The sequence below is a fragment of the Camelus bactrianus genome, chromosome 2 (assembly GCF_048773025.1).
Source record: "Camelus bactrianus isolate YW-2024 breed Bactrian camel chromosome 2, ASM4877302v1, whole genome shotgun sequence".
Lineage (NCBI taxonomy): Eukaryota > Metazoa > Chordata > Mammalia > Artiodactyla > Camelidae > Camelus > Camelus bactrianus.
In genome coordinates, this window is record NC_133540.1 from 29716955 (window position 1) to 29851377 (window position 134423).

At 34.9% G+C, this 134423-nt stretch overlaps 1 protein-coding gene across 1 annotated transcript; it reads left to right on the top strand.

Annotated features, from left to right (window-relative positions):
• Positions 1–44450: 44450 nt before the first annotated feature.
• LOC123612338 (IQ domain-containing protein M) lies at positions 44451–119585 on the top strand. Its single transcript, XM_074375433.1, has 7 exons — positions 44451–44648; positions 52569–52651; positions 54439–54706; positions 92904–92994; positions 100484–100575; positions 114572–114805; positions 119425–119585. Exons 1-7 carry the CDS (start codon positions 44615–44617, stop codon positions 119583–119585), a joined length of 963 nt encoding a protein of 320 aa, XP_074231534.1. The 5' UTR covers positions 44451–44614.
• Positions 119586–134423: the final 14838 nt, after the last annotated feature.

Genomic DNA, 134423 nt, shown 5'->3' on the forward strand with positions numbered 1-134423 from the left:
CAGGGAACAAAGTCAGTACAGGGCCAACAGCAAGTCTGAATCAGACAGAATTACTGATTTGGGGTGCTTAAGTTCTTCAGGTGCAGAACTGAGCTTGTAGTTGAGGGGAAAAGAGGTCTCAGATGTAAGAATTAGAAGAATGAAGGAGTGAGTCATCATAGTAGCAGACCTCTTCCTCAACTCAATTTTTTAGTTGAATTACAAAAAGTAATATTTGTTTTTGTTTACTCATTTTATTTCAGTTCTTGCTTGTATTAGATACTGTTTATATCTGCCACAAATTCGACTCATTTGGCTGGTGCAGCAAATAGGTGTGAATATGAACATGTTTTTTTCTTTTTGCTTTTACCTCCTTCAGGTTAACGATGTTGAACACAGAATGTTTTAGTAAGGAACCTGGTTTCTTCTGACAAATTTTATCACATAGGAACATAGTAGTCTCTGATGGGTATTTTAGCACATGAATTCCAGACAGCCCCAAATCAAAAGATATAAATATCACAATGTTTGTGTAGAGGCCTCAGTTTAATCTGTATATGAAGTAGCTATTAGTCTTGGTTAGTGAAAATCAAAGTTTCTGGTACCAAATATTTAAAAAAATTGTTTTCTTAGTAAGGTTTCTCTGATGTTTCTTAGAGAACTACATGTCATCTGTTTTCAGTCCATGTGATTTGGGTATATCTCCAAGGGAGGTCCTAACCCACTCCTGACCAATGAGAATATTGTGATTTGTTCCCAGATAGACATGTGGCATAGCCAGGGCCTTCAGAGCCAATGTTGATTTATCCATAGACCTTTGCTAGAACTAAAGCAATCAGAGTACACTGAGCTCTGACAATGTAAGCCTAGAACTGTTGGAAGCCATCTTTTCATTGTATATTGGGAGCTTGCCAACATCAATAAGGGCTGAGAGGTGAAAAGAGAGAAAAATGAGTCCTGATGATGATGTGTCCTGAAATGTTTTATTTTGGAGTTTTTATTTTTATTTTTTTTAATTGAAGTACTTAGGACTTTTTAATTGCATAAGCCTATATACATTCTCCTTTGGTTGAGCTCAAGTTTTACTTTACTCTCTGCAACTTGCTACAGAAAGAGATTCAATTTTCTTTGTTTATGGAAGGCAGCAATACAAAATTAGTAAATGATGAATATTTAAACAGTGATAGAGGGTGAAATAAAAATTAAATTTCAATATCAAATAATATATTTTCTAAATGATTAAAATGACACTCTGTAAGTATAGTTAATTTGAGGTAACATAGTGACATAGGGATAATTGGTACAAAGCGCCTTATTGTTTTGATGAGGGTTTTTTTTTTTAATCCATGGGTTTTTACAGTAGCATAATTTGCTTTTTAGTGAAAAAGGACTTTTCAATATTTATATGTAATTAATATGTTTATCTCTTGATCTGAATTCTTGTCCTTTTCTGTGACACAGGATTGGGAAATTTGAGCAGATACTTGCCTGAGAAGAATCAGTTACCAAAAAACCATGTATTATGATCTACTGACTAAAATGCTAATCACTATAGCCAGCTTTTTAATGAAGAAATGTAGATACTGATACTTGTGTTATCTTTTATTTTAAAACTGGCTGTACCAAGGGCATGAACCCAGATAAATATGCTGAGGACATATGTCAGTTTAGAGCTAAGCACCCAAGGACTACATGCAAGGTTTGTCAGTGAAAAATATGAAATATAATAAGAAAACTCAAAGGATTCATTTGTTTCTCTTTATTCAGTTTCCAGCAGAAAAACTAAGTAGACAGAAAACATGGAACCATTGGAATCATCTGCCTTTTTTCAATTCAGCTCCAACTTTTGGTTACATTGAAAAGTTTCCTTAGGGAAAATGCAGTTGGTAAATTCTGATTTAGTCAAGTAGATAAATGATAAGATGACAGTGGATATTTTATTGATAAATAATATAAAATTATCATTCAGGAGCTTTTTTTTTTTTTTAAAGGAATCTAAATATAGCTTGGCAATTTAAAAGTCATCTTAAAAATGTCTATAGGACATGAATTTTAATATGATACACCTGAGAATTTTTTATATTTGCTGAAATCAGCTTACTGATTTCCTGGTTTAAAAGTGAACCTCCCTGCTCCAAAAGAAGTGAAACCAGAGGATAATCACGCTTAACGATGTGGTGGGTTATGTGATTTCCATTGCATCGACAGTAACATATTTAAAGGACTATTTGAAATTCTATAAATAGATTTTGAAAGGCATATTTTAGTTATTTGGGTAATGTACGTAAAGCACTCTTGTAAAGAATATACAATCTTAATGATATAGTAAAGCTAATTTGATCATGTTGTTCTCTACATTTAATTGACTGCTTTTAAGATGTCTTTTTTCTTGTCCTTTGTAGCAGTTTTACTTTGTATGGGAAAAAAAGAAAAAAAACTACTTACTTTCAGGACAAGTGTAATCCTACTTGAAGCTAAAATTGTCTTCTGTCTGATATTGTCTCCAGCCCCCTACATAGGGGCAGAAATTCATTCTATCCTTTGGTGGATGTTGTCTGATATTACTCTTTCCATTGATATTTTCTGACACTTACATGAACTGATTAGATGACTTTCCATAGGGGTCCCAGTTATTTTTTTGTTTAAGAGTAGGATTGTAGCAATTTTCCAATTCCTCCCACAGCTACACTGTGGTATAGATACCATCCTTTCAGAGCCTAATTTCTCAAAAAAATGGTTTTAAACCACTTTTTCCACTGCCTCACCACTCACTGCTTAACACCCTGTAATCTTGCTTCTTTATCTCCAATTTGTAAAAGCTGCACCGAATTACTAAACCAAATGACCTGTTCTCAGCTTTCTTGCTTTTTAAACTTTCTGTTGAATCTATCACTGTTGATCGCATATTCTTTCTTGAAATACTTTTGTTCATTGACTCCATGACATTATACTGACTTGGGTCTTCAGTATTATTTTGTAAAAGATTAGTGATATGATTATTCTAACAGGATGTTTTACAAAAAAATGATACAGACCCATTGTATCTAAAGTTACAAAGAAGAAAGCTGAAAACTGCTCCAAATTTCCACTCAGAAATAGCCTCAATTATTAAATGAACATTCTCTACATTACAGATGGATGGATAGCCAGATCAAGTGAGTGGCAGATTCTCAGATGAAAATAATTTTATTAAAATGGGATCATATATATATGCCATTTCTGACAGACAGCCTCTAGGATGGTCCCCATTTATCCTGGCCCTCTGGTATTCACACACCCTACCAGTGAAGCCATTTGGACCAGGAGTTTTGTTTTGGGGAGATTTTAAACTACAAATCTGACTTATTTAATAGACTTCTTTGCCATTCATTTACTATTTTTTTCTTGAATGAGCTTTAGTAGTTTGTGTCTTTCAAGGAATTTATCCATTTCAACTAAATTGCCTTATTTATTGACAAAGTTTTATTAATATTATCTTATTATTCTTTAAATTTCTGTAGAAACTTTACTGATATCACCTCCTTCAATCCTGATAATGATCAGTTGTATCTTCTCTCTTTTTTTTGCTTACAAGTAATTTCATTATTTGAGCATTATTAAATATTAAGTTTTTGTTGTTTCTGTTTGGCTGCTATCATTTATCTTACTGTTCTTAATACTAAAAAAATTAAAATGCTGGCCTTATATAAGAGGCCAGGCTGCAAATGCAAATGCTTTATTTAAAAAAATTCATTATATAAATTTCAGGTGTATGGCATTATAGTTTGACATCTATATACATCACAAAGTGATAACCACAAGTCTAGTTACCATCCGTCACCATAGTTGAACTCCTTGATGCATTTCATCCAGCCCCAACCCCTTGCTTCTCTGGTAACCACTAATCTGATCTCTGTATTGATGAGTTTGTTTTCTATTTTATTTTTTTTGTTGTCTATTTTGCTTCTTTAGATTATACATTCAAAGGAAACATACAGTATTTGTTTTTCTCTGTTTGACTTATTTTACTTAGCACAATACTTTCAGAGTCCATCTATGTTGTCACAAATGATAGGATTTCACTCCTTTCTATGGCTGAGTAATATTCCATTGTGTATATATAACACACATTCTTTATATATTTATTCATTGATGGACACTTAGGTTGTTTCCATATCTTAGCTATTGTAAATAGTGGTGCAATAAACATAAAGGTGCATTTTTTTTTTCAAATTAGTGTTTTTGTGGTTTTTGAATAAATACCTAAAGTGGAATAGCTGGGTCATATGGTGGTTCTAGTATTAATTTTTTAAGGCTCCTCCATACTGTTTTCCATAGTGGCTGTACCAATTTACAATCTCACCAACAGTGTATGAGGGTTTTTTCCCTCCACATTGTCACCAACATTTTTTTGTCTTTTCAAAGATAGTCATTCTAAAGGTATGAAGTGATACCACATTGTGGTTTTGAATTGCATTTCCTTAATAATTAGTGATGTTGAACATCTTTTCATGTTCCTTTTGGCTATCTGTATGTCTTCTTTGGAAAAATGTTCAGATCCTCTGCTCATTTTTAGTTGGGTTGTTTGTTTTATTGTTGTTGAGTTGTATGAGTTTTTATATATTTTGGATATTAACCCCTTATTGGATATATGATTTGCAAACATCTTCTCCCATTCAGCTGGTTGTCTTTTCTTTTTTATGATGGTTTCCTTTGCTGTGCTGAAGCTGTTTAGTTTGATATAGTCCCATTTGTTTATTTTTGCTTTTGTTTCCCTTGTATTTGGAGTCAGATCTACAAAGACATCACTAAGACCAATGTCAATGAGGTTACCACCTGTTTTCTTCTAGGAATTTTATGGTTTTAGGTCTTACATTCCAGTCTGACTTGAGTTAATTTTGTGTATGGTATAAGATAAAGGTCTAGTTTCATTCTTTTGCATGTGGCTATCCAGTTTTCCCAACACCATTTATTGAAAAGACTATTCTTCTTCATGTATGTTCTTTGCTCTTTTGTCATAAACTGATTATCCATATATCTGTGAGTTTATTTCTGGGCTGTCAGTTCTGTTCCATTGATCTGTGTGTCTTTTTTTGGTGCCAGTACCATACTGTTTGGATTACTGTAGCTTTGTAGTATAGTTTGAAATCAGGGCACATGATATACCCAGCTTTTTTGTTCTTTCTCAAGATTGTTTTGGCTGTTCGGGATTTTTTATATTTCCATATAAGTTTTAGAATTATTTGTTCTAGGTCTGTGAAATATGCCACTGGAAATTTGTTAGAAATTACATTGAATCTTAGATTGCTTTGGGTATTATGGTCATTTTAACAATGTTAATGCTTCCAGTCTATGAACATGGAATATCTTTCCATTTATCTGTGTCTTCTTCAATTCCTTTCATTAGTTTCTTATAGTTATTAATGTACAGGTCTTTTATCTACTTGGTTAACTTTATTCCTAGGTATTTTGTTCTGTTTGATGCAATTGTAAATGAGATTGTTTTCTTAATTTCTCTTTCTGTTACTTTGTTTTCAGTGTATAGAAATGCCACAGATTTCTGTATATTGTTTTGTATCCTGTGATTTGACTGAATTCATTAATTAGTTCTGACAGTTTTTTTGTAGAGTCTTTAGGGTATCGTGTCATCTGCAAGTAGTGCTAGTTTTCCATCTTTCTGATTTGGATGCCTTTTATTTCTTTTCCTTGCCTAATTGCTGTGGTTAGTACCTCCAATACTATATTGAATAAAAATGGTGAGACTGGGCATCCTTATCTTGTCTCTGATCTTAAAGGAAAAGTGTTCAGCTTTTTGCTGCTTAGTATGATGTTAGCTGTGGGTTTGCAATATATAGCCTTTTCTATGTTAAGGTATGTTCCCTCTATACCCACCTTGTTGAGAGTTTTTATCATAAATGTATGTTGAATTTTGTCAGATGCTTTTCTGTATCTGTTGAGATGATCATATGATTTTTATTCTTTATTGTGTTAATATGTTGTATCACATTGATTGATTTATGGATATTGAACCATTCTCACATCCCTGGGGTAAATCCCAATATATTGTTGGATTTATTTTGTTAATATTTTGTTAAGGATTTTTACATCTATGTTCCTCAAGGATATCGGCCTGTAATTTACTTTTTTTTTTTTTGTGATATCTTTGTCTGTTTTTGGTATTTGGATAATGCTGGTTTTGTAAAATGTGTTTGGAAGGTTTCTTGCCTCTTCAATTTTTGGAAGATTTTGAGAAGGATAGGTATTAAATCATATTTTAATGTTTTGTAGAATTTGCCAATGAAGCCATCTGGCTCTTGGCTTTTTTTTTTTTTTTTTGAGGGGGAACATTTTGATATCCTTATTGTTAATTGGTCTTTCAAATTTTTTATTTCTTCTTGATTCAGTTTTGGAAGATTGTATGTTTCTAGTATAGGTTGTTCAATCTGTTGGCATATATTTGTTTGTAGTAGTATCTTTGACCCTTCGTATTTCTGTGGTATCAGTTCTAACTTCTCTTTCATTTCTGATTTTGTTTAGTTGAATCCTCTCTCTCTCTCTCTTTTTTGGATTAGTCTAGCTAAAGGTTTGTTGATTTTTATCTTTTCAAAGAACCAGCTCTTAGATATTTTGATATTTTCTGTTTTTAGTTGTTATTTATTTCTTCTGATATTTATCATTTCCTTCCTGCTAATTTGTGGTTTATTTTATCTTATTTTAGTTTCTTTGGGTGTACATTGTTCATTTGTTTTTTTTTTTTCTTGTTTATTGTGGTAAGCTTATATTATTATGAACTATCCTTTTAGAACTGCTTTCGCTGCATCCCATAGATTTTGATATATTGTGTTTCTGTTTTCATTTGTTCTTAGGCATTTTTTGATTTCTTCTTCGATTTCTTCTATGACTCATTTGTTATTCAGTAGCATGCTATTTAATCTCCACTTTTTGTGGGTTTTTCTGTTGTTTTTTTTTTCCTTGTGTTTGATTTCTAGTTTCATGCCATTGTGATTGGAGAAGATGCTTGATATGATTTCAGTCTTCTTAAATTTATTGAGACTTGTTTCGTGACCTAGCAAGTAATCTATTTTGGAGTCAGTTCCATGTGCTCTTGAAACGAATGTGTATTCTGCTGCTTTTGGATGGAAAATCTTGTATATATCTGTTAAATTCATCTGATCTAATGTGTCATTTAAATCTAATATTTCCTTATTGACTTTCCATCTGGATAGTCTGTACATTGATGTAAATTGGGAATTAAAGTACCTAACTAGTATTGTATTGCTTTCAGTTTCTCACTTTAAGACCATTAATATTTGCTTTATATATCTTGGTGCTTCTCTCTTGGGTGCATATATATTTCTACATGTTACATCTTCTTGCTGGATTAACCCATTTATCATTCTCTAATGCCTTTCTTTCTTTGTCTTTTATTACAGTCTTTGTTTTAAAGTTTATTTTATCTGAAATGAATATAGCTACTCTAGCTCCCCCCCGCCTCCTTCATAGATAATCTTTTTCCATTCCTTCACTTTCAATTTGTGCATGTCCTTTCTTCTGAAGTGAGTCTCTTGTAGGTAGCATTTAGGTGGGTCTTTCTTTTTCTTTTTTTAAAACCCATTCAGCCACATCCATTTATCTAGTCTTTGGTTAGTGAATTTAGTCCAATTACATTTAGAGAAATTGTTGATAGGTATGTACTTATTGCTATTGTGTTAATTGTTTTCTGGCTGTTTTGTAGGTCCTCTTTGTTCCTTTCTTCGCTTTCCCTTTCCTTTGTGTTTTGTTGGTTTTCTTTAGTATTTAGTATTATGTATTTAGTATTATGATTAGTTTCCTTCTCAGTTTCTTTTGTGTATTTACTCTGAGGTTTTTTTCTTTCTGGTTACCATGAAGTTCACATTTGTAAATAGCAGTCTATTTTAATTTGGTAACAACTTAAGTTTGAGAACATTACAAAGCTTTATCTCTCCTACCCTACACTTTACACTTTTGATGCCACATTTTACATCTTTATTTTGTGCAGCCCTTAACTAATTATGGCAATTTTAGTTAATTTTATTAGTTTTGACTTTATTGTTCATGCTTACTTTATAAGTGATTGATCTACTACCTTTATTATATATTTATTTTTCCAGTGAGAGTGTTAGTTTTGTATGATTTTTAATTTTAACTAGTGCCATTTTGCAGCTTAAAGAAATCCCTTTACATTTCTTGTAAGGATGGTGTAGTGAGGAGGAACTTCTTTAGCTTTTGCTTATCTGGAAAACTCTTGATCTCTCCTTCAATTCTAAATGATAAACTTGCTGGGCAGAGAATTTTTGGTTGGGAATTTTTTTCTTTCAACACTTTGAATATGTCATGCAACTCCCTCCTGGTCTATAAAATTGAATAGTGTTAGCATAGCATACTTTTCCCATTCTCTTCCTTCTAATCTCTTTATATTTTAAATGGATTTCATGTATATAGCATATAGTTGATCTTGCTTTTCATTCAATAAGACAGTCAATCTCTGCCCTTAAATTGGGGGTATTTTTTCCATTTACAGTTAATGTTATTATTGATATGATAAATTTAAAGCTATTTTCTCTTGGTTTTCTATTTTTTCCATCTATTTTTGTTCTTTTTTTCCTTTGTTTCTACAACAAAGTGTTTTGGATTAATTGTTTTTTATTCCATTTTACTCCTTTATTGGTTTATCAGCTATAATTCTTTGTTGCATTATTGTAATGATTGCTTTCAGTTTAACCTTTACCGTAACACGTTCTACCTTTAAATGACATTATACTACTTAATGAATAAAATAGATAACTTACAAATTTTCTTACACTTATCTTCTCATGGACTTTGTGCTCTTGCCATAAATTTTAATTATGTTATATATGCCACAATATATTGTTATTTTTGTTTTAAATAATTATCTTTTAAAGGGATTTAAGTAATGATTAAACAGTCTTTTACATTTAACCACACATTTACCATTTTTTGTGCTCTTTATTCCTTTATTTGGGTCCAGATTTCTATGTATTATCATTTCCCAGGTGCCTGATGGCCTTACTTTAACATTTATTATAGTGCAGACTTTCTGGTGATAAATTATTTCTGTGTTTATATGTCTGAAAAGGTCTTTATTTCACTTTTGTATTTTTTAAACTGATTTAGTAAGTTTCAATTAATATACCATAAATTTAATTAATTTTAAATATAGAATTCAATGATTTTTTAGTATATTTACAGAGTTGTGCAACCATCCTCACTATTTACATTTAGAACCTTTCCTTTACCCCAGAAAGAAATCTCATGCCATTTGTAGTCACTCCTCATTCTTGCCCCCAGTTATGTGCTATCACTAATCTACTTTCTGTCAGTCTAGTTTTGCTTTTTGTGGGCATTTCAATAGCTGGAATCATATAATATGTGTTCATTTGTGTCTTGCTTCTTTGACTAAGCATTGTGTTTTTTGACATTCTTCCATATTGTGTCAAATATTGGTACTTCGTTCCTTTTTATCTACAAATAGAATTCCATTGTATGGGTATAAACACATTTTTTAAATCCATTCATCAGATGATAAAACATTTGGATTGTTTCCACTTTTTGAGTAGTGTGAATAATTCTGTCATGAACATTTACACATAAGTCTTTGTGTGAACATGTTTTCATTTCTCCTGGATAGATACCTCAGAGTTGAATTGCTGGGTCATATGGTTATTCTATATTTAACATTTTCAGAAATTATAAACTATTTTCCAAAGTGGGTATACACTATTTTTCATTTCCATTGCAGTATGTAAGTGTTCCTATTTCTTCAGATCCTTGTCAACACTTGATATTGTCTGCCTTTTTGATTGTTCACCATTCTAGTGTGTGTGAAGTGGTATCTCATTATAGTTTTGATATGCATTACCCTATGACTAATGGTGTTGATCATATTTTGCTGTGCTTATTGGCCATTAGTAAGTCATATCTTTTTTTTTAAAGGCTTTATTTTTTGTGAGAGAAGTTTTAGGTTTACAGTAAAATTAAGAGGAAGGGACAGAGATTTCCCATATACCTCCTGCACCCAGACATGCATAGACTTCTGACATTATCACCATCATTCACTGAAATGGTACTTTTTTTTTTTTTAAACCTAGGATGAACCTACACTGACACCTGATAATCACCCAAAGTCCGTAGTTTATCTTAGAGTTCACTCTTGGTATTGTACACTCTCTGGATTTGGAAAAATGTATAATGACATGTATTTATTATTATAATGTCATACAGAGTATTTTCACTGCCCTAAAAATTCTCTGTGCTCTGCTTCTTCATATCTTCCCACCCCCATTCCCTAACCACTCATCTTTTTATTATCTCCACAGTTTTGACTTTTCCAGAATATTATATAGTTGGAATCACATAGTAGTAATATGCATTTAAGGTTCCTTTATGTCTTTTCATGTACTGACAGATTTTTTTCTTTTTAGCACTGAATAATATTCCATTGTCGGGATGTACACACAGGTAAAGGCACCCATTCATTTACTGAAGGACATGTTGATTGCTTCTGAGTTTTGGCGCTTTTGCTTTAAATCTTGCTTTAAACAACAAGAACATACTGTATGGCATAGGGAACTATATTCAATACCTTCTAGTAACCTATGATGGAAAATTTTCTGAAAAAGAATATAGATAGATAGATACATGCTTGTATAATTGAGTCACTTTGTTGTATACCTGAAACATTGCAAATCAACTATAGTTCAATAAAAGGAAAGAAATTTGCTTTAAATAATTATCTCTTAAAGGAATTGATGAATAAAACTTCTATAAATATCCTTGTGCACATTTTTCTATAGACATAAGATTTCAGCTCCTTTGAGTAAATGCCAAGGAGCATGGTTACTTGATTGTAGAGTATGTTTAGTTTTATAAGAAATTGCTAAATTGTCTTCCAGAGTGGCTGTACCATTTTGTGTTTCCACCAGTGATGTATTAGAATTCCCATTGCTCCCCATTCTTGCCAGAATTTGATATCAGTGTTCAGGATTTTATTTATTCTAGATATATACTTTTGTTTTTGAAACATGTTTTTCCTGGGTTTAGAATTCTAGGTTAATATTTATTTTCTTTCAGTACTTTGAAGATGTGGCTCCAGTTCCTTTTAGGTTTTCGTTGGTTCAGTTTGTATTTTTGTTACTGTGTGTGAAACGTTTTTTTTTCCTTGGTTGCTTTAATATTTTTCTCTTTATCACTGGTTTTAAACACTTTGTTGTGGTTCATTTTTCTTGAGCTTGGGATTTATTGAGCTTCTTGGATCTGGGGTTGTATAGTTTTCATCAAATTTGGAAAGTTTTTGGACATTATATCTTCAGGTATTTTTCTGTCCTCCCCTTCTTTTTCAAGGGTTAAATTAAATAGATGATTAACAGAACATCCATAAGTTGTAAGACCACTTTAAGTATTCACACAACTCACTTATGTTTTATTTTTCTCCCAGTCTTTTTTCTTTCTGTGTTTCACTTTTGATAATTTCTACTGCTACACTTTCAGGTTTACTAATCTCTCTTCTCACAATATTTATCTCTGTTAATCCCATCTAGTGTATTTTTTATCTTAGACATTGTGGTTTGCATCTCTAGAGTTTAAATGTTAAATAACTTACAGATTTTCACTTAATATGCTCAATCTTTCCTCTAGCTATTTGAACATGTGGAATACAGTAGTAATCCTAATATTCTCATCTGCAAATTTTATCTTGTATGTAATTTCTGGGTTTGTTTGGTTTTCTTTTTTCTCATTGTGGGTCATATTGGCTGGTTATTTGCATGCTTTATCATTTTTGATTGGATGTCAAACATTGTGAATCATAGCAGTTGGGTACATCTTGGCCAAAATTGGAGGTCCTATACATTATCATAAAATTTCTAAATATAAAATATCATGATTAGTTTTACTTAAATTTAACAGAATCATAGGATTCTAGAGTGAAAATGAAACAACAGAATTTTAGCTCAGTTGTTACTTTACTTTTAGCTAGGAATCAACAAACTACAAATTCAGTCATGGCCTGGTTTTGTGAAGCTTGGGATCTAAGGTTGGTTTTTACATTTCTGAAGGGTTGTAAAAGAAACAAATACAAATATAACAGAGACTGTATGTGGCCCACAAAGCCTAAATATTTACTTTATGACAATCTACAAAAAATTTGTAAAATAAATTCCTATAAGGGTTATGGTTAGAAACTTACTAGGAAGGTTAAATTAAGTTGTTTGAGTGATTAAAAAGTTACATGAGTCAATTTATGAGATAATATACATTTTCTCCCTGATGTGAATCATGAGGAAATAATTATTCTTTTACTCCTAACCATCTCTCCACCAACCTTTCAACTTTGTTGATTATATTGTTTTTCTTTGTCAAGGTTTAAAATATTCAGATCATATTTTCTAATAAATTACTGTAATTTTTAAATAGATGTATTTAAACTGATTCAATGGCAACTAAAACTTTATTTATCCTTGCTTTTCCTTTCTGAGTCCCTTATTTTACCTATTTCTTGATTGGCAGGATTTCACTTTTCATGAGACTATCATAGAAAGTACATTTCTTATGATTTTGTGAGATTAATAAAGTCAGTTGCCTGAATCTCATAGGAAAAGCTGAATGAATATAAAATCCTAAGATTATACTCTTTTTCTGTTAGAACATTTTAGTTATTGCTCCATTGTCTTCTGGCAGTTACTGTGAAGAATATGAAGTTAGATTAATTCCTATGATTAGAACACTTATATTTTTTCTACTTATATCATGAGGAATTGGGAAATTATTATTTATTAAAGTTGTGAATGCTTTTTCTGTTCTATTTGTTAGATAACATTTATCTTTACATTAAATTATTTTATTTACTCTTCATATCTATTAATTTCTCTTTCATTTCTTCAGTCTTTGTAATTTGCTTTGATTAATTAATTCATTAACTTATATATCCATATATTCATTTATTCAACAAATATTCCACATATATAGTTTAACAACAGTTAACAAAACAAAGTCACTGTGCCCTTGGATTTTACATTATGGTACAGGGAGAAATACAATAAGCATAAATAAGTAAAAACATATCAGGTGGTGAAATGTGAGTGCTGTGGAGAAAATAAAGCAGTCAGATGTCAGCAATACATGTTGAGTAGGGGCAGGAATTCTTTTTTTTTTTCAGGAAAGGTGTCTCCAACAAAATAATCTTTAATTAGGTACCTAAGGAAGGTGAGCTATGAGCTAAGCAGAAACCTGGGAACAGCTATCCAGGCAGAAGGTTTGAAAGCCCTGAGCTGGTGGTGATTTTGTCATATTTGATGAACTTCTAGGCCATTGTAGCTAGAGAAAATGTGCAATGGCAAAAATGGAAAATGAGGTGAGAACAGTGGTAGCAAGGGCCCAAATTGTAGAAATGACTTGGGATTTCACTCGAAGACAGAAAGCCTTTGGAAAGTCTATTAGTTTCCCATTGCTGTGTAACAAATGATCACAAATTAAGTGACTGAAAACAACACACACATTTATTATCTCAGTTTCTGTGGGCCAGGATTCTGGGCATGACTTGAATGTGTTTTTGTGCTCCAGGTCTCAGAAGGCTTCATTCACTGTCTTCAGGTTGCATTCTCAATTGAAGGCTTGACTGGGGAAGAATCCATTTCTAAGCTCATTTAGGTTGTTGGCAGAATCCATTTTCTTGTGGTTATATAACTGAAGAGAGCAACTTTTTGCTGATTGTTGGCTGGATATGGCTTCAGGTCCTAGAGGCCACTTGCAGTCCCTAGAGCCCCAACGGTTATTGTACTTCTTTGCTATGTGGGCTTCTTCATATGGCTGCTCACTTCATCAAGTCCACAGGGAGAGCCCCAAATACCTATTACAGGCACAGAAGATAACAGTTCTCAGGGAATAAATCTCAATACTACAACAATTAAATGAAAATTCTTTTAATGTTACTAGAAGTCTTTAGAAGGGTGACATATGAATCTCATTGACAAACCAGCTAGTTTCTAAGTTTTATAGAAAAAAAAGATTTTAAAGGCTGAAAGAGACATATAAAACAGGTTGTATCAGGTTATTAGGGAGCTAATATCGAATTGGACAATTTCTATAAAAATAACGTGCTTGTCTTTTTATCATGGGCATTTTTTCCTTTGTCTGCCTTCAGTGCTCTAATACTGGATGTCAGTGGTCATGCATTCTTGAAGAATGGAAACAGACAAATGTGCAATTTAAAAATGTCCAGGAATTTGCTGCCAGTGACTCTAAGAGTGGGGTAGAATTTTGTCTTAGAGGTAGGGTCTTTGTCCTGAAAGGGAAGATTTTAGTACTGTTGGTCATAGATGTAAGATAAAGATAAGTACTGTTGGTCATAGATGTAAGATAAATCATTTTTAGTACTGTTGGTCATAGATGTAAGATAAAGATAAGTACTGTTGGTCATAGATGTAAGATAAATCATTTTTCTGTTGATAGCTCTGGAATTTGGAGAAATCATTCAAAGCAGATAATTCAGAGTGGGATGTTAAATATTGCGTTCAAGGTTGTAAATATCTGATGTAACCAGGGCAGAAATCTATATATAGAATGAGAAGTGGTCTGGAGGAGCCTGGGTGTGATAGGAAGGGGAGCTTATTTTGCTGGAACACAGAAAAATTATAGTTTTAAAATATCTTGAATCTAGCCATCTTACCAATTTTTCAAAATTCTAGTCATTATCACTAGTATTATACAATCTTAGTAGCAGAAAAGATGTTTTTATCTCCTCTTATTCAGTATTTATTCATTACAACTTTTAAGACAGTTTTGAATAATGGTAATGAAGACATCCCTCTTTACATTCTGATTTTACTTGAAATTGTCTTAGCTCTTATTTTTGGGGAAGTCAAAAAATGAACTTCATGTTATGTAATTTTTCAAATTAATCTCCCTTATTTATCCCCATAAATTTTGCCATGAAAGTGATAATAATAGCAAATTGGTAAATATTTTCCTGTATTTCTATATGGGTATTATAATCAGATGAACTATGCTTCCCACAAGTTGTGATTATAGAATGTAGCTATGTGCCTAGTAGCTACAGTTATCGATGAGCAATATGTTATAACAGAAAGACGTTATATTTGGAATTAGAAAATTTCAATTCAAACCTTGAACCTATCATTTGTTAGCTACACATGTCATTAGATAAATCATTTAGTTTCTCTGAGCCTTAGTTTTCCCATCTACAAGTGGGGATAGTGTTGTGTTATTTATTTCATAGCTTTGATTTAAGGAAAAAAAATAAGATTTTTGTAAAGCACTTGATAAACTACAAATCATTGTATACCATACTTAGGGTGACCATATGTCGCAGTTTTCCTTGGACAGACTTGGTTTATGTCTGTTTTCCCAGCTTTATTTTTAAAAGCACCTCTCTCACTCTCAAAAGTGTCTTAGCTTGAATAATAGCTTTTGTCACACAAAATATAGTTGTTCTCTTTATACCTGTCATCCTAGGTAGATTGGAAGCTGACTGAGGACAGGGATAGTTATCCATCTTCATGTTACTTACACCACTTAGCCCAGTGCCTTTCATTTAGGGTACTCTTAATCCTTGAATTAATGAATATATATATATATTTTTTTTTTGGGGGGGGTTGGGGGAGGTACGTATGTATGTATGTATGTATGTATGTATGTATGTATGTATGTATTAATGGAGGTACTGGGGATCGAACCCAGTACCTCATGCATGCTAAGCATGCACTCTACCACTGATCTATACCCTCCCCTCCAAATATTTTTAAAATAGATGTATAAACATGTGATAGTGTTTGATCATGAGCATTGTTATCTTGGCCAATATCTAAAACTTAAAATAGGTTGAGTGGGAGGAACTTGCAGCTGTATAATATACTACTTTTTTCAACTTGTGCAAACAAAGCATAATTTAAGAGATGTACCAGCAATGAATTAGAAAATACGCATTTAGAATTGTGAATTTAGTCAAAAGCCTTGTGCCACACATGGTGAGTCTATGGCCTGTGTTGACAAATAGAACTCCTGAAAAGAACATTATAAGATTAGAAATGAAGAGATGATGGTTTTATCTTAGATTATTTGGTAGTTTTTAGTAGTTTTGGGAACTCATTGTCTTGTCTGTTTATCAGCAGATTTAAGGTTCTGCTGAGCTGCCAATGGCTTGCTGGGTTATTATTAGCTTTCCCTCTGTAGATCTTAAAAAATTTTAGACATTACTTCTTGGTCTGGAAATATGTGTTCTGGGTCATATCTTGAGGCATTTGTTTTCGGAGAAACAACATTCAATCAGATGCTTATTTCAGAGAAGATTTTGCATTTACTCATTTCAAGAAACATGAGTAAAATCAATAGATCTATATCTTAGAAATGTTGAGTTTGGGGTAAAATGAAAGAAAGTACTTTACCTTTTAAATGTTCACAAAAAAGGGGGAATAATCCAAAGTGAAGTACTTGAGTGGTTGCGTTGCCAAAGTAACCTCTTGGATTTTTTTTTTTTTTTTTTTTTTTGAGAAAAAGAACCCAAGAAAAATATTGGCTTATTTCCAGGATCATTAAGTGGCAATGGAGCAGTCAAACCCATGAAGCTGTCCAATAATGTGGAAGTGATTACTTGGTGGTGAGAAAAATGAATGTCTCCTTATTATTGCAGCATTTTAACTTGCTGAATTAAAAAAAATGAAAAACTTTTTCAAACTTCATATATATATGTGTATGTGTATATATATATATATACATATACACTTTCTTTCCTCTTGGGAAAGAGAAAACTAGAGGTGTTTTATTTCATCTTTCTGAAAGTAATTTTTTTAAGGAAGTTATTGTAAAACTTGCTCGTCTACGGGTTTGTAAGTTGAGGTGACATATATTACAGAGTTAGGCAGATTGTCCAGCTAATTATACTCTTGCTATATTTGAACAGAACTATGGAGAAAAACTGCTTAAATGCTTCTTACATTTTTTTAACAATCACTTTCTAGGTATGATAAAATTGCTTTTATATAAGTTGCGGTAGCATTGAAACAATATATTCTATGGCATTCAGAGAAAACTGATATTTGAATAATGATTGTGACTTAAAAAAACAGATGCGTGCTGAAACATTAGTCTGCATGTTCTCCCTTTTTTCACAGACATTAAAAATACAAGAAAATTGGATAAAATGAACACAAAAAGCAAATTATTTAAAACAAAGTAGAATTACCAGGGTTGAAGGGAGGCGGAATGAAAGAGTTGTTTAATGGGTATAGAGTTTCAGTTCTGCAAGATACAAAAGTTCTGGAGATCCGTTTTACAACAGTGTGAATATACTTAACACTTTTGACTATACACTTAAAAATGGTTAAGATGGTAAATTTTATGTTATGTGTTTTTCACCACAATAGTAATAATAATAGTATAAGAAGCAAATTCTTACCTGGTCAATGTTGTCTATTTTCTGTAAATAAACTTTCTGGATGAGGAAGTCACCCAGAAATCTACAATAAAGAAGCTTGATATTTATGATCCATTCTCTTAGAGTGAATGGTATTTACCTTAGAAATCATGAGGGTAGGGTATAGCTCAGTGGTAGAGTGCCTGCCTAGCATGCGCAAGGTCGTGGGTTCAATCCCCAGTATCTCCACTTAAAAAATAGGTAAATAAATAAACCTAGTTACCTCTTCCCCTTAAAAAAAAGAAAAAAGAGAGAGAGAGAGAGAAGTCATAATAGAGCAGGACAAAGGATCAAGTATGAGTCATTTATTAATGCGTATTCAATTGTGATAAAATCAGAACTCTGTAGTTAGGCTAGATGAGCTCAGCACTATCATGTCATTGTTACAGATTTGGCATTTCAGAGAGTCTGAGATGACAATTATTTTCTAAATCATTAACAAACAGAAAATACCTAATGCATGAGAAATAGATAATAGGGATAAAGTGGTTAAGGGAGCACCCTCAGTACTAATTTACCACTTTGGCCAGTGGTATTAAATTCTTATCTGTAGTCTCATTTTAACTTTTAACAGGCATAAGTGTCAACCCATTTGAGTGAACTCTCCGCCCCCTCCACCTCTAGAGGGAGTGCTAATGAACAGTGAAGTGGCTGAGAATAATCACTAACTGACTATTAAGTGATAGAACATCAGCTTTCTCTTACAGGTTGATGTAACACTAAATGGGAGCAATGTGGATCAAACCTTAGGAATATTAACCTTATTAACTGTGCCAGATTTGGAGGACATTAGAGAACAGTTAAATACCCCTCTGATGCCTAGCTTCTCTAAGAGCAGATTAAGAAGGATATATATATAATTTTTACAAACAACAGGAGATTCCTAAGGTGTTGTCATGTGAGTTCTTTTGCACAGTAACAGCAATTCTCAAGTAGTTAGGAAGGGGGAACTCATTGCCTGATGAGAGATCCCATTTCTTCCTGTTAGCTCTGACCATTGGCTGTTTCTTCACCAGATGATGCAAAACCTGTGTCTGCTTAAGTTTCCACTTCTTTTGAATAAGCAATGTGAGTGTTTTTAAGTCTTCTTCATAAAACACTTAGGATTAAAAAAAAAGAAGTTAGTTGCTATCCTTTAAATATGTTCCATAAATAAAAAAGGTTATTTTAAAGTGCTCACAGTATAATAAAGTGACATTGAGTTATTTTAATTTTAAATAGGACTACTGTTGACTGAAAAAAAAATACAACGTGAGAGCTGTGAGTTAAGGTTTCTTTGAGGCAAGATGAGGATTACAGCCCGGGAGACAGCCTCTCAGATAGTCTATAAATCTTGTCTTCCAAATAAAATGAGAAAGGAATTCTACTCTACAGTGGACTATTTTGAGGTGATAACTTTCTCAATGTATGTGAGTGAATTAATTAGTTTGCAATAAGAGGAAGTTTTAAGAGACGTAATGACGTTTAAGCATGACACAACTATTTTAAGACAGTCTTTGTCTTTAGCTTTTATTCTTTTGCTTTCATTTTACTTGTTCCTGTGCAAGTAAGGCATTGTGTTTGACAGGGGCAGGTATTTAAATGATAATTTTAAGACAATAAGTAGGACATTTAAAAAAACTGCAGATTTTGCCATGAGGATTCTCAGCACATAGTGACATTCAGTGTGTTTAACGTGTGTTTAACAGAAGTTCTTTTGGGTCATTTGACAAAAAATTTGTTCTTCATAGGAAAAATGTAATTGTTGATTAATATTCTTGTTCTAATTTTAATTTAATGGTGGGATTCTTTTACTATTTAAAATATATAAAAAGAGAATGTTTAAACTATACAATCAGAGGTATGGTAGAAAGAGCACTAGACAATAAAGACAGTTTTCCTTCTTTTCCTATCTGGATGACTTTCATTTCATTTTCTTTGCCTTGCTCCAGCACAATGCTGTAGAGGAGGGTGAGAGTAGGCCTTCTTGCCTAGGGGGAAAAATGTTCAGTCTTCTTCCATTAAATATGATGTTAGGTATAGATTCTACATAGATGCTCTTTATTAGGTCAAGAAAATTTCCTTCTCATAGCCCGATGAGAATTTTTTTTTATTATTGAGAATGGATGCTGGATTTTGTAAAACCTTTTTTTCTAAATGTGTAAAAAGATCATATTTTTTTCTCTCTTTGTTTGTTAATATGGTGAATTACATTAATTAGTATTTAATTGTTAAACTAATCTTTCATTATGGGGCTAAACCTCACTTTGTCATGATGTATTATCCTTTTTATCTATAATTGGATGTAGTTTACTAAAATTTCTTGGAGGATTTTTGTACCTATGTTCATAAGGAATATTATTTGTCAGTTTTATTTTGTTTTTCTTGTAGTGTATCTGTGATTTTTGTCTTAATGCTTGCCTTATAGAAGGTGTAGGGAGTACTTTTGCCCTTCCGATTTTCTGGAAGAGCTTGTATAGAATTGGTATAGCTCCTTAAAAATTTGGTAGAATTCACCCATGAAGTCTTCTGGGTATGGTATTTTCTCTGTTGAAAAGTTTTAATTACATGTTCCATTTTAAAAATACATATGGAACTATTCAGGTTATCTAATTCTTCTTGAGTGATCTTTGGTAGTTTGTGTCTTTCAAGGATACCATTTTATCTAAGTTGTAGAATTTATGGGCAAAAAGTTGATAATACACCCTTATTATCTTACTTCCTATAAAGAGTCTGTAGTGATGGCACCTCTTTCATTACTGATATTTGTAACTTGTGTCTTCATACTTTTTTTCTCATCAGTCTGTCTAGAAGTTTATAAATTTTATTGATTTTTTTAAATGACTAGCTTTTGAGTGTATTGATTTAAAATTTTTTCTATTTTATGTTTTGTTGATTTCTTTCCTGCTCTTTTTATTTCTTTTATTTTGCTTACTTCAGGTTTAAATTGCATTTTTAAATTTTGTAATTTTATTTTTTAATTTTATGAATGTCAATTAGTTCAAGTTGCTTAATAGTATTACTTAAGATGCCTGTATCCTCACGGATTTTCTATGTACTTTATCTGTAATTATTGAAAAGTGTTGACATCTCCAAGTATAATTGTGCATTTGTCTGTTTCTCTTTGCAGTTCTATCAGTTTTTTGCTTTGTGCAGTTTGTAGTTCTACCATTAGATGTATAAAACTTTATGACTGTTATTTCCTCTTAATGAATTGACCCTTTTATCATTATGAAGTGATCTTCTCTATCCCTTGTAATATTCTTTGCTCTGAAATCTAGTTTACTGAATATTAATAATATAGCCAGTCCAGCTTTTTTTGATTGGTGTAGCATGGTCTATCTTTTCTGTCTTTTCCTTTTTAGCTATTGAGCACTACACATTTTGGGACTTTTTTTTAATTGAAGTATAGTTGATTTACAATGTTGTGTTAGTTTCTGGTGTACAGCACAGTGATTCAGTTATACATATGTATATTCTTTTTCATATTCTTTTTTATTATAGGTTATTACAAGTTACTGAATATAGTTCCCTGTGCTATACAGTAGGACTTTTTTGTTTACCTATTCTATATATAGTAGTTTGTATCTGCTAATCCCAAACTCCCAATTTATCCCTCCCCTCCTTTCCCCTTTGGTAACCATAAGCTTGTTTTCTATGTCTGTAAGTCTGTTTTGTAAATAAGTTCATTTGTGCACTTTTTAGATTCCACATATAAGTGATATCTTATGGGATTTGTTCTTCTCTGACATACTTCACTTAGTATGATAATCTCATGTTGCTGCAAATGGCATTATTTCATTCTTTTTTATAGTTGAGTAGTATTCCATGGTATATATATATATATATATATATATATATACCACATCTTCTTTGTTCACTCATATGTTGATGGACATTTAGGTTGCTTCCATGTCTTGGCTATTGTAAACAATGCTGCTATGAACATTGGAGTGCATGTATCTTTTTGAATTAGAGTTTTCTCTAGATAAATGCCCATGAATGGGATTGCTGGATCATATGGTAAGTATTATTTTTAGTTTTTTAAGGAATCTCCATACTGTTTTCCATAGTGGCTGGACCAAATTACATTCCCACCAACAGCATAGGAGGGTTCCCTTTTCTCCACACTCTCCAGCATTTATTGTATGTGGACTTTTTAATGATGATCATTCTGTTTGGTGTGAGATGATACCTCATGTTAGTTTTGGTTTGCATTTCTCTGATAATTAGCAATATTGAGCATTTTTTCATGTGCCTGTTGGCCGTTTGTATGTCTTCTTGAATCTCTAGGTTTTATGTGATGGGTTTCTGATATCACTTTGTACTTTTTAGGGACCTGAACTATATCTTCTTTCTCACATGTGTGCCCCATTAAAATGCTGGGTATGAATGGTTGGTAGTTTTATTTGCAAAGATATTGAAAGGGGCACATTTTAGATATAAAAGATCATGGATTTTATCTGGTCAAGTTGAGTTTGCGATTCCTGATGGACAACCTTGAAGAATATGTCTAGCAGGCAGTTGGCTATATGGTTTTATAACTCAGGGACATCAGCCCATAGGAGGTACTTGAGTTTATGGGTATAAATGAATTCCCCTACGAAAGCTCTTCAGAATGAGAGAAGAACCAAGAGTGAAAACCTGGCAAAATGGGTTTTTAATGAGAAAGAATCTGTAGTTTAGATAAGTTCTAATGCAGTTGATATACTTTTGGTAATGAAATTTTCTTATATCTGTGAATTGTTAAATGCAAATGACAGTGACTCTTTTATCATGAAAAATTATTTTGATATTTCACTCTATCATCTGTGGAGATTTTAATACTCTTTCTAATGTGCTTGATCTAAATGTAATACCCTAAATAGTTTAAATTATTCATAAATATTTTTCTAAATTTATTTTCAGATGCTGCAAAGAATTCAATTCTCTTGGTCAGCAAGTTACATAAAGTGCCCAAAGGCTCAAGTTTGTCAGCTGTTTTGTTCATAACTCTTAGTGCCAAGTGATACCACAGAGGAGTCACTTATTTTAAGCCTTCTGTAAATATGTGATTCAGTTGCCAAATCTCATGAGTGTTTTGCTTAATGATTCTTGGTCTCTGTTTAAGTGCTTCTGTTGTTGAGTAACCTTACCCTGACTAGGGGTGGGAAAATACTGGGATAATTCCATTACAGACAGAAATGTCACAGGCTGGATTCTACATGTTGGAACTCTTGGCAGCAGATATTCAAGTTCCCAAGGGGTGTGTGGGATGTTCAGAAAATTAATCCTAAATAGAATTTTATTTTAACTTTAAAATGCACCTGACCAGAAATTTTAAAATAGATGCAATAATATCTGATATAATACCTCTACTTAGAATTTTTTCTTGTTGACTGCTGTTTAATATTGGTATAATTTATTATGCCTGTTAACAATCCAGAGAGGCTAGAATATCAGATGATTTATAAATGATTTATCTAGTGAGTAAACTTTTCAATTTCTAACCCTGGTTTTGTTATCACAGAGATTGTGAAGTGGACAAGGTCATTCTGCCTCCTGGTGTTGCCATTAGTACAGTCTCCAAATTGCAGAAGGCTTCACAGTGATTGTGAAATTATGTCTCTGCTGAATGCATGATTACTAATAGTTTAATCTACCCACCCTTCACATCTTTTGGTGTATGTGAAGTAAATGTTTAATGTGAAGCAAAATGCAAGATGTGTGAAGAGAACGTCATCTGTCAAGTTATCCTTCTAGGATCTTAGAGAGGTGATAAAATTATTCACATCAGGGCTGTGAGTTACTTTCCTTGAGACATGAGACTAGTAGTCACACTCATTTTATATAGATTTTTTTCAGGCTCACATAACTAAAACTAGATCAGGTATGGAAGTTAAAAATAGTAAATGCCCTAAACTCAAAAACAGATCTTCTTAGTACATATACACTTATAAAGCCCATTTTATGTTGTCTCACTTTTTTTAAGTGCATCTATAGTCCCTCCTAACTCCCATTCATTCTGTTCTTCTTTTTCAGAAGGAATCTTTACACGTAAAGGTTTCAGTTCTTCAAAAACCAGTTTAACTTGTCATCTTAATGACAAAGACTAATGATCAGCAATGATAACACAGCTCCCAAACCATTTAATATTCTGAGCTAAAACATACAGTTACAGTACTGAAATTTTCACTCTATCCAACATAATCAGTGGAGAGAAGACTACAGGCTATCAGAAAAGATGGGCTCTTAAAACTAGGATCAAGTTCAGGAAGTATCCTTTGAGACTGACAGACAGTAGCACCATGCATGGATAGAATTTGCTATTTACAGCCATCTCTTTTACAAGGGACTCATTTAATGAATTTTGAAATGACAGGAGCTAAATATGACAACAGGAATAAACCAACTAAAATATAATTAAATGTAATGAAAGAAAAATATATTATGGAGATATTTTGAAAAGAATAAAGGTAACAGTATTTCATGGATCTTTGAGAAATCAGAGTTACAAAATAAGAATTTCAACAAAGCCACAGAAATCTATGTGTGCCAAAGATTCTCAGGCAAGGTGGCATCCAGTTGTGAATATTCAACTGAGCAATGCTTGTCTCCATGAAGATCTTCATGGTAGTGACTCTAAGAAATGGATGAATTGCCATTTTGGTGATAGATGATTTTGGTTAATGAAATCATTTTATTAGATTTTACTTCTTCCTATGCCATCTTTTAAAAATTATATGAGCAATCAATGCATGTTGTTTTTAGGAAAATTTGAAAAATAAAAAAATCATGAAATGGCATTGCAGATTTATTAATATACTTTTTTTTTTACAAAATGTGTTCATTCCTTAAATATTATCTTGCAATATAATATTTGTTTTTGTTAATATTATAGGTAAAATATTTCAATTAGCCCTAGGTAAAGTAACAAAAATTATGATTATTATTTTTAGGGTCAGCATTAATTCCTTTCTTTTACAGCATTTTTCCATTAATGTGGAAAGAGTAGGAGTAGTGATACTAAGTATAAAAATCAGAAAGTTGTATTTAGTGAATTTCTTGATGTGCAAACCTAAGAACCAAATCCTCTACCTATGTGGACCCACTGAATTTCATATTTTCATCAAACGTCTTTGTTAATCCAAGATTTATTGATAATAATTCTGCCAGTTATGGGTAATGGTTGCAAAATAGTAAACGCTCTGTGATTTTTCAGCAAATCACAGAAATGCAAAAATATTGGTTAACACAGAACTCCTCATCTTTTTTCTTCTTGTTTTCAGAATTACTCATCTTTCATTTCTCTCTTGTAGTTCTCACGCTGTGTTATCTTGGTCAGTATCTGCTTTCTCCTAGTTCAAAACAATGAATACCATCCTTATTCTTTGTCTCCTTGAGAGCACTTCCTCTAAGCTAAGACCTCTCTAGAAAGACTCTGACCTCCCTTGGTTTCTCTGACCCAGCATTTGGCAACACTGAAGGTACATAAGTGTTCAGTCATAATCTAAATTTTACAAAGAAATTTCTTGGAGAAATATATTTTTTGGTACTTTTCATTTGTTTAAAGTGGGTTTGAAGTGGTTAGGTAGGGGAAAGGTTATTTCTTCCCTATGTTTAGCAGCTGTCAACTGCACTCCTCTCTGTCATTTTCTAGGTTGGTGGCAGACCCAAACATCACTCTATACTCTTACTGTGTTCTTCCTCATTTCTGTAACATTCAGTTTGAAATGAACATTAAAGCAATGCCTCTAACGAGTGTGAGCTAAGGTTCCAGTAGTAAAAACTTAAGTATAAAATTTTAGGTAAATAGTCCAAACTATGGCTGACCAGAGCAGTGTGGTTTGGGACTTGTTATTTTTGTTAAGAAACTACTTGTAGGATGTAATGCTTTTATCTAGCTGTGGTATCTGTAGTGCCTGTTTCTGCACTACGGGATACAGCAGCATCCTCATTTAACATTGCCAAAGTGCTGGCACTTTGGTTACAAGGTGAATTTGGATTTTGTTTTGATGAAAATATGTTTTTTTTCCCCTGGCAAATAGGGCATATTCCTCAGCTCTTCCACCAACACCCCCAAGTACTTTCTGCTCTCTACTCCTTTTCCCCATTGCACAGATTCTACCAAGTTAAAAAAAAAAGTTTCTGATTCTTTAGGCATTGCATCTTTCTGTAGAAGTTTCTCTTCATTCCTTTCGTAATAAGAAGCAGCATGCCCAGTGGTTAAAAGCTTGAGTTTTCAAGTCCTGGCTTGAACCCTGGCTTGGCCACCTCTAGCTCTTTGGTCTTGAGGAAGTTACTGGACCTCTCCAAACCTCAATGTCTTTATCTAAGAAATGGAAATTATTAGTACTAAGTGCAGAACATTATTTGAGTCTTCAATAAAATCATGTTCTGAAGGGTTTAGCATGGCAAAGATCATACCCTGGGGGCTTCATACATGATTTTTTTTTTAAATTTTACAAATCTTTGTTGAGATTCTCTCTGATGTTCCAGTTTAGGGGAGAAACACACTTTGGCTCTTGTGCTTTTCCAAGCCTCTTTTCTTGCTTCACGAACCTCTTAAAATCCCACCTCTTCAATGTATTTTCATCTACACCCAAACTTGGCATGCAAAAATATGACATTCTGCAGCAATTGCAAATGTTTTTTGTTTGTTCTTGTTGCTGTCAATCTTGCTATATTGTACACCAGCAGCCTAATGTATTGTACACGTTATTCCTTTCTGATGACAGTGCTAGTGATGGACTGTATAAGTAGGAAGATCATATTTTGAGGATAAAGGCCAATATCAGATTAAATTTAATTGTATTTAAACTTCACTCATTGAATGTACTCAAAAGCTTTTGTTATTTAACTTCAGGTGGTGTTACCAGAGCATGGACTTGGCCGTGTGTGTGTGTGTGTGTGTGTGTGTGTGTAGGCACTCCATGTATATTTTTATTGATGTACAATCAATTACATTGTGTCTGTGTTTGGTGTACAGCACAATATCCCAGTCGTGCATATATTTTTAAATTTAACATTTTTACTAAAGCTGCTATAGAAAATTGCTGCATGGCAAAGGGATTAAGATCTCTGGGAACCCCTACTGAGAGTAATTAAGAAATGTGATTTAAATAAAAAGCTCTTTGGGGATTTGCCTGTTAGAGATTGGTAGAGGTCTGTGGAGAGCTTTATCCCTGAATTATAACTGAATAGATTTTATATAAATTAATCTGAACTAGAAATTATTTTTTAATCCCTCATGTGAAACTGTACCTAAAACTACCTAAATAGCAAGGCAATTAAATTTAATTTCCTTACTGGCATTGATTGTCTTATAGATAGGGCCAGATGAATACAGCCTACGACATCAAGGCACCTTTACAATATAGAAATACTGCAGCCTTTGTCGTAATAAGTTATTGGGTACAATTTAAAAATAATCACTGCAGTTTTTCTAGGTATTTTACTTAAAATTATCTTAGTGCGTCTAACTATTACTTCTCTTTTAAAATTGAGATTTAGACATATAACATTATGGTAGTTTCAGGTGTATGACATAATGATTCGATATTTGTATGTGTTATAAAATGATCACAGTAAGTCTTGTTAACATCCATCATCATAAATAATTGCAATTTCCCTTGTGAAGAGAACTTTTAAGATCTACTCTCTTAACAACTTTAAAATATACAATACAATATTATTACCTATAGTCAGCATGCTGTACATTACATCCCTAGGACTTGTTTAATTGATAACTGGGAGTTTGTGCCTTTTGGCCCCCGTCACCCCTTTTACCCACTCCCTACCCTCTGCCTCTGACAACCACCAATCTGCTCTCTGTATCTATGAGTTCAAATTTTTAGGTTCCTCCTCTAAGTGAGATCATAATATTTGTCTTTCTCTGTCTGACTTGAATATTTCACTTAGCATAGTGCCCTCAAGGCCCATCATACTGTTGTAAGTGGCAAGATTTCATTCTTTTTTTTTTTGGCTGAATAATGTTCTGTTATGTGTGTTTATGTGTATACGTTCACTTATTTATGGACATTTAGATTGCTTCCATATCTTGGCTATTGTAAATCATGTTGCAGTGAACGTGGGGGTGCAGATATCTTTTTGAGTTAGTGTTTTCATTTCCTGTGGATAAATACCCACAGATGGAATTGCTGGATCATATGGTAGTCCTATTTTTAACTTTCTGAGAAACCTTCCTACTGTTTTCTGTAGTGGTTACACCAATTTACATTCCCTCCAACAGTGCACAAGGGTTCCCTTTTCTCCACATCCTTGTCAAGACTTATTTTTTGTATTTTTGTTGACAGCCATTGTGACAGGTGTGAGGTGATATCTCATTGTGGCTTAATTTTCGTAGATGGTGTGAGATAGTGGTCCAATTTCATTATTTTGCATGTGACTCTTGGCTCCTGTGTTGCAAATTAATTAATCATCTATGTGTGGTTTTACTTCTGGGCTCTGTTCTGTTCCATTAATCTATGTATCTGTTTTTAATGGTAATATCATACTGTTTTGATTACTATAGATTTGTAGTATCATTCAAAATCAGGAAGCATGGTGTCTCCGGCTTTGTTCTTCTTTCTCAGTTGCTTGTGCTATTTGGTGTCTTTTGTGGTTCCATACAAATTTTAGGGTTGTTTGTTCTATTTTAATGAAAAATGCCATTGGAATTATACTTCTTATTTGGCTAGACTGATTCATTGTTTAGTCTGTCCTTCCTAAATTTGATTACCATTATCCTGCTGCCTCAGTCTTTTTTTTTCTCCTGAAGAATAATGCCTAGATCTTTTGTCCTTTAATCATGAAGATTATTTTGGGAACTTACATCTTTTATTATATTTTTAAAAATTTGTGAGATCTTGCTCTCATGCTTTCACTTTCTCAAAGTGTTATCTCTTTACCTATATACTGTCCCAACTAATAATTCAGCCTTATTAATGGAGATCAATTCCTCAGTTCTTTACTGGAAGCTACCAGGCTGCTTCTTGGAAATTCATATAAATAACATCTACTTTAGTTTTTAGGTACTTAATTTTCACATTATGTAGCATATAACTATCTTTTCATAAATTTTATAAGTTAAATGCTTTTCTATTATTAATTAATGCTATGTTTTTGAAAAATTGGGGCCCCAGAAAAGAGATTATGTGATACAAGAAGTCAGCAGCTGAACTTTTTTTGGATACATATATTTCTGGGGAACTGGATTTTTGTTCTTCTAATATAATCACTGTAACTTGTTGCTACACTTAATTATTTTACAAATAATTTTTGAACACTTATATTTAGAGAATTTTCATAGGAACTGTAAGGGATATTATGATAATTCAGACAGGAATATTATCCTTAAGACTTTTGCTGTATAGTGAGGGAAATAACATTAACACACAAATAACCATAATATAAGCTTTAGCAAGACAAGTGTCATAAACCAGAGATAGTGTAGGTACTATGGGATTATTAGGAGAGAAGGAAGAGTCCCGATGTGGAGGATAAGGAGAAAACCTTGTGGAGGAGGAGACATGTGATATGTTCTGCTAAGGAAAATCAAAGTTGGTTGCTCTTTGGGAAGTAGGGGAGTTGATATTTGGATGTAGAAAGCAACATGAGCAAAACTGAGGAAGGAGGAAAGCTAGTTATGCTGGTGGGTATGGTAAAGGAAATGCTTGCACCTGTGCAGTGAGAGCATTGGGACTTAGCATTGGACTTGTGGCTTTGGGTTATTTTTTATTATATTATTTTGTAGACACTGACACTTTGATTAAAAGAAGACCATGAATAGATCCATGATTAAGGGAGATTGTTATGGTTTTTTTTTTTTTTTTGGTATGGAGAAATAAGGTCATGTGTGAAGGAAGAGCTGAATTATGTATTATTTATTTGGCTCTAAATATTCTTGTTCAATTTCACATCCTGGTCTATGTAGCATAGGCATTTTTGGGCCAGGGAATTGACAGAATAGTAGTGATTCTATATTTTGTAATTTTAGGGATACAAGAAAAGTTTGTTTTACAAAGACTTAACAAAATTCTCTGTCTGCTAATATCTGATATTTTCTTATATACATTTTCCTTAAAGGCAAGTGACCAGAACCTTGATATATTTTCACCTGTTAAAATAAAAAAGCCTGCAAGCATAATATGAGAGCCCTGTGCAGGGAAAGGATATCTCAAAGGGGAAGAACATTTCTAGAGGAATATCTAGGTGAACACTGATTTCTATTTTTTTTTTGACTGACTTCACAATTTTACCTGTAAACCGTGTTTTTGCTATATTTCTGTCTTGATATATCTCTGAAGTAGGTCAGAAATAAATACATACATTCATGTAAATAAACTATATAAATAAAATGCACTGAGTTCATTGGTAGTTTTTATGTAAATTTTAGCTAATAAAATTTTTATTTAATAAAAATGAAACAAAATAATCAGTGTTTCCTACCGAAAAGGTGTTTCCTAGCACATGAAGTCAGGCCCCGGATCTTGGTGGGTAGTTAGATTAGGGATTCTTCTCTGGAGGAAGATAGGCTATGCTTTCTTAATGAATACCTTGATTTCTGGTAATGAGCTATTCAGATGTATAAAAGAACAATTAAGTTTACTCCCAGCCTTCTGCTACAGTATTTTAATTTTGCATGAATAGTTCTTAATAAAGTCATTTTATTCTAAATTGATTTTATTTTATGTAATGCTAGCTTTTACTTTAGAAAGGAACACACTCAAAGAGCTAGCATATGGTTCCCTTATGCTGTTCGTCACTTGCCTCTCCCTTTAGTGCATTTCATGCTCTGTGCAGTTTTCCCCCTCATTCTCTGTGGTTTCTTCTTGCTTGTAAGACTCAGTACCATCCTGCTGCTCTTGGATGTTTGAGCCTTCCTTACTGTCCTGTCTTACCTGGGCCAGTTTGCTCCATCCAGCACCCTAACAAATCTAGACTTCTCTCCCCAGCCTTCAACCTTTTCCTTCAGGCTTCCTAACATTGCTTATTTGCCTCCCTGCCTGCCTGCCTTTCTCTCCCTCTCTTTTCTTTTTGTGGTACCTAGAGGCTTTTGTCAATGTTTCCAAAGGACTTGCTCTTGATTTTTGTTGACAATCTATTGTTTCATTTTTTGCAGTTTTCTATTCCATTCATTTTTGCTCTCATCTCCATTGATTTCTTTCTTCTACTTTCTTTGAATTTAACAAGTTTTTGTTCTATATCTGTTAAAGTAGAATGTTTAACTATTTTTAGTATTTCTTATTTAGTTTAATAAATACATTTAAGGCAATGGAAATTACTACTTTGCCTGCATCTCACGGGTTCAATTTGTTAAATTTGTTATGCTTTCAACTACTCCTGTTCTAAATATTTCATAATTTCCATTTTGATCTATTCTTTAATCAATGAGTTGTTCAGGCATATACTTTAAAAAAAACTATCTTTATTGCTAGTTTGTAATAATTGTATTATTCAAATATTTAACATTTATTGAGACATTTCATGTGACAGAAAAAAATTTTCAATAATTACTATATGATTCTTCTGATAGTTTGAGAGCAATATATTAAGTTACATTTTATTAGAGTTATCCTTGACATGTTAGTGAAAATATTTGTTGCTAATTTTCTCTTAAAAAATTACTCGATGTATTTATTTTCTTCCCAAGCAAGATCAGGACACTAGACTCTTAGTGTACGAAAAACTGTTCCTTTCTGTCTCGTCCCTTCCTCCACCCTGTTTATTGTATTTAAAATTTTAGTTCCACATGAAAAAATTCATATTAACTACTTTTATAAGTTTTTACAGGTAATTGTTAATTTAAATTTACAAATGTACTTTATCAAATTTCTATGCTTACTGTTTTCTTTTTTGCATTCCATTTATTCCTTTTGGGCTCACTTTCTTCTTACTGAAGTATATCGTTTAACATCTCATCTTAGGAGGATCTGTGTGTGTGTGTGTGTGTGTGTGAGAGAGAGAGAGAGAGAGAGATTTCTTAGACCTAGTGTTTCTGAAAGTATTTTGTTTTCAGTTTTGCATGGTAGTTTAGATTGATTTTGAATTTTGTATTTATTGTTATTTTCCCTCAGATGTTTTAAGATACTGTTTGTCTTCTGTCAGCTATCACTGCTGATGAGAGGTTTTGTCAAAGTTGATAGCCTAGCTTTTCTATGTGTGGGAATTCAAGTTTTCTATTCATTATGTATTCCCTTCAAATATGTGTTGATTGACGGCTAGTGTTCTAGACACTGGGGATGCATCAGTGTACAAAGCAGTCAAAAATCCCTGCACTTGTAGATCTTATAGTCTAGCAAGTAAGTAAAACTAGCTACTATAATAAATGAAACTCCTGATTATTACTGATTTAATGCCTTGCAATTTTATGTCTTATTTGTCAAACTGTCTCTTATGAATGTTCCTGGTTAGGCAGCTCTCGAGATACAGGCTTCTTTTTCCTTGTGGCTCTGCCATCTCTAACATTTAATTTTAATGCTATCCTTGAGTCACCAACATTCTAGCAGCCGGGGAGGGAAAAGAGCAGGGAGGAGCGCCTGGGAGGTTTTTAAGGCCTGGCCTAGAAGTGGCACTTTTCACTTTGGCCCACATTCTCATGGTTAGAACTCAGTCACTTGTTCACATTTGACTTCAAGGGTACCTGGGAAAGGTAGTTTGGCTATGGGCCCAGGAAGAAGAGAAGACATATTTGGGGATCAGCTAGTTGTCTCTGCCATAGAGAGACAGATAATAAATAAGGAAAGCACACAGTTTGCTAAGGAGGAAAACAAACCAAGGAGGGAGTTAGGGAGGGTTGTGGGAGGTGAGGTCACTATTATGTGTGGATGACTGGTGAAGTCCATACTCAGAGGGTACATTCGAGTATACACCTGCAAGAAGTGAGGGGTTGGTACCTTGTGGCAGTTTGAAAGAAGAACATTTCAGGCAGAGCAAAGAGCGAATGCAAATGTCTTGAGGTGAGGGCAATCCTGACCAGACCAGAGGCCCAGGGAAAGCATTGTAGCTCCAGGAAAGTAAGCAAGGGACTGGGGTGCATATGATGTCCATGAGGTAACAGATAAGGTAGGGCTGTGTGAACCATTCTAAGGACTTCATCTTTACAGAGACTAGAAGTTGCCAGTGGATTTTGAATGGAGGGTATGCTGACTTAGGTTTTAGTGGGATAACTCTGGTTGCTGGGTTGTGGATCAGGGTTAGAATCAGGCTAGTTAGAAGCTACTCTAATAATCCAGGTGAGAGAGAATGATGGCTTGGACTAGAGTGTTAACAGTAAAAGCGGTATGAAGCTATCAGATTCTGAATATGTTTTGAAAATATTGCTGACAGGATTTGCTTATGAATAGGATGTGGAATGTGCAAAAATGAGAAGAGTCAAGGATGATAGTTTGCCCTCAGTAACTGGAATAGTGGAGATGTCATTTGCTGAGGTTGGGAAAATTATTGTAGGAAGATTAGAAGCTCAGTTTTGATATATAAAATTTGAGATGCCTTTAAAATGACATCCAAATGGAAATGTGAAATAACCAAGGGGAGAGGACCAGGTTGAAAATACATATTTGTGAATCATCAACATAGAGATTGGCATTTAAAGCCATGGATGAAATAACAAAGTAAATATATGTGGTGGAAAAGAGATTCAAGGTCTGAGCCTCGGGACACTTTGATATTTTGAGGTCAATGAGTTGAGGAGGAACCAGCAAAAGATCCGTAGTAGGAGGTAAGAGATAATCTAGGACAGCAGGGATTCCTAGGAACCAAATGCAGGAAATATTTCAAGAAGGAGTGAGTGATAAAATATGTAAATTGCTGTTTATAGGTGAACTAAGATCAGGACTAAGAATACTAAGAATTGACAATTGGATTTAACAGCATGAAGATCATCACTGACCTTGATAAAATGTTGTATTCCCCAGGAGGTAGACTCTGAGATGGAGATGAGCAAGAGGTTTGTAAGGAAGTGTTTTGGAATCGCCATCTGTGGAAGGGAAGGGAAGGGAAGGGAAGTAGGTAGGAGTTGGAGAAGCTGGTCTGTGAGGCAGTCTAGTGAAGGCCTCAGCGCATCCCATGGGGAGCTCTAATGTTGAGGTGCCCCTTCAGAGTTGCCTGAATTGGGACGAGGTGTCTGGACCTGAATAAACCTCTTGTTGACTAGTCACTGAAAGTGGGCTGCCTTCAACAGGGGCGTGATTTTGGACAAGGTGACTTCAGAGCCAGTCCAGTGTAAGGGAGAGTCGTAGCTGAGGGCTGTCTTCTGGTAGCATTTCCAGCAGCTGGGGAGGAAGTTCTTCAGGGGGCTCTGGGTGGTGCATCACAGAGCCTGTTAGAATCAGTTTAGACGAAGTAGCAAGGGCAAAAGCCTGATGAGAGCGGGTTCTAGAGGGAAGACAGAAATCAGAGACAAGGAGCACGGATGACTCTTTTTATTCCTGATGCTCACTAGGGAGTGTCTCTATGTGGATTTATTATTTCATTTCTTCTTCCTTGGCATCTGGAGTGTACTTTCAATCTCAAGATTCATGACATTTTTCAATACTGACACTTCAAATGTTGTTTTTCCTCCTTTCCTTTCTTCCTGGAACTTCCTTTATACACAAGTTGGGACCTTCTAATCTACCTTTTTTATTGTTTAATTGTTATTTCGTCTTTTTATCGATATTTCTTCTTGCTGGCTTCTGGGAAGTTCCTCAGTAGTATCTCTTCATTCACCGATTCTCTTATACTGTGTGTAGTCCAGATTTTACTCTGTACATGGAGCTTATAAATTTTTTTCAAAGAATGTATTTTTATTTCAAGGGCTCTGTTTCTTTTTTAATATCCCTGTTTTATTTCTGGCTACTTTGTTTCATATTTTCGTATCTTTTGTAGGAATTTAATTTTCTCCTCTGTCTCTTGATGGAGTCTTAACCCCCTTATTTTAAATTCTTTTTCATATTTTTATTACTTTCATTTTTGTTTTATAGTCATATTGTTTCCTGTGGAGTTAATGACTATCTGAATTGCTGATTTTATTGGCTGTCTTTCCTAGTGTTAGTTTTGGACATGTGTTTTATAATAATTTTCAGCTTATGTGAAAGTAGGAATTTTTTTTGTATTTTTGTATTTTGTTTACTTCTACTTTCACCACTTTCTGATTCACAGCATTATAGCTGCCACTTCGTTTCCCATTCCAGAACCACGTCTTATATTGGTCCCTTGGGGCTCCTGCTCCTGTAATATTGGTATTTCAGTTCCTGTCTCTGAGCCAGTGGATGGTGAGCCTAGGTCCTAGTGGTGAGATATGTGTGTATCTTTTGCCTCTCCAAGTATGGAGCTTATGATAAGCCCTTTCCGCAGGCAACAGTTGAAAGCTGTTATTTTCTGCCTCTCATTGAATGAAAGTTCAGTGGTTTTTAGCAGGGCCTGACCCCAATCTCCTGCCTCACTTAGGAATTGTGCTGGGTATACCACTGGAGCTGAACTCCAGGTTACCTCTGCCTGTGTGGAGGAGCCGGGGCAGCATTCACAACTTCAATTCCCTTACCACTCTGTGTTTATTTTCTGTTTCTGGTCTTGAAGATAACTGAAAGTACACCCCTACCTTATTTATGCCTGTTTCATTCCATAGGGAAAAGCTTTCGATTAGATATTGGTGAGAAAAAAATATGTGTTTTCATATTTGTTGTTCCATGTGTTAGTCTTTTCAGAATGATATAAATGGTAGCTGTGGTACTGTATCCATCAGTGATGTGGCAGTTGTGGGCATTTTTGGCTCTTCTGGGGATTCTTCATGTTTCTAAAGGTATACCAGGCAGTAGACAAAATATTGTACCTATTTATCCCTTATTCTCACATCCTCTTTTTTTTCTTTTAATCCTTTGTAGAAGAGATTTACATTTATTTATAGACTCAGGAGTACAAATTAAGCCCTTCCATGGCCCTGGAACTCCCTTGTTCCTTTTTTTTTTTTTTTTTTTTAATTTTATTGAGTTATAGTCAGTTTACAATATTGTGTCAGTTTCTGGTGTACAGCACAATTTTTCAATCATACATGAATATACATATATTCATTATCATACTCTTTTTCACTGTGAGCTACTACAAGATCTTGTATGTATTTTCCTGTGCTATACAGTATAAACTTTTTTATCTATTTTATGTATACCTGTCAGTATCTACAAATCTCGAACTCCCAGTCTGTCTTTCCACCCCCCTCTCCCCGCTGGCAACCACAAGTTTGGATTCTATGTCTGTGAGTCTGGGAACTCCCTCCTTTCTTGTTTGATTCTGTTGACCAATGTGGCCTTGAAGCACTCACCTTCCTTCTTAATGTTCTTTTCTTTTTATGCTGTCCCACCATCCACAAGTCTGCTGCTTGTCTTGTTTCTCAGAAAACTCATTCTCTCTTGTCTTTACATATCACTTCTGTTTTAAACTACTTTTAAATCAGGAGAAGTGACTGATATGGAAATGGGTGCTTTCTGTGGTCCAGGCTTGAGTGCTGTGCTAAATGTTTTCATACTTTGATTCATTCGGTCTCTTAGCAGCACTGTGAGGTGTGAGAATTATTATTGTCCATATTTTACAGATAAAAGATCTCAGGCTTGTAAAATTAAGTATAGGTAGTTGTCTTAATTTATCTGGGACCACGGTGGCTGCCAGGACTCAAGACCTTCAGTTTTAAAACAAAGAAAGTCTTAGGCAAACTGTGATGAATTGGTTCTGTGAGACCTTAGGGTCAGAGACTAGAAAGTGGTGAAGTTAAGTTTGGACTTGAACCCAGGCCCATGTGAGCCTAACGTCTTTGCTCTTCAGCATGATGTTATACTGTCTCCATTAGAACAAAGTAGAGGAAAAAAAGTCTGATTCGGAGAGGAGATAGAAGGTAAAGGCGTGAGAGAATTCATGGAGGGGAAATACTGTTTTTTGGAAGGAATTTTATCAGGGGAAATTGTGCTTTATCAGGAGTCAGGAGACCGAAATCTGGTTTCAGTTCTTTCACAAACAAGTTGTTTACATCCTTGTGTTGTTGTTTCCTCCTCTGTAAGTTGAGGGGCTAAAGATGACAACTAAGATTGTTTCCAAGTTAAAAATTATATTATTTAAACCTGTCCCTTAAATGTAAGCTCTCCAAAACCATTTCATTGCCCTTTACTATTAGCTAGTTTTTACAACGCCATCAAGAAAGAAGACATCTGAAGTAGATGCCAGAATTTACAAAATTTCATGATTTTTCTCCAATTTCTATATCTAGTTCTTTAACATCAGTTAGTATTTCTGAGCAGAGCAAAACTCCAATGCAGCAGTTTAACAGTTGTGGCCCTTAATTTATTCTGTTTAATTTGTGGTAATTAACTTTATGGTGTTTTCATTGTTGTCTTTAACTGTTTATATAATGTCCTAAATATCTCAGCGGGAATTGCTTTATAAATCAAGTTTTCACTTTTTATTGTTATTTATAAAATGTTAATGGCTTCTATTTAAGGCATGTGTGATTAATAGCTGAGAGAATGTACTTTCGTAACAGCACTGTTTTAATCTGTGAAAATCACAAGAAAAACAGTCACAACATGCCACAATTATCATTGAAGGCATAACTACTTGTATTGACTTGGAAATCTTCATTAGATATTTTGAAAGCATTTCTGATATAATAGAGTGTTTAAGAAATAAGGCACTATTCCCCTCTTTTTTTTTTTTGCTCCTGGACACGTGTTCTATCTGTGTTTCTAACCCAAATTATCCCTGAAAAGTTTATGATAAGACAACTTCAAGCATATTTAACATTTTATTCAAGAAAAGTCTCATCTCACTATTCCTATTACCTCTACCAGTCTACCAGTGCCCCTTGCATCTGAAGGTTGAATTCAAAGACTGAATGGGGATTTGAGGTGAAAAAAATGTGAAATAATGTGGACTTTACTAAAACCAGTTTTTGTGTGTGTGTGTGTGTGTGTGTGTGTGTGTGTGTGTGTGTGAGAGAGAGAGAGAGAGAGAGAGAGAGAGAGAGAGAGAGAGAGAGAGAGAGAGAGAGAGAGAGAGAGAGAGATTCAGAGAGAGAGAGGGAGAGAGAGAGAGACAGAAAGAGATTAGCACTCATTTTGGGCCAAAGTAATTAGTTCCTTTTTTCATTTGGGTAATTACGGTCTTTCTATCAAGATAAGCAGGTGCATAAAATTAAACAAGCAAAGTCTATTAACCACACTGCAAAAAATCATGACAAGGTACATGGAAAATTTAGTAATAGTGAGATTTCTAAATAAGTATAAGGAACTGTGTAAAAATTAATCAGATTGTAATAATTTAGGACTTCTTTACAGAAATTCATATCAGTTACTTTTTTGGGGGTACTTATTGCTTGGCTAGCCATGTACTCTGTCTTACAGAAAACATAAATTAAAAAAATTAGTTTCTTACATAGAAGGGCTTACAATCTAGCATAGATACTGTTGACTTTCAGTGAAGCTCTATGCTTCATATTTCTTTTGAGGAAGAGTAAGAGGAGAAATGAAACTACCTGTAATGACAAAGGTAGTGTTTTCAGAGTTTTACTAAGTTACTTTGAAAAATTAATAATTAAAAATTAAAATTTATTGTTAAATAAATTTAAATTGATGTATAGCATATAACCAGAAAAGTACACAGATCCTAAGCTCAAGGAATGTTCAGGAAGTGAACATACCTGTATAACTACCAGCCAGTGATAAAACAGAACATTACCAGCACCCTAAAGGCTTTCTTTGTGCCTGCCTCAGACCTACCAGTCTTTCTCCAAAGGTCACTAGTGCCTTGTTTTCTATTACCATTAGTAAATTTTGCCTGTTTTTGAACTTTGTATTAATGAAAGCATGTGCTATATGCTGGCTTCTTTCTCCCAAGGTTGTGTGTTTGAGAATCAGTTATGTCTTGTGAGAATCAGTTATGTCTTGTGTATAGCAGTTCATTCTTGCTGCTGTGAGACATTCCATTGTATGACTAAATTGCTATTTATGTATCTTTTTTACCATCAGTGGACATTTGCCTGCTTCCAATTTTTAGCTGTTACAAAATGGTGCTGCTATGATTATTTTTTTCTTTTTGTGTGTATATATATATTTTTTATTGAAGTATAGCTATGATCATTCTTATTATGTATTTTTCAGTACACATTATAATGTGTTTCTGCTGGGAGTGGGAGGGCTGGACACACTCAGGTATAGACTTAGGTTTTGAAGGTATTGCCAAATATTTTCCAAAGATTACCTGTTCACACCCTGGCAGGCAGTGTTTGAATATTTCAATCTCTCTCTATTCTTGTCAATCCTTAGTATTGTGTTAAATCCATTTGTTTGGGTAGGTGGTTTTTGTGGCTTTACTCTGTATTTCCTTGATGACTGACTGATGTGTTTTGAGCATTTTTCACAATCTGATTTCCTATTAGGAAATTCCCTTTGCAAAGAGTCTATTGCAGTCATTTGCCTACTTTTATATTAGATAGTCTGTCTTTTTCATAACTTTTATATTAGATAGTCTGTATTTTTCATAGATTTGTAAAATTTTTATATTGTATGTGTTTTGTTTGTGTTTATAGTTTTGGAAGACTAAATTTCAATATTTTCAATTCCTTCTAGCAGGTGATCTCTTTACTGAGGTATGGCTCCATGTGACGTTGATTGCTTCCCTTTTCCCGACAAGTGACTTCACTTCACCACCATGGAATGATAGTCTTCTCTCATCCACCCCAGCCCATCACCTCCTGTTGGTAATCTTTGATTCTCAGTGGCCTTCAAGGTATCACCAAATCCTACTTTACACATCTCTAGGTTAAAACCCTAAGATAAGATCACAGAAAAACTCCATAGCTTATTGAATATGGCTCAGAGGGACCAGTTTTCTTTTACACATTTAGGTAAAAGGTGAAACAATTAGTGTATTTTAGCTAAAAAGAGTATTTGAAAGCATTTTAAAGAATAATGTGAGAGTCTTTTCAGTTTAGCTTATCCTTTTCAATGACTTGAGAGCTGCAATGAAATTAATAACTTTCTCTTGTGATTTAAAGATTTAAATATTTTATGTAAAACCAAGAGTATTTGGAGTCTCTTAATTAGTGTCAGTGTCCATATAAGCCCACAAGGAAATAGAACATAACGTCTATTCTGTGAGAGTTGACTCTTACATGCAGAAGGCATCTGTGAAATCACTGACTGGACTTCTCTGAGTATTGGGGCTGGAGTGGGTAAGAGCGATGGGGAAGTGCTGTGGGGAAAGGCTCTGGGAACCTCTTAAATCAGAGCAGCTAGGGTTTTGTCTTGTCTTCACTGACTTCTTAGAAAGAGTTCCTTTAAACATAGGTTGAAGCTGCTCTTTTTACACTGTGTGTCTATTTTAAGTCCTTCACTTATTGACAAGGAGGTGGAATTCAGTGAGGTTAAGCAGTTTGGTGGAGATCACACACTTGGCCAATGGCAGAATCAGAACTGAAATACAAGTTTGGTCTCTCCATACTGTTCCGAGACTCCGGTGTTTGTGCCAGCTGCAGTAATGTCCTAATGATTCAATTATGTCCCCTTCCTACCCACTTCATGATTCTGAGAAATATATTAACCAAAGTTAATTACAGAATCAGAGGGAGGTTTGTGTCAAGAAGGAGTGTTACTCCATGTGCTTCCTGCTGTTGAATGTGTTCCCCAGGATCCCAGCTTATCTGATATTAATGGTCATGAATTCATAAGAGTATTTTCTTTCTAACCCATCTTATGGCCCTGTGACTACTTTGGTTTATAATCTTAATTATGCAATTATGAATTTTTTATTTTTCTACCATCTGGTATACCTTTTTACTCATTATAGATGCCTATTATTGGCCCTGTTACATTGGACCTAGTTAGGACTTTTTTTTTGTTTTCTTTACCTGCTCTCCTTTCTCTCTGCTCATTCCTATTGTTTGCTGCTAGCATACCTGATGTCTGTTCAGAGAGTGTCTGGGAGAGGGAAGATGAGGAGAAGCAGGTGTATTTTGAAGTTAAAAATGTAGAAAACTTGATGGTTTTGATGTGATAGGTAAAAATACAGGAAGAATCAGTTTTGTGGCTTGAGCATCTGGGTGGGTACAGCTACAATTTCTAACATAGAGACGTGAAGAGAATGAACATATGATTGATAACTAGGAGGATTTGGATAGAGGGACAGTGGGAGAAAATTGGGGGTAGGAAATGAATATTTGCTCTCATTGATCAACTGCTGAAACTGGCTGTCTAGAGCCCTATACCATGACTTGTTTCCCTGAGTCCTGCTGAATACCATGGGGCAGTTCTTCACCCCCAGGATAATTATACAGGGTACAATGATGAAGTCATAAGACTATCTTTGGAAAGACAAGCTAAGAAGATAAGGTAGGGGAATACTCTTTCTACTTCTGTTTGCCTTATATCCATATAGAAATAGAATTAGAAATCTTTAGCATCCCTGTAACCTGATTTAGGAGAGCCTTAAGTTGCATCTACTGAAAGGGTGAAAGGACGTTTTCACAAATATGTCCAAGGAGACATGGGGTACCCCTGTCTAGCATGCTGTTGCCATAATTACTCATTACACAGATATTTGTCTATTTATTTATTGCCAGTTTTATTGAGAAATGATTGACATGCATTACTGTATAAGTTTAAGGCATATAGCATAATGATTTGATTTGCATATACTGTGAAATGATTCCCACAGTAGGTTCAGATAACTTTCCATTTTTTTCATATATGTGCAATAAAAAGAAAAGGAAAAAAAAAAGGAAAAAAAAATTCTCCTTGTGTTGAGAACTCTTAGGATTTACTCTCATAACAACTTTCCTGTATATCATTCAACATTGTTAGCTATAGTCATCATGTTGTATATTACATTCCTAGTTCTTATTTATCCTATAATTGGAAGTTTGCATCTTTTAGCCACCTTCCTCCAGTCCCCCTGCTCCATTTTCTCCCCCTGTTCAGCATCTGATAACCACAAGTCTGGTCTCTTTTTCTATGAGTTTTTTGTTTGTTTGTTTTAGATTCTATGTATAAGTGAGATCATACAGTAATTTCTCTTTTTCTGTCTGACTTATTTCACGTAGCATAATGACTTTAAGGTCCATCCATATCACAGTTGGTAGAATTTCTTAGTTTTTTATGGCTGAATAAAATTTCATTGTGTATATACCACAACTTCTTTATCCATTCATCCATTGATGGACACTTATGTTGCTTCTCTGTGTTGACTATTACAAATAATTCTGCTATGAACATGGGAGTACAGATATCTTTTTGAGTTAGTGTTTTTGTTTCCTTTGGATATATTCCCAGAAATGGAACTGCTGGATCATATGGCAGTTTTATTTTTAATTTTTTAAGGGTTCTATACACTATTTTCCATAAGGGCTGTACCAGTTTACAATCCCACCAGCAGTGTACAGGGGTCCCCTTTTCTCTACATCCACACCAGCATTTACTATCTCTTATCTTTTTGATGATGGCCATTCTGGTAGAAGTGAGGTGATATCTCATTGTGGTTTTAATTTGCATTTCCCTAATGATTAGTGATGTTGCACATGTTTCATGTACTTGTTAGCCTTTCATATATCTTCTTTGGGGGAAATGTCTGTTCAGGTCCTTTGCCCTTTTTTTAATTGAGTTTTTTTTTTGCTCTTGATGAATTTCATGAATTCTTTATATATTTTGGATATTAACCTCTTATCAGATGTGTGGTTTGCAAATATTTTTTCCCATTCTGTAAGTAAGGAAAAATTTCAAATATTTTTTGGAATTCTTCTACATGCGAGGCCCTGTTCAAGGCCCTGGGAATACAGCAAGGAAAAAACCCAAAATCCTTACCTTTTTGGAATTTAAATTCCAGAACACTAATTATGTCAGTGCCCTGTTCAAAATCTTTTTTGTCCATTTCAGCAGTATAAATTTTAGCCCTCTGCTTTAATCAAATAGACCTACTACTTGCTGTCCCCCAAACCACATTCATTCTTACCTCCTTGCATTTGCTTGCGCTAATTCTCTCAGCTGCCTGCTTCTCTGTTCCTCTTAAGTGGGCCAGTCTCACCCACTCAGGACTGACTCAGGAGAATAGTGGTTTGCTAGCCAGCATCCAGTTCTAACTGGTTGATGCTTGTGCTGAACCAGTTTTTCACTATTTCACTATTATAAACATTTCACTGCTACTCCTGTACCCACCCTTCCAGGTGTAGCTCAGTCTCTCTTGAACTTTTCCTAGGTTCCCTTCTCCGACTTCAGTGATCTCATCTTCATTAGAACTCGTGGCACTCACGGGTTTATACGATTTATTTTACAAAGCTCACAGACTTTCTTATGACATCTGACATATAGTTGTCTGCGTTTTGTTTAAAAATTTGACATATGCTTTTGTCTTTTCTTGCAAAATAGATAGCATTCTCTTTGCACAGGTTAGGCACTAAATATGCACCTTTTAATTGATCAATGCATTGGGAGGGACTCAGCATCTCATAACTGTCTGCTGGGGACTTGAAGTGGAGAGGGACCCTATCTGCTGATATTCTGTGTCAGTGTGCTTATCTTTAAACAGTTCCATCCTCCAAGGCTTTCTTCCACCCCTAGTTCCTGTCTCACAGTCATCCCCCATCACCTCGGGTTTGTGGAGGCATTACCATGCCAGCACCCCTTAGGATGCTTGGCTAGTTTTGTGCATTAAAAGGACAGTGGGGTATCTTGCTTGCCAGCCAATTTAATGCAGGCTGACACTCCTGGCACACTGAATTAAGGTGGAGGAGCCAACTGCCTCAGAGAAGAGTCCATTTTTATGGAGATTAAAACACGAACATGATGGAGCACAAAACACCTTTATTTTCTTCTTATATTTAAATGGAAAGAAGGCAATAATTAAGCCAGACCAGAAGATGAGTTCTGATTGTTAATTGCTAAGGGAGGTGCAGTCTTTTGATTTATCCCAGTCATTTGTACAGCTCGGCAGATGAGGTACATAGTGTATGCTCTTGCCCACCATATAAGGCTGACAATTTGAGAATTAATCATTTTTGGTTGTTCCAGATTTGTCATTTTAAAACTCTAACTGCAATAGTTTTTTCCCCCTCTGGGTAGAAGCTGAAGAAAAGTACTGTAGCTTTTTATCTAGGAGCATGTGGCTACAGAGTCATGACTTCCATAGAGCAAATCTGGCTTACAGATGTACTCAAATAGTCCCCAAATTATTTAACAGGTCTCAAATACTTCACCACAGTTTGATGGTCTAGTCAGCTAAATGAGCAGTTATACTTGGAGTTTTAGAACAAGAGTCACCGTGGGGTTCTGTAAAGTATTTAAATATTTCGGGAACCTTTAAAAAATATAGATGTCTAAGCCTCACTCTAGACATTGATATATTTTAAATATTCCCCACCCTCTCTCCAGGCAATTCTAATAATCATCCAGTGTTGAGTATCTCTGGTATAAAGTATTGTTTGGTTCAAGGCAATAGGAGTTTAATTGGGAATATTAGACTTCTGTTTACATCTATTCTTTGCCTTTTTAGCTCCTTACACAGGAGCATGTGTTACATTTCAAGTGAGAGGCATGGACCACATAACTACCAAGTTTAAGGGAGGAACAGATCATTAGAGGCTGGGGGTGATCATGAAGTGGGCAGGATTTGAATCTGTGCTTTCAGGATGCAAAGGATAGGTAGGATACAAACACAGAGGTGAGAACAGGACGTTCTGAGTGGAAAACTAGCATAAACCTAAGCTCAAGTGTGCAGGCTCACGGCAAGCATGTGTAAGGTATGTGCCAGGGATTAACTGAATATCAATTGGAAAATAGTGAGAAATCAGATGGACCTGCATAGGAACTTGGGCCCAAAGATCTGGATTTGAGTTCTGTACCTGCCACTAAGTAACTGCTTGCATTGACAAGTTACCTCAGTTTTCGGAGCTCCCGTTGCCAGATCTGCTGAAAGTGGGATGAGAGCGCCTGTCGGGTTATTTGGAACCAGGAAGGTAATACGTATATAAGCGCTTGATAAACCACAGAGCCCTACCCAACGCTAGCTGTTGTTACTATTGTCTTTTGCAGGGGAAGACATTGAAGGTTTTAGAGCAAAGGAGTGATGTGTAAAAAGTTTTCATTATTCATCCTATTTCTTCATGAGCAAGTGAAAGAAGTCGCTAAAATAGAAGTATTTGACACTGAATTACTTAATGTAATTGTGTTTAGGGACTTGGAGCCCAGCGTTCAAAAGAAAGGATCACCCTGACTGCTCACCATGGCTGCAGAGGCTGAGCCTGATAAAGCAGAAAGTGAGTATCTGCACTCACCTACCAACTCAGTGCACCGTACCCGACGCAACAACAGCTTTAAGCAAAGTCTCCTGTTATTAACTCTCAAAACACTAAATTTATTGGCACATCCTGTAAGAACTTATCATTCCCTTTATTTAAATATAGCCAATTTTTGAGAGATCTATAGCAACTTAAAAATTTTTTTTAATGGAGGTTCTGGTGATTGAATGCATGATCTTGTGCCTGCTAAGCATGCACTCTACCACTGAGTTATACCCACCCCCCATAGCAACTTTTAACTTAATGTGCTGTCTGACATGGTATTCAATAGCCACATGTGGCTATTTAGTGCTTGAAATGTGGCTAGTGAAACTAAGGTACTGAGTATTTAATTTTAATTCATTTTAATTTCAATATAAAAACTAAAAATTCAATTATTGGAAAACTTTTAAGCATATTTATGGCAACTTGGGTATGTGAATCTATTTTCTTAATGGGACGTTTTATCAATACAGATCAAGTATTTCTGATAGAAATCAGCATCTGAACTGAGATGTATGTAACTGCAAAATACATGATTTTGAAGACAGAACAAAAGAGAATGCAAAATATCTCCTTAATTTTAAATTTTGATTAATGTTGAAATGGTAATATTTGGATATATTTTATTTAAATAAAATATTCTATAAAATTATTATACGTTATTAAAATTAATTTCACCTCTTTTCACTTTAAAAAATATGACTACTTGAAATTATTCAGTTACAAATGCAGCTCACAATATTTTTCATTTAGAGCTGATCTAGACTTGGCAACACTTCAAGTAGTCCTAAATTTAGGCTTAGGTAGCATGATTGAGAAACATATAGTGCTGCCCATAGAGCTGAGATTATTAAGATTTTCCACTCTGTTCCCTCCCCTTGGCTCCGTGACCCCAGGCAGTGTATGACACAGGCCAGCTGGCTTCTGTGCAGGACTACGAATAGAATGCTGTGTGGATCACTTTAACTGTCTTCCAATTTGGATACTACAGCACATTTTTCAAGATGGAAAGGGCAGAAAGGGAGAAAGATCCAGGAAGTGGAGGAGGAATGTTCTCTTGTTTCATTTTGCCTTTGGGTCATGCTCATAATTAACTTAAATTATATTTGAAGTCTTGCTTCTATGAACTTGGAATCCCCCTACGACTCCTTAGCAACCCAACCTCTGTCTGAGAAATATTAACATAGAGATTTTTTTTTTGGTGAGGGAGTACATTGTAAAATCTCTCTGAGGTATATATAGGACACCTATTAATCATTTATTGTTGCAGAGTAAAAGACACTAAAGAAAGAATAAAAGTGGAGAAGTGAGAAAAATTGTGTCTGTAAGAGACAACAGAATGCCTTTAAGTTGGAACTGAAAAGTTGGGTCTTAACACAGTATGTGTTATAGAAAAATTGTTGAATATAGGTTTTAGGAAATGATAGCCATATGCCACTTGAAGTTTGCATGTTGCTTGGTTTTTAAATTTTTTCTGAAAAGAAATTAGAAATACATTTTTTTCTTCACCTACAAGTAATAGAATTGAATATAAACTGTTTAATTTGAGATTTCTCTCAAAGTGCATCTCTTCACTTTCTAACTTCTACAACTCTTGGCCCTAGAAGTAATGAAAGGATCTTGGTTCTAGCTTCCCTCTACTGCTTCTCCTTTCTAAGTTACTATTGTCTCCTAGCCCTTCACTTGTTTTTTACTTGTTTGGTGTGTGTTTGTTATTTTCAGCCAAGGAATTTTTTTCCTACAAAATAAAGTTTAGGAACAGCTCAAATATGTATAACAGGTAAGATCTAAGTTGCTCACATTGAAGAAGAGCCCCCAAGGCAGTGAAATTGATGAAGCACGATTTTAAAACCCTTGCCTGAATCTGGATTTTATCAATGTGTTATTTCTTTTGGGCTATTTCTATTTTAAATCTTATCTCTATTAATACAATGTAAAGGCTTATTTCTTTAAAGGAAAATTCATACATTAATGAGCTGGCAGTAGCGAGTGTGGGTGATTTATGTTGACCTCTGTCACAGTGTGTTACCGAGGTCGTGACGTTTATTTACAGTTTTTTTCTGGCGTTAGGCTCTAGGCACCTGGAAGGCAGGGATACCAAGTGTCATATTTATTTCAGTACATTTAGCACCAAAATAGCATCTAGGACTTATTAGGTGCTTAACTAAAGTATGCTGAACTGAGTCTTACTGAGTGTGAGGTAGGGCTTTTTTTTTACCACCTGTGAAACCAAACACACAGGCAGTCAGGCACTTACTCTGACTCTATAAACAAGGGTGGCTATAGCCTTGTGGCCATACATCTTTGTTAAGAATATCTTCTTAGTAAATTTTTGTGAAGTCTCTGAAGAACACAGCCTGTTTGTAGGAAGAATAGAACCCTGTGATTAAGGCCAGTTGTTTTTGTTATGGTTATTAAAAAAAACACATGTTTGCTAGTCCTTAGGTCTTTTTGGATGCAGAAAAGACTTGCTTAATGATTACAATCAAGAGATGGCCAATGGCTCATTCGCTATCATAGTTTCCATAATTAGATTTTCTTCTGGTGTCTTCACTTCAGCGATTTACTAGGCTAATTATACAGAATCTATAAAGCGTTAAGAGAAATCTGAAGTTTTATGAACTATTAATCATAATAGCATTAAACTGATGATATATGAAGAGTGGATTTTTTAAAAAGTATAAAATAAATAAAAGAAAACATTTTAGGCTGGTGAAATCACTTGGCATTAGAGATTCATTTTCTTTCCCTAAGGGAATGTTAATATTTGCACTCATGTTTTAGATAAATTTGTTATGACTATTTCAACCTCTTCATGAACTTTATCATAAAGTATTTGTTATTGTTTATAATGATTTTTATTGCATTTTGGAGATTTAGTCACTTGAAGATCCAAAGTATGAAGAGATTTTATTATTTGCAAACCTACTAATTAATTAGTTTTGGGTAAAAACTATAATAAGACTAGACTATTTCAAACTGATTTAGAAAGTTGAAATTTATCTTTGGGCTATTGAAGAAATGAAGATGGATTGATGAAATCAGTTATATAAACCTTGTTGGGGAAAAGTTTAACCCAATGACAGTAATACAACTATAACTGCGGTAATAATAATTCCTCACAGTTATCGAAAGCTTATATGTGTCAGAGACTGTGCTAAGTGCTTTTTAACCAAGTCCAGTTTAATCCTCAAAACAACTGTGGGTGTACAGGATACATTAGTATTATTAGTGCCTTCATTTTACAATAAAATATGGCTCATGAACAAATTGGAATTCAGAGCAAAATGATATGACTCAGGAATGAGAGCCCTTAAAAATTATTTTATATGTTGTGGTTATGTATTTGCAAATAAACAAAGCCTTAATTATAGATTTTTTTAACAGGGAAGAAGCAGACCTTGACAACTTACTTTTAATAACTGAAGTGATAATGTGCACTTGAATGTATAAAAGCTGCATGCTTACATGCTTACCAATTGTGAACAAAGAAACAGAAGCCTCAAGGATTATTAACTGGCTGAATTCTTAACATCAAAGTTGTTTAATTTCTTGTAATTTTAGACTCATTTGTTGAATATATACATATCCTTGGATATTATAAAAATAAAAACACACTCTAGGCATTGAGTTATGAGTTACCTTGTGATGCCTGAGAATTTAACTCTTTGGTTCAAAGGCTAATTTTTTAGTTATGGAAGAAAATCAGTACAGCTGCCTCAGCACCTTAAACGACAATGAGGGCTCAGGACTGCTGACTTGCAGTCAGTATGTCTATGTCTGTTTCAGGATCTGCATGAAAGCACATTCTTCTAGTGGTGGCTGCCTTTCTCTGCCCCTTTAAGAACAGTCCCGGATCTTGTTTTGTTCGAGAGCCTCCTGGCCTGACTGTCTGGGCTGGCTGTGGCGGTACCTTGATGAGTCAGAATCTACCTGCTGGCTCCAAGAAGGCCATTAGGGTTGCCAGAGTGTACGCTAGCTCCTCCACAGTTCACAGACAGATGAGGATGGCAAATATCAGACACACTGGTCAACAAAGAGCCCAGCGAGGAAGAAAATGCTACCTTGGGAATTTAACTTCTCTGTCAAAGACCAAGTTTTAGTTATGAACTGGAGAATCAGGATGGCTCTATCAGCACATTAAATCACAATAAGGGCAAAGGATTGTTGGCTTGAAATGAAAGTGTCTTAGTCCACTCAGGATGCTGTAACAAAATACCATAATGTGGGTGACTTATAAACAACAGGAATTTATTTCTTACAGTTCTGGAGGCTGGAAGTCCATCCAAGATCCTGGTGTCAGCATATTTGTTGTCTGGTAAAGGCCTGCTTCCTCACTGATGGCTGTCTTCTCACCATAGGCTTGCATGGTACAAGGGGCTGTGTAGCTTTCTGGGGTCTCTTTTGTAAGAGCACTAATCTCAATCATGAGGACTTTACCCTCACGGACTAATCACTTGCCAAAGGGCCCGCCTCCTAATAACATCACTTTGGGCATTAGGTTTCAACATACGAATTTTGGATGGACACATATATCCAGTCCATAGCAGAAAGTGCCAATAAACTATGAGTACTTCACTAGGGTGACCAGCCAAACCTCAGAGGAGTCTCCAGTACTCTCAAGGAGTGCATGAAATTAGAAAAACCAGCAGATATGTTTAAAAAAAAACACAAAAAAATAACAAGTACCTCAGGAGGCCAGCACTTTGTGGGCACCTGGTTGACGGACTTTAGAGGGCAGTTGGGCACCCTTATCTCAGAGCTTTATCTGAAAATGAAGACTGGATTATCTCTAAGGTCTTGTTTCGAATGAAGATGCAATAGTTTTCGTGAAGGTACATTTTCACCAAAAACTAATGACTTAATCAATCATTACATATATTAATAAATGATGTTTTTCATGTGTATGGCACAGGGCATTATAAGTAATTACAAAGGAGTTTTGATTAGTCGGAAGAAGGGAATTAAAGGAGAAAAGATTGTCATGAGAGGAGAAACGAAGAGGATAATTTGTGGAGTCACAACTTGTAATAGTTCACTGCCCTGCCTCTGAGAACTAAGTGGTCTGGTTAGAAGGCCCTCAAAGTAGCTTTAGATTTTAGTTGAAATTTGATGAAATAGACAGTTTAAATTTCTGAACTCTTGTCTCTTCCATGTGAGGACAGTGTGTCTTATGGCTTTGGATAGTAAAATTTATATGAGCCATTTTATGATTCACATGTGACTTTGTGCTCCCATCTCTTCAAAGAATATGTACACTTCTTCAGAAGCATGTGTCTGAAGTCTTGACAACTACTTTGGGAAAGAAGATTAAAAAAAAATCTATCAACCATTATCCTTAGACATATGTAGACAGCCTTGCATGGGGGGAGATACAGTGGCAAGTGTGGGAGAACAGGGAGATTTGAGTTTGGTAATGACTTTACAGCACCTTCCATAGGTAAGAGTGGAAGGATAGGGGAAGATAGAAAGCAAGGGGAGAGTTGTTTTTTCTAGAATAACTACCGAGTGACAGTTCCATGCCCAATGATGGGACATCTTAGTAGATACTTCCCTCAGTAGCATCTTAGAAACACTTACTAGTGTGTCTAACCTAACACTTTTAAGGTGGCTTAGAGTCCAGTTGTCCCTCCCCTTCATTGCTAGGGTCTCCCCCAGCTCTAGTCCTCAGGATGCCATTGCCCCAAAGTTACAGCTGCCTGTGGCCCACGAGTCTACATGGTAAAATACAAGGAGACATTTTGTGAGAGAATGAAGAGTTTGCCCTAGTATTTCATTATGAAATATTCAAACATATAGCAAAATTGAAAGGATTTTAAATCAACACCCTTAGACCTACCACCCAGTGCTTACCAGTAATGTTTTATTGTATTTGATTTATCACATATCCATCTTTCAACATACATATAAACACATACCCTTAGTCAGATTTCAGTATTTGTTTTTAGTTCTTCTGTTGATGTAAAATGTACTACAATGAGATGCATAAATCTTAGGTGTACATTCACTGAGTTGTGATACTATGCCTGTGCAATCTACTGTGTATCAAGATATAGAATACTGTCATCACCCCAGAAATTTCCTTCATGTCCCATCTCAGTCAATCCATGAAGAATCACTGTTCTGGCCTTTCTCCTATATATTAGCTTTGTTGACACTATAATTTCAGATAGCTGGAACCATACAGTATTTTTTTTGTCATTATGCTTACTTGGCATAATGTTTTTGAGATTCATTCTTGTTGTGTATATCAGTAGTTGGATTCTTTTGTTGTTGTTGTTGCTGAGTAGTATTTTATTGTAGGAGTATCCCATGGTTTATTTACTCATCTCTTGTTGATGCCCATCTGGGCCGTTTCCAGTTTGGAACTATTATAAATAAAGTTGCTATGAGCATTTTTGTATGAGTCTTTTGTAAATAATATGTTCCATTCTCATTGGTAAACACCTAGGAGTGGGATTGCTCAGTTACAGGGTAGGTGTATATTAGGTTTTATAAGAAATTTCTTTATCTTTTCCAAACTGATTATCCCATTTTACATTTCCACCAAGGACACTTGAGGGCTCCGGTAGCTCACCAGTGTTGATTGTGATGTCTTTTTCATTTTAGCCATTCTGGTGGGTATGTGGTGGTATCTGCTATGGTCTGAATGCTTCTGTCCCACTAAAACTTGTATGTTGAGATCATAACCCCCAAAGGTGATGGTATTAGGAGGTGAGGCCTTTGGGAGGGGATTAGGTCATGGGGATGGAGCCCTTGTGAATGGGATGAGTGCTGGTATGAAAGAGGGCCCACAGACCTTCCTACGCCCTTCCACCGTGTGAGGATAACACTGGACATCTGTGACCAGGAAGAGGGCCCCCACTTTACCATGCTGGCACCCGGATCTTGGACTTCAGCCTCCAGAACTGACATAAATAAATTTTTGTTATTTACAAGTTACCCAGTCTGTGGCATATTGTTATAGCCGCCCAGATAGACTAAAATAATGTCTTTTTGTGATTTTGATTAGCATGAAGATAGAGTTTTTAATTGCTTAAAATTTAAGTGGGTGAGAAGAAGAGAGAGAAAATCTTGAACCTAGTAGTACTAAAGGAGGCATAGTCAAAGAAATGAGGAACACACTGACTAGACTGAAAAGCTAATTTGAGAAAGCAATATATTTAAATTTTACTGAGTCCAGGTTGAGAGAAGGAAGTCAAGAAACGCATAAATGTCAGAATCATCTAATAAAGGAAACGTATAAGAAGGAAATCTTACACAGGACTAAATGGAGATGATGCATTCTATGTACATGCTATAGAATTCTATACATAGCTGTCAGTAAAGTGAATAAATTAAGAATCTTAGAAAATTTAAATGAGAAGAGTTATCATTATAATGTTACCCATTTGTAGGTATGTGTATTTTTTATTTCAATGATATTTCTACTTAATAAACCTTTTGAGTTTTATTTTACAATGATAATCTTATCAACAAGGTGTAAGGTAAATATCCTTGAAGAAATGTACAGCTGTATTAATTAGTCATCAGGTATAGACAACACAGATTTATCAACAATTTTTGTGTCTACATAATGTTGTGTCTTCTGGAAGAACTTTCAGAACTAAAGGAGATTTTAGTTTTATGTTTTCTTTGGTTTCCCTGGACTTTAATAATTTAGGATACTCTACTTAACTCTGACTAAGCTGTATTTTTTTAAAGTAAAATATTACAATACAGGAAAATTAACTTATTTTGCATCCATTTATAATGTCCACTTATAAAATTCTCTTTTTATAATGTCCTGCAAGATTCATAACTCTCCAAATATTAATTTTGTAGTTTTGCCACTTTTGATTATAAAGTACATTAACTACATTAAAAAAATAAAATGTTTCTGTGTTTCTGTTTTAGGTCCTATATTAGAGATTCCCAAGCAAGATTTTTTTCAAGAAGCAAAAACTCTTATTGCCCAACATTATGAGAAAATAAATGAGGTTAGTGCTTTGCATTTATCTAGCATTATTATTTTTCAGGAATCTAGTCACAATTTTTATATACTACAATGATTGTTCCAAATGATTGCATGCACTGTGATAGATTCTGAATAGAAGAGAAAATGAAATCCTTACTAGATATAAAAATTGATTTCAGATTGCATTTAAAAATAAGATTTTTCAGCTCTGCAGATTATTTAATTGCATATGTATTAAATTTTCACATTTAATTTAATTTTTAATGTTTTCTGTTGATGAAATATCTCAAGTAAATGTCCCTCTTTAAACACAGTTGGACAAAGCTAAACTAGAAAATGTGCTGTAAGATGTGTCTCTCCTATGTCACCAGCATGACCTGCTTACCTTTGTCTTCTTCCATATCACTTTGTGTTAGAACTGTTCACCAATCTGATAGCTCCTTAAGGGCAGTGACTATCTTTTTGGAATCGTGTATCTCCATCAGCGAGCTTTGGGTCTGGCTCAATAAACATTTGCTGAATGGTGTAGATTTGGAAGGTGAGAAGGAATGAAAGGGAAAGGGGTGGTAAAGAGACAGGAGAGGGGGTACAGGGTGAGATTTTGGGGGAGCACATCTACAGAGGAGATGGGAGATTTGGGGAGCAGCTGTTACTGTGACAAATGGTCCTTTAGGGGACAGGTGAGGGAAGGGGATCTTAGGATGGTTTACTGTGTGCCACACTACCCTATTACCTTTTGAATATGTTTTTAAAATGTAATTATAAATAAAGATTTTAAATATTTTTCAAAGCTTACTGTGTTGGGGAAGAGGCTTATAATTTTTACATGTGTTTCTTTTGCATGGTCCTTTATGCTTAGGCTGGTCGTAGATGGTTTTAATCTTGTAATCAACGTTGTTAACATTGCTTAACTAATTTTTCCTTCTAATCAATGAAAAGTACTTTTACATTATATTAATTTCACTGGGAGACATGTGAGATGAAAAGTCCACAGTTTTCAGAGTTAGCTAGCTGTGCCTTAGAACCTTGACCTATTTTTAGAATGTCACCTAATAATAGCAGCATAATATTCCATCTTTGGTTACTTGGCAAAATGTAATATTAGCAAGTAAAACCTCCTTATTGGCATCTTGAGTTTTCAACAGTTTTGAATTTGTCTAAACCTTTTCTGGGAGGCAGGGAGCAGTAGCTCTCTATCTGTGGGCCAGAGAATTACCAGACTAGAACAATTATAATTGTTTGGATAATTGTCTGTCAGACACTTGGGACTATATTTTTTTTTATCACTTACAGTGGTCAAAATCAGTAAGTAGTTAAGTGGGAAAAAGGATCTGAAATACATATCTGATTACTAATATGCTTTTCTTAATCTATCTCCATATATGAGCAGTTATTTCTGGTTCAACTGAGAGTTTTGGGAGTGTTAGCATTTTCTGGACATTTGAAGAGTCTTCAAAGATGGTTAAAAGTAATTAAATTATCCTATGTTTATGTGAAAACTTCTGCTTTAAAATGGATGTTAAGAAGCTGTATTTGAAAATATCACATTTAAGGAAAAAATTATGATTTTAAAATTTACATTTTTGTAAGTTGAATGTAACACTCATGCTTGTTAAGGGTTTTTGGAGAACTATAAAGGATAACAGCTAATTTATGTGATTACTATCATGTGCTTTAAGTAAATGTCTGATATAGTAAGGTACTTTGGAAATTTATTTGTGAATATAATTTTATTAACTTACGAATAAAATGTATTACAAAATTTTATTATATAATTAATATTAAAATTTATTTTTGTTTTGTTTATAGAGTAAAGTTCAAGGTACTTCTATAAATGTTTTTAGAAATAAACATCAAAAACTGAAATCTAGCAAATTCATACCTTTGGAGATTAAAAAAAAGGAAACACTCGATGTGGTCCAAGAACTTCAGGTAGTGCACAAAAGGATTTGTTTTGCCAAAGACTATTCCAGAAGTGGGCCTTCTGAGGAGCCTCCACAACAAACTTCTTTCAAGGAGCCACACATTTTTAAAGTAAAACAAAAATGCAAGGAGGCTGTAGATCTAATTGTGACAGGTAAGTTTTTGGTGGAGCAAAGCAGTTCAGCAAACCAACAGGCAAAACTGTTTGCTTATGGTATGCTTAAATGGAATTTCCACATTCAAACAAACTCCACACTTTAAATGTTAGCAATGAAAGGTAGGGAGGCATGATTACAAATGCTGCTAACCTCTGGGGGCCGCCAGGAATTGAGAAGAGAGCATCGTAATGGGCAGGAGGAATGCAGAGGAGGAAAATTGCTTAGCCTTGTCTTCCAACAGAGTGCTGTTCCTTCTGTCAGAGACTGTTTAGTCCACTGTTAGGAGAGCAATCAGAGATTTATGGCCCTGAATTCTGTTGAGCGGGGTGGGAAGGTAGGTCACTATTGTGTGTTCCCTCAAAGCCCTAAAAGGATTTTTGGGAGCTGTAGAGTTTGCCTTTAAGACAAATTGTGGTAAAGTTTTATTCTCTCTCAGGAACCTGGTAAGGTTGAACCTAGAGGTCTATTTAAGGGAAGTGATACTGTGTTCCTGAGACTAATTTAATTTTTTTCCTGGCTAGAATAAATGACCTTTTAAAATACATTTCTAGTTATATAAGCTTTCATAACTTCATCTATATTTTTCTTCATTTTTGCTTATTATATAGTTATTCATTCATTTGAATTTTTTTCATTCAATGAGTATCTTCTCTGTAGTAAGCTCTATGTTAGGAGTTGGAGAAACAAAGCTTGAAAGGCTCAGAGAGTAACAGTGGGGTTAAATACTTGGGTAATTCCTTTATCATATAGCATGACAACTGCTGTAATAGTGTAAGTACAAAGCATTATGGAGACACTGAGGAGTAACCAACCAGATGCTGGAATGAGAATTTCTCAGATGAGATCTCATTAGAAATCAGTGTTAGCAGAAATTTGTTAAAGGTAGGTGGAAACAGGAGAGGCCATTTTGAGCCATTTTGAACAGTGGGAGAAAAATATTAAAGCTCTAAAGGACAAAAAAAAAGTGATATGTTGTGGGAAAGGAGAGATATGGTAAGAAATGAAATTGAGAAGATGGGTGAGGGTATATTAGGATGCCAATATAATAGCAGGCCTATGAATTGAACCTATGTGTGATGGAAAGCCAATGGTGATTTTAAAGTTGGGGATGGGAAGGGGTGAGGTATGATCAGATCTTTTTATTAGAAAAAAATAAAACTGACATAGAGGCTTTGGAGAGAATGGTGGCAGAGGAATAAGAGAGGAGGCTGCCCAGGAAAGAGATGGTCCATGTAAGGAGATGGCAGGGGCCTAAAGGAGGGCAGTGGTGAAGCATGAAGTGTGGGGGTGGGGTGTTACAGCAGCATTTCTCAAAGCGTAGTTTTGAGAACACTTGTCCTCAGTGATTCACCTTGATACAAGGGTTCTTTGGTTAGATAAGTTTGAAAAAATGTATTTACTTCTTGGAGATTGATATATTGAAAGCTCTAAGAAATACTACAAAAAGAAATCTGTTTAATGTTTTTAACTTGGCTGTCATCAATTCCTTTGACCAGAGAATTCCTAAAGAAAGATATTCAGGTCTCTAGACTGGAAAATTAGACAGACACCATTAAGCTGAGATAGGAATTCAGAGGGAGAAGCAGATTTAGGACAGTGAAAAAAGGGGTGGGAAAGATGATAAATAAAGTTTTAGACCTGTTAGGTATACATACATATGGAGATAACCATTAGGAAGTTGAAAATAGCATTTAGGAGAGAGATGGGTGAAGACTGAAGACTGATTTTGGGGGTCAGTAACAAACTAAAATTGTGGGGCTCATGTATGTGTTCAACCAACATTTATTTAGTATGTGAGATATATAGAGATAAAAGATATGCTACTTGCCCTTATGAAGTTCAAATTTGATATTTATCATTTGTGTGTAGTTGGATGGAGGATAGATAATTACAGTATAGTGTGACTGTAGTGAAAAACAAGCTCTACTGTTTTGAAATCAATTGGAAAGATACGTAATTCAGGATTAGGAATAGGGCAGGATTCCCAGATTTAAAGTCTGAAAAATTTTGAAGGATGAATAAGTGTTAACTCAAGAAAGAAGAAAAGTCCTGTCTGGTTAGAGGATCTGGCATCTACATGATAAGGGATATCTGAGAAAGTGATTACATTACACTTGAGTGAACTGAAATGCTTTTTACAAAACTGAAACATGAGGATTGGAAAGTAATTAGAGATGAGACTAGAAGTTGAAGAACATTGAATTTGAACCTAAAAGTAATCCAGATGTTTTAGAGAAAAGTTGCAGTGATAAAATTTGCATTTTAAAACATTTACTGAGGGCAGAGATGAGGTATGATTAGTTTTGGAGGCACAGAGACCAATGAGGAGATAGTAATTCATGGGAGAAAGAATGAATTGAATTGAGGTAGTGGCCCTGGGGATAGAACTGTGAGGAGAGATTTTAGAGATATTTGAGAAGTAGAGTTATCTACATTTTGTCAACAATAAGGTAGAACATAAGATAGAGGGAAGGCCTTTGGGATTCATTGGCTTAGTGGTACTAAGTGGCAGCATGGTAACAGATACAGCGCATCGAAGGGTTGGAGATGCATCTTATGTAATGATCAGACTGCCACCGGCAATAACCATGAATCCACCGGCAATAACCTCTGGAATCTAGACCATATACCTACTGAGCTTGGTAGCTCAAGGTGAAGAAGTTGGAAAACAGCATTATTAAAAATATGTTGGTGGTTTTGGCTGCCTTTGGGAAGTTATTATAAAAAAAAGATGAACTAAGAAAAGTATTGGCTGGTTTGCAAGTAGAAATGAAAGAGCATAGAGAAGTACCAAGGATTTGGGTCCTTGGTTTTGAGCAGATATCTGCCAAGACTTATCATTGTAGCAACAATCAGATTAAAGATATGTTTTCCCCAACCCAGCCCATTGTTTCACATAACCTAAAAATACTTATTATGAAGTTGAGAAACTAAGGCAGGGGGTAGAGAAGTGAAGATACAAAGGAGATGTTAAAACTATGTATTAAAAAAGAACTTTGTGGTTATTGGCATGTAGAATTGGAAGAAAATAGATTAAAATATCTACCAAATATTTTAAAGAGTTTCATTGCCAAAGAAGCCATGAACCTTAATTTAATTGAATGTTCAAAAGTAAAATAACCTGGCTTCATCTGGAAGTCGATCATAAGGGCTGTGCAGTCTTCAAGGAAGATAATAGCAAGATGTGGCCAAGGAGCAGGAAAACCCTTCCCAGAGTGGATCCAGGGACCAGTAGAAAGATGAACAAGGGAGTGCCTCTCAGAATTGAATCCTTTTCTACTTAGAGAACTTCCCCACCTCCAGCTGAGAGGACTATTCAGGGACTCTCCAGCAGAATTCTATAACTTCTGTGGCCTAGTGATTACTACACATCTTCCCTTTTGCTAGTGGAGTTTTTACTGAGGTTGTCCTATACATACTCCACTACTGGATGTTGTGTGTTTTGGGGGAAAATTGGAAATAATTTGCTAATTTGGTGCACATTATTACTAGACCAGAGGAATCATATTGGGACCTGATGGAGAAGATTACAAATAGCTAGAGATCCTGAGCTCTGAGCTGGATGCAGTGCCTTGGTGGAACTTTGGGTTGTCTCCTTTGTGTCCTGTCAGGGTATAAGAATGAGTGGATATTTGATGTTCAAAAGGGCAGACTGTGGCAGACACTTGCTAGATGCTCATCAGACTTATTATATCCTTCTTTTCCTGGGTACTTGGCTAAAATCATTCCTTATGTCCCTTGCAGTTAGGTGGAGCCATATGACCAAGATTTAGCTCAGTGGATTGTAGCCAGAAGTGAAACACATCCGTAAAAATGTCTTGTGTTGTCCTCCCCACATGGCTCCCCACATTTTCAAGTATGAGGACTCTTTTTCAACATTCTTAAAACAATTGCAGTTTCATTCATGGGAGAGTGGTAAAAGTGCTTTTAATATCTATCTATTGATTGAGTAAATATACAAAACTTGGTGTGGGGAATACAGGAATGAGAAAAATTGATTCTGACTTGCTCTCTCACATGGAACTTGCAGTCTAGCTGGAGAAACAGATATTAATTAAATCATCACTTATATGCAGATTGAGAGTGTTTGACACATGAATTGGATTTGGTCTAGAGTCAGCAAAGTCTTCCTAGAAGAAATTTCATTTGAGCTAAGATATGAAAAATGAAAAAAAAATTTCTCAGACAAGGAGTAATTCCTGCTTGGAGTTCTAGGCCATGGGAAAACTATTTGCGGTGTCCCAAGTGAAGGAAACACAGAAGTACTTTCAAAGAAGTGCAAAAAGAACAAACGTGGCTGCAGTTGGGAGAAGGAGCTGGAGAGGGGTGAGCTGCAGCTGTCTGATAAACAGAATCTTGTAGTCAGTGCTGGGCTAGGAAATGTTTAACAACTGGCGATGGTGAGAGGAAGGAGGAAGCCTGATTTAGAGCTTTTGCCAATTTCCATAGTGTAAATACTCTAACGTGGCCAATTTCAAGCAACCGATGTGGCATCACTGATTATGGGAGTTGGGAGATGTGCCCAATCTGCTCTTTGGAGCATTTTGACAAACACCATTCTTACAGCTTGAGATCCTCTTGGCTCACTTCTTACTCCAGCACTTGCTTTAGTGAGGTTCCTACTCCAGGCTTCCCCAACTCCTTCCTGGCTTGGGACACCCACAGGAATGGGCTCAGCCCTGACATGTGAACAGCCAGGAAGGGAGGAAAAGGACTGGTGGATAAATGTTTCCTCCTTTTTTTCCCTGGGCAGGAGGGTCTCAGTTACATTCTATAAAGCTTCTCAGAAGGTCCCAAGCAGTTAAGCAACTAGTTTCTTGTAGTGATAGTCAACTCAAAAAGGATTCTTACATTTGTTCTCCTTTTTTGTGTTTTTCTCCATCATTTATTTCCTGTTCCCTAAGCTCACTTCCTTAAAATACTTCCTTAAACTATTTTGGTAGCAAGTTGTCAGTATTTGCTGAAAGATTGGATGTGGAGTGTGAGAGAAAGGAAGAGTGAAGGAAGGGTAATTCTTAGGCTTTATGCTTGGTGAACTGGAAGGTAAGAATTACCACTTTCTGAGATGTTGAGGTGCTTATCACATATATACATGAAAACGTCTTACAGGTACTCTGTTATGTAAGTGTGGGCTCATAAGAAAGGCTGGGGACATTAACATATAGATCAGTGTCCAGTATTAATATAATAAGAGCTGCAAATGTTGTAATGGAAAATTTCCTAGTGGCCACATTAAAAAAGTAAAAAGAAGCAGGTAAAATTAATTATAATAATAGATTTATTTACTATATACAAGGTACTATCACTTTAATAGTCAATATAAAAATTATTAAAAGGATATTTTACATTTTTTTATCCTAAGTCTCCAAAATCCAGGGTGTATTGTAGAAATTGGACTAGCCACATTTCAAATGCTCAGTAGCTACTGTTGGTGAGTGTCTGCTGTATTGGAAAACAGAGGTATAGATTTTACTTAAAATCATAGACTTATCTAAGATCATCCAAGAAGTAAATGTAGATAGAGAAAAAAATCCAAGGACTAATAAGTCCTGGGGGTTTGCAACATTTAGAGGGCAAGAGGAGGAGTACCCAGCAAAGGAAGTGGTAAATGAACAGCTTGGAGGGAAATCAGGGAAGTGTGAAATCCATTACTCATATTTCAATCAAGGAAGAGGAAGGCCTTCGACAGGAGGAGCAAGGAAAGCTCATCCATTGCCATTGTAAGGCAAGGTCATGGGCACAAACACAGGCCAACAGGTAGATTAGGTTGTGGGACTGCTTCTATTTTTTCAGTGAAATTAAAAGTGAGGTCTTCACTTGAGGATGGGATGGGAAATATTGGAGTTTTGGGGGGCAAAGAGAAGGGTGAAATAATAAAAATCTAGGAAAGTGGGAAAAGATAGTTTGCTGTGAAAAATAAAATCTTCCCTCCCTTTTTTTGAGAGAAAAGAGAATTATTTGGAAGTCTCATTAAAGATCAAGGAAGAAGTTGACTTTATCTCTAGCCCTAGAGTGTGGAAAGATGGTAAGAAAAGAATAGTAACCCCTTGAGAGAGCAGCTGAAGAAGCTGTGTCTTTAGGAAAATAAGGGTTGTAGAACCAGAAGATTGGGGGAACATATCGAGAATGTAGCTAGAATATCAATTCAGCGGATGAAAATCTGGGGTTTCTTAGGGCACAGAGAAGATTTGGGGGAGGTGATTCAAGGAAGGAGGAGAGATTAAGGGTCTATAGAGATAAAGTTAATAGCAAAGAGAGTGAGAAGACTAGTTCTGAGGGTCTGTCAGAGGGGGTGGGTGATTCATTCTAGTCTGTCTCTTTTGGGGGATTGTTCTCTTTAATAGTTTGTAGTCACAAGGCTAAGGTTTTAGAGATAGGAGTGTGAGACGGGAGTGAAGGTCTTATCAAGAGCACTTGGAGGACAGTGGTCCTCCTGAAAATCCTATTATAGGCTCTGTTGAAGTCAGAGACATTTTACTAAGAATGTTTGCATGGGTCCCACGAGACAGCTGTGAAGTGCTGATCTTAGAGTTTATATTTGAATTAAAATTGCAATTCATTTCTCCAAGTTCTTATCTCAAAAAATATATAGTAAGTCTGTGACTTGGATCTGTTTTTTAAAACATATTCCCAATATTCACTTCAGTGTGAATGGAAGCATGATCTAAGATATCAGTCACATTAATTCCAGAACCTGATTAAAGTTTGTGAGATTAGAAAGTGAGTCCTATGTGTGTGGTATGTGTCCCTTACGCTCATATTGCACTGACTAATTTGGTTGCATTACCTTTTGTAAGCGGAACATCTTATGTGAGGACAGGTTGAACATTCCTTGAATTTGATTCAAGGATATCAACTTAAAAAATACACTATAACAGTTACACTATCAAATATCTTCAGTAAATATGTTCCCTATACTTGTATATAACACATGCCCATATTTTTCTTAATAGAGCAAAACCGGAAAAAATATGGAATGATTTCCTTTTTGAGTATATAGATATATTCTGTAGTACTGCTTAAACCAGTTTCTATTGTCGTGCTGCCAGCAATTTATGAATCTTGATAATTAGAAATCACATATAAAAATCAGTTTTTGTAGTGTATATTAAGTATTAGTTTATAGTTACCATATATTATATGGTATTCACCTACTTATTCATTCCCTTGGGAACAAAAAATACTTGGGTCTAATTTGAGCTATTTAAATTTGAAAACAGATTTTAATTAAACTGAGTAAGATTTCACGATTTTCATGTCATACAGATATATTTAGGGGATATTGGATTGTTCTTAGCCAATTTGGTAAGGAGTAGACGTGTCTCTCTGTGCGTATGTGTGTGTGTATTCTTTGGTCTCCAGATCACAAATCTTTTCCTTTAAATATAAAATGAAGGCATAATGAATTTTAATAATACTCTAAAATAACTATGTGACTAGAAAGTGCTGGAGAAAACTATAAGCAAAAGTGACTTAGTATTATGGTAGTTTTTTTTGCCCAGAGTGGTGACAGCTTCCCAGTTTTTTGATCAACAATGTCTATAAAATCTCTTCTTATTTTATATTTTAATAATGTTAAGTATACATAGGATATTTAACAAACATACTAACAATGTTTTTTACTCATTCCCACAAAATTATTTGGAGGAACTTAAGACCAGGTTCCATTACAATTTATGAGAAACGTTGGAAACTAGAGTTTTTTTTTAATGAAGTGGAAAATTAAATTGAATTTGGTGTTAAAAAATAATTTGATTTTTGAAGCTTTGAAACTTGAAATGTGCTAATCTTCCTCCATGTATAAAAACAGACTCTAATTGAGAAATTTCTAAATGAGGGAACAAATTCGGGATAACATCTGTAGAGATCATCATACAGAGAATTTTGCAAGTGCTTCTCTGCTTTTCTTTGTTTCTTCCTGTTTAGATATCTATGTTTTTTCCCATTTCTTGTTACAGATTTTCTTTTGCTTGTCTATGCTCTTAAAGAAAGAATCTAAACAGAATTCTTAAAATTTAGAAATGAATAGAATTATGTATCTGAGTGATCAGTGTCTTAAACACAAACCTGTCTTCTTTGTGCTTTTCCTCTTTTTATACTGATCTGGTGAGCTCTGAAACGGAAAGATATAGGATGGAGACTCAAAGTAAGGCAGGAGACTCACTGCCTCTGTAGTGACATGGCTTACTAAACTGAAGTAGTCACAAAAGTTCATTAACTTTTAATAAATTAATAGTATCTCAAATATGAATATTATTAAAACATAAAGGATTTAGAGACAATATAAAGACATTCTTTTTACCATCTGCCTTCTTCCAACTCTCTTATTGGTCCAGAGGACACCTTAGGGAGAATAGAAATCTTAGGATAAAGTAGTGATTTGTAGAAGTTTTCTTATTAAGTACATTTGTTCCCTGTTTTGCATGTGACAAGGAACCCAGGCAGAGAAGGGTTAAGAGTTAAGTGACATATTCTGCAGGCAGCTAGGATCCTTCCTAGGTCATTTGTACATAAGCTTGATGTACAAGTAAATAATACCAGCTTCTCCAAAGAAGTAAAATGAGAGCCATTCCTTCCTAGAAATGGTTTCCTATTTGTGATGAAAACCTTCTTTGGTGGACATTTGTTGTTTTTGGCTTTTCAGCATCGTTTAACCTGACCTTTGGTAACAGCACTCTGATTTGACTTTGCAGAAGTGCTCTTTCGGCTCTAAGTTTGTGCAGTTTGCAAAGAGCTGTCACCCCACCCATTAGCTCCAGGGCTGGCATGTGGTTCGGGCACAGCCAATGAGAAGAGCTCATTCTCCTGGCCATGGTGATGTGTGGAGTGATTGGATTTAAACCAGCAAAGGTAATATGAGTTTGGAGGTACTAGAAAACATAGCAGGGAATTCTAGAATAAAGCCAACATGAAAGAGAGACTTGAATGATGCAGAGAAATCAAGGGATGACATAGTTTGAGCCTCTAACCCAAGCTTTGCTGAAGACAGATGTTATCTGGATTTTTTAGTTTATATGAATTTGTGAATTCTCCTTTTTGAGAAGGCAGCATAGTTTAGTGGCTTGGAACATAGGAATTTCACTCCCTAGATTCAGATCTCAGTTTTCTTACTCATTTGTTTCTTCTGTTTCTTTAATTTGGTTTTCTGTTGGTTTTCAGTTGTTGTCTAATGGAAACACCTTCCTTATCTAGTTATTGTAGGAAAAATTTCACTGAAAGTGTGTGTAATAGGCTGACTAATGGCCACCTAAATATATCAGCTCCTAATTCCTAAAACCTGTAAATGTTACCTTATTTGGAAAAAAGGATCTCTGCAGATATGATCAGGTTAAGGATCTTGAGCTAAAGAGATTATTCTAGATTATTCCAGTGGGCCCTAGATGCAATCACAAATGTCTTTATAAGAGAAAGCCAGGGGGAAATTACAGACATACTGGAGAGGAGACACAGTGTAACTGTAGAGGCAGGATTGGGATGATGTGTCCACAAGCCAAGGACTGTGGGCAGCCACCAGAAGCTGGAAGAGGTGTGGAATTTACCTGTAGAGCCTCTGAAGGCGGCACAGCCCCGCTGACACCTTGATCTTGGACTTCTGTCCTTCAGAACTGAAAGAGAATAAATTTCTGTTGGTTCAAACCACTAAATTTTGGGTAATTTGTTTTGATAGGCATAGAAAACTAATAGAGCATACTTCTAAAACTAGGTTTCAACTCCAAATATCATTTAAAAAATATTTTTCCCTGTTATAAATTGTGCAGAGGAGAGTATGTGCTTGCTCCGTGCTGGCAGACTGGGGACTCTCCAGAGGGCCCAAGCCCAGCCTGACTCCACTAATCAGAGTGAGGAATTGGGTGGGTGAGTCAGGCCTTCTCAAGAACTAAAGCCATGAGCCGTTCTTCCTAGCTGTGCCCTCATGTCTCCTGTATATCTGAACTAAGAGAGAGAATGAACATACGTGTGCTGCTCAGTGATAGAAATTCCTGTCATCAGAGGCCACCATGTTACTAACTTGTGGGATTTGCCTAGAGTCTGAGGTTTACATACCTTTGGAGGCTTGGAGAAGGAACAGCCATAGACTGGATATTAAGATAATTAAATCTTTTACTGAGTGGCATGTAATTTCCTCCCAGCAATGCTAGGCACTTTGGAACCTTAAAAAAAGTGTAAGCATGGAATGCTTCCTTCCTCTTAGTGTATTATACCTTGTAGCCAAGGGACCCACAATTATTTCTGCCCTACTGTGTGGAAGTTGGTCAAACACAACCACTAACATTTGTATTAATGTTTCCCATGCACAAATCTGATCATCACATCTTAATTCCAAAATCAAGTAAAGTTAACTTTAAACATTTGAAGCTGAATTTCTTATTAAGATCTTAGTTATCTTTCTAAGACAGTACCTTTCTGAGATGTGTGTATATTTATATACAAATGTCAGCAGAAGCTGACTTAAATGACTTCTCTTTTTTATTAATTTTAAAATGGAGTTCTTTCATTGGTGTCCACATAAGCTAAAGAATGTTAAGACAGTAACCCCATTTCCAGTAGAAGAAAGTCTTTTGTCATTTTGAGCCTATATTATTAATGTGCTCCCCTAACTTGACCTCTGCCTCTGGTCTAAACCTGACTTAATTTTTAAACAAAGTTATGCCAGAGTGATTTTTGTAAAATGCAAATCCTACACTCCCTTTTTTCTAAAATCCCTCAATGTTTCCTTGGGCCTATAGGATAAAGGAGGGGAAGTTGTGTGTTTTATGCATCCCAAATATGAATGTTTCTTAAAAAAATTGACCAACCATGATAGAAGAAAGACAATTATCTTTCTATTCTTTTTTATGGAAAATATGAAATTTTTTTTGCACAAAGAGTAACTAAAGAGTATATAGCCAAAAATTAGGAAAAAAGTATTGTAAAGATGTATCTGGTAGTTAATTAACAAAGACATTGTTATTTTTCTGGATTTTTTTAATGTTGTGACTATTTGTCAGTTTTATAGAGTGAGTGGTTGATCAACTGTGCTGAATTGTGTTTATAGATCAAGTAAGACGAGGACTGAAATTTGACATTGAATATAGCAACATAGAGGTCAATGATGACCTCAGCACCTGCTGGTTTAGTAGAGGGGCCAGTTACAAAGAGCACGGGTGGAGAGAAATTAGACAACAAGTGTAAGAACTATTTCAAGGAGTTTTAAAGGGGGACACAGAAATTGGGTGCTTGCCTGCTGGGGGAGGTGAGGTCAAGAGAGAGTAGGTTTTTTGTTTAAGATGGGGAAACGACAACATTTCTGATCAGAACAATCAAGAAGGGAGGGAAAAATCACTAATGAAGACAGGAAATGGGATAATTGCCAGGGCAATGTCCTTGAGAGGGCAAATATGGGCAAGAACTGTTGTATAGGGAGAGCGCTGCCTTGGATGGGAGCGTGGATTATTTTCACCTGCAGTGATGAGTGGGCACACAGGGTGTATGGAGACAGATGCTGTCAGGAGGGCAGCTTTGGCAGTCTCTTTTGATTGCTTTTGTTTTCCCAGTAAAATTGAAAACAAGGGTATCAACTGAAAGTGAGGTCAGAGGGGAAGTGGAAGTTTGAAGAGAGAGTAGAAAATGTGAAATAGAGAGGGGAGAGCGAATAGACTAAGGAGTTGTACTGGGATTACTGGATAGCCTTAAGGTCCACTTAGGTTTGTGTGAATGAATGTGAAGTGGGACCAGTCATGGCTTTGTTTCTCCCATCACCTCAATTATTCAGGGTACAGATACCATCGAATAGGTATAGACTTAGATTCGACTAGGGTCTTGTGTTTTCTCAAATGAAGATGACAAAATGAGGATGGGCAGGGGAGTTGGGAGTCTATGAGAGTGATCATAAGGATTGACTTTGAAATTTAAGCTGGCTGAAGATATGAAAGTGGCAAGGGAGGGTGAAAACCTGGTGGTATCAATGAATTACAGGTCAAAAATTGTTGTTGATGGGGAATGAATAGTAGAGGGTGGTGATTAGAGAGAAGGATGCTTCAAATTGATTCATCAAATTGCACTGGTATAAACAACAAGTTTATACTCTATAGCACAAGGAACCATATTAAATACCTTGTAGTAACTTATGGTGAAGAATATGAAAACGAATATATGTTCACGTATGACTGAAGCATTATGCTGTACATGAAAAATTGACACAACATTGTAAACTGACTGTACTTCAGTAAATATATATGTGTGTGTATATGTATGTGTGTGTGTGTGTGTGTGTGTGTGTGTGTATAAAAGAAAATAAGGAAAGGAGAAAAAATGCACTGTTAGTGAAGAAGATTAAGGTATGAACATGAACACGAAAGGTTCCTTGAGGAAAGACAATAGTTTCTTTCAACTTTATATAACCCATACCTCAGCCTGACAGGTATTCAATAAATGTTTCTGAATGAATTAAGAGAAAAAATTGATTATCAGAATGGAGGAAAGGTGATAAAAGTAGATCACTTGAGTCAGTTTTTTAATCAGCAGCTGCATTTGTCCTCATATGTTTGTGGGGTGCAGAGGACAAAGACCCAAGCAGGTAAAGGTAACCTATGTTTAGTTTCATACCTTGTTAAATGCAAAGAATGGGAACATAAACCACAGTGGGGCCTCATAAGATCTGAAATCCCCCAGGGACCGAGGTCTCTCATCCTGCTTCTCTGGGTAGGACTGCTTTCCTCTTCTTTCTCATCTTCTCTTCTTCTCATCTTATATACAAACCAACATGGGTGCCTCAAGTCCTAAGACAACATCTAACTTAGTTTCTTAGTGCTCATATTTCTGGAAGAGGGATATGATGGACCTAGGTTGGGTTAGGTGATCCCAAAACCACAGTCAGGACAGGAGTGATGTGATAGGCCATCATGGCCATTTAGGCCCAATGTCACAGCAGAGCTTATAAATGAGAGTGATCTGGAGGCAGGGGAGCTGCATGGGACAGGCAATCCCAAACACATCATCTTTTTGTGAGGGCAGAGATCAGTAGAAAAAAGCAGGACCTGTTATATTAAGTAGAAATATTCTTATATTTATAAGAACATATGTTTTAGCTTCTATAATTTTCTTTCATTTTAGTGGAAGTTCAGGAGACAGTAATCCTGTTATCAACCAGTTAATACTGCTTATTTTGCCAGCTACAGTAGTAGCTATTAGCAAGCCCAGACCACTCAGTGTCTTTATAAACTTCTTTCCCATTTCCTCTGATGAGGTCACTTATTTGTACCTTGCCCTAATCAGTTGATTTGTACCAGAACTTACCAGGATAAGTTATATTTTAGGTCAAAAATTGTTTTAAGACAAAAACCCTTCTTCATAACTTTCTACTACAGAGATACTGATTAAGCAGGCATTGTGAGGATGCTTTGTGCAGTAGTTTCATGAGACCTCAGCAGTCTTCCAGGATGAGTGGACAGAACTTATTTACAAAACTGAAACAGACTCACAGACATAGAGGAAACTTATGCTTACCGGGGAGAAGGGGGCGGAAAGGATAAATTGGGAGTTCGAGATTTGCCGATACTAACTAATATATATGAAATAGATAAACAACAAATCCATTCTGTATAGCACAGGGAACTATAATCAATATCTTTTAGTAACTTACGGTGAAAAAGTATGAAAATGAATATATGTATGTTCATGTATGAGTGGAGCATTATACTGTACACCAAAAATTGACACAACATTGTAAATTGACTATAATTCAATAAAAATATATGTATATACAAAACCCCCCAAACATTTAGGGAAGCATTAGGTATTCCTCCTACTTGTAGCTCCAAGAACATCTCCTATCAGATTGTTTGCATGTGTACTAATGTGTATTCCCTACTAGAAAGTAAGCCTTTAGTGGGCAGAGATATTGTATTTCTTGTTTCATTTGTATCCCCAGTGCCTAAACAGCAGAATGATGGGCTCATTTAGAACCTGAAAGATATTCTATAAATACTTATTGAATAGTGGAATGAAGGGGGTGTGAGTGGAAGTGTGTGTGTAAATTACTAACCAGGTTTAAGCAAGCCTTGTGGTTTTTCAAACTGTTTCATGTACCATTGAGTGGATACTTCTGTTACAAGGTCCTGACCCCTGTGTTACACCTTAAGAAGACCTAGTGTGTGTTAGTGTGTGTGTGTGTGTTTGTGAAATGTGATAGTTACTGTACAGAATAAAGAGATCAATCCTAATCACTGTCCGGTGTGAAACAGCTGTTGCCTGAGCTACTCAGTGCCCAAGGCACTTATTCATTTCTCTGGCCTGCATGGATGCTTCCAAAATGCTTCTGTCACAGCATGTGTGTTCTGGCATCCCCTCTGAACACCGGGAAACTTGGAGCCAAGGACCTATTAGTGCCTGAAGTGTGGAATGTGTGACATTGACCGTCCCCTCTCTGAGCTGGCACTGCTCTGAAGCAGCCTGCAAACCAGGGGAAGGAGCCCGCTGCCAGATCCATCTGGTTTTAATTCCGTCGCACTTAATGAGTCAAAACATTTTTTTAGAGACACTTTATTTTTTAAACTATTCCAGAAGTCCAGTGGGTAGTCTGACTATACTTACGATGGATCAAAAAAGAGTTTCATGTAGTCACTGTCAAGACACTCATGAAGACATGTAACATGTTGTCATTACATGTTTTGATAGGTGCTCATAAATAGTCCCCATGTAATTGATTTGATGGCAGTTTCTACTGAAGATTGATTGATTGATTGATTTTTTTAACTTTTTTATTGAAGTATAGTCAGTTTACAATGTTGTGTCAATTCCTGGTGTACAGCACAATCCTTCAGTCATACATGAGTATACATATATTCATTTTCATAAGTTTTTGGTTTCCAGCTACACTAAACCCTAAGTGTGACCTTTAAGCAGCATTCAAAAGTAGACTGGGATACATGGTGGTAGCTCTGTAAATAAATGACCTTGCTTTCTTATTTCTCAGTGAAAGTTTGGAAATCTCTGTCTATCTCTACAAGCTGATTTTGGTTTTAAAAAACTGAAAATGCTCCCACTGTTATCCTGCTGGAAGCTAATTAGTGGAGAACAGGACAGAGGGGCTAAGAAGTATCATATATTGAGCATCTACTAATTAAGAGGCACTTTGTTAAGCCATGCATTATCCAAAGTCTTGCAAGATAGGTAGATTGTTAGTTGTGTTCCACAGATAAGAAAACTCAGGCTCAGAGAGGGACCTGCTCAAGCTGCAGGCATGGATGGTGAGCGGCAGAACCAGGATTTGAGGTATTTCTGACTCTAAGCCTTGCACTCCTTCCACTCATGCGCTGGGCTACGTCCTCTTTCTCAGTGGCATTACGAGCAGTCCAGGGTGCTTGGAGGATCAAGGGTCTCCCAAGTGCTCCAACAGTGTGGGAATGGTACTAAATCTTTTCCTTAATTCTTGTCTTCCTTGAGCGAGACACTTTTCTTTTCTGTGTCTCAGTCTGCCTCAGAAAACTGATCTGATCCCTGCTGCTTTGAAGACTATTCTGTTTTCATGAAGAACTATGATCTCTCAGAAGAAAGGTGACCTTTAAGGTGCCCATCCTCATTCTTAGATTAGAATCATTCTTAGATTCTTGGACACCATTGTCATTTGCATCCTGTAGCAATTGAATGCTTTCCTGGTTTCTCTAAATGTGGTCCCAGGTGGCACTGTTGTTTTCACTAAGTCCTCCCAGAGGCATCTTGTGGATGAAGACGAAGTGTGCTAGGGAGTGGTGGCGGCCAGGGAATTCAGCACGGATTGTGTGTATGGGTCAGCAGGGATGTATTCCACTACTGTGCTGCTTTCATGTTCCTGTCTGACCAAAGCCATAAAGGCCTGATGCATTTTAGAAAGTTTCCCAGAAAAGAAATACCATCAGAGGAGCCTCTTGTGCTATGGATTGGAGAGCTCAAGAATTCTCAGGAAATGAATATATGTATTTGCTAGTAAAAATGAAAGGACACCTAGTGTTACACAGATATTTTAAAGGTTAGAATGTTAGCTTTTGGATGAGCTTTAGCAGTTGCTTTTTTTTTTCCTTTTTATTGTGAAAGCGATAACTGTTCCTGCCTCTATCCAGGGAATCCTTTCTAACAATACCACATTCATTAATGGGAGAGTGATGGTTTCCTTGAGTGAAAGGAGCAGCAAAGATATGGGGAAGGATGGACTGTTGCTGGAAGAGAGGGGAGGGCATGATTACCTTGCTGGGCCAACAAGAATGAGTTGCCCAAAATGGCCGTAAAGGTGTTTCTGGTGTTTCTAGACAGTTTTGAAGATAAAATTGTTATGTGAGTAGTTAGAATTTAGCAAAGACATTGTATGTTTACAGTTCTAGGCCCCAGTGCTAGAGTTACTAATGCCTTGGGTTTATACTGCTCAAGTTGTTTCTTTGCCTGGCTTTTAAATGAAGCTTTATTTTAATTTGTACATAGTCCTTTGCCTTGTTTAAAGGAAAAAAACCCCCACAATATCTGGAGCCCCAATTTCTTCAAATCTGCCTTTTGCAGCTGATTTTTATTTATTTACAGGCGTATTACACTTAGAAAAAGTTTTATGGCATCAGCAGTAAAATCAAAAGAGTGTGTGACTTTTCTAATCATTTATTTCCTACAGAAATTTTAACCATGCAGATCTACAGATTTGGGTCACTCTTCCTGTTGAAAAAGGAATGGTTTTCAAGTGTTGATTTTCACTGTAACGAGAGGTTTTACTCCTTTTGTGGCTAGCCTCCAAGTTTTATTTTCTTGAACCTGGAGTGAATCTCATATCTTCCTAGGTTTATTCCTGTGTTTGCAGCCCTGATATAAACATCCTATCCATGGGGAAATATTTGTACTGCTTACAGGAGCAGCTTCTGTGGCTGGAGAGGGTAGGTAACACACTGTGAACACAGCCCAGAATGATGGTCTGTACGTGGATGACAATGGGAGTCTAATAAATGTGTCACACTTAATACACTCTCTGCATCTGCTTGGGAAAGAATCTGAGATACTGAAGCTAAAACCAAAAATCAAGGTCTGGTTCTCTTGCTGCATGATCCTGGCCAAATTATTTGACATATTGGATCCTCAGTTTCCTATTTGGTGAAGTGGACATGATAAAAATAACTGCTGACTATATTGCTGCAAGGACCAAATGAGATTTCTGTGTGAAAACATAATGTAAACTCGAAAATACCAGGCACCTTATTAATGAATTGAAAGACTCAGGAGGACATATATGCTGATGTAGAAAAGCTGATGGTTGTCTATCAGTGTAAAGCAGTTACAGAGTGCTTTTGCAAAAAGACAGTTTTCTTGGAAATATTAGTGGGTTGACTGGGCTCCCTTTCTTCTCTGACCTCCCCTCAGTCAACAGATCATATTCAAACATTACACTCGGTAGGGAATCCAAAGCTTAGTAGGATGTATTTGCCTGGTGGTTATCTGAAAACTAATGTTCTAGTTTTATGTAAATGTGTTCAAGCTACATTGGTGCCCAAGTGTATTATCTGGTTTTAGAGTTTTGTGTATCATGTGTTTTTTAAAGACTTAATAAAACCTTAAGTACTTAATAAACTGCTAGGGAACAACTGTGACAAATGTTGTTGGCATCAAATACACCGGGAAATAAGGTTTTCAGCCGAAGTGTCTTAATTAGGAGTGAGGCCAGGTTCCATCCTCTGTTTCACCTTGGTTTCTGCTTCTGGTCAGCCTTACAGCCTAGAGCTTTGTGATTGGCTGCAAATGAGTCAGATTACTGTTCTGTGTTGTGATTAATACCCCTGATGAGTCTATGTAGATCAACAACAGAAAGTGTGCCAAGTCCATTTGAGGACAAGCAGCAAGTTGTGGTTCGATGAGCATCCTTTGTCCTTTCGTTTAGACTTAGTTCTAAGCATGGGAAAAATATGACTCCTAATGCAAAGTGAAAAAGTCTGTCAAGATGTTTGAGATATTTTACCTAAAACAAACCATGGTATGAAATGTGAGGAAAGCTAAGAAGAGCTGGTGAGAAAACAGAGAAAGAAATAATCATTTACAAATAGCTGTTTACCTCACTTGAAAATGATCCTAATCAGGAATTTGCATTTCTTTAAAGCCTTTCTGTTGATGATAATATCCTTACCCCTGTTTCTCAAAAGGCAATTATCACATAAAATGGCTTATAATAGAAGTGTTATTGCTTTCCTGGTGTTCAGCAATGTAAGATTTTTATTGGTATACTTGTCTTTTTTTTTTCCTAAGCACCTGCAATTATATTTACATCCTGACAACATATAGTAGAGGTGGCACTTAAATCTCCAAGTTTCTGTCTACGATCCTAAGCAATTTTACAGTCTTTTCAGCTCTACATATTTTCTGTAACAATTTCAAGTGCAATTAAGGCACAGAAGCACCACTTGCAAAGTTTCCACAAAGGCAATATATTTTGGGTTTTGGTACTAGATAACATCACAATTACTTGCTTCATAATTAGTTTGGCAGATCTAGAATTAGCTCAGAATCAGAACCTTAGTGAGACTGTAAGATCTTAGCTTTATGTGTGGGAAAAATTCTGACTTTTTGTGTGAGGAAAGAAGGAAAGGGGTGAGATGCTGGCATTTGTCTTCAGTAACGTGGAGTGGTTGGTAGGATGGGATGTTGATGGTAGTGCAGTGAATTACCTGACAGATGACAGTTTGCGAGAACCGAGGAGAAGGGAGATCACAAACACTAGGCAGATTTTTTTTTTTCCTGGCCCTAGATTAAAATATAGGACTCTTTATTCTACTAAGAATAGGTAATGAACTTACCTTGAATCTCTACTAAGAAAAGATAATAGCATATATATGAGATGCCCTAATTTTACATTCATCTAACAATCGTACATTTACTGAGCAGCTTAAGAGGGTCCGTGAAGGGCCTGGGATTTCCTCCTATTTACAAGCTAAAAATTTAGCCTGCCACAATTTCATGGATGTGATCCGACTGCAGACCCAGAATCAGGACCTGTCAGAGACAAGGACTTCATTTCTCACGGACAGCATGCAGACTGAGCTTCATGTCCACATCAGTTCCCTTCACCCCGAGTCCCCTGGGGCCATGTGGAGGGGCTCATGTGGAGGCTGTACACGTGGGTTTGTGTTACAGCTGAGAGTTGTGAGCTTGGGGAATCTATGGCTTTCAGAGGAAGAGTGCTGTTTTTCCCTGTAGGAGGTGTTACCTCACTCCTCAAGGTTGCTTGCTGCAAACACAACCCTGAGAAACAGTCTGGGTAAAGAGTAAAGAACAGCCAGAACCTGTCATTCTTCACATCCAATACAATTGTCAGGGATGCTCAGGACCCCTTGCAGACTGCCTCTTCCAACATCGAGGAACTCAAGACAATTATCTTCCAAACCATATGTGTCTGTTGTAACATGCATAAACTCTAAGTACATATATTTGTAGTTTCAAAGCATTATTATTCCCTCTTTTTTTGCAGATGAGGAATTTGAGACTCATTGTGTTTAAATAAGAGGCTAAAATCACAAAAAATGGCACAGCAAGCACTACAACAGTGTTCTAATTCATAGTCTAATGTTATCATTAGACTGTTCTGCATTACTGCAAAAGGATCTTTGGGCTATGTTGGCGTGGTGCTGTAGTGAGGGCTTTGCCATTACTTTATCACTGCTGTTGTACATCTCAGGAAATGAGTGCTCCTTTTGCTGTTCTGTTGTTGCATTTTGGTTCTGTTGATCTAGTGTGTTCCAACATCTTTTCCTCCCTTTAGTTTAGATAAATCTATTTATTTCTAAAGGACCATGGCTTTCTCAGAGTTCTAGGAAATAGGGTCAAAACAATGATATTGCTTGTTGTCATAGAACTACAAAGCCGTAGAGATAAAATATCCATCAGACACAATTTAGTCTAACTACTCCACCTCCGTTTTATGAATAAGAAAGCAGACGTTCAGAGAGTCTCAGTAAATTACCACTCAAGGTCAAAGGTTTTATTGGTGGATAAGAGAAGACCAAATCTAGGGTTTTGTTTTGTTTTTTGTTTGTTTTTTTGTATATAAAATTCAGTATTTTTGTTACTGCACTGCATTTCATTCTGAAAGAAGATTTCCAGGATATTGGCAGAAGCTTAGTACCTTCTCAATATGTGTTCTAAAATTCTGTTTAGTTACGGTAGTATTTCTATTTTTCATGTTCAAGATAATCAATCTAGGTATTGAAATGACAACAGAATTATAATTCCTTTAAATCATGGGTTGCAAACTTAAATACCCTTCTGAGATCAGCAGGTAACTGAAACAATGTGATCAATGGGAGGAATGACATCTATGGCAAACTGGAGAAGGCACACCCATTAGACACCCTGATTTATTTCTTGAGCATCACATGTCCCCTAAATCTATATCGGCGTCTATATTTGGCCCTCCAGCTGTCATTTTGCAATACCTGACTTGAATAACATGGTTTTAAAAGATTTGCTATATCCTTACATGTGACTTTGTCACGTAGACTTTCAGAGCTAAATAGGATATCAGTCGCCAGCTGCTCTAATCGATCATTATGAAAGGGAAGCAAAGGAGCTTCAGTGACTTGCTCAAGACGATTAAGCTAGTTTGTTACACCACCTGTGACTAGAACCAAATTTCCAAACTCCTAGTCCTGTATTCTTTCTATTTCATCTTGAAACAGTTTTTAAAAAAGAATATTCAATATTGTAAGAAGCAGCAACGGGCAAATCAGTTTGTTGATAACCTCCCAGAAACTGGTCAATAATTATTTATTGAGTATATTACCACATGCCCATGCTTAGTGACATGAGGCATACAAAAATGTGTCAGACATCTTTGTTCATTTCTGTCCTCTCTAGTTGGGAAAGTCAGAACTGATACAGGAGAATAATTAAATGCTAGAATCTTTGGCATTGACTTTAAGTATAATAAAAGTTGGGAAAAAGAGAGATTATTGGGGACTTGAAGACCTTAATTCTCCATTTTCCTACAATTATCTTTAGTAGTATATTTAAGAGAACGCTTTGTCATAGCCAAAAGAATATTATGGTATTTGCTGGAGGATGCCAGTACTGGAATTACATGTGTGAGTGCGTGTCTGTGAGCGTGAGAGATATTGAGTTGTTATCTATGCTGTTCATTCTGCATGTTAAGTCTTCATTTTTGTCCATTGGTATCTTAAACATCTCCTGAGCCCTATTTTGAAGTTAATGGCAAGTGCCGAAATTGATATAAGCTGTGCTGGGATGGAGAGAGAGCTATCCTCTGATTGAGTATTATAGGAATATCAGTTAAAAACAAACTGTGGCCCTCTGTGCCTTTTGATGTATGTATATCAGTACATCATACATCAGTTTGTATGTTTTCCTTCCAGCAGTGTTTAAGTTCTGTTTTCATACTCTGTGATACTGTAGTCAGCCTTACCCTAATAATTTTATCCTGGTAGGGAATTCCTCTCCCATGCCTGTTTTGTAACTTGGTTGGCATCCCTAGTAGATTTGTCACTTCCCCCCTTTTTCTCTCTCTACCTCAGATGCTCGGTCTTACTGCTCTGTCTGCAGAACTCTCCCTTCTTAGGTGCTTTGAAATTAATCCTAATATGAGGGTTGGTCAACTTTTCTTGAAAAGGATCAGATGATAGTAAATATTTTGACTTTGTGGCCCAGATGGTCACAATTACTCATCTCTGCTTCTGTAGCAGGAAAGCAGCCACAGATAATAGGTAAACATACAGGCTTGGCTGTTGTCCAGTAAAACCTAGTTTACAGAAACAGGTGATAGGTTGAATTTGGCCGTGGTCATGGTTTGCCAACTCCTGCTCTAATCCTTTGGTATCTTAAGGAATGCTTACTCCAAGGGTTGATCAAGATGATATCTGATTGTATAGGAAGAAGCTCTTGTTTATATTTTTCTTTATTTTCTGATTATAATTCTGTTTTTGCTTATTTTATAACATACTTGATGTGTTAATAAAGTAGAATGTAAATATAAGTTATAGTTAAATAACTATGCATATATTGGGACACCTACCCTCAAATTTTTGTACTGATATTAATGTGCAAAAAAAAATTGGAAAATTGGAGAGGCTTCTACTCCAACATTTCACATTCTTCACAAAGACCATGCATTTGAAAATATACCTCTCTTATGCTTATACACAAGAAAGTCACTGTTAGTGTAAGGAGTCGTGACTGTGGAGTTGTAAAATAGGGAAAGGGTCCTAGAGACTTAGAATCTTATGCATTCTCTCTCATTTTTATTGGAACCATCTCAGCTAGTCAACAATTGACCATTAGTCTAACTTTCCCTTTAATAGTAGTCATTTTCCCTTTGGTAGTATCAAGAATATTCTGAATTGTTACTTTTAAATATGATTCTTTTGCCTTTTTTAATTGAAGTAAAGTCAGTTACAATATGTCAATTTCTGGTGTACAGCACAATGTCCCAGTCATGCATATACGTACCTATATTCAACTTCTTTTTCTACGTAAAGTGTTATTCTCTAATTCTATGGATGGTGCAGATCATACATTTTCTAGCATTTGTTAACCCCCTGGCGTCTGACAGAATGATTGATACACAAAGAGCAGCATGTTCATAATTAAATGAAGGCCCTATAGTCTCTCTAGAGACCACAGTTAGAGGCCTTGGTGTGCTGTCTAAACCAATGCTTGCCTACCCTTTAAGAGGAAGTAGTGATAGTTCTGAAGTTTTGCATGTGTTTTGTGATCGATTTCTTCCACTTCCTCCCCCTACCTAGTTCTAAACCTGCCACTGGGAAGTGTTAATTTTTAATTTTAATATGAATTACAATTAATTGATTTTGAGAACTTTTTGTCAATTTCATGAGGCTGTTATGCAATTTCAGTACTTTGGGGCTACCGTAAATCTAGAGTCAGAATGTCCAATACAAGTGGCTAATATAAGTAACCACATTAAATCAAAACCTTTTAAATAGTGTACCATTATTGCTTTTTAAGTAGCCTACATTTATCCTCCCAACAAAGAAGTTGTATGTTTTAAGTGATGTTGCTGCTAAGTGTTTAATTGTGTATCATTTAAAGAGAAATTTGCAAATGTAAAATATACCAATAGTTTTGCATCTTTAGTGTGATCTTGTCAAGTTAGAGTTTAGGTTAAGTTGGAAACACAATCGAGACCATGCTAGCATTCTATCTCAATCAGCTTTCTGTATGCCCATGGTCCATTCTGTGGAGGTTGGCCCTGTCTCCACACACCCACTTTCAGGATTACCTGGATTCCTGTTGGAATATTTGAAACTAGAGTAGCCCCTTTGAACTTTCAGTAGTTTTGTTAATATGTTCAGCAGTATTACTCATTATTTGTTTCTTCGTTAAGCACTAGATGGAAGAGTTACCCTCTTTTAGGGTAACTTTTGTAATCTTTCAGATAGCCACATTTTAAGCATAAATTTCCTCTTCCTACAAAGGAAATATTCTTTTAAAGTGTCAGAAGGAAATAATTTCAGATATTAAAACTTATTCAGAGCATGCTTAAGCATGTCACTACTTGAGTGTCCGTCTGTATTTGCTTACTTCTCTTTTTGCTTTTTCATGCTTACTAATGGCTCTCAGTTTCCATTTGTAATGAAACAAACCAGACATTTAAACTTGAGGAGGCATCTTGTGCAGTTGGAAAGACAAGAGGAGGGGAGGATAAACCTTGACTTAGTGCTTGATTTTTGACAAGTGCTTCTCTTGTATGAGAAGCATCCTTTCTTGTGTCCTACTGTGCTTATCATTATATTTATTCATTTATTTATTTATTTTTATTTCACTACTGGACAGATTATGCTAATAAAAAATACATGCAGTATTTGGGGGGTGAAATGCCAAACTGCTGTGGGTGGCATGTGAAGTGGGGGAGTCATGCCAAGTAATAATCTACAGGCAGAAATAGGTCATCAAGTGTCTATTTAGAAAAATTGAAGGTAAAATGCCTGTCGTTATTTGTAGATGTCGATCAGTATATTGTTCAGTGTCTGATGAGTCTTAATGCATTTATATTTGTGACAGATATGTTATTCTATCCTTGTTTAAATAGATTTGCTTTAACACATTGAGACACCCATCAAGATATATACATAGAAATTCACTCAATATTTATACTGGATTAGATCAGGTGACTGAATTGAGCTTTCGGGTTTGTTATGTGAGAGCATATGGGCAAGTTGTAGCCTAGAAAAGATGTATGGTATTTTCAGTTTCCTTTTAATTATAGAATCTTATCTACAGCAATAAAAGTTTATATTTAACTTTATAAGAACTGTATGCAGTGAGCAAAATAATTGCATGCACTCATGCATCTGTAGAACATAAATTAGATTTTGATAAAAAGTAAATTGATTCTTGATAAAGTTCTGAATGCTAATGGGACAGAAATTCTCATCTGACTCTAACCATTTTCTATTCTTGCAGTATCTTTTGCAGTGATATAGGCTGACTTTTTTTTTTTTTTTTGGCACCCACATATAGCAAATAACTGTGAAACATTTCAAACCTCAAAGTGACACTAAAACTGTGAAGTATGAAATGGAAGTGCCAGAGCGTGTGAGACACATTGCATAGTGCTGCTCAGTAATTCAGTGTGTGCATGCAAGAGAAATGCCAACACCACTGTAGGATACAACATGATTAATGCTACCAAAAATTAATACATAAAAACAGTTTCCATTTGCAAACAGTCCCTAATGCTTTCAAGTTACCACCTTCTATGTTTAGCAGCCCTGCCCTAGTGATGACACCCCTCTCACCCCATGAATATCTGTGGAGAAGAGTACAATTTATAAATGAATATCCTCCTTGCTATGTCAAGGTTACTAAATAGTTACGATAAAGGACTGTGGTATTTTATGCTTCTCCATGAGTGCTTGTATTTTTCCCACCTGACATGTGAAGATCATTAGTTTTATACTGGTTTGCCTTACAGCTGTCACTGCCGTAATGATTGTTCTCTTCCCAAGTTTCTTCTGACAGTCTTTCAGCTAGGGTCAAATGAGTTCTTTGAGTTCTCAAAACCTCATTCAGGGCCTATGTTAGAGTGTCCTTAGGTTTTACTTGCTTCTGAGACTCAGTTTGTTCATTTGTGTGTCTCACTTTTGGGAAGCATGTTCAAAGGGGTTTGGAGTTATTACCAAGTCTTCTATATTTCCTAGATCAGACATAATGGGAAGGAAACATGTGTCCCTAGGAATGTGTCAGCCCTGTTTATGTTAAGTTGCACCTATCTGTCTGTCTGTCTGCCTACCTAGCTTCCTACTTTTCTTCCTTCCATCTATTCATCCATCCACATCTGTCTATCCTGATAAGAAGCATGAGTTTTCTGGGTCACAGACAGACTTAATTGCTCAGAGGGCATCCTACCTCAGGTTCCTCATGCCTCATGTAGACTGGAGTGAGCACCACAGAAGAGGAACTCTGAAATTCTGATTTTAAGTGCTTATGTAGGGCATTTGGTGCATTTGCATCTCCTCCCCTGTAGAGACAGAGAAAGAGAGAGGGGGGAAGGAGGGAGAGCAAGTGCTTCATAAATGTAAGCAAATCCATTCTGGGAAGAGGAGGTGAAGTGACAGTCCCTGCGTCTATCACGCTTTTGAATATAAATAAGTGGCTTCAGAGCAGGTGCCTCGAAATCTCTCCAGGGTCTTTACCTTCCCTGGTTTGTTTGCTATTCAAGCATCTTTTAACCCAGGTACCAGAATTCATTGCTCAGAAAGCCATGGCAGTGCAGAAATGTGAAAATATTCATGGAGAATTATTTCTTGACACCTGTTTCATTTTGTGTTAGTGAAATCAAGGGATATACTGACTAGGGATATACACTGGTATTTCTTCATCAGGTCGATTTGTGAGAGTCATTGAATTACAGCCACATCTTTGGGTTTTTGTTGTTGCTTCTTTGTTTTCAGTTTTTTTGTTGGAGAGCATGACCCCAAAAGGTGAATATACATACATGTCTTTTGGGCAATTTTGTTAAGCCTTTGGCTATATTTACTTGGTAGAGATTCAGCTATTTCACTAGAGGGTGACTGGCATTTTCTTCCTTTTGGGGAATAATGTATGCTGCTTAATTTGCCAAAGGCTTGATGAGTACTGTTGTATTTTATGACTGGATAAGAGAAGTGAATGCTTGATGGAGAAATTTTAGGCATAGGAATATTTATTTAGCATGATACGACTTACTGTTTTGTTTTTAATCTGTTGTGCTGTTACTAAAAGTTTACATACTTGGTACAATATTTTGGTAGCACTTTATCTTATGGCACTTCCAAACTCCACTTTGTAACATGTTATGTCTGCTTCATTTCCTGTATAGATATAATCAATGTCATGTTATAATTCTCATCATTATGACCATTACCCTCACTAATTTTACTGAGCACTTACTATGTACCAGGCATTGTGCTAAGTATTTTGCATGTATTATTCACCCAGTCTTCGCGGCAACCTATTATCATCATACACATTTACAAATGAAAAAGCTCAACACAGACATAACGTAACTTGCTGAGTGTCATACTGGTGAAAAAGTTCAAATTTATGCCCCCTCAAGTCCATCTGCTTTCTTAACCACTTCTTCTGTGTTACCCCTTGTAAATAATATAATTTACCCACCTGGAGGATGAGATTCCCATACCTGAAATATATTAATTAATGTAATAATTTGTACCTGGTAGATATTGAATTGATTGATTATACTTGAGTAAAATGTCTTAAAGCTTATTGGAATTGTATAATTTTTGTCTTCCTTTTCATTGCTATTACGTTATATTTTTGTATTCCTGAAAATAGTTATCTGTTCATTGTTTTTTAAAACATTTAAAAATGGTTTTAAAAACATTTCACACTGTTGTTTTATTGAGGTCTAAAATAGTGGAGTTAAATTGTACTGAAAAAACACGGATTAACTTCCAGTTCTGCTGACATCACAGAGAACTACATATTCTCTGGATTTAATTCAACTCTACTTTTAGTTCCTGGCTGAGATCTGTTTGTTCATTCAGCATTTATTGAGTACCTAATATGTACTAGGCTAGGTACTGAGATATTTGTTCAATAGATAAATGAATGAGTACAATTACTGTGGGATTAATAGGATATAAACTTTCAGAAAGTGGTGATGGTGTTTTCCCCTTGTCTTCTAACCTCCATGGTCTCTGACACATGATTGAGGAAGGTAGTCGATAACAATTTGTTAATTGAAGGATATTATATTAGACAATAATAACTACATCAGGATGGAGAAGAGGAACTTAAGAGAAATCTGAAGTATTCAGACAACCTGTCTAGCGCAAATATCTTTTCTGCCCTCTCTGACATGACATCTGAAATTCATTACATCTGTACCTAATAAATACATTATTTTATTTATTCAATTAATATTTATTGGGCTGCTGATTTATAATGCTATGTGTGAGTTAGGGATCAAAAATTTTCCATTCTTAACTAGCTTATAACATACCAGTGAAAAAATTCATTCATTTATTTAATAAGTATTTACTAAGCATCTATTATATGCCAGTCACTCTTCCTGACAGTAATGTTATCATTGTGAAAATGGAGCTTATATTCTGCTGGGAGAGGATAGGCAAAAAGCAAAAAAACAGATAAAGCTAGATAATCACAAAATGTAAAGATCACAGTGAAGAAAACAGAGTGATACAATAGACTGTGGGGACATACTTTAGATGCAGATGTCATAGAAGTGTCTCTGAGGAACTTATATTTGATCTGAGATCTGAAGGAAAGGAAGACCAGTAGTGTGCTGGTAAACTAGCTGTCTGGGGGTGGGAGGAAGCCTGATATAACACATCTTAACTTTCATGGTGTAAATATTTCCACTGTGAGTGATTTCGGGCTACCCAGGGCTTAACCTCTGGATGGCAAAATTTAAAAAAATTTAACAGTTGACTCTTGAAAGCTGGTACAAGTCAGCTGCAGCACATCACTGGCAGCAGTATGAAGAGAAATCCAGGCAGTGAAGAAGCCCCAAGAAGGGGCAGGAATTGACTTATTCAGGGTCTTGAAAATAAACCATTGTGGCTGTCATATAGTGGCTGAGAAAATAAGCCATGTGAAACCATGTGAGAGAGATGGGTAAGAATCAGACGATGTATGGCCCTGAGGTAATGGCAAGGAACTGCTTTTTATTTTAAGAGCAGTGGAAAGTCATTGAATAGTTTTGAGGCAAATGTGATCAGATTTCCATTTTAAAAAAGATGCGTTGACCTGTTTGTATAGAATGGGGTAAATGGAGGCCAGAGAGAAAACAGGAGACTAATTAGGAAGCTATTTTTCAGTTCTGGCAAAAGATAATGTTGGCTTAGATTGGGTTATTGTTCAACACATATCCACTCTCTTCCTCCTCCACCCTGGGTTGGAATATGATTTCCTGCCCCGCTGACTTTGAGATGGGCCATGTGCTTGCTTCGGCCAACAGGAGGTGAGAAGATGTGTTGCAAGCAGTAGTTTTAAATATGTCAGTGGTTTAACTTGTCTCTTATACTTCTTGGTCTGTCACAAAAAGACCATGTCCCAAGTAGCTGCACCCCTCCAGTGTGGCCCCTCTAAGCCAGCTGCCTCACAGCCTGAAGCAGAGCTGCTCTGGCCAAGTCAGAGAACTCTGAGCAAAAAGATCTAAACTTGTAATCCACTGAGTTTTGGTTTGGTTTGTTATGCAGCATGATTGTGGCAATTGTTGTGGTGGTGGTGAAATTGGAGAGAAATGGGAAAATTTGAGATATATTTTAGTTATGGATTTCTCATTTGAGTTGGTGGCCGTATGGTGGTGTCATTTACTGACACAAGAAAGACAAGAAAGAACAGTTTTTGAAGGGGAAAATCAAGAGTTTTATTAAATATGTTATATTTGAAATACTTATTAACATGCAGCTTCACATGTAAGACGATTGTATACATGAGTCTGAAGTTTTGAACACAGTATGGCCTGGAGGATAAAGTTTTAGAGTCACTGGTGTGTGGACACATTTACCCAAGGAACTATTTGAAATCTCCTAAGGAACAAGTGAAGTTAATACAAACAAAAGGGCTTCTGATAGAGGCCCACGGCTCTCCATCTTTTAGAGGTCTGATAGAAGGAGGGTCAGCAGAGGAGACTGAAAATGAGCAGCTGGGTTTTCACAAGACCAAAACCAGGAGAAATTGTTGTCATATAATCCCTGCACAAGAGAACCACTGTTGCCATTGTGTACTGCTGAAGGCCCAGTAAAATGCAGAGATATGTCCAGTGTGTGTGCTACCGTGGTGTTACTGCATCCTTGGTAAGTGATGACTGTGCGAGCTGGATTCCCGGTGGACTGAAGACTGAACAGGGTGAGGAAGGGCACACAGTTTGTGTGTAGTAGACAGCCAGTTTAAAGTTTGCTGTAAAGCAAAGAAAAATTGAACAGTAGCTAGAGAGGTTTTTGTTATGTTTTGTTTTGGAGTGTGAGCTGTGATGGTGACTGCATTAAGTGGTAATCACAGTTAAAACCTTTTATTTGACCTTGCTTAGTTCTTTTACCCACCCCGTTTACTGTTTATTTCAAGTCTTTACACTGTCCTGGAGACCCTTATTAAATTTCTGTCCTCTTCTCTCAGTAAATAGCCTTGCTTCCTACTTCATGGAGGAAATAAATATCTTGATGAACTTGCTGAGAATTTATTAATAGCCACCTAAAATCTTATCTACCTTTTTCTTTCAGAAGATGCCTATTTTCTCTAGCTAAATTCTATCCCATCCTTTCTCTTCTCTGTGGAACCTACCTCATCTGTTACACATTATTTACTTTCTTCTATATCTCCACTTCCTCCTTTCCTATAATATATAAGCATCTTAAAGTCTCTCTTATCTTAAGAATATAATGACATGAAAACATTCTGTTCTCAAACTTATTTCCCTATGGTGATGATTTCATCACTCTTCTTCTCTTCAAACCACATGTCTTGAAAAGAGAGTCTACTTTGTAATCTCCAATAACTATTCCTTCAAAGCAGTGAAATCTTGCTTCCACTCCCTCTTTCCATTAAACTGTCCAGCAATAACCTCCCAGTTACAAAAGCTAAGGGATATGTTTTATTCTTTGTCTTAAATTTATGAGATAATAGAAATGAATTGTCATAGCACTGCAATTGGAATTACTCAATTATTTGTATAACTGTTTAATTATTTAGTTAATATAATTCCCTAGAATGTAGCCTTCATAATCCCCTGATTATTTTTTGCATCCCTGATGCCCAGCAGACTGCCTGTCTCATTATAGGAATTTGGTGAATATTTGTTGAATGAATGATTGAATAAGTGGATGATGGATAAAAATAAAGTCCTTGTCCTCAAGAGACCATGAAAGAGTTTACAATTTACTGAGGAATTGGCATTCTATATAACACACATGTGCTGGAAATTCCAACAGTAGAAAGTCATATGACATCCACCCAGCCCACACACTAGAATGTGAAATTTCAGTAAATTGCAATCTGTTAATCTTGACTAATGAATCTGTCTATAAATTTAAAACTTAATGTTTTAAATTTTATTATAATTACTTCATATAAAATTGAATAGGATTTAAATAGTAGCTCTTAAAAAGAAAGGTAAGAAAAGTATTTTATAATCACTCAATAAAAAAAATCTAAAATCTCATTTTTTTGAATGAAAAGGATCTGAATTTAACTAATCTGTGTGAATCACTTTCGTAGTATCATTACGTCTCTGCATAGACGAGACCTTAACACTATTCTAGCTCAACTATTTTCATGATATAAAATCCCTTTTATAATATTTTCTGGAAAGTTCCTGTCCAATCTCTGCAGGAGACACCTGTGATGGGGAACCCACTTCTTTTTATGATATTCAATTTCTGAATTATTAAAACTAAATTCTAGAAAACTAGTTTCTAGTAACTTACATTGTTGCAGTTTATTATTTAAGATTTAAGATAGGCTACTTCTAGCCACCTGAACTACAGCTCCTTTTTTTTTTTTTTTTTTTGTGAAAGTGAGAGAAGGTTTATAAAAGTTGGGTTAGAAATGGGAATCAGTTGAAAGAGGAATATATATAGTATCAATCGTATCTGAAAAAAATTGAAAGAAATTAATCCATGTCACTGGCAAACAAAAAGCAATAATATTAAAAATTCTATGTAACTGAATAAGAATCGTTAAATATTTTATTGATTGATTTGTATAACAAATATATGATGAATGTGTTAGATATTACAATGAGAGGCTGAAGATTCAAGGGGAATAAGTCCCAGGGACATCATCACAGAGTTTACAAACTAATAAGGGGGAGGTAGGCCAAATAGTGTTCCCCAAGTTGCATCTTGAAGCCTAAATGACTAGCAGAACAGGCATTCCTTCATTCAACACATTTTTATAGAGCATCTGAGAATCCAGAATGGAAAAAAAAAAACCAAAACAGAAGAACAAATCTAAAGAGGTATTTAGGGCAGAGCCTAGCTTCTTTTCCTGGTAGTTCCTGCATGTCTCTGGTGGCCCTGAGCTTTCGTTTTCATTGCACCTTCCACGTGCAAGTCTCAGAGAAAATACTTGTGACACATGCAAGATGGGAAGACAGGTCAGAGACTCCGCCAAATCTAAGACTTCCCCAAAAGGTGGGGCCATCAATGAAAGACTAACCCAGGAAAATAAAAAAGCCTTGCTTTGTAAGAAGGAAAAATGAAACAAACCTGACTGTCTCAGCTTTGGTACTGAAAGAAGAGAAAAAAAGAAATTTTGTAATTCATAACCACACATAAGCTTACCTCAGATTGAATCAGAATCCATATTAGCAGTATTTCAAAAATCTTAAGTGAGAAATTAGTTTAATGTTAGTATGAGTTGAAAGTTCCTTCAACTGCCTGAAGGAAAAACAAATTATTTCTTAAGGAATGGATCTTAATCTCAGTTTGCAAACAATTCTCATTCCTACAGAATATAAGTTTACAATTTAAAAATATCACAAACTGCATGAAGAAATTAGTTGCTGTGAGTGAGAAACTTAGCCCTTCAGCTCCCCCAAAATTAAATTAGACTTTCAAAGACCGTGGATACTAGAATTGTCTGGTATAAAATAGAAAATAAGTATGCTTAATATGTTTAAAAATTAAAAGTATAAAAGTACGAATGAGCTAGAGACTATTAAAATGTTCAGGAAGATTCGATAAAAACTAAAAGAACTTCTAGAAATAAATATATAATAATTTAAATAAGAAATGTAAGTTCTTAAGTACAGATTTAGTAGACCTGAAGATAGAATCAGTAAAGTAGAAAAGGTATCTTGAGAAATTTACAAAATGAAGCACAAAGAAAGGGAAAATATGAAAGACTAAGAGCTCTGGAGAGTATATGGAAAACTTTTTAACATAAATCTAACCAGGATTTTTCAATTAGGAAACACTAGAGAATGAGGAAAAAGTAATTTTAGAAGATGTAATGACAGTTGCTTCTTGGAGATCTGATTCCAGGTCTGGGACAGGGAAAGGACAAAGTGAGCCTAAAACTCTCACTGTGGCAAAATGGAAGAAATGGCCAAAGACTAATGGAGATAGGTGAAAATGGTAGAGGAATTGACTGGCCAATTTTGGCATTATAAGCACCAAACAGAATAATGGTGGAAGTAGATTATAACACACTGAGTTAAAAAATGAATTAATGTGTCCCCAAAAGGAGGAAAAAGGGAAAAGAAGAAAATCCTTTACAGATTAATGCCAGTTTATAAATGTAGAAGTCATGATAGAATTACAAAAAACATCATTTTGTAATTTCCAGTGTAATGACTGACTTAGGCAAGAGTAATTACTGGATGTTGAAATCTTTTTTTAGAAAAGGTGATTGGGGAACAGCTAAAGTATCAACCAGAAATTATTTCTTAATGACTAAGGGAGAAATATACCTTTATAATAGAAATAATTGGCAGTTACCACCTGAATAAAATGCTAAAATTTAGCAACATCTTTTGGTGAGATGTAATAGGAAGGATACCATATCACATATGTACTATTCCTGTCAAAAGTATTTAATTTCAATCTAGTCATAAAGAAACAGTGAGAAGAGTTCAGATTGCTTTCAAGAATATCTATGTCAAAAAAGATGAAAAAGGGTAGGAGGTCAGTGTTACCTAGTTGAAAGACAATGCAAGCTACAAATACAATTTAAAATTTTCTTGTGGTCTTATTAAAAAGGTAAAGAGAAACATGAAATTAATTTCAATGATATATCTTATTTAATATATGAAAATATTATTTAAACATTTAATTACTATAAAATTATTTACATGTACTACATTTACATGTAGTAAATCTTAGAAAATTAGACTGTATCCTATACTTACATCTTAATTCAGAGTAGTCATATTTTAAGAACTCAGTATTCATATGCTGGTGGTCACTGTATTCGACATGGCATTTCTAGGTTAAAATAGATCTAAGAGAGAGATATATGATCTTTGATTAGAGCCTGGAATGAAAAAAAAATCAAACAACTAGAAAGGATGTTTTGGGGACAATTAGGGGAACTTGTATACAGATATGCCTTAGATAATCTTACTGTGTCAATGTTAATTTCTTCAGTGGGTATTATGAATATATAGGAGATGTGCTTGTTTTTAGGAGCTTTAGATGTGTTATTTAGGGGTGAAATGTCATACTGTTTGCAACTTACTTTCAAATTGTCCAGCCAAAAAAATTGTGTATACACATATATTTTTAAAGGTGTATGCATATACATATATCAGTAAGGCTACAAAGTATTTGATTTAAACAACTAAATTGAGAAGCTTAATTTATTAGCTGAATACAGAACAACAATGTTAGAGGATATACATTTTCAGACAAGTATGGAACATTATGAAAATTGACTATACATTGATCTGTATAGTAGGAGTCAATTAATTTCAAAGAATTTGGATATATATAAATCATGTTCTCTGATGACAGATAAATTAAAAATAATAACAATGATAATTTAAAATCCCATAATTTGGAAATCAAAGATTATTTATGGGAAGTATGGAGGATGGCGGATTGAAGAGTATCATGGTTGGAGGCAGGAATCCAAGTGAGGAAGCCATTAATTAGTATTCCAGAGGAGAAATAATCAAGGTCTGTGTTGAGGTATTCTGAGTGGGAAAGGGTGGAAGGGATTAGATGACTGATTGTATGAGGAGGCTGAGGGAGAGTGAATAGTAGAAAGGACTTCTGAGTTTATGGATGGATGATAGTGTCATTAATTGTGAGAGGGACATGTTGATTGGGATGTCTTTGGGATGTACATATAGAGATTGTTGGTTATTCAAATTTAGCACTTGAGGGTGCTCTGAGCAAAATATATACATTTTGTGAGGCATCCACATTTAAGTGACAAATATAGCTGTGGGAGTGGACCAAATCATTCAAGTAGAGGGTTAGAAAGCAGCCAACGAAAGAGCTTGGGGTCATACACAACAGTGGGAAGTGGTCAAAGCAAAATGAACCCATGAAGGAAACAGGGTAATAGTTGGAAGTGGAGGAATTTGAATGGATAATTGATTCCAGGTGAAAGAATGACTGATTCTAGCTGAACTCTTGGGAAAACATGGAAAATTGTATTCAGGACTAGAGTCCTTTGGTTGAAAGTTCTAATGCCTTATGTTCCATTTGTTTGATTTCATTACAAAAGCTGCCAGATATTCACTGCTTTACCTGTATTTTCTTTTCCTAGTCTCCTTGTCTACGACTTACTAATTATTTTAACCAGAAGTGATTTATAATTTATGTCCCAGAACTGAAATTCTAGAGTTTGGTGTATTAGTTTAAAGACTAGATTTTACATAAAGGGAATAATTATGAACTCAGAGATGTTACAGTTTGCCTAAAATCATACAGTGAGTCTTGTTCCCCATCTAAAGGCTTATCTACACTAATTAGAAGTAATATATGGTTTCCATATGCTTTAATTGCCTTTCTAGAAATCTCCTTTAACTCTATCCTATTTTTTAAAGGGTATAACTGCGCTTATTTTCTGTTTCGGATGAAGTACTAAGATGATTTAATTAAATGGTACTGTAGAGAGATTTCAGTTTATCATTTAGATGGATTATGCCTAAAGTTTTTAACAAACATTTTTCCCTCAAAATGGGCATATCTTTTGCTTTATTAATTATTATAGTAACACAAGCTTAGTTCCTTTAGCATCAGTGTAAAATTTGCTCTCTAGATCTCTTAGTTGCACATCTCATGACCTTTTCCCCTCATCCTTTTTCTTCCCTTTTCTGCAGTGATTTTCACTATTAGCCATACTGTCCATGGAGAGTGGCAATCCTGTTTTATTAATCGCTATATCGTATATCTCCCCTACCTAGGAGTTAGCATAACAATTTTCACTAAGTGGATAGTCCTTAAATAAGTAAAATAAACAAATAAGCATATTGGGTATCATAGTGATTAAGAATGCAGGCTATAGGGACTACCTGCCTGGGTTTGAATATTGCCTCCACCTACTGTTAGCTGTATAACCTTGGGAAAATTAATCTCTACTTCACTTCAGTTTCCTCATCTGTAAAATGGGGATAATAATGGTACCTAATTTATGGGGTGGTTGGGAGAATGAAATATGATAATCCATATATAGCAATTAGCACACTTAGCGTATGGCAAATATTTTTAAATGTTGATATTTTTAAGACTCAAACTTATAAATTCTTTCTCTACTTCTTCACCTTAGTATGATATTTCTCAACTTTTATATAAAGTGTGTCTTTTGAGCTCTATAATCACCCTCCAAAATAAGCAAGGCAGAAATTATCCTCTTTCCATAATTAGGCACCTGAGGCCCCATGAGGTCTGCAGGGGATGGTAGAGCAGAATGAAAAAGGGTGAACTTACAGTTAGAGGGATACAGGTTTGAGCCTTGGCTCTGTACCATTTAACTGACAAAATCTTGGGTAAACTGCTTCCCCAATGTATAAAAGGGAATAATCACAGTACTTCAAAAAATACACACAAAAAAGAAAAAAGGTTTTGAGGCTTAAGTGTGAGATTATTCATAGGGAATGCTAACTAGCACCCTGGTATATTATAAATAGTCAATATACCACAACTTCTTTATCCAGTCATCTGTTGATGTACACTTAGGTTGCTTCCATGTCTTGGTCATTGTAAAGAGTGCTGCTATGAACATTGGGGTGCATGCATCTTTTCAAATTGGAATTTCCTCTGAATATATGCCCAGGAGTGATAATGTTGGATCATAGACTAACTCTATTTTTAGTTTTTTAAGGAATCTCCATACTGTTTTGCATACTGGCTGCACCAAACTACCTTCCCACCAGTAGTGTAGGAGGGTTCCCTTTTCTCCACACCCTCTCCAACATTTATTGTTTGTGGACTTTTTAATGGTGGCCATTCTGACTGGTATGAGGTGATACCTCATTGTAGCTTTGATTTGCATTTCTCTGATAATTAGTGATATTGAGCATTTTTTCATGTGCCTATTAACCATGTGTCTGTCTTCATTGGGGAAAATCTTGTTTAGGTCTTCTGCCATTTTTGGATTGGGTTATTTGTTTTTTTGTTACTAAGTTGTATGAGCTGTTTATAAATTATGGAAATTAAGCCCTTGTCAGTCACATCATTTGTAGATATTTTCTCTCATTCTGTAGGTTGTTTTTTCATTTTGTTTACAGTTTCTTTTGTTGTGCAAAAGCTTATAAATTCAATTAGATCCTATTGCCATTGACAGATGACTAGATAAAGAAGTTGTGGTATGTATATAATGGAATACTACTCAGCCACAAAAAGGAATAAAATAATGCCATTTGAAGCAACATGGATGGACTGGGAGATGATTATACTAAGTGAAGTAAGCCAGAAAGTGAAAGAAAAATAACATATATCACTTATATGTGGAATCTAAAAAAATGACACAAATGAACTTATTTATAAAACAGAAACAGATTCCCAGACAGAAAACAAATTTATGGTTACCAGAGGAGAAAGGTGGTAGGAAGGGATAAATTGCAGATTTGCAGATACTAACTACTATATAACTATACATAAATAGATAGGGGTGAAGGCATAGCTTAGTGGTAGAGTGCATGCCTAGCATGCATGAGGTCTTGGGTTCAATTCCCAGTACTTCCATTAAATAAACAAAGAAAGAAATCTAATTACCTCTCCCATTAAAAAAACAAAATAAACAACAGGTTTCTACTGTATAGCACAGGGAACTACATTCAATATCTTGTAGTAATCTATAATGAAAAAGAATATGAAAATTTATGAATGTACATGTATGACTGAAACATTATGCTGTACACCAGAAATTGACACAACATTGTAAACTGACTATACTTCAATAAAAAAAAGTCAGTAAAGCATTCTGCTTTCCATGTCTACAAATTTTTTATATTCTTTGTTATTCATTTTAAGTCTAAATTACATAATTCTGTCGACTGTGCTCTTTTGTTAGCACTGACACACCAACAAGTTTGTAAATATTTCTGAAACAGAGTGTTTTATCTCATATGTTCTCTGTATCTTTACTATCTTTTTATTATACTTGAGCTGGTAGCTAGCAGGTCCTTAATAGATATATGACAATATATTATTGCAGTGTTTCAAACTATGTGTTGGCCCCATTATCTGTACAAAATAGAAAGTAACAGATACTTAAAAAATATTTATCTAAGTTTGTTTTAGACTCAAACTCAATTTTTTTTAAAAACAAAGCTTTGCCTTTTCTGGAGTTAGTCTTTCTATCAAATGGAGGAGACTTCTGGAGAGCTCAGTGCCCCTATTTATATTAACTAATGATTTCTACATTATTTTAAAATAGCAAGCTCTCCTATAAAAACTAAGTCTTACGAAGATAAAGATGATAATAATGCTGATATGTATAAACGAGGGTGCTTGCATTCACTAGTATGTGCTATATACTCTTGCAGACATTTCTCTGGAAGCTGTCTCCTTTCTGATATATGATATTCATTTACTCTATACTTCTACTCCTAAATTTTAGTAATTGCAAAACATCTGAGGAGCATGGGTTGGAAAAAAGCACTCAGATGTGTTTCTGGAGTATCTGTGTGTTAGTAATTTTTTTGAACAATGTTGTACCTCTTGTTATTAAAAAATCTGTGATTTGCAATTTAATTCAAAAAATGCACTAAGAACTTGAAAACAAATAGTATACAATTAAAGCTTTTTTTTTTTCTTCAAATTCCAGAGCAAGTTAAACTGGGTAAAATAGTGACTAATATTGAATCAGTAAGTAAAAAAATGGAGAAAGAAAAGCAGCAGCACCATGGAAAGCCCAGGTAACATGTAATCAGCTAACCTATAGAAAATATAAACTTTTCTTATACTTTGCCAGTATTTCCTGACCAATTGTTATGGTTTCTCAATTCTGTTAACAACCCATGTATGAGGCTACTTTAGCCTTCTGCTTAAGTACCTCAAAGCATATCAATTATCAGAATTTTAGTTTTCAGTTCAATTAACTTTTGAACTTGAGGATGTCTGAGTAGTTAAGCAAACCATCTGGGTTTTACAGTGCATAAGCTCAAATCCAATTTGTGGCTTTCTTGAGAAAAATGCCATATTTTATGATAATATTACATAAGTTTAGAATTTTAATAGCTCATCTGCAGCAATTATGGAACAGAGTAGAGTTATAATTTTTCTTTTTTAATGTAATAATTTATAGTTAGTCTTTTCTAGCAGAAGGTAAAGCTGATCCTTCAGAGCAGAGTTTGAAGGCAGGAATTTTGAGCATTGCTTCTGCTTTCCAAAGGTGTCTGGAGATGGGTCAGTTACTTTTCTGAATTATTGCACTAAATAGCAACATCATATTTGAGGTAACTTTACAATTGACTATGTTACTGTTGCCCTGAAAGCTACAGATAGAATCTCTAGAAGCCTTTTATTGTCTAGGGATATTAATACTTCTAGAATGTGAATACTGCTCTGTTAAAATGTATTTTTCAGTGACTTGTTTTACATTAATTCATTATTTAACATGGTCAGAAATCTGGGTCATTTAATTGTGAGGGAAAAGAAATGATTTATTGGAAATTTACCAGTTTAAAGAAATATTCTTTTTGCCTTTATTAAGTTTACCAAAGACCCAGGTTAGTCTAGCAGAGTGTTAGCTGTTAAAAAGAATAGTTAATACAGTAATTTAACTGAACAGTTTAGCATTTTAGGAACAGTTTAGAATTTTAGGTAAATTTAGTTTAGAATTTTACAGGTACTAGATAGTTTACTGAACTAATTTGAAAAACTATCATTTTTGGTATATTTCGGTGGGGTGGTAATCCAAGGAAGAAGAATAATTTAGTCTTAGGTCTCTAAATTGGGACAATTGAAGCACTCATATGCACCCAATGTAGGAGCACCTAATTATGTAAAACAAATACTTAACAGACATAAAGGGAGAAATTGATGGGAATACAATAATAGTAGGAGACTTTAACATCCTACTAACATCTGGACAATAGTCTAGACAGAAAATCAATAAGGCAGTGGAGATACTAAATGACACAATAGGACAATTAGGCTTAATTTATATTTTCAGGATATTATATCCAAAAAAAAGCCGAATATACATTCTTTTCAAGTACACATGGGGCATTCTCTAGGATGGACCACATACTTGGACACAAAAGAAGCCTCAACAAATTTAAGAGGATAGAAATTATTTTAAGCATCTATTCTGACTACAATGCTATGAAACTAGAAATCAACAACAGAAAGAGAAATGAGGAGAAAAAAAAAAAACAGCTGCATGGAGACTAAACAACATGCTACCAAAAAAAAAGGATCAATGATGAAATCAAAGAAGAAATTAAATAATAACTTGAGATAAATGACAATGAAAACACAACCACACAAAATCTATGGGATGCAGCAAAAGCTGTACTAAGAGGGAAGTTCATAGTGAAACAGGCCTTTCTCAAAAAACAGGAACAACCTGAAAAAAACAACCTAACCTACCACTTAAAAGAATTAGGAAAAGAACAAACAAAACTTGAAGTAGGCAGAAGTAAAGAAATAATAAAGATCATGGAGGAAATAAATAAAATAGAGATTGAAAAAAAAATGAAAAAATCAATCAAACCAAGAGCAGATTTTTTGAAAGAGTAAACAAAATTGACAAACCTCTGGCCAGACTCACCAAAAAGAAAAGAGACAGGACATAAATAAACAAAATAAGAAATGAAAATGGAGAAATTACAACCAAACACCACAGAAATACAAAAAACCATGAGAATGCTATGACCAATTATATGCCTACAAATTGATCAACCTAGAAGAAATGGACAAGTTTCTAGAAACATACAGCCCACCAAAAGTGAATCAAGAAGAAATAGATAATTTGAACAGACTGATCACTAGAAGTGGAATAGAATCAGTAATTTAAAAACCTCCTTGCAAACAAAAGTCCAAGATCAGATGGCTTCATTGGGGAGTTCTACCAAACATACAAAGAACTTAAACCAGTCCTCAAACGCTTTCAAAAGATGGAAGAGGAGAGAAGACTCCCAAACTCATTGTACGAAGCCACCATTACCCTGATAGCAAAACCAGACAAAGACACTACCCAAAAAGAAAATCACAGGCCAATATCTTTGATGAACATAGATGCAGACGTTCTCAACAAAATGTTAGCAAATTGAATCCAGCAACACATAAAAAAGATCATACACTACGATCAAGTTGGATTCATCCCAGGGACACAAGAATGGTTCAACATATGCAGATCAGTCAACATGATACACCACATCAACAAAATCACATGATCATCTCAATAGATGCAGAAAAAGCATTTGATAAAACTCAACATCCATTCATGATAAAAATTCTGACCAAAATGGGTATAGAGGGGATATACCTCAACATAATAAAAGCTATTTATGGCAGACCCACAGCCAACATAATACTCAGTGGTGAAAAGTCGAAAGCCTTCCCGTTAAAATCTGGATCAAGACAAGCATGCCACTCTCACCACTTCTATTCAGTGTAGTATTGGAAGTCCCATCCATAGCAAATCAGAAAAGAAAAAGAAATAAAAGGGATCTAAATTGGAAGAGAAGAGGTAAAATTGTCACTATATGCAGATAACATATACTATATATAGAAAATCCTAAAAACTCCACGTAGAAACTACCAGAGCTGATAAATGAATTCAGTAAGGTGGCAGGATACAAGATTAACACACAGAAATCTGTTGCATTTCTTTACAATAACAATGAAATAATCAGAAAAGGAAATTAAAAAAATAAAATCCCTTTTAAAATCACGTCAAAAAATACTTAGGAATAAAGCTGACCAAGGAAGTGAAAGACTTATATGCAGAGAGCTATAAAATGTTGATTAAGGAAATTAAAGATGATTTAAGGAAATGGAAAGATATCCCATACTCTTGGATTGGAAGAATTAATATTGTTAAAATGGCCATACTACCCAAAGCAATCTACAGATTTAATGCAATCCCTGTCAAATTACCCAGGACATTTTTCACAGAACTAGAATAAATAATTATAAAATTTATATAGAATCACAAAAAACCCAGAATTGCCAAAGCAATACTGAAGGAAAAGAACAAAGATGGAGGAATAACCCTCCCAGACTTCAGACAATCCTCCAGATCTATAGTAATCAAAACAGTGTGATATTGGCACAAAACCAGACATTTATGAATCAATGGAACAGAATAGAGAGCCTAGAAATAAACCCAGACACCTACAGTCAATTAATCTTTGACAAAGGAGACAGGAATATACAATGAAGAAAAGACAGTCTCTTTGTGAGTGGTGTTGGGAAAGCTGGACAGCCAGCCAGACAGTTAGAACACTCCCTCACCATACACAAAAATAAACTCAAAATGGCTTAAAGACTTAAATGTGAGACAAGACACTTATATAAACCTCCTAAAAGAAAACATAGGTAAAACATTTTCTGATATAAATCTTAGCAATGTTCTCCTAGGGCAGTCTACCAAGGCAATAGAAATAAAAGCAAAAATAAACAAGTGGGACCCAATTAAACTTATAAGCTTTTGCACAACAAAGGAAACTATAAACAAAAGGAAAAGACAACTTATGGAATGAGAGAAAATATTTGCAAGTGATGAGGGCTTAATTTCCAGAATATACAAACAGCTCATACAACTCAATAACAAAAGAAAAAAAACCCAGTCAAAAAATGGGCAGAAGACCTTAAGAAACATTTATCCAGTGAAGATATACAAATGGCTACTAGGTGCATGAAAAAGGCTCAATATCACTAATTATCAGAGAAATGCAAATCAAAGCTACAATGAGGTGTAACCTCATGCGAGTCAGAATGACCATCATTAAAAAGTCCACAAACAAATTCTGGAGAGGTTTGGAGAAAAGAGAACCCCCTCTAACTGTTGGTGGGAATGTAGTTTGATGCAGCCATTATGGAAAACAGTATGGAGATTCCTTAAAAAACTAAAAATAGACATACCCTATGATCCAGCAATCCCATTCCTGGGCATATATTCGTAGGAAACTCTAATTCGAAAAGATACATGCACCCAAATGTTCATGAAAGCACTGTTTACAATAGCCAAGACATGGAAGTAACCTAAATATCCATCAACAGATAATTGGATAAAGAAGATGTAGTGTGTATATATACAATGGAATGTTACTTAGCCATAAAAACAAATAAAATAATGCCATTTGCAGCAACATGAATGGATCTGGAGAACGTCATACTAAGTGAAGTAAGCCAGAAAGAGAAAGAAAAATATCATATGATATCACTTGTATGTGGAATCTGAAAAAATGACACAAGTGAACTTATTTATAAAACAGAAACAGACTCCCAGGCATAGAAAACAAACTTATGGTTACCAGGGAGAAAAGGAGGGTGATGGAGGGATAAATTGAGAGTTTGACATTTTCAGATATTAACTACTATTATATAAAATAGATAACCAACAAGGTCCTATTGTATGGCACAGGGAACTATTTTCAATATCTTTAATAGCCTATTTTGAAAAAGAATATAAAAATGAATATATATGTATCTATATATAACTGAATAACTATGCTACACACCAGACATTAACATAGCATTGTAAATCAACTATATATCAATAAAAAAATTTAAGAAGAAAAAAAGAAAACGTGAAATCTGACCAGGTATCTTTCAGTATGTCTTTCTCAAGAGAGTTGAGTATTTCCCAAAGAACTGTTTCTTCTGCAACTGATAAAAGATTAAGGTCTCTTGACACCCTAACATTCCATTTTTAATGAAAATACGTCCTGCTTATTGAGGAAGATCAACACCCTTTGAAATTAAGAGCAACTACTTGTAATTCCAGTGACAGCCTGGAGCACATAAAGCCTGAACTTCAAGCCACCAAGGCTGCCTTGTTTTTATTTATAGCTAGCTTATGGCATTAACTGGTTACCTACCCTAGCAGTTAGCTTCGTTTCATTATTGTTAGAAGTGTGATAGGAATGGAGAAGGAAAGACAAATATGTTTTTGGACATGGTGACTTAGAGTTTTAGAAAACCTGTGCTTAACTAGACAAAGAAAATGTCATTAGACTGAAATTTTTATTGAAGTCTGGTTCACCCCATAATGAAGATAGGGAAACTTAGCCATGAGGATACAAGCGACAGAAAGGAAAACAGAATCAGTCAGGAAATTGGGTAGGGGATTGTTAACAGTGAAGGGAAGGCTGTAGGACTAAACAACATGAATTGCCCAACTTATTGTGGGACTCTGGAAAGGTTTCTGTTCAAGACAAACAGACCTCTGTGAAAGGAGTTGTACATTAACTACTTAAATTTCTCCTAAAGATGCCTTGGAAAACACTAAGTTTTAAGGTGACATAATATTTTTAGGTGGACCTTAAAAATATAAATGTATGATTCCTTCCTTCCTTTTTCCAAATTTCTCTGTTTGACTTGCAGAGGAAAACAAAATTGAATACTTTTGCATTTTCAAATTTAAGGAAGTGAAGTTCTTCAATATGCCTTCGAATTCTGACTTCAGAGATTAATTATTATATTAAATGCTCTTTTTATGACAATAATGATTAATGTAAGTGCATTCTAAATGTTAATTTTCCATCAAGGAAATCCAATTTTTATGCACTTATTTATTAGAGCTAATTTTTTACTTGATAATATTTGGTCTATGACAACTGTATTTCTATATGCACTGTGTAATTTAGGCAAGTGAGCCTGAACTTCTTCCCCTAGTTTTGTGATCAGTGGGCATTTCTTATGTGTTAGTGACAATTTGTATTTAGGTTATTCTAATCAATTTAATCACAGAATGAGGATATTATAAAATAATGATACAATCCCTCATGGCATTTCACCTTAATGTTTGTAAAATATTTTGCTTAAGTGGATGGACTGTGGTCTACTTCTTTTAGAATCTTTCATTAATAAGGATTGGGGATTTAAGTAATATTTAACCAGGAACTAGTTATAAGGAAGCAAAGCAAACTACAACTGTGTATCTTGGCACCATTCTTAGTGGCCTGTAAATAAAATTCTAAAATTTCAAGTGGAATTTTGCAAAGCTGCCTGCATACTCAAGCCTCTCATATTTTCTCTTGACAGTATGATTTTGTCATATAAGGGATATGCCAGTTCTTTGGCCAACTGTGTAAGTGTGACCACATGAGTGACAGCTAGATTAATGGATCTTATAAGTCACTAATTTGTTTACTATTTATTGAGTGCCTATTATATGTTAAATACAAAACTCTAAACAGGAGAGTCAGATTTCTCTTACAGACTTTAGTTTTTTGATGGGCAGAATTTTTTAAAATCCTAAAAATTTATATAACATTTCTATAACATTTGAACTAGCAATTTCATTTCTAGGCCAAAATAACAATGTGCATCTTTGTACCATTTACACAGAAATGTATTCATGATGTATTATTAAGTGTAAGAAATAAGCTAAAAAGTTCATGGATGTTTATGCACATCTAAACATAGAGAAAGTATGGAGTATATTACATCTGTTAATCATGACAAAGAGAGTCAGTATAAAGTAGTAAAAAGGGGCTTACTTAGTTCCTGAAGTCCCCCTGCCTGGATTTAAATCCTGGCTCTACCCATTTCTAGCTGGAGTAATGTGAACTATATACTCTTAACCCCTAAACCGCTTAGTTTCTTCATTTATAAAATGGGTTTAATAATGGTAAATACCCAGGCACTTGTTGTGAGGGTTAAATGTGGTAAGACACATAATGAATAGTGCTCAGCTCATAGGAAGAATCAAGACTGTGCAATTATCACTCAAATACTAGGGTAGTGAATTAGGGGTAATTTTTACCTTCTTACTTTTGCTTACTTACATTTGCTAAAGTTTCTACATGGTACTTGTTTTTTGATTCAGCTGATTTGATTAAAGCTTTCCAAGCTGTGATAGGAAAACAAATTACTTAAAAGCTCTTGCAAAACAGAAATAGATGTGATGCGTGTTCATTTCTCTGATTTTTGTTAGAGTTTTTCTTTCAGAAAGCAAATGTTCCTATGTTATCCATGCTCAGGGCCAGCAAAATTTGGTATTATTTTTGTCTTCATTCAATAATAAGTATTTATAAAGGGCCCACCATGTGCCTGTTACTCTGCAGTGAAAGGACTGAGATACAATGGTTGTAGCCTCTGTGGAGAGGAGACAGGTGGTTTTCTCTCCATGATTATTGTGTAATCCTATAACATTAGTCTTGAAAGTTTGGATTACAAAAGAGGTACTATTAAGTCACTCAAAGCTCTGACTTTGTGTTTTGGAAACAGGACGTTGGACTCATTTTGTCCCTTCCCCATTGTCAACCATGGTTTGCACTTAAGACCCATGACCTCTCCCATGGGGCTTCTGAAAGAAAATGGTGAGTCTCACTGCTCAAGTGTGGTAGGTAGCAACACCGTGATTTTCATTGTTTTGTATTCATTTCAAATGCAAAGTCAAACAGCTAGTATTGAACAGTCATTTCCTTTATATTTCATTTCAAATACTGTGTCATAAGCTAGAGATTTCAGAAACAACTACTACTAACTGATTTTCAGCTCCTTTATTTGAACTTGAGAGATTGGATTTTTTTAATGTGTGTAAATATTGATGGTTTTAGGAAATTATAAGGATAAATTCTTACAATTTTAAAAGTTTCTCTACAGTTGAGTTATTTTTTAAAAAATATGTAATTCTTCAAAAGAAAATATAGATGACCCTTTAAAATGCCTTAAGTGAGATTGAGCAACTCTCTGGAACTTGGTGAGCTACTTGAAGACCTAGGGGGCTATTGATTTAAAGAAACTATTTTTGTAGTTTTCCTTCTTTTCAACTTGTTACTCATGTTCTTGAGCTTCAGGCTGTCATTGAGAGAAAACTCTACTTGTAGAGTGAGGCTTCAGTTGATTTTGAAATAAATTTTTGAAAATTTGCAGAATAAACACCTCCTTGGGTTCTCAGAGCACTCTTGTTTAAAAATTTTCTGTATCCAACTACAATTTTACCAGCCTTTATTTGTGTGGATTATTATAGAAGGAATTCAAGCATCAACTGGAGGGTCATCAAACACATATTTATCTAACCAGTATTCACTCAAGGTATTAATATTTGTGAATATAATGTCAAAATCTCATACATGTGCAATAGGTCTGTTTAAAGTTTTTGGTTATTGTATTGATCCATCCCTTAAATTCTTTTGATGCTTAATCAGATAATTTGAGACCCCAGGGTAGTGGAATGATGTATGGGCCTCAACTGAGTCTAGAATTAAATATTTATGTGAAGAGGTAAATGCTGTCTAAAATTCCTCATAAGGTATAGGGTCCAGTGGGTGAAATAGTTTTAATAGATAACAATCTTGAAATCTGATAACACTGAAAGCTGAGATTTACAGCCCTTAACTGCCACATAGTGAAAATTCTGCTAATTGTGTGATATTTAGAGTTTCAAGATCATCGTAAGGGCTGATAAAAGCCTCTATTTCGAATGCCATCCACCTGAGATAAATCACGTGTCTTCCCCTTATGGAGGAACATATCAGCCCTTTGAAGGGGTCAGTCATTCTCAAGGCTTTAGTCTGAAAATAGAAATGTAACTCTTCTTTTCCTATATACATAGAGTCTACTCTACAGGGGTTTGACCGCTGTTTGTTTAGTGCTAAAGAAAAGATGGAGGACCTTTCTTCTAAAATGTTTGTCGAGAGAATCCCCATTACTAGCTATAGATTATTGTGAAATTGTGAGTGAAAGGCTGGCAGAATGAGCAATCACCTATGTGATGTGTTTTGAGATTTTCTAAAGGTTCTATCTGTGCCAAAAAAAATCTGGAATACTTACTAGGAACCATAACTTCACGGAAGCTAAAGAATCCCTATACTTATCACAGTTACTGGCATGTATTGGGCATTAATAAAAAATTGTTAAATGAATGAAATGCATAAATGAAGATGAATTAAAAGGAGAAGCCACTCAAATGGAATGTATTTCTGTATATATATGTGTGTCTGCTTCTGCATAGTAGGCTAAAACTTGATAACTGCTAAAAGAAAAAAGAATTTGGGAAAGTACAATCCAATACAATAACAGCAATGAATACAAACATGTAAAAAATATCACTGTACACTTTTACAGTTCTTGTTTATACTGATTATATGTAGACTGCACAGATACCACAAAAATAAGTAAAATTTTATGCAGTTTACCTTAGATGTTTTAAAACCAAATTGTTGGGCAGATTATTCATTTTATGATATGTCTTTCAGTATTCATAAACATGGGGAGTTGAAAGGCTGAACATGCTAAAAGTGTAAAAAATTGCAACAAAAATAATTATTTCCAAATGCTCTAGAGCAGCTATTCTTTTTTTCCTTAAAATGAAAGTATATTTAATCAAATAAGAATGGAGATTCCATCACTGTTCTGTTGTGGTTTTGTTTTATTTTTTTAGTTTAAGCTAAACTGCTCTTTTATAATTGCAATATATTTTTTCATAAGGGCAAAAATATCTGAAGGCTTGTGTCCAGAAACTTATTTTATGTAAACTATTAGTAAAATGTGAAAAATGTTGATTTTCTCTTTGAAAAACCTAGATGTGGTCCTTGCTTTGTGTCTTGGGTGAAAAATAATATTTTTTTAAGCTTGTCATTTTTTTTAGTTTAGGACTATAGTCTATAAAGATTTGCACAAAAAAGATTTTTCTCCACGTATTGTTGTAACTCTAAAGTTACAGCTTCACTGAATATCTGAAACAGTCACTGAGATCTCTTTAATAACAGAATGTTGCTTAAATTGTGAGAGAACATAGATCTTATGGTTTTCTCTGGGGTATATTGTAATTTACTGGGCTCTAAAAGTTTCTGATTTTGTTTTAGGGTAAATAAATTATTATTAAAGGAAAAAGGAAAGGAAATTAGAACATAAGAATTAAGAAGAGTCATGATTTCTATCCATTTGACATATATTACAATATATAATAATAATATAATATACAATATTATATATAAATGCATGTATCTTATACTGCTTGAAGCCTTGCCTTTAAAAGCAGTATAGCACAGTGATTAAGAGTGAAGACACTGCAGTTATTATACCTACTCTAATGAGGTTAGAATTCTGGCTCTGTCAGTTTCTAGCTGGGAGACCTCATGCAAGTTACTTCATCACTCTTGACTCAGTTTCCTCATTGGTTAAATGGGGGATAATAACAATACTTATCCAAGAATTTTTAGATAATGCTTGTAAATTGTATAACATACATCCTAGTGCTTACTAAAATTGAACTGTAATTATTAGCTATAATTCCCTAGGTATAGGTAGTAAAGCATAATATACTTGAGAGTCTGATGTTTTTGTCCAACTTTGACCCTGTCCTAAAAGATTTGTCACTTGAAACACAAGACACATCTCATTATAACACTGACTTACCATATCAATGCACCAAGCAGAAATGAGTTTTATTGTTATTGTGCAAACACAATCATGGTGGCCTTTCCTGGATTCACCTATTTTTACCATTGTCATTGTTAGCATCCTGTTCTACACCTTGAATCTGCCTGTTTACCCTCCTATTTCAATAACTTTGGAAAGTCATTCTTAAACTGATATTCTTCAAGCACCCCTTTCACTGGTGATTTTAAAGCTTTCTCTACTTGCCAAGTTCACAGACTTGAGACTCTTGGAATGAATAAACTAAGTACGTCCTTTAATTCTGTCTACATCAGTCTCCACAAGACACTTAGGACTTCCCAGTCACCTCTTATCATCAAAACCCCACTTTCTGCATAATTCTGTTTGCCTTTTTTTCTGACTTTAGTCCCTAACCCTTCCCACCCCGAAACCCATTTACTGTTCTCCTTGAACTGCTAGCCAGTAACTAGCAAAAACCCTGAATCCTTAACGTCATCTAAGTGTCACCTTCACTTTCTTCGTCTAGTTGAAATCTGTGCTCTGTCTCCAACCCTGAGGACATTTCTTCCTCTGCTCCTCTCTCAAGTGGTGATGGTCTTCTCTTTCTCTTGCCTTGTATCTCTGGGAGTGGAGGTGGGGGTTGACTTCCTTATTTCTCAGGCTATTTCCAGATCATTCACCTTCCTCTTTCCTAAAATTCCAAGCTTTGAATCTCATGTCATCGAATTTAATTGTTTTTTTTTTTGGGGAGGGGGTGTAATTAGGTTTATTTACTTATTTATTTACTTTTAGAGGAGATGCTGGGGATTGAACCCAGGACTTTGTGCATGCTAAGCATGCACTCTGCTACTTGAGCTATACCCTCCCCCTTCTCATGTTATCAAATGATATCCTTTATTACCTCTCCTGCCTACAGTAACCTGTTGATTTGTATCCATTCTTTCATATCTTAAAGAATTTAGCCCCTGGATTCTTGTAACTTTCTCTAGCACTAGTCTTGTAATAACTCTGATTTTGGTATCCAGATAAATAAGCTCTCTAACTCACTGGCTTCTTGATTCCTTGAGCTCTTTTCCTCCAATGATTTTGTCATCTGTAATACTTTATATATATATATATACTCTGATAATTATAGCCTAGGAACCTTTGAAATATTTCCAAAATCTCACTTTGAAGGGTACCACAACTCAACCAGGCTACCTTCTAAACTCTTTAACATTTTTTCAAACTCCCACTGGGAGTCTGGGGATCCTTAGTGTTCATGGGTCTGGTGATCAATTTTTGAATTTTTCTCTAGCTATACTAATTCTCTTGATAATTTTATCCAATCCATAGCTTTAACTGCCATTTATATGCAGATGACTCCAAATTTATGTCCAGCCTGGTTGTTCTCCTCAACTCCAGGTAACATTCAAATGCTTAATCAGCATTTCTGCCTGGGTTTTTAATAGGCATTTCAAACTTAGCATGTCCAGCTCAGGAACCCTGTACACTGTAAGGAAAGCTCTTTATCTTAGACATCACAGCATCACTTCTTTACCAGTTCTAGGCTTTGTCCGAATGCCTTCTAATCAGTGAGGGTATCACTGACCAGCCTGTTATAGTAGCAAGTATATCTCCCAGTCCCACTTACCAATCCTGCTTTATTTTGATCTCTAACACTTAGGGCCTGAGGACATATTGCCTATTTGAGTTCTCTGGTTTTGTCTGCACCTTCTGCTAGAATGTAATCTTCATGAATGCAGATAGTGATTAATTCATTACTAAATCCCTTAGACACAGAATCATTCCTGGACGTGCTCATTGTATTTTGTTGGATGAATGAAGATACTGCTATTTTATTTACAGAAAGAGTGCTACCAATTTTCATATTTATTTTTTTCTATACTATGAGGAAAGTTATCTGGTTTATTAGAATAAATACTTTTATCAGTGGAATTCAAATATACTGTCTTCATTTTGAATAAAAAATTACAGCTGGAAAAAATATAGCTCTGTGTGTGTATTTCTGAGAATATGGTGAACAATTATGTAAGGAAAGATTTCTGGGTGCAAAACACCTAAAAATACTAGTTAAATATTAAAAAGGTAACTTAAAAAACCCAGCTGATCTGCCAGGAAAGCACAAAAATAATAAAACCAGAAAATATAAGCAAGCCTGATCCCAAAGGGGTTTAATACTCTTTATAGCAGTTTGTTTTTAGGGTTGTTTATTCCTGGTGGCCTAGACGTTCCTAGCTTAAAAAAAAAACCCCACAAAAAACTAGCATCACTTCTCTCCCCCTTCCTTCCTAGCTATCTGTCTGTCTGTCTATCTGCATTTTTAAATATATGCATTATTTGTTGTCCAGCCTCAGGTATCTAGAATTAGATTGATAGAAATCCTTGTTTCATGATGCATTATCTTCATTTTTGCCTGAATTGTTTTTTCTTTCTTTCTTTCTTTCTTTCTTTCTTTCTTTCTTTCTTTCTTTCTTTCTTTCTTTCTTTCTTTCTTTCTTTCTTTCTTTCTTTCTTTCTTTCTTTCTTTCTTTCTTTCTTTCTTCCTTTCTTCCTTCCTTCCTTCCTTCCTTCCTTCCTTCCTTCCTTCCTTTCTTCCTTCCTTCCTTCCTTCCTTCCTTCCTTCCTTTCTTTCTTTCTTTCTTTCTTTCTTTCTTTCTTTCTTTCTTTCTTTCTTTCTTTCTTTCTTTCTTTCTTTCTTTTTCTTCCTTCCTTTCTTCCTTTCCTTCCTTCTTTCTTTCTTTCCTCCTTTCTTTCCTCCTTTCTTTCCTCCTTTCTTTCTTTCTTTCTCTCTTTCTTTCTTTCTTTCTTTCTCTCTCTCTCTCTTTCTTTCTCTCTCTCTTTCTTTCTTTCTTTCTTTCTTTCTTTCTTTCTTTCTTTCTTTCTTTCTTTCTTTCTTTCTTTCTTTCTTTCTTTCTTTCTTTCTTTCTTTCTCTTTCTTCTTTCTTCTTTCCTTCCTTCCTTCCTTCCTTCCTTCCTTCCTTCCTTTCTTTCTTTTCTGTTTCTTTCTTTTTTCTTTCCCTTCCTTCCTTCCTTCCTTCCTTCCTTCCTTCCTTCCTTCCTTCCTTCCTTCCTTCCTTCCTTCCTTCCTTCCTTCCTTCCCTTCTTCCCTTTCTTCCTTTCTTCCTTTCTGTGTTATAATGAACACAAAGAAAATCATCCCCCAGACAAAAGACTGTAATATTGACAGCAACTGTCATCTTCTACTGTGCCTCTTACAAATCCTATCCCTTTGCTTCTACCCCAGATTTGGAAGAGTTGTAGTAAATTTTCACTACTAATCCTTTGTTACTTCTGTTGTGGCTAGTCGTTTCACTTTCTTTAAAGTGTCTTTGGTAAACAAATAGTATTGATTTAAATACAGTAAATTGTATTAAAAATGTTACCCTCTCTGGGATAAATAAAAGACTATGAAGAACTTTAGGTTTTCTCTTCCTCTGTTTTGACTTTCATACTATCATTGTCCATTATTTCAATTTTGTCTTTTTTTTAAACTTTAATCTCACAAGCCATGCTATAATTATCATTATTTTATAAAGATAGTATTTACTTAGATTTACCTACCTCCTGGTAGGTTAAGAGTTGAGAAAAACTTAGAAATTTTTTAAAATGAAATATAGGTGGACATGAAATATCCTTCCTTTTATTTAGGCCTTTTTAGAGTTGTCTCAATAATACTTTAGTTTTCTGCATTTTTTAAAAGATTTCTTTCTATGCATTTAATGTTTTTGATACTATTTTAAATGGTATTTAAAATTTTATTTCACCCCCCCCACTCCCTTTTCTGGAATATAAAAATACAGTTGAACTTTTTGCATGGACCTTATATCTTTATGGCCTTTATAAATTAACTTACTAATTCTAGTAGTTTATCTGGTTTATCTGTTGATCATTTTAGACCTTCTGCATACACGATCTTGTTCTCCATGAGTGATGACATTTTTTGTTTTTTCCTTCTGATTATAAATCTTTTATTTATTTTTTTCTTACCTTATTGTATAAGTTAACACTACCTAACACAATGTAAAATAGAAGTGTTGGGGAGCTTTATTGTCTCATTTCTTATCTCAGAAGAAATTGTTACATATTTTAGTATTTGTTATAAAATTTCCTCATTATACTAAAAAGTTCCTAGATTGCTAAGTTTTTTTAATCATGAATCAGTGTTGAGTTTTATTAAATGGTTGTCTTTTTACATCTTAAGGTGTTTATATGATTTTTCGCATTTGTTCTTTTTTTTTCATTTTTCAGTTTTATTAGGTAGAATTGTTACAGTTTGACTGCACATATACAATATATTCACATAAATACATATACACAATATACTGCACATATTTTTTAAATTTACATATATGTACTGTTCATTGTTTCTAAGAACAGATAGAGCTTTAGCTTTTTAAACTTACATAGTTATCAAAGGAGTAAAGCTAACCACAAAATAAGAATTAATTCTAAAAGATACATATACCCCACTATTAACAGCAACATTATTTATAAGTGCCAAGATATGGAAGCATCTTAAGTGCACATAAATAGATGAATGGATAAAGAAGATACAGCATATATATGTAATGGAATACAACTCACTCATAAGAAAGAAGGATATTTTGCCATTTGTGGCCCTTCATTCACTTTTTTTTCCACTTCAGAAATCAAAATTTTATAACTGGCATAAACATTTCCACTGCATCAAAAACAACAAAATACCTAGGAATAAGCTTAACCAAGGTTACCTATGCTGTGAAAACTGTAAAACATTGATGAAGGAAATTGAAGATGATACAAAGAAATGGAAAGATATCTTGTGCTCTTGGATTGGAAGAATCAACATTATCAAATGGCTGTACTACCCAAAGCAATCTCATTTGTTCCTTTTCTTGTTTGCTTGTTTTTTTTTTTTTAAACATTTTTTATTGAGTCATAGTCATTTTACAATGTTGTGCCAAATTCCAGTGTAGTGCACAATTTTTCAGTTATACATGAACATATATGTTTTCATTGTCACATTTTTTCTTCTCTGTGAGCTACCACAAGATCTTGTATATATTTTCCTGTGCTATACAATATAATCTTGTTTACCTATTCTACATATGCCTGTCAGTATCTACAAATTTTGAACTTCCAGCCTATCCCTTCCCACCTCCCTCCCCCTAGGCAACCACAAGTTTGTATTCTATGTCTATAAGTCTGTTTCTGTTTTGTGTTTATGTTCTTTTTTTTTTTTTTTTCTAAGATTTCACATATGAGCGATCTCATATGGTATTTTTCTTTCTCTTTCTGGCTTACTTCACTCAGAATGACATTCTCTAGGGACAACTGTGTTGCTGCAAATGGCATTATGTTGTCGGTTTTAATGGCTGAATAGTATTCCATTGTATAAATATACCACACCTTCTTTATCCAGTCAGCTGTTGATGGACATTTAGGCTGTTTCCATGTCTTGGTATTGTAAATAGTACTGCGATGAACATTGGGGTGCAGGTGTCATTTTGAAGTAGGGTTCCTTCTGGATATATGCCCAGGAGAGGGATTCCTGGGTCATATGGTAAGTTTATTCCTAGTCTTTTGAGGAATCTCCATACTGTTTTCCACAGTGGCTGCACCAAACTGCATTCCCACCAGCAGTGTAGGAGGGTTCCCTTTCTCTACAGCCTCTCCAGCATTTGGTATTTGTGGACTTTTGAATGATGGGCATTCTGACTGGTGTGAGGTGATACCTCATTGTAGTTTTGGTTTGCATTTCTCTGATAATTAGTGATATTGAGCACTTTTTCATGTGCCTTTTGATCATTTGTATGTCTTCCTTGGAGAATTGCTTGTTTAGGTCTTCTGCCCATTTTTGGACTGGGTTGTTTGTTTTTTTTCTTCTTAAGTCATATGAGCTGCTTATATATTCTGGAGATCAAGCTTTTGTCGGTTTCATCATTTGCAAAAATTTTCTCCCATTCCATAGATTGTCGTTTTGTTTTACTTATGGTTTCCTTTGCTGTGCAGAAGCTTGTAAGTTTAATTAGGTCCCATTTGTTTATTATTGCTTTTATTTCTATTGCTTAGGTAGACTGCCCTAGGAGAACATTTTTGAGATGTATGTTAGATAATGTTTTGCCTATATTTTCTTCTAGGGGGTTTATTATATCTTGTCTTATGTTTAAGTCTTTGATCCATTTTGAGTTTATTTTTTCATTTGTTCTTTTAATGTAGTGAATTGTACTTACTGATTTTCAGATGTTATACTAATCTTCAACTATGAAATAAACCTAACATGGATTCAATTTATTAATATTCTGTTGAGGGTTTTCCCATTTATATTGATGAGGGATGGTCTGTGATTTTCCCTGTTTATAATGCTCTTGTCAGGATTTGGTATTGAGGTGATGGATGACATTATACAGTAAGTTGGAAACTGTTTCCTCTTTTGTGTTGTCTGGAAGAATTTGTGTAAGATTGTGCTATATTTTTCTAAAATGTTGTGGTAAATCACTAGCGAAGCCACCTGGCCTGGACATTTCTTTATATGGAATTTTAAAATCATAGATTAAATGTCTTTAAAGTAAGACTGATGAAACTATTTTTATCATCTTTCAGTTTTAGTAAGTTATGTTTATAGGGATACATCTAGATTGTCAAAAGTACTGCCATAAAGATGCCTATAGTAACACTTGTACTGATGTCTTCTTTTTAATATTTGATATTAATTATTTAGGTTCTCTCTCTCTCTTTCCTTCCCTTTCTCCTTCTTTCTATTTGGTCAGTTTTGCTAAAAGCCAGTCAACTTTATTGTTTTCTTTTTTTTTTAAACCAGCTTTTAGCTTTATCAATTTTCTCTATAGCATATTGCTTTCTACTCCATGAATTGCTATATTTTCCTGATCTTCATTTTGGTCAGCTCTGACTGAGCACCTTATTTGGGACTCTAATATTTGTTATTGATTCAGTATTTACTCAAAACAATGAGCATTTTCTAAATTCTGTTATATATGGTATTATTATCTAATTAGTGTGATGTAATCTTCTTTCAATAAAATGGATGAGTTTTTTGAGGACATCAGTCCTCCTTTAAAAATAGCCATTCAAGTGGTAGACATATGGGATTTCAAAAAATACTTAATAAATTGTTTTTGTTCCCTGTGAAGATAGCTTAAAATAAATAAAACCCTTACTACTAGACTCATACTGTATTAAAATCAATAGCAGTTTTAGTTTTCATTTCTTTCATATGCATATAATACATATTAAATATATATAATCATGTTAAAGAACATATCATATTAAAGAACATATGGAGAAAAGAAAAAACTTGTCCATTAATGCCACCATCCTCTCCATGATTAACAGCTTGGTTTATTTCCTTCCAAATTTTGTTCCCTCTGCTTCTTTTTTAAAACCTAGTGGCTATACAAATTTTAACATTTTTGCTAGTTAAGTCTAATGTAATAGTTTCCTTTCATCAATTGGACATAAATGTCTACTTCAGTTTTTCCCCAGTGACTGTAAGAAAACTCTCCCCCATGTATCATGTGGTAGACTCTCTAGTTTCTTCATTTGCCTGCCCCACCAGGGCTTATTCAATGTATTGATCTGCTTGAGTTGTCATAATGAATTACTATGGACTGGGTTACTTAAACAACAGACGTATTTTCTCACAGTTCTGGAGGCTGGAAGTCTAAAATCAGGGTGCCAGCATGAGTGGGATGTGAGGGAAGGTCTCTTTCTGGCTTATAGACAGCAGCCTTCTAGCTGTTTTCTCACATGCCCTATTCTCAGACCATACATTCAAAGAGAGAGAGAGGTCTCTGGTCTCTTTCTGTAAGTATGTTAATCCCATCATGAGGTCTCCACCCTCATGATCTCATCTAAACTTAATTATCTCCAGAAGGCACCATCTCTAAATACCATCACATTGGTGGGCAGGGCTTCATCATTTGTATTTGGAGGGATGGGCACAGTTCAGGTCATAGCACTCTGTATCAGAGGAGGAGGAGGAAAAACATGTTCTTTGTTCTTGCCTTCCGACACCGTATGAAGGCAGCTGAAGGAAGACAGGGTGGGAGGGAGGGAGGGAGGGAGGGAGGAAGTCTCAACTTATTGTAGAAGAGGAAAATAGATTTTTCAGAATAACAAAATCTAAAATATTAAAATCTCTAAATATATTATTTTATGTGGAATTCTACTATATCACAGCAGGTGGAGTGGGAGGTAGTTGTACATTTAGACTGATAATATTTACCCTTTTAACTCTGTGGTTACTTATTTCTTAATAGTCTACTGTAATCATTAAATACCTCCTCATAAATACTTTCATTTATTGGTGTAATTTCAGTTATTATTTTATATCAAGGTGATTAAAAAATGATTTGAAAAAGCTAAATTAGGATACTTAAAATATTTTTATTACTTTTTGTCACAATAGCTTACTCAAAACATTAATTGAAGGGTACATGTTTATATTAAAATGATAGAATAAATTTATGTTTAATATAATGATATACTAGTAATAAGTTTCTTTTTATATGTTGTCTCCTTAATTCTAATGGGATTTTCAGGAATGGCCAGTCTAACTTTTCCCATCTATCAAGATACTTGCAGCTAGCTCAAGTCTCAGAAGTATAAGGCTTCTGATTCTCAGTTCTTGTTCCATTTTATTGTTTTGCTTTATGTTCATACTTTCTTATATGTATCAATGAGTATTTTGCTCTGTAAGTATAAATTTGGGATATTTTAAGGCTATATTTCAAGGCAAAAGAGTGACTCAATATAGGATGGGCATATAAAATGAGTATTTTGTGCTATGTATAATGTTATGAACTATAAGCTTATGTAAATTTGTATGATTTTTGAAAGTTTTGGTCCAGCTTATCCTATGCAGTCTAAATTTGGTATTTCTTACTGCTGTACTTTTTTTAAAATTACATTTTCAGCGAATCATAAGTTTATCAGTGATATTATTGCATACAATACAATTTTAGAGTGTTAGCATTTATGTTGAATTATAAATTAGGTTGTATTGCTTTTTCAGTATGTAACAATATAATAGGAAAGATAGCTTTCTTGTATGATTCCCCACTGCTCACGTTAATAGACATTTCATGAAAACACAGTGTTTTATTGTCTACAAACACATCTTGCCTCATCTTCTTTAGGAAAATGTGAAAAATATTTTTAATGTACCAAATTCTAAAGAATCAAATTGTTTCAAGCTGAGAGAAATGTGTACCATGATATTAAAAATGTTCAACAAATCTCCAAGAGATATTTGTGGGATGTTAAAAAAAACTGTTTCAATACATTATAAGAATTACCTGTGTCATTAATCCAGGTATTTATCTGTTCACTGTACATTCTGTCAGGAAAAGGAAACCAACAAGCTTTAGCTAATTTTAGTTAAACAAAATTTTAAAATTTCAAGGGAGATTGAATATATAGTCAATAAATATTGATGGTGGGAGGAAGATTAATTCCACAGTGAATTATAGCTATTTCTTATTCAAACTTGATCTTGACATATAACTTATTCAAATGTGAAATTTCTTATTCAAAATACTCTTGAAATATAACCTGTAATTTAAAAATTACAGATAGGTAATTCATTTATATATCCCGAAGTAAGATTGAGAGGACATCTTTAGGCCAGTGATGCACAATAGAAATAAACTATGAAACACTTATAATTTAAAATTTTCTAGCAGCCACATTAAACAAGAGAAGCAGATAAAATAAATTTTAAACAACTTTTTATTGAACCTAAAACATATATACAAAATTTACATTTCAGTATAAAATCAATATGAAATATTGACATATTTTACATCCTTTTTTTCTTTGAAATCTGATGTGTAATTTAATGTACAGCACATCTCAATTCATACTGTTCCTACTAGCCACATTCCACCTGCTCATGGCCACATATTACCATACCTACGGCACAGTCTTAGATTTGGGACTGCACTGGAACTTGGCCACTCGTTTCTGTGATAATGCTTGGCACACAGTAAATGGACAGTAGATGTTTAAAGAAAAGAAGAAAAAAAGGAAGCAAAGAAAGGTAATAGGAGAAGTTTGTAGTCAGATAGAACTATGTATATAACCGCTTACTAGATGGATGCCCTTGTTTGGGATATTTAATTTTCTTAACCTCAGTGTCCTTTTGTAAGATTGAGATATTTGTACCTACCTTTCAGAATTACTGTGAAAGAATTAAGTGAGGGTAACACAACCAGAGCGCCTGCCAGGTTTCCTTCCATCCCATTTCCTTTCTGAAATCTGAATTCAGTCATATATTAAATGACTTTATCTATTTGTATCCACTTTTATTAGATCTTTTAAATTACCCCATCAAACATAGTATGTTTTTTCAGTTACGTGTGAGTGGAAAGGAAGGAACTAGCATCAGAAAGTAGGTTTTTGGCATCAGAAGAGTAGCCAAGGACAATTACATTAAATTGCTTAGCATGCTGTGGAATTAACTGCCTATGATCTTAATTATAAATACTTAATTTATAAAACAATCTTTAAACACACAGGTCTATATTTAGATATATTACAATTTCGGTAAATACATTCAGACTGATAGCCAATGTAAAACGTTAATAGTACAATCAGTTCAGATCTTCTCACTTCTCTTCAGCACAAGCCTGACTCAGGGCTTAGACGCTTGCAGAAGGAGTTAGAAGCATGATCTCTTTTTTCCTACACTCACGTATATGCATACACAATATAACATACATGCAGAAATAAGCAGAAAATGTGTTTGTTGTGGGGTTGACTTCATGGGGTACATAGGACTCGACCCTCAGAAGCAGATCAGTGCTTGGGGTTTAGTGCTCTGTGTTTGCCATCTTGAATTCTTGATAATTTTATCTTTAAATTTGTGGTTTGTAAATGAGTCTGATCAGATAATGGAACATGCACTGGAGGCTTGGAGCCTTGGTTTTCCAATTGGTTCCACCTCCTGTCCCTTTCTCTGTCCGTCAGGATGGGATCTTGACCACCCACAGCCCAGTGACTGTAATCACTCTCTGCCCTGGGTGTGGGTCCCGATGCAGGAGCAAGGAAGATTGGGTGGGTGCACACAGTCCACATACCTACATGGGTCTGCACTTGACCAGCCAGTGTCCTCATGCTCAAGGGAGCACGACGTTAAACAGCAAGTAAAACACAGACTGAAAACCTGGTATGATGTGATGAAGAACTATAAAGTTAACCTGTGTAAGTACTATAATAGGACACTGTCAATACCCAGTAGTTACCCCCACCCCACCTTTTCTCTTCCCACTTAGGACAACCTTATTCACCCATCATAGTTAACCACTAGCTTTAGTTTTTTGTTGTTGTTGTTGTTGAAGTATAGTAAGTTTATAATATTGTGTCAATTCCTGGTGTACAGCACAATGCTTTAGTCATATATGAACATACTTATATTCATTTTCATATTCTTTTTTCACTATAGATTACTACAAGATATTGAAGGTAGTTCCCTGTGCTATACTGTATAAACTTGTTTATCTATTTTATATATAGCAGTTAGTATCTGCAAATCTCTAACACCCAATTTATCCCTTCCCAGCCTCTTCCCTCCCAGTAACTATAAGTTTGTTTTCTATGTCTGTGAGTCTGTTTCTGTTTTATAAATAAGTTCATTTGTCTTTTTTTTTCTTCTTATATTCCACATATGAGTGGTATCATATGGTATTTTTTTTCTCTTTCTTGCCTACTTCACTTAGAATGACAATCTTCAGGTCCATCCATGTTGTTGCAGATGGCATTATTTTATTCTTTTTTATGCCTGAGTAGTATTCCATTGTATAAATATACCACAACTTCTTTATCTAGTCATCTGTCGATGGACGTTTAGGTTATTTTCATGTCTTGGCTATTGTAAATAGTGCTGCTGTGAACATTGGGGTTCATGTATCTCTTTGAATTAAGGTTGCCTTTGGATATATGCCCAGAAGTGGGATTGCTGGATCATATGTTATCTATTTTTAGTTTTTTGAGGAATCTCCATATTGTTAAGCATAATGGCTGCACCAAACTATATTTCCACCAACAGTGTAGGAGGGTTCCCATGGGGTTAACACTGTGCTTATCTCTCTCTAGTTCTGCCATCAGGAGTGATGGTGAATTATTTGTACATATTTAAAATTTTTATGTAAATTAAATTGTGCTGCATGTATTTCCTGTGCATTACCTGTTTTGCTCAACATTGCTTGTAAAATTTGTCCATGCTGCTGCATACTGCTGTAGGTTGTAATCCCCACAGCTGTACAATATACCATTTTAGGAATATATCACTAAGTTTTTATGCATTCTTTTTTTTTTAATTTGGTTTTCTTTACGTAATCTAGGTGACTTTATTTACTTATTTTTTTTAGCTTTTTTTTGTGTGGGGGGGAAGTAATTAGGTTTATTTATTTATTTTTGGAAGCAGTACTGGGGATTGAACCCAGCACATTGCATGTGCAAAGCATACGCTCTGCCTCCTCCCTAGTATATTCTTGATGCACATTATATTGTTTTCACTTTAGAACTATTACGAACCATACTGTGTATATCCCTTAGTGCTCATGAATAAGAATTTCTCTAGGGTTTATACCAAGGAGATAATTTTCTGGTTTATGGGTTATGTATACCTCCAACTTCTCAATAATGCCAAACTGTATTACAAGATTAGCTCTAATTCACATTTACACTTGCAGAGAACTAGCATCCCCATTGTTTCACATCCTCTTCGGTGCTTGGAATTATTAAATGCATGCATTTCTGCCAATGAACTGGGATTCAGTATTTTAAAAGTTGTTTATTTTAATTTGCATTTTGCAAATTTTTGATGAGATTGAGTATTCTTATAATATGCTTCTTGGCCATTTTGGATTTCTTCTTTTTAAAAATCTTATTCACTTGCTTTTTTCCCAATTTTCTTTTGAGTTGTTTTCTTTTTCTTACTAAGTTGTAAAAATTCTTTATAAAATTTCATGAACTGCACCTTTGCTGACTGTATAAGTTGAAAAAATGTCTCCAACTCCATGACTTGTCTTTATATACTATTTTACGATGTCTTTTGATAAATAGAAATTGAATGTATCAGTTTCCTTTATGACTGTTTCTTTTTGTATCTTGGTTTTAAAACATGAAATTCTTTGCTACCTAAAGGTCATTAAATTAATGTCCATTATTATCTTCTAACTAGTTATAGTTTTAATTTATGTATTTAGGTTTTTAAGCATAAAGGAATTGATTTTTGTTCAAGGTGTTAGAGAAGGGTCCAGTTTTATTCCCTCCCCCTTCTCCGCCACTCCTGTGTCATAGAGACATTCAGGTGTCCTAGAAATATTTTCTGAAAAGTCCCTTTTTACCTAGTAGTCTTCAGGGTCACCTCTGTCATATACTAAGTGTCCACTTATGCATAGGTAGGGTTTTTTGTGAGTTCTTTTTCTGTTCCATCAATTCATTCATAGAAGAATACTGCACTCTCCTAATTACCATATGTTTATAATAAATCTTTTATCCAGTTTTCTAGTTGTTTGTGACAGGAGTCCAATTGCTATAGCAGTTAATATTTCATAAGCAGGAGACATATTTTCTTTATACATAACTATGACCACTCCCATGAACAGAAATGGAATTTATATGTATCTATTTGTTCTTCCCTCTCCTCTCCTTCATCTACCACCATATTTTGTTAGATGTTTTTTCTCTTACTGTACACCTTCATACTTTAAATACACCTAGTTTTGATCATGCAATTATTACTAATTCCAAATGATAATTTTTTCCCCTTGACTATAAATGATGTTGAAATCAGCTACTTACATCATTTACCAACTTCTTTTCCCTCTCAAAATTTCAGTTAGTTTTGTTATTTATTGGTTGTGTCATCTAGGCTAGGATAAAAGCCTTATTATGTCACTGATTTTTACTGAGTATGTTGTAGACATTTCCCTACTATGTTCTAGTTTGGGGCTTTGCTTCTTATAGGCATATTGTTCTTTTTGCCTGACTATTCAAAAGATTCTTTATTTCTGAATTCTAATAATATTTCTGAGATATGTTTTGATGAGCATCAAACAGATAGTTTTTTTCTTGATATAAAGTATGTCATTCAATTTGAAGATCCTAAGTTTGTTTTATTTTGGTAATTGCTCCTGAAACTATTTTAATAAATTTTTATTCAGTTATTTTGTTTTTATTCTTCTTTTGCCTGTTTCCTATGTCTGTCTTTTTTCTTGTATTCCTTTTAAACTCTTTCTTTATTATTTTTCATGTTGTCCACTTCTGTCAGTCCTATTTTCAATGTCCCATAGTCAGTCTTCATTTCTTTTTTTAAAAAAAATTCAATTTACTTAAACAAGCGAAAAACAAAAATGGTTCACCCATTTCTCCCATTCCCCACCACCTGCCTCTGGTAACCACCAGTCTGTTCTCTGTATCTATGAACTGTGTGTGTGTGTGTGTGTGTGTGTGTGTGTGTGTGTATTCATATGTTCCATAGATGAGAGATCATATGGTATTTCTCTTTCTCTGTCTGACTTATTTCACTTAGTGTAATGCCCTGGAGGACATATGTCTTCATTTCTGCAAATGATTTTACTTTTTTGCACCAGCTCAAGTGGTTATTTCTATTATCTCATTGTATCTTTCTTCAGCTTTTATATTCCTTTTTTTTTAGGGGGGCAGTATTTTAATAGAAACAGTTACCTTTTTTTCCTCCAAAAACCTTAGGCAATATGTTTTGTCAAAATGTTTACACTGTTTGTGGCAATATTTTTCATAGTTTCTTATTCTGGAAATACTTCTTCTCATGGCATTCATCTGTTGTATTTTTTAAAGCACCTTTTCCATTTTATTTGTTTCTACAGTATTTTTGTATACCTTTTATGCTAGTTTTTTTTTTTTCTTTTTTCATTACTCACTTTGTGGTGAGCTCTTCCTCGACCAGCCACTTGTAGGAGGTTTGGAGGTTGGTGTATCTCAGTGGCCAGAATAGTGTTTTGGGTTAAGGGGAGACACCTTTAATGACACAGGTCCTTGTTTGTGCGTGAGTTCCTTTAGACTTGTCTTCCCTCCAGCCGTGTGTCTTCCCTCTGAAGCATAACTCACATTGCTGACTCTCTCTCCTTATGCCTCACAAAAGGTGGTTGAGTTCTGAAAATATGCCTCGTCTGTGTGATTCCTCATTCAGCCCTGCTTGTCAAGGACTTCTTGAGACCTTGTGAAAATCTGGTCCACGGTGCTTCTGCTGTCAGGATAAGTTCCATTTTTCCAAAAGGATTTGCTCCTCAGGTTGTAGCTACTTATTTTAGAGAGTTGTTCTCCGCATTGTCCCAGATTGACAACTGTAGGCATCTCTACCTTCTCTTTTTTTAACTCGCATTTAACTTTCATTTATATTTGTAAGCTCTTTCTCATATACTATGCTTCAGAGTTATGGCAGTCTTCTCATTTCATCCAAGGAATTTGCTTTTCTGATCTTTTCATTTTTATCATTATTTTTGGACTATTTACAAGAGAAGAAGGGGCAAAGACTGTATTTTCCCTCCAAAACTTACAAATGAGGAGGCATGATAATATTTTGAGTAACTGAAGCAAATACTGAGAAGAAAGCTTCCTTGAAAGATTTACAGTTCATACATCAATGTTTAACACAAAGCTTATTCTTACCTATCTGTACTTTTATGTTAAATGATAATCGTGTAGTTTCTTCAAAAGTTGCTAAGATGTAAAGTGAAAAATAACATTTTAATAGGGTGCATTAGTTTGTTACAGCTACTGTAACAAATTGCCACAAACTGAGTGGTTTAAAACAACAGAAATGTATTCTCTTACAGTTCTGGAGGCTAGAAGTCCAAAACCCAAGCGTTGTCAGGGCCATGGTCCCTCTGAAGCCCCTTCGGGGGATCCTTTCTTGTCTGTTCCAGCTTCTAATAGTGCCAGGCATTACTTGGCTTATGGCAGTGTACCTCCAATCTGTGCTTCTGACTTTACATAGCCCTCTTGTTTATCTGTCTCTCCTCTTATAGGGACATGCATCATTGGATTAAGGGCTCACCCTACTATAGTATGACATCATCTTCATTTAACTAATTATATCTGCAATGACTGTGTTTCCAAAGAGATGATATTCTGAGGTACTGGAGGTTGACTTCAACATCTCTTTTTAGGAGGAAACAATTTAACCCATAACATATAGTGTAGTATCTTTTGGTAGAGACTGGATTAGCTGATTATTCTAACTCACAATTCATTTTTTAACAGGTAAATAATATTTTTGTGAAACATCTCTAAAGTTTTTTAGAAACACATTGTGCTTTTTATAACAGCTGTATTGAACCATTGAGACATACTGATTTCCTTATTTTAATACTATGTTTAAATTTGTATCTTTTTTTGAATTGGGAAAAAGGTGTTTGGAGACCTGCCAGTGATTATTATCTCAGGATATAGAAATATAGTCCAGCATTGCTTAGTTATTTACTTATGGACAGGTAAATACTTATGTAAGACTATAAAAAGTGTTATCTTTTAGCCAAGGAAATGTAAACATTGGAATAGTCTCTTGTTTTAGTTTGTGAGTAACAAAATCTATCCAACTCTGGCTTAAATAATTTGATAATTCTAATGAGGTATTTATTTAGTTAATGGAGAGAAGTGTTATTTGGGTGAATCATCACTTTTGAAATAATAAAAAAATTAAAAATAAGTAATGTTTTTCAAAAAAAAGTCTTAAAAATCACTGAAGAACTAAAAAGACAGTGGGGTCCTCCACATGTCAATTTTTGATCAACTACCTATAGCCAGAGTGAGAAGCAGAATATTGGAGTGGTTAACCTGTTTATGTCATGAAGGCATTGTTATACTGCACACCTGGGAAAAGCAAACATGTGGGGAAGGAGGACAGAGTCAAGGCTTAAGGCTTGGCAATATTGGAGATTTTTATAAAAGAGCCTCCCCATGTTAACCCAAGGTAAGAGCAATCTAGAATGTATCCCATTCCTTCTGCAGCCAGTGCAGGACTTTATGAACCTGTGAAAAAAGAAATTCCCAGAGGAGTTGTGGCCACATTTCCTTGGCTGCAAGATAACATCTATACAAAGGAAATCTAGGAGAGTCCAGACCACACCCACCAGATAGTTACAGATCTAAAAGACCGACAGTACGAAGTGTTGGTGAGGATGTGGAAGGCTGGGGACTCTCACTGGTGTCAAGTAAAGCTTAATTGTAGTGATTCCACTCCTTAGCTCTCAATCTAGAGCAGTGCTTCTCACCCTGGACTGCATAGTATTTGCACAGACTCTAATGTGCAGAGGAATCTTGTTAAAAATGAATATTCTGATTTAGTAGGTCTGAGTTGGGACCTGAGCATCTGCATTCCTGTCAAGCTCCCAGATGTTGAGGATTCTGTTAATCCACAGACTTGCGCTAGAAAACATCTAGCACGTGTCCATAGGAGGCGTCTTCAAGAATGTTCATAGCAGTGTACTGTGTAATAACCCCAAACTGGGAACAATTCAGATATCATCCATAGCAATTATTTGTTCATTATTGGAACAAATAGTGGTAAATGCATCCAAGGAAACAGTGTATTTCAAGAAAGTGGACAACTTGTATCTACATGCAGCAATGTGGAATTTTATAAACATGATGTTAAGTACTGAAAGCAAAACACAGGCATATTTTGGTAGATCAAGTTCAAATAAGAAGGTAAAACTAAGGTTAATAGTTTTATTGGTAAATTTATTTTAAAAAAGACAAATGTTTATAAAGGGAAGTCAGGGAAGTAGCTAGCTCTTGGGAGAGGGAAAGTACTTTGGGAAGGAAGTCCTCTCGAGAGGTGGCAAATATATTGTTTCTGGTACTAAGTAACCCACTATTTGTTAATATCTGTGCACATAGCATTTTATGTACTTTATGTACGTTACATTTTATGATAATAGATTTTTAAAAGAACAAATTCACCAGGGAAAGCAAGGCTGAGCACCTATTCTGTTAGAAGCTCAGGAGAGGGACATCTTAGGGTAACCAACTGGCTCAGTTTGCCCTGGACTGTGGATGTTGCCAGGATTTGAGATTTTCAGTGCTAAAGTAGAAGCCGTCTTGGGCAAACTGGGATGGTTGCTCACTGTACACCTGGACCACTTTACCACTGCAGAGGCCATTAGGTACAGAGGATAAGTTCTGAACACCTCATCACTTATTGTAAAATTATGCTGTGAAATAGCAGTAAGAAGGTAGAATCTTTAAACTGCTGTTTAAAGCAATAATTGATGGGCTGATCCAATGGAGAGGTTTATTTGGATTTCCTAGTTACAGCAGCTAGGAAAATGCCACAGTGTTAAACAATTTGTTAGGTTTCTTGAGAGGTTCCTGACTGCCCAGTCTTGCTCTGCCTGACCAGCCTCTGTGGGTATCATGGGCAACTTCTGGATTTTGACTGGGTTTTCTCACCTACACTTTACTGTCTGGCAAAACAGTGCTCTGGAGTTTAGTCTCAGGGATCTCCAAAGACGATTTGAGTGTCCTGAAAATGTGGGACTCAGAGCCCTCACTCCTCTGAGGGACAGAAACTCTTCCAGCCCATGCTAGACCCACTCTTGCATCCTTGAGTGTCCTGTCACCTGTGAAAATGACCCTGGACTTCCTCTGGTAGAGTTGCTTTGCCTCTGACTGAGCCTTTATAGATAAATCTAGTAAATACTTACCACAAAGTGATGGTGACTTGTCTTTGCTTACTTTTCCCTACTAGACTATGTATTTCTCAAAGCCTGAGGCTATCTTGTTCATCTTGTTCTTAGCACATGCCTGGCACACAGTAAGCATCCATTGTTTAGCTGCATCTAGTAACTATGAAAGAAATACCTGCTGAGGTTGAAGGCGACAAAGCAATGTATTGAACTGAAATATTAAGTGTAACAATTAGTTTGGCTCTGATGAAAATCATGCTATGTTATCATCCTACGAGTAGTGAGTATTGCTGGCCTGATAGAGTGTAGCTGTGCTAAATAACACTTTTGATTTGGAAAAAAAGTTTTAAAAAAGAAAAAAAAAGTTTGAAAAAAAGGTAAGCATTATTCTATAGGCTACCGATTCATATTGAATATATCTGTCTTAGGACATACACCCCTCTCGAGCAGGTACTGTATTATGTATGAATTCTGCTATATAACTAGCATATTTATTATTCCTAATTAAAAAATACTTGCTATGTTTTCTCTAATACATATGGCAAAGGGTGATAAAAATTTTATGGACCAGAAGACATGTTTGGGTCCCTCAATATAGTTTTGAATCTCTAAGTCTGAGGAGAGCTATTCATTATTGTGTCCTAACTCACAGGGAAGCCAAAGTCAGTCATTCTTCAAATTTAATATCCTGGAACAATATTCTAGTGTTCTAAAATGTACTTTAAACCAATGAGAATCTCTGTTGTATTTGGATGATTGCGCTTTGAAGGAGCCCCAAATTTTCTTGTGCAGTCCTTGAGATGGGTTTATAGTTTAGATAGATGAAGGCAGTAACTGTTGAGGTCACAGAGTATCCCTTCTTTGCTAAAGGGGTAAAAGAATGCTTTTTGTCATTCCTGACTGCTTTGCAAAAGGTAAAATATTTCAGTGTTTTTAACTTGAAACTAATTTATAGCAAGTATTCAAAGAATCTATTCGATTACACACCAATGGTTATGAAAATGGCTTTCCTATTTTATGGCCCTTTATTTTTATCAGTTTGTGCTAAGATATGTCCACTGGGAAATACAGTGTATATAAGGGATGTTTCTTTCAAGCATTTCATGCATATGAATCTTTTAAACATGAGGTAGTGAAACTATGCTGGCAAAATATGCTTAAAATACACTATGCTTAAAAACAAATAAAAGCCAAGGTGGTTTGACCTGAAGGTTTACTGGGGCTTAGCAGTTCTTCAAAGTGCTACTTATTAAATGTCATAATAATTACTTGTATCATCAGTTCCATAAAGCAAATCTCTGTCAGAGCATTTTCTGAAAGTTGTTTCCCCCACCCCCTTCATTATCTGTTTGGGATATTTCTTGTTGAATATACACACTGAACATTTAACTTTGTCCACAGACAACCAAAATCGTGATGTTGATTCATTTACTTACAGTGACTTTGGAACTAATTTTAGAATACAAAAAGCTAGATTTTATTCTTTTAACTTGCCTTTTTTAAAAGGCAATTTTCCAACTAGATTTATATCCCCCGTTTTATGCCTAAAGTAGTTTCTCTGGCATAAGTTTTAAAAATTGAAATTAATAATTCATGACCATAGTAAATTACATGTATGTCATAGTATATTTTGCAAGCTTATCTGACTTGGAATAGAAGGCTAACGCATGGAAATAAGGACAATTGAATGTTAGAAAGTTTTCTTTTTCTGGGTTTCTAATTTTTGGCTTAAATTCCTCTGTGGGACAAAATTGTTTTGGAAATGTAGTGAAAAAATATTTAATTGACTGATGCATTTTCTGTTGTTGTGTTTAAAAAAGATACCATTTATTTACCACTTTACAAAAAAAGAAAACAGACTTTTAAAAGGATTCTTAAGCTTTTCATGATCTTAATTGCTCCCAATCATTTTCATCTAATTGTATGTGAGTGAAATTGTTTTTCCACAATTAATCTGTAGAACATGAATTTTTAAAATGGCGTTTATAATTTTATAATTGTTAGTGTTTCTGAAATAATGCATAATTAAAAATAGATGGAATTTTGTGTGTGATTATAGTAACATGAGTCTCAAAATAATTTTGTTAGAGTTAATAAATTGATGCAGAGGAGAATAAGTAAAATGGCTAAATAAAATTAGTTTTTTATGTTATTCTTTTTAGTTATAATTCTTATTTTGGTATTATTTTGTTTTGTCAGAGTTGAGATTTTAAGCATCAGTGAAAATGAGAACAAATATTTTCTGAAGGGTCCATCAAAGATGTTAATCTGGTTGTTAAAAAACTTTTACTGTATTCTTGGCTCCATTAAAATTGCTTTTGTATCTCAAGATTGGCCTCAAAATGAAAAAACAAAGTTGGATAAAAAGGATAATTTATTCAGGAACAGTGAGGATCTTAACCAAAGAAAAAACTTAAATGGAGATGTATAGAGGTGGAAAATGTGGTTAGAATTTAAGGAATCAAAGAGGAAAATAGTTAAACAGGAATTTCAAGCATGATAAAGAAGAAGAGTATAAGAAGAGAAAACCATAATTTTGTCTTACTTATAATGAGGGAGGGAATCCCTCTATTTTTCATGTTGGATATGAGAATCAGATGAGACTGTTTATGTAAAAGTTAACTGTAAATTGTGAAGTATTAAACTTTGATTACTAATTTTAGAATGGAGAATTAATGCTCAAATCAGTAAATACTGCATAAGTTCTAAAGTTAAAAAAGTCTCATACTAATAAATTTGAAATATCTACAAGAATTCTGATCGTCCTCAACAGAAAACCACCTGAATGCAACATTTGGAAAATTATTTTTAAATTTAGTTCATTTTCCATGAAAGAACAGGAGCTTGGTCCCAGGAAAACTACTTGGCAATTTAGATTTTGAAATGCTCTCAATTGTTTTGTGAATTATTTGTTCTCAACTTCAAATAGAGAGTACCTTTAAGATATTTGCGAGGAGATTTTTTTTTTTTTAATTGAAGTATAGTCAGTTACAATGTATCAATTTCTGGTGTACAGCACAATGTCCCAGTCATACATATACATACATATATTCATTTTTATATTCTTTTTCATTAAAGGTTATTACAAGATACTGAATATAGTTCCCTGTGCTATACAGAAGAAACTTGGGTTTTTTTTTTTTACATCTATTTTTATATATAGTGGCCAACATTTGCAAATCTCAAACTCCCAAATTTATCCCTTCCCACCCTCTTTCCCCTGGTAACCATAAGATTGTTTACTATGTCTGCAAGTCTATTTCTGTTTTGTAGATGAATTCATTAGTGTCCTTTTTCTTTCTTTTTTTTTTAGGTTACACAATGAATAATAGATGGTATTTTTCTTTCTCTTTCTGGCTTACTTCACTTAGTATGAGGAGATTTTTAACCTTTTAGGACTATAATTCAAATTTGATTTGACACCATAACAATAATATGTCACTTGTGTGGAGATAATAATAGAAGATACATAAAATATTTAAATTATTTTTTATTGAAATATAATTTACAGTAGTGAAATGCTCATATCTCAAATGTACCATTCATCCAGTTTTGAGAAACAGATATCAAGACACAGCATTACTATCAGTTCAGGAATTTCCTGTCTACCACTTCCCAGTCAATCTACCCCTTCCCTGCTCTCCACCTCTAGAAGTAAACACTGATCTGATTTCTATCATCATAGTTTAGTTTTGGCAATTTAGGAATTTCATATAAGTGAAATCATATATTATGTATGTGTTCTTGTCTTACTTGTTTCATTTAGCAAAATGTTTTTGAGATTTATCCATGTTGTTGCGTATATCAGTAGTGTATTCTTTTTACTGCTGAGTAGTAGTCAATTGTTTGACAGTACCACAGGGTATCTATCTGTTCTCCTGCTAATCTGAATTGTTTCCAGTTTTTAATTGTTATAAATAAAGCTGAGAGATAGATATATTTCTCTCTCTTTCTCTGTATGTAATTTTTAAAAAATGAGTCTCTCTCCCACTCCTATGCCTCATACATGAAGAGATTTATTTTAAGGAATTAGTTTATGCAATTGTAGAGGCTAGCAAGTCCAAAATCTGTAGTGTAGGCTGGCAGGTTGGAGACCCAGGGAAGAGTTGGTGTTACATTTCAAGTCTGAAGACAGTTTGCTGGCAGAATTCTCTCTTCTTCAGGGGAGATTAGTCTTTTTCTTAAGAACTTCAACTGATTGGATAAGGCTTACCCACATTATAGATAGAGGGCAGTCTGCTTTACTCAAAGTAGATTTAAATGTTAATATCTTCTAAAAATACCTTTTTCAGTAACATCCAGGTATGTTTGACTAAATATATGGGCAGTGTGTCCTAGACAAGTCAACACATTAAAATCAACAGGTGGGCACCATGGCATAGGCAAATGAGGGGAGATGGACTTCAACACTTTTCTAGCTTAAGGCAAGTACAGCACTTTAACTAGGGGCAAAATTCATACATGGACATAGTAGTTAGTAAAACCTCTAAGATAAAGTAAGAAATGAACCTAATTTTGTCCTCACTTATTCTTAAAGTTTCTGCTGAAGTGATGCATATTATGTTTCTCAAAAGAACCAAATTTTGTTGAACTTGATCTTTTGATGTGTAGGAGTAAGAAGACAGAGCATCTGTGAAATATTTTATTAGTACAATCAATTTTCATTTATTAGTAATAAAGGAAATGGAGTCCACATGGCTACTGAGCTTCATAGATATTTAACACATTGATATTCAGAATTTTCATCACCCACTCAGAACTTAAGACTTTCACTTGTGGTTATAACAAGTAGAAACATTGGTTTATGTTTTATCTTTGCTTCCTTTCTGGTGATACTGAAAAGGACAGGTAGAAACTCACTAATCCTTAAAACTAATAATTGTAAATGTTGATCATAAGAAATAGAAAGTCCTTGTCATTAGCTTATTTCACTAGTCTTGTTTGTTATATTTATGTATGATACTTGCTGTAGCTTTATAGACTTGGGCTTTGTGAATCACTCTGTATTTACATAAATTTTTAATTTAATTTTCTACAATACTCTGCCTGCAATTTAGTTTTAAGTTTTCACTAATTATATATGGTATGGACCTTGTGAGGTGACACACAAGCTCGATACTAGCTATGACTAGGAGAGTAGGAAAGAGTAGAGTGAAACATTTGAAATAAACATACAACATAAGCAAGGCTGAAATGCTGTTCTGATTGTCTTGTTTTCTGTCACCAGAATCTTTTTTCTTCTATTGAATGCGTTGCTTTAATCAGTTTTTAGTAAAGATGATATATTGATGAACTTCAGTCTTCTGACAAGCCAATCATCAGAGACAGATGGAAAAAACTAAAAATTACAATCTTTCTTAGGGGATTAGATTCTTGTTTTTATTTTCTAAAAAGACTAGCGCATTCCAGAATTTGAAAAATAATTCTAGCTCATGCATAACCTGTGAATAAATAAAATACTGAAGATTTGTGACAAAATACTTTGTAGATAGTTTTTGTTTTCTAAAGCTTAATCATCCTTTCATATTACAGAAAAATATGTTTTCATTATAGAACTTCTGGAAAGTCAGATATTCAGGTCACATTCCTTATAACTGGAAGGAAGAGGCATGTGCATATTTCCTTTAGTGATGGAACATATATCTGAAGGCATTGTGGAAAATCATCCCCTTAGCCCCATGGTTATTCTAGGTTCCATATTTCCAGACACTGGGACTATCAACCTGTTTCAAAGAGAAGTAGAGAAGTTGCTTAATCTCTCAGCTAATAACCTGCTTCTGTTCATTCACTTAACATTAAACTGTTAAAGACTTGATTGTGTAAGATTGTTTCCATGTAAAATTATAGAGACCAAAGTAGGCAGAGTTTGAGCCAAACATGTTCAGTGTACTTACCCTCTTTTGTCCAACTTACGTGTTTGTCTCAGGCTCAAGGACTACTTCCTAATGCAGTCCTTCTAGAGCTCAGGCAGCAAGTCTGGTGGTTTCATTAATAAACTATGGGTTAGGTCCTGGGGCAGCCTGTAAGAGGAAAATACAATTAGGATAGTTTTCCTCAAAGGGTGGCTGGATGTGAGTCAAATACTAGGAATTTATGAACCCCACACTCAATAACAAAAGAAAAGAGGAGAATACAGACAAAAATCTGGTCAAATCAAGCCAGAAGCTATCACTTTAAGCATTTTGGCACATTTTTGCTTAGTCCTTTTGTTTACGGATTTTCTGTTCATAATGAAAAGCAATAAAGTATATATATATGTAATATTTTCAGTTTTCTGTATAATGTAAACAACTTCACAGGCAAAATTTTTGTTATCAAAAACAATCCAAGTTTGTATATTCTATAATTTACTTAACTAATCTCCCATTACTGGACGTTTATGTTATTTCCAATTTTATTATTGTGTTGGGGGTCCCAAAATCACCCCCAATTAAAATGATCTTCTAGGAGGACTCATGGGACTCAGCATATAGTCATATCCACAGCTAAGTTTCATTGTAGTGAGTGAAGTCCAGAGGAAACCAGGAGCAAGCAAGCTTCCAAGAGTCCTATTCCTGTGGACTCACATGAATGCACTTAATTCCACCAGCAATGAGACATGACAGGTGTGAAGGGTTGGACACCAGGGAAACTCATTAGAGACTCAGCACGCAGGGTTCTTACTGGAACATGGTTACATAGGCACCCTCTGCCCAGCATGTACCAACATTCCAGATTTCCAAAAGGAAAGCAGACATTCTGCATAAACCATATTGTTTGCACAGTTTAGACACAGTGAGATATCCTTATCTTTTAGGCAAAGTTTTACGTCAAGGTAGGGAACTGTTTACCTTCCAAGTACTCAGATGCCAACTGAGGGTCAACCTTGCAAGCATGTTTTTCTAAGAATAGCACTCTCAAGTTTGCTATGCTAACTCTTCTGCACAATTATTATAAATAATGCTATAATACACATGTTTATTAATCTTTTGGCATATTTCAGATTATTTCCTTATGAAAGATTTCTAGAAATTGATATTACATCAAAAATACTAGCTTTAAAAGAATTCTCTTACTGATAAACTACTTTCCCAGAAGTCTTTTCAAATTTTCATTTCCACCAAGCATGTATGAGTGTGGCCACCAAAATCTTGACTGAAATAAGTAACCATATGGTCCAAACATCAATACATAAGAAATCTGGAAAAATTAATTTAAAAAATTTTTGAGTTATGTGAGTCGAACAAAAGACTAGTTAACCATTGCTTCCATTTGCAGAGGAACGGGGACACTAAGAACACTCCCATTACATTATCATCCATTATGCACTTTTATCCTGCACCTCTGTCTTTTTTTTTTTTTTTTTTTTTTGCCTAGAAACCTATGACATCACTGTCGTCTGTAAAACACACATCATCTAGTTCATTTTAACATTAATTCCTTTTAAACTATTAGCACATATTCTGTACCAGGCATTATGGTTGTATGGAAGATAAAACAGTGCACTGGGCACAGTTCCTGCCCTCCTGGCATTTGCAGTGTGATGCCAGCATGAGCTGTACTTGTCAGAGTGCTTTTTGGCAAAGATGAAAGGTGAGCTGCCATCAACAGGTGCTTTCAGATCACCTATTCAGATAGCTGCCCCTGCTTTGTAGAAGTAAATCTGACAGACCTGGTACCTGGGCCCCTGCTTTAGTAAATCAAGAGTCTTTCATTCCTAAGCCTGAGACCAAAGTTTTCCAAAGCTACTAGGACACAGCGGATTGTCTCTTACTTGTGGGAGGAGAATAAGAGTTTTGACTATAAAGATGTCATCGTTCCCCCACCTCATGTCATGCTGCTCCCAAAATATATTGTGATCATTGAGGGCAAATTTGAAGGAAAGATTTATTTTTGTTGCATGTTTATTAAAAGAAGTTTTAAAACAAATTGTATTTTCTCTTTTATAAGTACAAAATGTCCTTGCTAGGAAAAAAGAAGTAAAATTTAGTCTGAATCTAATGCCTACCAAAAGGTAAACCATCTCTAAAATTCTATGACGCTCTCTCTGGACTTTGCTTTTGTTCATAGTTTTTTACATAATTTTTGCTTATTTTTACCTCAAATTTTAGGCCTTATTTTGAATGCTTTTTTTCCCTAAAATTGCCATTAGTTATAACAAATTGTAGAAAATTTGAAAAATACAGAACATTATCACAAAAAACAACAATCCTTTAGTATTCCACCACCCAGAGATACTACTGTTAAATACTGGTATATTTCCTATAATCTGTTTTCCAGGTATATTTTCCCCCATAATTAAACAATGGAGCACTGTAAGAACACTGAGTGTTTTCCTGTGATATAAAGAGGAACTTTGTGAGGGGCAATGTCATGACTCAGGTGATTCAACTTGAACTTTTAAAAGGAGAGAAATCATTATTTAAGTTCTGTAAAGCTGAAAATAGCCATTGTATTGTTCTTTGTTATTTCTTGTTAACTAGGTCTCTGGGTACATGTTCCAAACGTTTAGCCATTGTAAGTGCATAAGAGAACAACATTGGTTATTGGTTAGAGAGCAAGATTCCATTTGAAAGAAAGAACATTTCATTTGAACTGTGAGTTCAAGTTTATATCCTAGGAAACAAATTGTTTGGTTCCTGGGAAAGTAGAATAAACAGAAAAGAATCTATGAGGCAAAGCCTGGCAGGATCAAGCTTTACGTCAGAGCTACAACATCCAGGTACTCCAAGTGATCTACTGGAACTGAACATACTGGCTATGGGAAGAACTACTGGTACTCTTATACCATGATTTCTAAATTCTTTTATCCTTGACTTGGATTCATGTCTTGGTCTTCAGATAAGTGTGTGTTTGTTTCTTTACTTAAACAAAAATGCGTATGTTTCTATGCAGATTTTTAGGACATTGGTATATTTGAGAATGACTTTTTTTTCCTATCCTTTATACATTGAGAAAATTTGGTTATAAAATTTCTGTTTCACAACTTTTCTTTTTTCCTGGAAACTCTGTTGGTAGTATTCTATGATGTATAGGTTCTTTTGCTGTTTCACAGAAGAAATTTGGCAAACAACCTATGTTTTGCACATTTGATATTTTTTTCTTTCTAAATATATATCAACTTTTCTTTATTCTTACAATTTAAATTTTCTTTATTCCTTTAATTTTGCAGGATGTACTTGCGTACAGATCCCTTTTAATTAACTTTCTCTGAAATGCAATGAGCCCCAATACTCAGAAGAGTCAAATCTTTTTTTCAGCTCAGGAAATTATTATTCAGTAGTGTGGTTTTTTTTTTTTATCATTTCTGATTGTTCTGTTTTCATCTTCAGTAAAGTGTATGATTCCTTCTATGGCTATTTATTTTTTGTCCTCTTTATAATCTTCTGTCTCATAATTGTCATCTTTGGATACTTTTCTTCCTATTCTAGGAATCCTTGCCAAACCCAGTCATTTGATATTCTGTGCTGTCTTTTACACCCCCACTAACTCTGAAGTGCATTTTAATTCTGCCATTACTTGTTTGATTTTTTTTTATATTACTTGTGTTTGTAAAAACACTTATTCCATTTTCATTTACCTTACAACTATTGCAATTTTTTAAGGTCTAAAGTTTATTTTTTGTTATTGCTTTTGACCTGTTGTTTAATTGAGGTATAGTTGATTTGCAATATTATAGTAGTTTCAGGTATACAACATAGTGGTTCAATATTTTTATAGATTATACTACATTTAAAGTTACTGTAAAATATTGGCTGTATTCTCTGTGCTGTACAATATATCCTTGTAGCCTATTTATTATATATATAATAGTTGTGCCTCTTAATCCCCTACCCCTATCCTGCCCTCCTTTTCCCTCTTCCCACTGGTAACCACAAGTTTGATCTCTATGTCTGTGAATCTGTTTCTGTTTTGTTATATTCATTCATTTAAAAAAAAGTTAGTTTCCACATATAAGAAATAATGTACAGTATTTGTATTTCTTGATCTGAATTATTTCATTAAGCATAATACCCTCTAGGTCCATCCACATTGTTGCAAATGGCAGCATTTCATTCTTCAATATGGCTGAGTAGTATTCTGTATATATGTGGAATATATATATCCATTCATCTATTGTTGGACACTTAGGTTGCTTCTATATCTTGGCTATTGTAAATAATGCTACTATGAACTCTGAAGTGCATGTATCTTTCCAAATTAGTGTTTTCTTTTTCTTCAGATATATTTTCTCACACAATATACAAAAATAAACTCAAAATGTACTAAAGATCTAAATATAAGACTAGAAACCATAAAACTCCTAGAAGAAAACATAGGCAGACCACTCTTTGATATAAATTTTCAAAACACTTTTTTGGACCTGTCTTTTAAGGTAAAGGAAACTAAAGCAAAATAAACAAATGGGACCTAATTAAACTTAAAAAAACTTTTGCACAGCAAAGGAAACCATGGACAAATGGAAAAGCCAACCAAGTGGGAGAAAACATTTTGCAAATTATGTGACTGATAACGGGTTAATATACAAAATATATAAACAACTCATACAACTCAATACCAAAAAAACTGAACAACCAGATTAAAAAATGGGCAGAGGATCTGCATAAACATTTTTCCAAAGAAGATATACAGATGGCTAGCAGGCCTGTGAATAGATATTCAACATTGCCAATCAACAGAGACACATGCAAATCAAAATCACGATGAAATCAATGAGATATCACCTCACACCTGTTAGAACAGCTGCCATCAAAAAGTCTACAAATAAAGAGTGTTGGTGAGGATGTTGAGAAAAGGGAACTCTGTATACTGTTGATGAGAGTGTAAATTGGTGCAGCCACTATGGAAACAGTATGAAAGTTCTTCAGAAAACTAAAAATATAACTACCATATGACCCAGCAGTTCCACTCCTTGGTGTTCTATCCCAAGAAAATGAAAATGCTGTTTTTTTTTAATTGAAGTACAGTCAATTACAATGTGTCTATTTCTAGGATATAGCACAATGTCCCAGTCATGCATATACATACATATATTCATTGAAAACCTAATTTGAGAAAATACTTGCACTCCCATGTTTTGGCCTGTATTTTGAAGAGTTGGCTTTTTACAATATATTGAGAATGCCAACACTTTTCTAAAATTTTCTTCTGCTTCAAGTAGAATATTTTACTAGATTTTCAGAATTGTAGACTGCATGAGTTTCCCATGGCTCCTCTTACAATTTGCCAAAATTTACTCCCTTAAACCAATACAAATTTATTATCTTATGGTTATAGAGACAAGAAATCCAAAATTAATTCCACTAGACTAAGGATGTTCACAGAACTAATTCCTTCTTGGGATTCTAGGGAAGTATCTGTTTCTTTGCCTTTTCTGGCTTCCAAAGTCTGCTTGCATTTCTTGGCTCATGACCTCTTCCTCCAATCATTCTAGTCTCTTGCTTCTCTCATCACATTTCTTTCTCTTCTTTCAGTCAAATCTCCCTCTGTTTCCCTCTTGTAAGGGCACTTGCATGTGGGGTCCACTGAGATAATCCAGGATAATCTTCCCCTCTGGGGATTCTTAATTTAATCACACCTGCAAAGTCCCTCTTGTCATATGAACTAACATGTACAGGTTCTGGAGATTAGGACATGCTATCTTTGGGGCCATTGTTAAGTCTACTGCAGGGACCTTTCCTCTTTGTGTCACAGTCATGTGGGCTTCAAATTCAGAATGACTACTGACCAGTTGTCCAAACTTAGAAAAGTGACTTAATTTGTCTTCTCCTCTGTTAAACTGGGATAAACTCAGCACCCACCTCACAGGGTTATTTTGCAGAATAGATCAGGTAATGTATATTAAGTATTTAGCAATCTAGTTCCTAACTGAATGTTAACTAGCATTGTCACACTAAAGTAGGCCCCAGTGTGTTTGCTCTTCCTTGAATGAGAAATAGGTCTATGCAAAGTGAATGATTACAGATGGAGAACATGGTAGATTTTTCTCGTCTCTGCTCCATATTCACTTGGGTGTGTCTGTGGTCTTTTCTAGTTCTGCAGTTGATGAGAAGGTGTCAATGACCACTTCTCTCTAATTCCCCGGTAATTGCAGACATCTATCTGAAACAGTTTGGCTCTGCCAAGGTGGGGCCTTTTCTATTCCACTCCTTCATTCGTTACTATTT

Bases quoted from the DNA above. Each gene is read 5' to 3' on its own strand.
- LOC123612338 (XM_074375433.1), top strand. From the start codon at position 44,615: ATGGCTGCAGAGGCTGAGCCTGATAAAGCAGAAA. The intron at 44,649-52,568 runs GTGAGTATCTGC...TTTCTGTTTTAG, and splicing joins TGAGCCTGATAAAGCAGAAA to GTCCTATATTAGAGATTCCC. The intron at 114,806-119,424 runs GTAAGTACTATA...ATTCTCTTACAG, and splicing joins GAACTATAAAGTTAACCTGT to TTCTGGAGGCTAGAAGTCCA.